This window comes from Onychostoma macrolepis, chromosome 12 (assembly GCF_012432095.1).
Source record: "Onychostoma macrolepis isolate SWU-2019 chromosome 12, ASM1243209v1, whole genome shotgun sequence".
NCBI classification, from domain to species: Eukaryota; Metazoa; Chordata; class Actinopteri; order Cypriniformes; family Cyprinidae; genus Onychostoma; species Onychostoma macrolepis.
In genome coordinates, this window is record NC_081166.1 from 13,974,325 (window position 1) to 14,096,220 (window position 121,896).

The 121,896-nt window shown below is 36.6% G+C and overlaps 5 protein-coding genes and 1 long non-coding RNA gene across 11 annotated transcripts; 3 read left to right on the plus strand and 3 right to left on the minus strand.

Moving 5' to 3' along the window:
* Positions 1-25,242: 25,242 nt before the first annotated feature.
* On the minus strand, positions 25,243-29,610 carry calm2b (calmodulin 2b, (phosphorylase kinase, delta)). Its single transcript, XM_058794100.1, has 6 exons — positions 29,496-29,610; positions 28,314-28,344; positions 26,504-26,647; positions 26,258-26,364; positions 26,018-26,153; positions 25,243-25,923 (listed from the first exon to the last, which is right to left on the minus strand). The coding sequence occupies exons 1-6, from the start codon at positions 29,496-29,498 to the stop codon at positions 25,895-25,897; spliced, it is 450 nt and encodes a 149-aa protein (XP_058650083.1). The 5' UTR covers positions 29,499-29,610; the 3' UTR covers positions 25,243-25,894.
* Positions 29,611-38,236: 8,626 nt separating this feature from the next.
* On the plus strand, positions 38,237-50,220 carry msh2 (mutS homolog 2 (E. coli)). The gene is made up of 16 exons (XM_058794409.1): positions 38,237-38,491; positions 38,700-38,848; positions 38,925-39,212; positions 41,439-41,585; positions 41,669-41,818; positions 41,910-42,043; positions 44,944-45,143; positions 45,240-45,349; positions 45,468-45,591; positions 45,672-45,822; positions 45,905-46,002; positions 47,764-48,009; positions 48,112-48,316; positions 48,958-49,205; positions 49,303-49,472; positions 49,564-50,220. The coding sequence occupies exons 1-16, from the start codon at positions 38,284-38,286 to the stop codon at positions 49,744-49,746; spliced, it is 2,811 nt and encodes a 936-aa protein (XP_058650392.1). The 5' UTR covers positions 38,237-38,283; the 3' UTR covers positions 49,747-50,220.
* Positions 50,221-50,935: 715 nt separating this feature from the next.
* Positions 50,936-64,899, plus strand: fbxo11b (F-box protein 11b). Of its 4 annotated transcripts, XM_058794113.1 has the most exons (23): positions 50,936-51,254; positions 52,743-52,813; positions 53,324-53,451; positions 53,599-53,680; positions 53,814-53,958; positions 54,987-55,116; positions 55,348-55,431; positions 55,520-55,652; positions 55,754-55,860; positions 56,030-56,141; positions 56,871-56,977; positions 59,200-59,337; positions 59,424-59,641; positions 59,858-60,038; positions 60,147-60,269; positions 60,347-60,432; positions 60,594-60,670; positions 60,841-60,984; positions 61,256-61,366; positions 61,795-61,902; positions 61,995-62,103; positions 62,196-62,294; positions 63,068-64,899. In XM_058794113.1, the coding sequence occupies exons 3-23, from the start codon at positions 53,344-53,346 to the stop codon at positions 63,195-63,197; spliced, it is 2,532 nt and encodes an 843-aa protein (XP_058650096.1). In that variant the 5' UTR covers positions 50,936-51,254; positions 52,743-52,813; positions 53,324-53,343; the 3' UTR covers positions 63,198-64,899. The 4 variants fall into 4 exon arrangements, with proteins under 4 accessions (XP_058650096.1, XP_058650095.1, XP_058650097.1 ...); XM_058794112.1 differs by lacking the exon at positions 52,743-52,813; XM_058794114.1 differs by lacking the exons at positions 50,936-51,254; positions 52,743-52,813 and adding an exon at positions 51,343-51,520.
* A 1,038-nt stretch (positions 64,900-65,937) lies between these two features.
* Positions 65,938-67,336, minus strand: LOC131550772 (uncharacterized). The gene is made up of 3 exons (XR_009273626.1): positions 67,102-67,336; positions 66,517-66,639; positions 65,938-66,424 (listed from the first exon to the last, which is right to left on the minus strand). It is a non-coding gene; the product is annotated as an uncharacterized LOC131550772 (long non-coding RNA).
* A 181-nt stretch (positions 67,337-67,517) lies between these two features.
* On the plus strand, positions 67,518-91,849 carry foxn2b (forkhead box N2b). The gene is made up of 6 exons (XM_058793150.1): positions 67,518-67,677; positions 83,531-84,111; positions 87,021-87,145; positions 88,147-88,202; positions 88,565-88,633; positions 89,536-91,849. Exons 1-6 carry the CDS (start codon positions 67,668-67,670, stop codon positions 89,898-89,900), a joined length of 1,206 nt encoding a protein of 401 aa, XP_058649133.1. The 5' UTR covers positions 67,518-67,667; the 3' UTR covers positions 89,901-91,849.
* A 1,256-nt stretch (positions 91,850-93,105) lies between these two features.
* On the minus strand, positions 93,106-104,163 carry fshr (follicle stimulating hormone receptor). Of its 3 annotated transcripts, none has more exons than XM_058793149.1 (10): positions 103,730-104,106; positions 101,041-101,115; positions 100,206-100,280; positions 99,976-100,047; positions 99,593-99,667; positions 98,807-98,887; positions 98,072-98,140; positions 97,902-97,976; positions 97,515-97,700; positions 93,106-95,620 (listed from the first exon to the last, which is right to left on the minus strand). In XM_058793149.1, the coding sequence occupies exons 1-10, from the start codon at positions 103,906-103,908 to the stop codon at positions 94,498-94,500; spliced, it is 2,010 nt and encodes a 669-aa protein (XP_058649132.1). In that variant the 5' UTR covers positions 103,909-104,106; the 3' UTR covers positions 93,106-94,497. The 3 variants fall into 3 exon arrangements, with proteins under 3 accessions (XP_058649132.1, XP_058649131.1, XP_058649130.1); XM_058793147.1 differs by having other exon boundaries at positions 93,109-95,620; positions 101,041-101,112; positions 103,730-104,162; XM_058793148.1 differs by lacking the exon at positions 101,041-101,115 and having other exon boundaries at positions 93,108-95,620; positions 103,730-104,163.
* Between the last annotated feature and the right edge of the window lie 17,733 nt (positions 104,164-121,896).

Here is a 121,896-nt window from a genome sequence, read left to right on the forward strand (position 1 = left end):
AGGATGTGATGGTCATTGGAAATTCAAACAACTGCAAGTACACAATGAGTATGAAGCATATTTTTTATATTTAAAATTTGTTTGGGGATGGATTTTTTTTTTGAAGAAGTCTCTTATGCTCACCCAGGCTGTAATTATTTGATGAAAACAATACAGTACAATTGCGAAATTTTATTACAGATTCAATTTTAATATATTTATTCCTGTGACGGTAAAGCTAAATTTCAGCATCCATTACTCCAGTCTTCAGTGTCACATGATCTTTCAGAAATCATTGATTTGGTACTCATGAAGCATTTTTAAATGATCGATACTGAAAAAAGTTGTGCTGCTTAATATTTTTGTGGAAACTGAAACAACTGTGTAAACGTCTTTACTGTTACTGTTTATCAATTTAATGTGTCCTTTCTGAATAGATTTCTTTTTTAAATCATATTCTAAACAGTAGTGTAAATTTTAGTAAAAGGTTTTTGTGAAATTTATTTATTTATTATACAAAGAAAGTAATAATAGTTGGAAATTATGCAGGTAATTAGATCTTTGCTGGAAAAATATTACATGCATTGCAAAACACTCCTGATTATTGCAATTTCCAAGGCGTTCTTATTGACACTCACATTCCTCCAGTTTCGAAAGGAATTCTTACCCAATAATTTTAGCTAAATGATAAGTTGACAAGCAGAATTCACAACCAGATCTGACATAAAACCGAATTACTCTGCCAGGCCCTCCTTATTGTTGAGCCCCTCGAGTGTGTTGTTTCATGTAAAGGTAGAGCAGTGATAAGAACAGCACAATACTGCATCCAAAATGAAGTACTGCCAAGCACTGAATAACTCAGTTATGTAAGCCCCTAGCTGTGTATAAAATCTGGTGAAAATCTTGCCATAGATATGAGACATTGTTCCTGTTGGTTAAGCAATGTTCTCTGCATCTGACACAACTGCTTGTGTCCAGCTGACTGCACTAAACGAGAGCCGCTGTTAGGTTGTCTTTAAATAACAAGACACATGATTGGACAGCAACTTATGCCCATCTCAGAATCTCCATGTGAGATTCTAACTTTTATGTCTGTTATTCTGTATTTGAAAAAGTCTAATGACACACAAGCTGCCAAAACCTTGTTATGGCAGTGATGACTGAGATACAATGTGAAAGCGTGGGAAAGAATAGTAACTCGTGCACATGCGGTTGATACCAGACACACTCCTCATGACTTACTGAGTAACAGAAATTAGTTTGAACTATCTGTTAGTGCAGAATGTGTATTTCTAAATGCTTCGTGGTGGTGTAGTTATTAAGGGAGGGAATGCCCACCCTTGTGCTGGTCACGCTGGACTATTCCTGGTTACTGGGTCACTGGGGCAGGTGAGGTCCATACTGTCGAGTGGAGAAGACCAGCTGCTGTTCTCCTCCCATTCATGGGAGTGGTTTGATTGTCCTTGAAACCATCACCAATATTCTAGTAATAGATGCTGCTTCAGTTGACCAGAACACTTTAAAGTCTGCCAAAGTGCATATTTTACTTATTTATATAACGTTTACAGCATAGCATTACATATAAACAGCATAACAGCTTACTCTCTATACCTCTGAGTGGTAGTCCTTACTTTAATTGTTTTTTTTTAAAGTATTTATATATTTTATTTGTATGTTAATTTAAGCCCCTAAAGCATTAATGTGTGCATTATTATATTATATTATATTATATTATATTATATTATATTATATTATATTATATTATATTATATTATATTATATTATATTATATTATATTATATTATATTATATTATATTATATTATATTATATTATATTATATTATATTATATTATATTATATTATATTATATTATATTATATTATATTAAAGCCTGTAAAGCATAAGGATATATGGATAGATTCAGTGATTATGATACATAATATTTGTAATAAAAATGTAGTCTTCACCTAAGACATTGTGCACCTGTTGTTGTTCTTATTGTTTAGTTTTTTTTTCATTTCCTTCCTTCAGTTATGGTACCATGAGTTTATTTCACTATAAGGCATTTGTGCTGGTGGGTGTTTGATTCCTCTGACAACTCTGGACACACACTCTTGCTCCGTTCCAAAACATAATTTTGGCTCCTCCTAATATGTTTTGTTTTGACCAAGTTCTGTAGCAGCTTTGCTGAATTCTGAGAATGCACTGCACCAAGCTTCATGGGAAACAAATAAATCCTAAGATGACAGGTGAGGTGAGAGAGTGTTTATCATAAATAAACATATTTATTCAATACTGAAAAGTAACAATAAAAATAGGCAGCTGCCATAAAATGAACTATGTAGGCAGTGAGAGGTTAGATGAGGAAAGTCTGCAGCACTGAAGCGAGGAAGGAGAAGGATAATACAGCTGGATTCATATTCAGGACTAAGAGTAACACCCGGCCCTCTTTCCAACTCAGGCTGTAGCAGAGAAGAACTGTGTGTGGTGTTTCGCTATGCCAGAGATTTTACTGCATGATGTTGGTCTTTGATAAATGTTTGACTGTCAGATCTACAAGCAGAGTGAGTCATATTCACACTTGTCTGTGCTTCAGTTGGAATGAAGCTGATGAGTCAGCCGAGAGTTCTTTAAGTAGCACATCAAGGCCCTGTTTTCTGTGGGTACAAACCAGAAAGAACATACTGCTCTGCAAAGACTCGCAGCTATTCCATAATCAGCTCTCATCTTATGTAAATAGTGCTGTTTTGATTCATAATGACAAAAGTCTTTTACAGGATCACCGCATACTTTTGTACTTTAGTGAATACGGTTGTATTTATCTGACACCACTCGACCTGTGTGTGTTTATTCGTATTAAATTTTTTTGATAATATTGATTAATATTAAATAATAAATTATTATTATTATTATTTTGCCTTCAAAGCATTATTTATTTATTTAATCCTGTCAAAAGGCTCTTGATTGGTATTAAACGATATTCAATTTCTGGACAGAAAACGGTCAGAATGTTCCCTAATAATAAGACACGGGTTTCTAAAGACTTGAAAAGGTGTCTGAATGATAAAAAGAGAGCTTTCTGTAGTGGTGATTTTATTGCTTTTAGAGAGTGTAAAAGAGTTGTAAGGGGTAAACTAAGGGAAGCTAAATTACATTATAAGAATAAGATTGAAGAAAATTTTACAGCAGGCAATGTTCGGCAAGCGTGGGATGGTCTGAATATTATGATGGGTAGGAATGATAAAAGGCATAGTGATCCACCAAATACTATACCTATTAATGATATGAATAGGTTAGCAGTCTTAACTGCAATAGTATTTGTCAGACCATCCCATATTGCTCCCCTATTAATTTGACGGCGTTAGATGTGGTCACTACTATTTCTAAGATAAAACCTGGTAAAGCTGGGGGCCTGATGGTATTAGTGGTAAAGTGTTAAAGAGCTGCTGTTACCAGTTGAAAAGAGTATTGACAAGGCTATTCCAGGCTTTGTTGCAAGCTGGAACTGTACCTTCCTTATGGAAAGAAAGTGTGATTTTCGCCCTATAGCTTTAACTTCTGTGTTATGTAAAACTATGGAAAGGATCTAATGTCATCTGTTGGTTCAAGTGTTGATCCTCTGCAGTTTGCATATAGACGAAATAGGGGCACTGATGATGCTGTGTTAACTATGATGAATTTGGTAACTTATCATTTACAAATTTCAAATGCATGTGCCAGAATTTTATTTTTAGATTTTACATCAGCATTTAACACAATGAGGGTTGATATTTTGTTAGAACGGTTAATATCTATGGGTGTCAACAGTTACCTGGTTTTGTGGATTAAGGACTTTTTGTTGTCCCGTACTCAGAGAGTATGGTATAATGAATGCACTGTTAATACAGGGGCCCCTCAAGGAAGTTCTCATTGTATATTAATGATTTTATGATTCACAATTCTAATTTTAAACTTTTTAAGTATGCAGATGATATGGCTTAGGAAGGACTTCTCCAAAAAATTATAGAAATGAGTAGGTTGAGGATTATAATAGTGCACTGATATTAAATATAAATAAAACCAAGCAATTAGTTATTAGTCATACTAGGCAAGATGTTGCAGTTGTGCCTGTATTGATAGAGAGTCACCCAGTTGAGATTGTTGATAATCTTAAATATCTTGGCACATATATAGACAGTAAACTGAGTTTTGTGGATAACACTAATAATATTTTGAAAAAAATGCATGCAACGTCTATTCCTAATACTGAGAATCAGTAGGTTTGGAGTAAGTCAAAACATATTGGAGATTGCCTACAAATCATTGGTAGAGAGTGTGCTGACCCATGGTATGGGCACCTTAACTGTAAGCAAAAATAATAATCTGGCAAGAGTCACTAATATAGCTAGTAAAATCATCGGCAGACCACAGAGTAAGGTGAGGTTTATACCTCAAGATGTGTTGGGAAAGCGAAGTGTATTTTAAAAGACCCAACTCATCCTCTGTGTGATCAGTTTGTTTTATTGCCCTCTGGGAGACGATTTTTAATGCCTAGAGCAAAGACAAATATTTTTTTTATACCTGCTGCGATCGGATTTAGTAATCAAAAGGTGTGATTCAGTATGATGGTTTTTATGTGTTTGTATGTGTATTTGGTTTTCGCTGGTGTAGTCAAAGACAAATTTCAACCATGGTTGACAATAAATCCTGTAAAGCAGGGGCCTGTACCATGATGGTAGATGAACAAATTCAGAGTTACAGGATTAGTTTCGAGTTGACAAAACCAAACCACTCCAATCCGGCTTTGTTGGTACCATGAAGCTGATCGTCAACTTTCTCTGTCATGTCTAACTCAGAACATAACCTGCTCCGGAGCAGGTTAGCTGTGGAGTGTAAGTTACTATGGCAATGAATGCAGCTAAAAGCCAAGCTACTTTCATGGTACCTAAAACCCAGAGTTGGCGCAAGCTAAACTGAATCTTACCTGGCTAGCCAGCTAATCTGGTTTCATGGTACAGGTCCCTGCTCCGGGGCAGGTTATGTTCTGTGTTAGAGATCTCAAACTGAAATTGGACCAATCAGATGTGAGCAAAGTGACACATGTCTGACACAAAAAAAGTCTCTCCCCCAGTTTCTCTTCCTACAAATTAAAGGTCACTAGTACTAAAAAAAAAACTGTCTGGCTTTAATGATAATTACTTTTTATATGATTTTATATTATTTTAGAATTATTTTATATGATTTATATAATTATATGATTTATATTATTATTGATCCATTACACACAAGCAATTTTAATTTAAAAGTTATTATAAATCATTTATTTTAAATGAATGTTAATATATACAGATCGTATGTAATATAAATCTCTTAACCTTTAGCAAAACCTTTAACCTTTAACCAAGGCTCGTGATTTGCTGTTCGCCAGTGATGTCACACATTCATGCGCACGCACTCCATTAACTCAGGATCAAAGCCTGAGTTGACAAAGAAAGTTGATGATCAGCATCATGGTACCAACAAAGCCGGATTGGAGTGGTTTGGTTTTGTCAACTCAAAATCAATAATCCTGTAACTCTGAATTTGTTCATCTACCATCATGGTACAGGCCCCAGGTTAGCTGTGCAGTGTAAGTTACTATGGCAATGAACGCAGCTAAAAGCCAAGCCACTTTCATGGTACCTAAAACCCAGGATTGGTGCAAACTAAACTGAAACTTACCTGGCTAGCCAGCTAAACCAGCTTCATGGTACAGGCCCCTGGTGTTAGTTAATAATAATAAATCTACTACTACTACTAATAATAATAATATTTAATAATAATATATCACAGAGTTTGTTGTGTTTCACCTAATCACCTGTTTGTTATTGTGAACATTGAGTTTCTTTTGCTGTTTGTTTTCAGTTCACTGGAGATCAAGCGAAGTTTGTGTTTGCATACCTTATTGGAGGAAGCATTCTTGTGTGTGTGTGTGTGTGTGTGTGTGTGTGTGTGTGTGAGCTCCATAAGGAGATGGTCAGCTGTAGGCTGGGTGTGGGTGTAGAACACGGGAAGAACTCTGTGACTGTACGTGAATTCAGAGGTGATTACTAGTGGGTGGTGATTCACTCTCCCAGTGCAGAAATCCAGGCCGATACACAATCTGTGCTTAAATCTGGACAGAATCAATTCAACTACACACAGGCTTAGGTGATTTCCATATTGTAAATCCAAATGGAGGATTTGCATCCTGCCCAGCACAAGAAATGAGACATAGTAGGCATCCTGAAAGGTGTGTTAAAATGAGCCCAGCTGATTTGCATGAGGCACTCGATTTCTTTTGGTAAACAAGTGCCTGCTGGTATTTGTGTATCCATGTGTCTGTTGGGTCGAGCAGCTGAGAGCCGAGTGCTGGAGCTCATGGCTGGGCTGAGTGAAATGAGAGTGAGGGGGAAGAGTGACTCACGGCTCTGCCTGCTGGTGGGGGCTGGGGTGTTTGGAGCAATACTTACACAATTCATTCTGCCCAGCTCATCTCTATAATTCTTCTGGTGGAGTCTCACCAAATTAAGTTATCCCACTTCTCCAAGCATGTAAACCGCTCTGGAGATGCTTTTGGTGACCACTTTTAGGAGCTTGTGCGTTAAGTATATTTGTGCATGTAATGTGTTTCTGTGGGTGTGTGCATTGCCGAGCTCACATGTCCACCCACATTGTGTTTATATGTGGTTGAGGTGAGGACAGACATGGCTCATTAATGGCTGTGTCCAAAAACCACTAACTGGCTGAGTGCAAATCATCAGTAATGCACTATAGAGCATCGATCACTGCTTCCTCCCATTACCTGTCCCTGTCTGTCTCTCTCTCTCTCTCTCTCTCTCTCTCAGATACACATCACTCTATTTTGCCATGCTCTTTCCCCAGAAAGCTGAAGTGGATCTATGTCATGATGTGTGGATGAAGTGGAAAAGTTGGCATGAAATGAAAATTCACCCAATGTATTCAACACAATCTCATGGCAGTTTGTAACTATTTTACGTTTTGGCGAATTAGTGGCTAATTTGTATGAATCTCATTCATACATTTTTAGTACAATCTGCTTATGCCCCTGTGATGATTATGGTTAGGGGTGGACCTTCATGCTTGTTTGTTTTCAAAAATCTTTTTTTTTTACAATTTAAAATGTACAAAATCATACGAAATCGCCACCTCGTAAAATAGTAACGTTTTCCTGTGAGTTCGGGTTGATCTATTTTCTAAATGCATTATAGATTATATTTTGAACAATTAATCTCTGTATTTATGTAACTTTTATTTTATTATTTTATTTTTGACCTTGTAATGTTTAATCAAATATTCAATCAAATATTATGACTGGACCTTTCGAAGAAAAAATATTTTTTTATTGGTGATGTATGCAAGCTCGCAAGGGCGGAGCTAAAGAAGAGGACTCAGTGATTGGTTCTCTAATCATATAGTCATTTTAAGCCCCGCCCCTGCAAGCTTGCATTTTTCTGCCTCTACTTTTGAGTGCCATGCCCACATCTCAAATTCCAATCAACCCGCCCTACTTTTTAAAAAAATAACCCATTAATGTGCAGTCACAATAGTGATATTTTAGTGAGATTTCAGACAGAAAAGGCCCATTGTCTAATCAAGAATTCACGAGTGGAATGTAGGGATATTTTTCAGCTTCATGCGAAACTTCTGAACACACAGGTGTCTTTTGAAATGACTGGGTTTGAAGTATGTCCTTAGTACAAATAGTGCAGAGTGAGTCATGTGCTGAATTTTAATACTTAGGTTAAGAGTTTTTTTGAATCCCTAACCATTAAAGCAGTGAAAGATTGCCTTAGCGAGCACCACTAATAGCTGTATTTTATCTGTTCTTCTCTGTTAAAGAGTACTAAAAATGTTGGAGCACATTAAGGTCTGTTACAATGAGCAATCTGCGGTGAATCTCTCTAATTCACATTCTGTCTCTTTCTCTTCCATCAGAGCACTTCAGCCCATTTCATCCAACACATCATCTCCCAACACACTTATTTCCATCCAGGGGAAGAGATAGTAACAGAGGTAAGATGAGGATTCTCTGGAGATCCATAATTCCCTGAATGTTTTAGTCTGAAGTGCTCCTTAAAAGAGTGTGCAATATAACACGCACTTTGATATAAAGGTTGTTTTTTTTTTGTTTTTTTTTATTTGTTGGTTTTGTTGAAGACAGAACAGACAGCGAGGTGCAAGCTCTCTTTCTAACAGTCCCATAAATCATGAATATTGCATTTTTCATATGAGTTCTTCTCTTTCCTGTTGTGTTTTTTTTTTTTTTTTTTTTTGGGGTACCTGATTAGAACCTGTGCCATGGGCCTTAAGGTTTCCTCTAACAACCTATCTAATTAATTCCAGTGAGAGAGAGAGAGAGAGAGAGAGAGAGAGGGGGAGAGTAAGAGATAATGAGAGAGAGAAGGTAGATTATTCGTAAAATAAGAATATTTGTAATGGGTAAAATAGTGGGCAGGACATGCATCACTGTGCATAATGAGAATGTCTCAGACTGAGTCAATGCTTCACGGGGAAGATGTGTAAACATGCCAAGCCCTGCTGACCCAAATTGTTCGATGAGACAAATTTTGGCAAAGGGAGCTCTCGGTGCCCTTTTCATGCTGCCAAGGGATTTTAACACTGGCATTTGTTGATCCAACCAAACTCCCAGTGACTTCCTGGAGACTGACGGGTATGAGAAGCACCAAAGGCACCCAAAGAACGCCCATGTGGTCTCTGCACCAATTAGGGCAACTAAAACTATTTCAAATGTTTTTGTTCATTGACAGAAAGCTGTAGTTATATGAATCTATGGCAACTAACTAAAATAAGGTTAAGGAGAAGAACTAAAAAGACTAACTGGAAATTAATAAATACTAAAACTAGTGCTGTCAAACGATTAATCGCGATTAATCGCATCCAGAATAAAAGTTTTTGTTTACATAATATTTGTGTGTATACTGTGCATATTTATTATGAATATATAAATACACACACATACAGCAGGCCTATATATTTTGAAAATATGTCCATGCATATATTTATATTATACATAAATATTTTTAAATGTATAAACTTAACATTTTATGTTTTAAACTTAATCATATTTTAATATATACATGCATGTGTGTGTATTTCTATATACATAATAAATATACACAGTACACACACATACAGTATATTAGGTAAACAAAAACTTTTATTTTGGATATTAATCGCGATGAATCGTTTGACAGCACTTAATAAAAAAAAACTAAACTGAAAGAAAAATAAATTAAACCTTTAAACAAATTACCAAAAAATTTAATTAATATTCTCAACTCTAGAACTTAAAATATAAATAAAAACTTAAATATTATAGAAATGATAATAAAGGTCCATTTACACCAAGGACAATAACTATAATGATCACTATTGAGTTTGAAAAAATCATTCTAAATCTATGAGAATAGGAAAGTCCACATCACAATTGTAACAGTAACAACACTGTCAATCAAAATCTATCCTGCTTTAAAGAGCTCAAGCTTGTTATTTTTCATTGATGTAGATGCTAATATAGTTATCATTCTTGGTGTGAATGGGCCTTAACACTGATCCACACTCTTCTTTATTTACCTATGATATGTTTGTCAATAAGTCATTTTTACACTGAAGTACACTCTCAGAAACTGTCACTGGTGTTGTACCCTTTCATAAATTACACATTTGTACCTTATTTGCTCCTAAAGGGTGCATATTAGTACCTTAATGGTACATATTTGTACCTTTTTAAAAAGGTACTGTTCCAGTGACAGCTTTTCATAGTACATGTTGCTTAATTTTGATTGTCAACCTGATGTAAACGATCAAAACTTTGATAGGCAGTTAATGTTACAAAACATTTCTATTTCAAATCCATGCAAATACAGGGATAATCCCATTAGGGTTAACCAGTTTTACCAGTCCAATCCTTAAATTCACCCCATAGTTTGCAATGTAACTCTAGATGTAGTAAACACTGTAGTTTGGAATCGCTGTCTCTTTAGCTCCGCCTCCTTCTCCATGATGAGGTTGTGACCCCCCGGGTTTTGGTTAGTGCGAGTGTCATCTCTTGTCCAATTAAGTCAGCGCTGCAGTGTGATGAGATCAGGGACAGATGGGTGTAGGTGTAGATGAGGTCAAAGCACTTCTGACCTGCTTTTATTCTTGCACATATACGGGTGCCTTCACTTTCTCCTCACATAGACGAAACCTAAGTTTAATGTCTGATACCGTTTGAGTTCATTTTAAGGTCAGACGAGGTAGGCACTGCAACGGAACAGATCTAATGAAAGAGACTCATTGGTAATTGATTGCCTGGTTGCAGTTACAGATATTATTTGCAAAGATAAATGTTGCATGCACAAAGTAAAATGATGAATAAAATAATGCATAACTATCAAGCCGCACAAGACGCACGTACTTCGTAGCTCATATGTAGCAAGAAAAATCTAATGTTGTTCTCATTATTTCAGTGGGTTGCATCACCCAGACACTTTCGTATGCGTATGCGTGTGTGTGTGTGTGTGTGTGTGTGTGTGTGTGTGAGACAGAGAGAATGGAGAAGGACAGCAGTTATTGTTCACATACCTACTATTTTCTGGGACAACTTAAACATGCTTTCTACTTATTCAAGGTTACATTTCTCAAAGTCCAATAATGAAGTATGTTTTTTTTTTTTCTGTGAGCACAAATTTTGCTTTAATAATGCAATGTCAGCTGTGGCCCCCAAATGCATACAAATCTAATGTAAATCTTGTCTTGTTAGCGTTAGTCTGGGACGGGGACACATTTGAATTTTTAATTTGTAATAATGAAATATTAATGAAGTAAATCCATACATGACAACAAAAAGTATGTAAGGCATTGGTCAGAGTGCTTCTGTGTACAGATCCCCTTCCTGTCAACACTATACTTTATCATGATCCTCAAAACACACTGCTGCTATGGAACATTGTTGTTCTCAGTACTGTGAAGGTTTGTATGTGTGTGTTTACATAGTTTGTGCATTCTAGTATGCTCTGTTTAGAATTATGTAAAATATGTGTCTTGTGTTTTTAAATGAGACATTCATCCTTTTTGGACTTTGGACTCTCCTTGAAAGAACAGAAAATGAGAATTCTGAGGATTGGACTGGTCGCTCTTTTTTTGGGGGCTTTGAAAAGGACGTAAAAGCACTATAAAAATGTATTTGCAGTCCGAATAACTGGCAAACTAGTCTTCTGAAGTCATACTGTAGCTTTTTGTGACAAACCGATCAAAATGTAAGTTTTAGTTTACCCAAAAATGACTTAACATCATGTCGTTCCTAACATTTATGCCTTTCTTTATTTTGTGGAACATAGAGGATATTATTACAAATTTGAGTGTTTTTTTCCTCCCTACATACAATGGAAGCCAATGGTAACCAAAACTGTCTGGTTTCTAACATTCTTCCAAATATCTTTTTGTGTGTATGTGTTCTGCAGAAGAAAAGAAAAAAATCATACAGGCTTAAAACAACATGAGGGTAAGTAAATGTTGACAGAATTTTCATTTTTTTAGGTGAGCTATTCCTTTATGTCTTTATGTTTTGATAATCTTCTCATTCAATTAGATGTTAACTGCTGTAAACAGATTATTTAGTCATTGAGTTAAACTTCTGATTGGATAATAAATCATTCAGACAGGTTTTATTAAACTGATTCAAAAGAACAATTTGTTCACAAATCGGTCATTACTTCTCTCATGAATGTAATAAGGACTAGATCATATGTCAAGGTTTTTGGAAAGATTTTGTCAAAATTTTCCTCTGAAGAAACAGAAAATGAAATAGCACATGAGTCATATGGACCACTTTTATGATTCTTTAATGGTGCTTAAGTGTCCCATTCATCGTAATTACATGAAAAAGAGCAAATGGTACAATTTAAAAACTGCTTTTGTGTTTCATCAAAGAAAGAAAGTCATTGAGGTTGGAACAGTATTTTATCATCTTCCACCTGCTGTGGACTATATAACGAAGTCCTGTGTAGTTTAGAAGACCAGGCTGACCCAAAAGTTTACAGCATTACGAAGGCAGGAGGCACAGCAGTCTGCTGAAGCTGAGTAAATTTGAGTTTCTATAATTCAAGGGTGTCAGCTGGGCCTTTTGTGTGCTGTCTCCGCTCTAGGTCATTAACAGACACAAGTCAGTCACTAAAGCAGAACACATAGATCAATACACAAAGTTTTAATGGGGATCTCTGGTGATTGCGTTGAAGGCCAGGATGGATTTGAGACTGAGGGGGTGTTGGTCATCTGTTTCTACTACTATAGTAAAAGCAGCCTGCCATCTCCATTAGTGTGATGCAGACCTGAGGGCATAGCTACACAATCGCAGTGTGAATAATTGAATATTTATTCCATTGGAATAACCATCTCGCTGAGAATGCACATAAAGAAAGAGAAGAGGTCTGGAAAAGGATGGAGAAAGACGGACTGGGGTGAGAAGGGAGGGGAGAGTCAGTCAGAAAAGATCGGCATTCAGATCTCCTTCTTTGTGTGAAGATTTATGTAACCACCTTGGTTTAAAAATAGACGCGATGATTTTCAAGCACATACATGTCAGACATTTGACAAAGCGTAATATTTTAATTAGATGGAAAGGAAGAGGAACCACATTGTGTAAGTGACAGTAACTGTTGGAGTAACTGTCTGGTGCGTTTTTGGATTTGTATAATTGAGGTCGTCAACGTGATGACTGTTCTGTCCATTATAGCACATGCTGAAATGGTCACATCAACATGTCTGGTGCTGTTAATAGATGTTAACTGTGTATCACTACAAGTCACTAAACTTTTTTCAGTCTCAGATCCAAAGTCCATTTGTCCATTTGTGTGTTACACACAATGTATACACGTATGGGCGATTCTACAGAATTGGTGCAAACTGCTGTCCCACAACCAAAAAACACATTTAAAAAGTATTTAAGTATTCAAATCTTAGATGTTTATTAAGATCCTTCTATTATCTATTGAAACCAACAATAATATTTAAAATATTAGTAAGCCTAATATATATACAATCATCATTTATTGGGTACTTTCAATTGGGAGGTGGCTGTCCCGAACCCTAACCCCTAAATTTTATGAAAATGATATTGAAATAATTTGTGTATTTTTTTTCCCATTGTTGTTTTTAAAAGTATTGATTCTTTTAAAGAGTGAAGTTCAAAAATAAAAATAATATATTTTTTTATATTTTCTTTGTAAATTATTAAACTTACATATAAATATTCCAAATCAAATTTCTGAAAATACAATATGAAAATTAACTGCACAATTATGTACCTGGGATATTATACAGTTTGCATACATACAAATTTTTCGAGAAAATAATTTTTTTTTAAAGACGTTTCTAACTCAGTTCTGTAAAATGGCCCATATATGTAAATGCTTTTGTGTCCACTCGCAAGACCTTTGCGTCCCATGACAAAAACATTTTTACAATTTTTTTAAAATTATAATTATGACTATTTACTATAATTTTGAGCTTTTTTCTAATAATGGCTACTTTGTTTTTCATCATTAATGATCTTTATATCTCACTATTTCAAATTTATTTCCCGTATTTGTGTTTATATCTCACAAATACAACTTCATATTTTGTCATTGCACCTTTATTTCTCCTATTTATGACTTTATTTCTCATAATGTGACTATTTATCAAATTTGACTTTATATAAGGGTAAATACTGATTTTATATCTTACAATGTGACTGTTTCTGATTTTAAGAATGAATGTGCTGCCTTCCACATAACTATTGCTCAAATAAATTTCAATATTTTTGAGCATGCAGTTTATATTAAAGTTGTGTGTGGGCCTGACACTTGCATCATACAAGATACATATACATCAAGATGCATCATACATATTATGTACTTGATTTTCCCCTTTATTCACATTTCTCCTCTAATCAGACAGTAGCTCATGAAGAGAAGCAACTATGCATGAATTGTGCTTCATGCATGGCCAGCAGACATTCATCCTCCATCTGTCATGATCAGAGTATGTTAGCTTGCATGTATCTCTCTAAATTCCTTACACGGTCTAAGGCATGGATAGATACAATGAATTTCTTCTTTCTGATTCTGGCCTAGTAATTTGATTTGTCCTCAGTGTTTTAGGATTTCCTCATTGCACAGCAGTTTCCAAGGATCCTATCGTTCCTGAGCGTGACTTTCTGTCCCCTGCATTTTTTCAATTACCTGTCAAGAGACTGACTCTCCAGGGGTTGTAATTAAATTCCATTGGTGGGGTAGCATTCCTGTCAATTACGCAATAGCAGTATTGAACCCTAGGCTGCAGCCTGACAGGATAAATATGCTCTAACAGAGAGGCCTGCTTGTATGAAAGAAGGAGTGTTGTGCACCAAACGGTTAAAAACCCTCTCTCTCACGCAGGGCATGTAAGGTGAGGACTCCCAGAGGCTGTGTCGATGTCTAATCCACTTATCCTATTCTCTCATATCCCACACCGTAGATCCCAGCAGAACCCTTAAGATCCCCAGGAGAAGATTGCTTATGTGGGTGATGTGATCATGTTCCCTTTTGGTGGGAATATCTGAAATCTATACCATCACTTGCGATGTAATGTCTCGTTCTCCTCGCCCTCAAGTGTGGGAGGTTCTTTTAATGCATGGGTTTGTGAAAAGGGAAATCATGTCAGACTTTCACTCCAGCATCCTCCCCTCCCCCATTCTTGCCTATTTTCTCTCTTCTCCTTCTTTATAATCAGCCCACCTTCCTTTCTGTTCACAATGGGGATGAGTTGTTTATCTTAGTTATGGATGTGCAATGATTATCCGTTCATTTGGAGAGATATGAAAAAGTGATAATAATATGTAAAGAGAAGACTTTCTCACCTTCACATCTGCCTCATGCTCATACATCTATTCACAGTATTTATCAGTGTTGATGAGTAGTTTTCAGTGGCAAACTTTCAGCAGTGCAGCTGTTGTGAAAATACTAGCTTATTCAATTGCAAGGAATTAAATAGCAGTGTATCATGACAGAATGCTAAATGTAAAGCAATAAGCAACTTAATGCCATGCATTACTCGATTACTTGACATTTGGCGCAATGTGAAGCATATTACCTAAAAGCCCCTTAACTGTAGTAACATCACTGCCTCAAATGGCTAATTGCTTAATGGGGATGTCCATACCACACTATAATAATAATAATAACAACACAAAAAAAACGATATAGCATTGGAATCAGCACTGGATTTTTTATTCTACAAATGATGATCAATGAAAACACTGACGGCCAATCAGAACTTCAAAAGCCTAAACAATTAAAGTGGTAGACAACATAACTGCAGCATGCATTCATAATAAACAAAACGTTATCGTCCGTTGGTGTGGATGCTAATATAGTTATCATAGTTATCTTAATGGTTTCCGTTCTTGGTGGGAAATGCCCTTTACTGTAGGCAGTTTACGGTCACCAAGTAGAGTTTTAACTTGGTGCTTAAATATAGAATGTGTGATAATGGATGTAAATATTCCTGCATTTTATATATGTGTGTCATATTACTGTAAATGGCATTAATTCAGTGTGGAGATCTTGATCCTGCTTGTTTGTTGCATCAGTTTGCTTGTAGCTTGAAGCTAACTGCTTTTTTCAAAGGGTTGCTTCATTACTTTATTGTTAGAGGCTTATAACTTAACTACAAATAGCTTATACAAACTACAAATAGCTTTCCCATGCAGCATTGTTATCTCTATAAATGTCATGTGACGGAAACGTGTTTTTGAAGCTGTGCGTAACTGTGATGTCTCTCAGGAATGCATCTCCTCTTCAGATGCTTTGTTGTGAAGATGTTATTGGTCCTCTGCCAGGAATTTCTGTCTGGGTTGAAGATGGATTATCTAATGTTTTGATCAAGCTTGTGTAACTATGCCCTGCCGTGCATATATTCATATTAATGCAGATTCAAAGGGCTCAGTATTTCAAAGTATTTCCATACTACTAAGACTTAGATGTCGTTAGATACCTTTACCTTTTATAAATCTTTTTTGCATAATAAACAGCTTTGGTTTTATCACCTAAGGTTCTGTTTTTTATTTTGTTATTTAAATGATTTTATTACAGTTCAGCTGTTAATATGAAATGCCGCAGAACAGAAATATGCTATTATCCTCTTCCTCACAGGTGAGCTTGAGGCTAGCTCTATTTACAAGCCTAATCAATCTGTTTGCATTTTGGCATAAACCAGCGGTTTCCCATTATCCTGTTTTCATGGAGGCATGAGCACTGGATTGGCTTCAATAACAGGTTTTATCCATGTCCCATGGCTGACCCAGCATCTTCCTAGTAGCGCTATTGGGCAAACAACACTCCCTCTTTGTCTGTGGAGCACTGGCCCATTCGAGCTCATCAAAGTTTCAAGAGTCATTCAATCGAGCAGTGCGGCCCATCCAGGGGAGCCCGTGTTGGTAGAGGAAATGGATACTGGGGCACCTGGGTCCAACTCCATTACTGAGGCCCTGTCAGGGCCATCTCATCTGGGGAGTCACTGGAAAAAAGCACAGGTGGGGTTCTAGGCCATAGATAATTAAAATATGACCTCCTCTGATAGCTCTGGTAAGATCTATGCAGGTTCATATAAGTGTAATTATGTTTTTTTTTCATTATTATATTATATTATTATAAAAATATTTATTATTTGAAATATATATATATATATATATATATATATATATATATTAGAATATTAGAATGAAATAAATATGCTATAATGAATATACAACAATTTCTTAAAATCTTTTTTTTATGTTTTGAATGTTACTCAAAGTGACCAGAGTCTCAACATTTGCTTTCAGTGGGAAAGAATATTCAAAGTTGTGTCATTTTTACTCACTTCTGTTTAAATCATTAATTTAGCTTCATTTGTTTTGCTTCAGAGAGGTTCAGACAGGTTAAGCTGAGGTCACAGAGATTTCAAGGGATCTTGTTTTCATTAGCATGCGAGTGCATGTGGCTATGCAGATAAATATCACCTGTCTCTGTAACTTAGATCGAGTGTGGGCGTTTTAATCGTAGTAAGAAGCATATGTAAGAGATTGGACACCCTTCATGGCACGGTCACTGGATCATGGTGCATGGATACTGGCACTGAGGAGATTGCTGATTCCTTGGATTTTGTCATTATTAGTGATCCTTCCAAAGATGACCTGGTAGTACAGAAAGTCATTGTTTAGAACAACACTCTCTTTCAAGAGCTACAGTAGATAAATCCCTCACAGAACTGCTTTAACTCAAATATTATCATTTACACTGACTTATGGCTGTCTACTCTGGGGCCTGTGTGTGTGATCACAAACAGAGATCATACAGGGATTATATTTGAGCACAAGCTATTATCTAATGAACTTCATGCCTTCATAACCACAAATCTGAAATCGTAAATAATTCTGTAAACCGCCATGCTTAAATGACTAATAGATACAAAGGAGACAAATAAATAAAATAGAATTAGAATAGAGAGTGCTAGAGTTAGAGGGTCAAATGAAGATGGAAGAGATGTGTTTTTAGCCATTTCTTGAAGATGGCTAAGGTCTCATCTGCTCGGATTATTTCAAAAAGTGAAACTTTCATATATTCTAGATTCATTACAGTAAAACATTTCCTAAGTTTTTTTTTTATTTAATTTTGATGAATAGAGCTTATAGCTCATGAATGTCAAAAATCCAGTATCTCAAAATATTAGAATATTTACATTTGAGTTTCATTAAATGGCCATCCCTACAGTATAAATTCCGGGTATCTCTTGTTCTTTGAAACAACAATAATGGGGAAGACTGCTGACTTGGCAATGATCCAGAAGACAATCATTGACACCCTCCACAAAGGGAGTAAGTCACAGAAGGTCATTACTGAAGGGGGTGGCTGTTCACAGAGTGCTGTATCAAAGCATTTTAAATACAAAGTTGACGAACTTTTTCACGATATTCAAATTTTTTGAGATGCACCTATATATACAGTATATACTATGTATATAGTCATGGCCAAAAATATCGGCACCCTTGGTAAATATGATCAAAGAAGGCTGTGAAAATTAATCTGCATTGTTAATACTTTTGACCTTTTATTTAAACAATTCACAAAAATCTAACCTTTCATTGGATAATAAGAATTTAAAATGGGGGGGGAAATATCATTATGAAATAAAAGTTTTTCTCTACTACACATTGGCCATAATTAACAGCACCCTTTTATTCAATACTTTTTGAAACCTCCATATGCCAGTTTAACAGCTTTAAATTTTCTCCTATAATGCCTGATGAGAACACCTGACAAGAGATCAGAGACCATTCCTTCATCCAAAATCACTCCAGACCCTTTAGATTCACAGCTCCATGTTGGTGCTTCTTCTCTTCAGTTCACTCCACTCATTTTCTATAGGGTTCAGGTCAGAGGACGGGAATGGCCATAGCAGAAGCTTGGTTTTGTGCTCAGTCACCCATTTTTGTGTTGTTTTTGAGGTTTGTGTTTGGATTATTGTACGGTTGGAAGATCCAAACATGGCCCATTATAAGATTTCTAACAGAGTTAGTCACTTATTTATTTTTTCATCTGTTGGTATTTGATAGAATCCATGATGCCATGTGTCTAAACAAGATGTCCAGGACTTCCAGCAGAAATATAGGCCCACAACATCAAAAATACAGCAGTATATTTCATTGTACACATGGGGTACTTTTTATCCCTGTGTTCACCAAACCCATCTTGAGTGTTTGCTGCTAAAAAGCTCATTCTTTAGTTTCATCTGACCATAGAAGCCAGTCCCATTTGAAGTTCCAGTCGTGTCTGATAACTGAATATGCTGGAGTTTGTTTTTGGATGAGCTAGGAGAATTTTTCTTGAAACCCTCCATTTTTCTTGAAACTTTGAAAAAAAGTAATGAATTATATGGTGATATCTCAGTCTGTCATTGTTTTATTTGGTTATGCTTTGTGATATCGCAGACAAAATATTTCCAACTCAAGCAATTGGGAATTCGCTTCATTTCACTGCTGTTATTGCGTTTGTACACCAAGAAACAGAATACATCCTCTCTGGAACTAAACTATGAAACTGAATTATCTTTATATGATTAACATTTGAATATAATTGCAGGAGTACAATACCATGTTCCGGACGTGATTTGCTCATCGATCGGTGTGTCTCACTGCTGTTATGGATCAATTAGAGAAGTCAAGGCTATCCGAGACAGGAGACTGAGCCGTCTCTGTGCTGAGCATCCATAAAATGACTTAAATGGATTACTGTGTGCATGATCACATTAGACTGACCACAGCTCTGGCATGAAATGTTCAAACTCGATTTCAAACCTTTGTAGATCATTGCCTAAAGATCACTGACATCTATTGTCGCACAATAATGAAAGATATTCATACCGATTACATTTAGTTGGGTCATAAATATCTTTGTTTAACCACTTACACCATGTCTCTGTAAGTAGACTAAATAACTTTTCCTCCAGATGCTGGAATTTCACCTATGCCAAAAGGTCAAAGGACCAAAGTTAGACAGCTGAATGGTTTTAATGTCAGTCTTTGCACTGGCATCTAGGGATGAGGTAAAAGCACATGACAAATAAGTACAGGTCATAAAGCACAACACAAATCGTTCTCATGGCTCTCGTTTTGCATTTAGGAATGCTGAAGGATATATTGCTGCTAATAAAAGTGATATTGCTTTGATCTAAATTCATGTCAGGCAAATGTACAGGCTGTTTAGAGACATCCCAATGACTACTTTAGTGGTCTACTTTTTCTCATCAGCAGAAGGATGATCTGATAGAGTGTGCTGTTGCTCTGGTAATAATGGGAAACACTCCAAGGGTGATATTAGGGTAACTTGTCATTCAGCTGAAGCCTTTTTATCCAAACCGCAGGAACTGTCCCTCTGGAACAACCTGCTGATAAGTGCATTGCTCAAGTGCACGATGGAAATTGGGCAGAATTGCGATCATATTAAGTCACTGAGTAAGTGGATCTGAATTTATAACCCTTGTGCTAATGGCAAAGGTCCCAGATTAGAATATCAGCAATTGTCAGATTGGACGTGAACTCAAAACCTCGGCATTGCTAAGCCATATAACCCATGCACACTAATCAATCACAGCATGAAAACAAATTTCTGTCATCATGCACTCACCTTCATTTTGTCCCAAATCTGTGACCTTTTTTCTCTTGTGGACACTATTGTGGAAGCTATTGCAAGCTTCAAATAACAGAAGAGGTCCATATGACTCATGCACTATATTCCAAGTCTTCTGAAACCATTTTAACCATAATAATCTTCCCTTAAAGGGAAAGGTCACCCAAAAATGAAAATTCTGTCATTAATTACTCACCCTCATGTCGTTACAAACCCGTAAGACCTTCGTTCATCTTTGGAATACAAATGAAGATATTTTTGATATTTGATCTTAATATTTTTGAGCTTTCTGAGCCTGCATAGACAGCAATGCAACTGACACGTTCAAGGCCCAGAAAGGTAGTAAGGAAATCGTTAAAATAGTTCATGTTACATTAATAGAAGAGAAAAAAAATTGTTTTCTTTGCGCACAAAAAGTTTTCTCGTAGCTTCATAAAATTACAGTTGAACCACTGATGTCACATGGACTATTTTAACAATGTCCTTACTACCTTTCTGGGCCTTGAACTTGTTAGGTGTGTTGCTGTCTATGCAGGATCAGAAAGCTCTTGGATTTCATCCAAAAATATCTTCATTTGTGTTCTGAAGATGAATGAAAGTCTTACGGGTTTAGAACAACAAGAGAGAAATTAATGACAGAATTTTCATTTTTGGGTGAACCATCCCTTTAACCATTGCTACTAGATTTAGACTCAAGAACCAGTCTAATTTGTGAACGAATCATTCAAACAGGTTTTGTGAACCAGATTGACTGATTCGTTAAAATAATCCAACTAATTGGATTCACAAAATTGATTCACACAGATTAATTCACAAAATGTGAACTGCTTTAATTTTGAGGGACAAATACATGGCTTTATTGCATCAGATACAGACCACTGGTACTTCTGTTGATTTGATACAAATAAATCAACTCAAAACTTATCGGCGCTCCAATAAATTTGCTCTTTTTGTGTTTTGCAGCAAACAAAAGTCAAAGGTGTGCAATGACATCAAATAAATAATGAGAGAACGTTTTGCAAATTTGGAATAACTTGAGAGTAAATAAATGAAGACAGAATAATAGGTAAATAGACCTCTGTATTTAAAAAGTGGAAATAAATCTTTTCTTGAAGCACTTCACCAGGGATTAGTTTGAATGGCAAATGTCTTGCCTACTCTGACTAAATCCAGTCTTGCAATATACAGTACTAAAGTGAAAGGATGGGCCCCAGGGCACCTTGCGTAGACAAATTAAGTGTGGTCTGGGTTAACAGCATGAGGAAGAATTCAGGTGACATTTTAATTCTATCCTACCCTCAGCAAGCAAAAACACATGAGTATCAGAGAAACGTAGCACAGTAATGTCGTCCTAGCCCTTGGAAAAAGTGATTACAAAGACAAACTGCAACCCAAAAACTCATGCTAGCACTTAAACTGTCCTTTCCCTCTTCAGGTTGAGTTATATGACCTCCAAACTCTGTTTCCAGCACGCTTGGCTTCACCTTTAGAATTATTTTGAGTGGCTCTTGACATAATCTCAGCCTCCGACATCTTTTTTTTTCCCTGAAAAGAGTTCTTTGTGGCATTGTGCCAGAAATGAACCACTCCTCCCGGCGTCAGATTCTTGTGAGTTACATTACGCTAACATTACGCTTCCCCTCCCCCATTTAATTCCCTGTCTCATTCTTGCTTCTCTCCTCAGTTTCTTGCTCATCTGAGAACACAGCTCTTTTGTTTCAAAAATCTCACCAGTTTTTTCCCCCCTGGGTTGAACTTTGTGATATTCTAATTGCTTTCCACTATTTTCAGCAACTTCCACCTCCCACCCCCGATCTCTCTCTCTCTCACTCTCTCTCACCACCCCCTCCCTGGCCTTTGAAGGTGGGCAGAAATAGCGCATGTTGCTTGTATCTACAGTGTGCCTTTCTAGACAGAAAAATGAGCCACCATTAATGAAAACAGATTAGTTTTATGACCCAATTTTGTCCACATCAGGTCTCCTATGACTCAATCTCATCCAGTGGGCTTTCAAAAGATCATTTAATGTTTGAAACAGATCGCCTGTTTTTTTTAATTCATTGTATTTCGGCTAAGCAACGTTGAGGACATTGAGCACTCGTGTTTTTGTGTGGTTAAATCAAACCTGGTAATCCGGTTACACCGACATTACATGTCATTGGACTCCCGAGGCAGGAGTCACTCAATCCCTTCAGAGGGGCAGAGAGACTCAGGAGGTGTTAATTTTGGCACATGCCGTAAAAGCCGTCCCATCCAAACCTTGACTATGGAGACCTGTTGCGACCAAGAGGCTGCCAAGCGCTAACCCCATTAAAATTCCTTCTTTATGAGCAGTTGCCAACCTGGCTGAGATCTGAATTGGATTTGGCTGCCATACAAGGAGGCTAATCAAACCTCGGGCTTCTAGGCAACTAGACCTATCTTGTTCCTTTAAATTAGAGCTGTAATTCCGTCTCTGAGGAAAAGGCTTTTGAACTGACCAACACTGCAGCGTTTGTATGAAATAACTGTTTGTTCTCATTGCCGCCCTCCAGTGATTTCTGTTTTTGGCTTGTTTTTTGGTACAAACTGGGCCCAGGGGGTGCGACGCCCTGAGCCATCCCTGAACCCAGGATTGAAAAATAACCACAAGAGTGCACAGGGGCCCATTAAACACCCCTTTCCCATTTATCATGGCACAACAACAGGAGCAGCTGTGCGCTCGCGCTCACACACACACACGTATCCATCAGCAACATGTGATAATGGCCACAGCGATTGCCAAACCACGCACAGAGAGGGTGGACAGCCAGGACCCGGGGAGAAAGATGATCTTATTAAGTGTCAATGTGGTACGGAAGGCTGTACGTGAGGCGGCTGACACATTCTGAGAATGGCTGGCATTGTGTCCTTGCTGAGTGATAGCAATAATCATAAGGATGGCAACAACACGAGGGCCAGATGAGCAGAGAACTTTTCAGCTGATGCGTTCCAAAAACAAGACAATCAAAAAGACAGAGAGGGATATTTGACAGGGAATACTTCACTCACCTGATTCCAGAGTGCTAGTTAATGAAATGATTCGATATTTTCCAAGCTAAATGTTACCAACGGTCAATGATCTCAGAATTATGGAAGGCAGTTTTTGTGAGATGAAGTCTAAATATAACTCGAAATTGCAAATATGAAAATACGTCACGATTATGAGAACTAAAATGAATTTAACAATGTAAATTAAAATAAATTGCTGTTTTTAGTTTTAAAAATGTCAAATGTTATCATTTTTATTTTAAAAGAGGGAAGTGTGAAAAGTTTTAATTGTGAGCTACAGTTCTATCATGACAACTTATATTTCCAACCTTTTCATTTTTTTTTTCTCTGAGGCAAGTTATACGTGAGACAGTTATGTTTATTTAAAAAAAAAAATCCAGTTGTGAAATATAAATTTGTAATTATGAGAAATAAAATTGCAATATTCATTTTCTTCAATTTATTTTTTTAATTTTCAGCTTTTCTTTATTTTTCTCTAAGCCAATATAAGAAATATAAACAATAAAAAGTTTTAAAATCACAATTGCCTTTTACCAATTTATTTATTTTACTCTAAGGCAATAATTAGCTTCCATACAAAACATGATTGTAAAATAGATTTGAACCTGCTTTGTCACTTCCCAAAACTAATATTTCATTTTCATTTCTTCTTTCCCATTACAATGAAGAAATGACTAAAATGAACACCATCAGATCTGGTCCCTCACCAGATCTTGATATGGTTTCGAGACATCTTTTATAGTGTCTTTGGTGGCCTGGTATCATAATAATAAGGGGAAAAGCTATTGTTAGCCTGGATTGCAGTAATATCACAAGGTCCCATGACTCGGTTGTCTTGTGGACTTTGTCTGCTGTGCCTTTAAATCCATAACACAGACAGAATCTTTAAACAAACCAGAAAGGTAGAAACGCAAGAAGGCAGTAATCATTCTTTCTTCTACTGGTCTCCATTTAATAAAATTCTACTCTCATGTCGCCATTGGCTTGCTTTACAAATACAAAGTCTGGCCTTGTCTTTTATTTACTCTACCTCTGTCAGTCGCAAAGTTACATGACGTGAACATGGGAGCACTGCTCAACTCCTGATGATCCTTCAGAGCCTACTGGAAAAGGGAAAGAGCAGCTCCCCATGAGACTGGAATTCACGGTTGCTAGGAAACGTGATGGAACATGAATATCACACGTCAGAAAGCTCAGCACGGTGGTAAATAGTTCCCTGAGATGAGATGCACACATATCTCCCTCGATACAGTGAGCCGCTTCTGCCTCGTTGGCCTCCATCACCATCTCTTCGCATTTGTTTGCATTGTGAATGAGCCTTTGCTCATTCCTCAAACTCACAGTTACCTACACGATTATTTCAAAGGGAACATCACCATTTGTGTGCAGCTTGTTAACAATGAAACACTCGGGCAGTGTTTGTATTTCAGCCTTGCAGCTACAAAATCTGTTGTGTCTCCGACTTGAAGAACTCTGGCGTTATTTCAACAAGCCCTTTTAAGGAGACTGAAGTGGTTTAGTAGAATAGGCTTCCTGCTTTTGATTTGGAACAGAATTAGTCCTAGAGCACTTTTCTTTTCTTCAGAGGATCAGTCCTGTGCAGATTTTATGCTTTTGAATAGCTTTAAATTCACAAGTAATTTCAGTGTCAACGTTTTACTCATAAGTGATTTGAAGTCTGTTATTTTCAATCCTGTAAACAGCAGAGTGATGGCCAGAGGACACAACATTCACTTAGAAGTTACTTGACAACCATTTGAACAGAAATTGCACAATTTTTCCTATGTAAGACATCTTGACTAATCAAGTACCTGATTACAGCTAATTACGCTGATTATAATCATGCAATGTCACTCCAAAGTATGTAGCAATGACAAGGTAAGTGAGTAAAACCAACATATTACTGGAGAGTGGACTAACAATTGTAAATGCAGTTTAATAGTAGTGACAACTAAAATACTGTTAAATTCTCTTTTAGATTCCACCAGAGTAGTCATTTGAAATAAAGGCAGGGGAAGCAGTTTCTTGGGTAAATTGTTAATTTTATTGGAAAACAAATATACAACTTGGAATGGATTCTGAGACATGGCTGTGCCATAAGCAGTTACAAAAGAAAAGTGACTAATTAAAAAGCATAGTAAGAACAGAACAAATACAAAAAGATTAGAGTGTATGAGTACCTGGCGATAAACCCGTTAGTATTTAATTCAATGATGTGGCAATAGTGCAATGCTGAGGACTTTTCCCATTTCTATTTATACTCAGTCCTTTGTCCATGCAGAGTTGCACCTCCACATAAAATCAAAAGAGAAGAAAAAAAAGAATCATGCCAAAAATTGTTGAAATGACGCCACGCTGTGAGTCAGCTGGACCCTTGATGTCACCGCTCGTCAGGTGGGCAGGCAGACAGAGCAAAAGAAGAGGAAAAAGGGGCCTGTGCGTAGTCAGTATCTGTGCCTATACGTATCACCTGGTCCCATAACTGCTCCTTCTAACAGATTGTTTACAATGACTAGGAGTTGGGGGAAGGCATGAGCACTCAAATCTTATAGTATACATGCAGATCCTTTGGACAGAAGGAGAGGATGGGGAGAAATTAAAATGAAACATTTTACAGAAATTAAAAACAAGAAAAGGCAGATAATTTTTTACAAGAAATTCTGTACAAGGCCTTCACTTCGCTGTCATCATCTGTACAAATTCTGTGAAGAGAGAGAAAAAGCGCGATTAAGCATCACTGCGAAAAAAGGGCAACTCAAAATTGGTACTAAATGTTTTAAATGGACACAGACTCACCTTCATAATTGACCTGACCATCTCCATCAATGTCTGCTTCTCTAATCATTTCATCCACCTCCTCATCTGTTAATTTCTCCCCCAAGTTTGTCATCACATGGCGCAGCTCAGCAGCACTGATATATCCGTTCCCGTCCTGAACAATAAGAACAACAATCCGTCAAAATTAAGTCTAGGAATGTTACTAGCAAAACCTTAATAACAGGTGAACTGAATTCAACAGTTCTTCAGAAGCCTTACCTTATCAAAGACACGGAAAGCTTCTCTGATCTCCTCCTCGCTATCTGTGTCCTTCATCTTTCTTGCCATCATGGTCAGGAACTCAGGGAAGTCTATTGTTCCATTACCTGATTAAAGGGTAAAGTACACAGTCAGATAAGTGAATGTTTTAATTGTGATAATGGTTTCAAGTCATATGCAAATTGGACCCTACTTGCAAGAGTTAACATGATGATGGCTAATGTAGCAGCAAAAATGTGTCCTCACCATCTGCGTCCACCTCATTGATCATATCCTGCAGCTCCGCCTCTGTAGGGTTCTGGCCAAGGGAGCGCATGACGGTGCCCAGCTCTTTCGTGGTGATGGTGCCATCCCCATCTTTGTCAAATAGTGAGAACGCCTCTTTGAACTCTGGAAGGATAACCAGGGGAGACAGATCAGTGTTGGAGCCACATAACCACATATTCATAAACCCTCCCTCAAAAATCACATACATCAATCGCTTTTCCATTTTAGCAATTAACAAAAGGAACAGGTAAAGTACTTCTACTTCTTCATGTCAAGCTTTTTGAATAATTAATTACTTGTGGGCATTAAAATTCCACATGGCCACTTTGTAGATCCCATACTATGTACTTCATCTTAAACAGTTTGTATTTTACAAGAAGTTCAAAAACTTAAAAAAATTAGCATTTATTAAATAGCTCTGTTGCTAAGACCAGTAACAACAAACGCCTCCACAGATGAATGTCTAGGGTGACAGAATGCTGTGGAAGACACACACAAACACCCCAGAGCCATGGCAACAGCTGACCACTAGTACTAGTTTTAAGGCCTTTGAACGAAGGCAGTTCAACCAGACCTGCAGAGCACCATTAGTTACATGTACAGACAACATGCAAAACAAATCACTTTGCGTAGATGCCTCAAGTACCTTCTAGAGTCAATTTCAAAAGACAACATTTTGTACAGTAAGTCAAGTAAGAGTCAGCACTGTCACTTATTTATCAGTTTAAATGAGGAGAATTAATCCTTGCAGGCATAGTCAGGACAAAACTATAGTGACAAGTGAGACTGCATTTCACCAGTGCATGCATTTGCCCAGTGGTCTAAGCACTAAAGGGCAATACAAACTCTCCCTTGTGCCAACACTGCCCATCGAGCAAAGCTGATGAGACCATTTGATACCTCCTGTGATATAACGTCCAACATTACAGATGGACAACCAGCTTTCCTATTACACAAAACATGGGCCCATTCAAAATGTTTTACTAAAAACATGCAAAATAATACTGAAGCTTAAGGAAATGCATTGGGCTCACTTATTAATTTTATTTATACATGTATATTTTTTTTAATTAAATGTTATACTATCCAAAGAAACAACACGAAAATACAGAACAATTACAATTTTCCCAACTCAACAATCAACTTATAGCGTGTTCATTAATATTTTTAAGTTTTTATTCTTATATTTTCTATTTTAATTTCAGTTAAAGATAACTTCCTTGTTTTTGTAATTTTAGTAGTTTTTGTTTATGTTATATATCGAGAGTTTTTTTTTTTGGTTTCATTTATTTATTTTATTACATCAGGTTTAACTAAATTAAAAATATATATTATTAAAGAAATATTGCCCTAGCAACTAGCTAGTTTATTTTATTTGGTAACAAATAATTTCGTGGTTTTAACTGTAGTTTCAGTTAACTATAATAACCCTAATTAATGCAACAATTAAAAAAAGTAAAAATGCCTAATTAAAAATAGTACTAATTTAACATAAATTTATTTAAATTTACAGTTGCACTTATCTGTACAGTACCTGTTATAGTTTCTGTACGGTATCTGTTATAATTTAGATTCACATATTTCTTGTTAGAAGCTGTAAAAGTTATGAGCCTGCACATTCAAGGAAGCAATAACCCATCCATTCACACAGATTTGACTAAGTTACAACCTTAAAAGGCAACAAAATAGCAATTATAGCAAACTGGAAGGGCCAGGGTATTGCAAAATGCCATAATCCAGTGCAGAAACTCTGAAGGGGCGTGTAAGAAAAGAAAAAGCATGTCCTTACCAGCTATTTGCTCCTCTGTGAGTTGATCAGCCTGGGGATGGGAAGAGATGGCAAACAACCATATTACTAAATGGTGTGGAGAACAAACTCACTAAAAATTCATAGTGTTTTGGTTCTCTGACATCAATGTCTAGCAACCTGTGTGAGACCAAACAAAGACCTCAGTTTCCCTCCCTCTAAATGTTACGACACCAGCTGGAGAGAATAAAGTCCCACCATAGCGACGGTATTTAGACACTCCTAACAACAGCAATTCATCCATCCACCCACCTGATTCCCGGTATTTGGTGAACTATTCCCTCGTGGCACTATAGATAGTCATTTTAGATAGTAATTTCACCTTTTTATTGTAATAGTAGCCCTGTGCCATAACGCTCGAGTAACCTAGTAAGAACACTGCAGGCTATTTCATAATGACAGAATATGATCACTACGTTTTAACACGTAAGTTATGCATATTAAAATAACCGGATACATGAGCAAAACATGTGTGATACTGAACATTAATCTTAAGATGGTTCAAGAATTAGAGTAAATGTGCCCTCCACGACTTCATGCACGAAACCCAATACATAACAGCTTTTTTTCGGTTTAACCAGCTACGTTAACGTTACTTTTCTTATAGAAGCCCGTTATGGGTAAAGTTAGCTTAACAAGTTAACTTACATATGATGCTGTTCAACTTAGCAACTAAACCAACTAGGATCCTTTCAGTTCAAACAGCGCTTAAAGAGAAACGAATTCTGTTCAAGATTGTATACGTAACTTACCCTGTGGCTTACTGAACCCTATTACAAAGTTTAGTAAAAAGTACGCTCTCAATGTGAAAACTGAAAGTGAATGAGTTCAAGCAGACCTCTGAAGTTTAGTACTTCCTTTACGTTAGCGCAGAATTTCTTCGTTTTAGCCTGTGATATTAAAAACAAGCGGAATATGACAAAAAAAAGTACAGCAAAACCCGAAGGAGTAGGAGATGTGAGGCGGTGGGTAACGTAACTTATACTCCTTCATTCAGTCCGTCCACTGTAGTCGTAAATTTGGCGGCATTTTTCTGTAAACGACTGAAGAAAACTCTTTTTCTGTTTCTTGACTTCTTTGCTCCCGCGCAAATATATGTTCAGATCATATATATTTTCATTAACGCATGTCTATCGTTTATTATAAATATTAGCGTGCACTCACCATTTTTTCTTTTTCTCTGTCTGTCTCCCTCCGTCTCCGTGAGAGATTCACAAATGGTGGTCGGAATATTGGTATAGACCCGCCTTAACGGTCGTACATAAACACCTCCCATCTTCCTGTATCCATCCGCCAACCGCACTGCATTCTGTCTAGCGGTGCTTTGGAAATGCTGCGATATTTGTCCACGAAACTAAACTAAGCTCGAGTAAACGTGATATATGTCCTTCTTTAAAAACGCTGCGGTATTGTGTTGAACTATCGGCTGGTGTTGAGGCACAAGTGCAGGCGGACTATCTGACGGCGGAAGAATACTGAACGCGTTTCGGTTGTGCGGATGCCTCTGATTGGTTCGTTTGTACCTGCAATGCGTCACTCCCTGGTCACACACTGTAGAATTTGCCCGGTCATAAATGCCATGGAACTTAGAGCTGAAATAGGGAATCACCTGAGCCATTGTGAATTCCACCCTTAGGGGGCCAAAATTATAGTGTTAATGTTCTGGGTAAATGTTAAGATTTTTTTCCAATTACATAAGACCCAAAATTGTTGTAAAATGTATCCAAATTTCTTAGTATGGTATAATGCATCTTCACACAGATAAGAAAACATATATGTTTTCCATAGAAGCTTAATTGTATGGTGTTGGGCTGTAGTTTATGCACACACTGTGCAATTTTTAGATTCAAATAACCTTTTTCAGAATGTGTATTAAATGCGTAAACAAAGGAAAGTTGTGCAACTTGTATAATTATAGGCTAATGAACAATTAAGGCATGTTCACACCTATAACGAAAACTTGGCTTATGTCACACACAGTAAAGTTCTTTTTATTGTAAAGCACTGCATTTATGTGTCATTTAAGTTGGGTGGATTCTGACTGGTTGTCAAAATAATTCTGAAAGTGATTCCAACGATATTGTACCTCTATGTTGCTGTCTTTATAGTTATGGTGTGAACTTCCCTATTCTAATAAAATGATTAAAGTGTTATTTTTAATGATTATTAAAACAGTGGCCTTAAATTTCTATAAAGATATTCCACCCTTATTGTTTTTAGCATAAGCTCTTAACAAAATATCTTATAGCTCCCTCCTCGCAGGCCACCTGTCTCTGGCCTTGTCCCAGGTCTGTTGGATATTGAAGGGATGAGAAGACAGACTGCTGCTGAGGGTGGTAGAGGCATTTTCACACCAAAAAACAGCAGGAGCAACTGAGATTATCAGTTGAGTGAACCGCCCTCAGTATTGTTAATGTGATGCATTTGCATTGTATTCGTCTAGGTGCTCTTGGATCATAGGGTTCATTATTTACCCCAGATGTTTTCCATGCCTCTGCACCACCTCACCTCTAACCATCACGCATCCGGAAAGGAGATGACTGAATCAAACTTCCTTTTAAGAAAACAGTTACGTCTAAAACAGTACAGCATGAACTTGGGTGGTTCCTGCATGCTTGCCTTCCCAGAGCTTGTAAAACCAAGGGAAAGAGTGAATCATGCAGTGGTTATACCCACAACACATGCAACATGTGTGCTTAATGCCTCTTTCAGGTTACCTAAAAGTTTCCGCACTGTCTGGATGCAGAGCGGCGTCTGGTATCTTAAAACAATGTAATTCCTGTAAGATTTTAATCTGTCTTTCTAGCTTCCACAACATAAAAATAAACTTTTTATTTTTTATGCAATGCTATTATTTAAATGGCCAGATTATGCATATTGTGTAACACTTTGCTTGGGCGGTAGAATTAAAAAAAGAGCTTTCAAGGGCATTTGTTGGAATAAAAACAAATGTTATGTTAGAGGAACAAATTTATATATTTATCATCATCATCATTGATTTTGTTAACTGAAATTCAAAAGATTAACTTTATGTTTAAGTTCTAATAAAAATGTATAATACAAACTTAAATGTAAAAAACATGCTGCCTTGGCAACAAACTGAAATTCAGTAACTTTAAGTATTAAAATGATTAAAACTAAAACTGAAATCAGCATAAATTAAAGCTAAAAGCTGAAAAAAACTAATAAAACCACAAAAGCACATAACAAAATTAATTAAGCTTAAACTAAATGTAAAATGAAAACTAAAAATATAAAAATAAAAGCTAAAAAAGTATATGTGTGTGTTAGTATAGAGAAAAATGGACTAAAATGGACTTTTATTTTTTAATAGTTGTTTTACATTTTTATTATGGCATTGCAATGTGAATGTAATATGGTCTGGACAACATTGTAGTTTCAAAAAATATCATGATGACAAATATTATGGTACAGATAAATTAATATGGCACTATATAAATGTGGTACTGACAAATGATCATTATCATGTTCAACTTAATTCATATTAAGGATTATAAGCTAGTAAAATGAGTACAGCTAAACCATGTATCCAGTTATTGCCTTCAGCTATGCCAAGAACTTTGGAAATAAGATGCCAGTGTCTGTGAATGGGTAATTGAGGACATAAAAAGCCATGTGAGACACAGATGGTTGATAATCACTGGTATAAAGAGCCCCTGACCACTCAGGTGTTTACTCAGAGTGAGGGCCATGAAACTGAAGACCTATTCATTCTTAATGCACATTGAGGCTTTGTACCCAACACTGGCAGACACTGCAACACCAGGATCCTGTTTCCCAACATAGACCTGTGTGTGGCTGTACACACGTGTGTCTGTGTATGTGTGGTAGTGTTGACGAAGCTGTACATAAAGGAAAAAGAGCGTGACTGAGATTGTCTTTCCCTTTCTGAGTGTTCATCTGTTTTGCCTCGCTCTTTTTTTGAATGACCGCCAAAAATCGTGTAGTTGAATAGTAGGCAGAAGTCGTCATTGTTAGGCAAACTTCACAAAATGATGAAAGATACATATAACTACACTGATAAAAATGATTTTTTGGTGAAGTAAACACTACATAAAAACAAATGTAATTTCTACATTAAATAATTTAGTTCAGGCAAGAATTAAAAAATTAAAGTAAATTCTATATTAGTACTCAATTTAAGCTTGTAGAAATTAAAGTTTGAACTTAAAAGCATATTTTACTTGGAACTGTTTGTCATGTTTACAAGGATTCTTTAAGTAAATATCAAAGTTATGATCCCGTTTTTCCCATCATGCACTGGGGCATGAATAATTAAAAAGGTTAAATTTGTCACTGTTTTTTAGTTATATTTACACTGTTTTATGGTTGCTTTTGTTGTTAGGTTTAGTAACTTACTGTTTTGTGACATCTGGAGTTGATTTTCTACTCAAAATGACCCATTCTTACTCAAACACCATCCACTGATTGTCACCGTCATTGTGTATGGTGTACCAAGTATTGAGGTCTCTGTGTTCATTTGGGTAACAATTCTTTTGAGTGGACATATTATCTTAAAAGGATAACAAGCTGTCTACTTGCTTGCTTACATGTTTGTAAGTGAATCACATGCTTTAATAGCATGGTTGTTTCCCAGTGTTACATCGTTTGAGTAAATTTTAGAAGCCATGACTGAGTGAAAAATACTTAAGTATTGCAGATTTAATATAAAATAATCAAGTAAATATTACTCATCAAACTCTAACTGGCCATGTTAATTTTACTTATTTCCTTTGCTAATTTTACCTAACTTAGCCAAGTAGATTTTACTTAATTCAGTACTTACATTTTACTTAAAATTTATTTGTGCAAAACTTGTCAAATAAAAATTAAGTAAATTTACTTATTGTTTTTTTCAGTGATGGTTATAATTTATACCAAACTGACATCAGCTTTCCGTCAGGAATGGATGGAGGATGTTTCAAATTCAATTCTGGAAAATTCAATTCAGATTTTAACCACTATGGAATTCACAGGCTTGAATCTTGACTCGTAACAGACAAGCTCTGTATCTTTGGCAGTAAAGCTGATTTAAAAAGGGGATTTATATTCATATAATCTTCCACCTCTGTCAGATTTCTCAATAAGAACAATAAATAAATCAGAATTAAAAGAGTACTTTTTTATTAACATCAGGAGCTTTCAGAGATCAGTGATATAAAAAAAGCTTATGAATGGTTTTTGATGCTTAGTGTTCAGAGAGATTTGGCTATCTTCATAATTGAAATTATTATATTTAGATAATGCAGTCTTTTTAAATACACATTGTTCTTAATTTTGACATAATATATCTATAAACAAGGCGATATAATAAACTGCCTGAATGCATATACATGATGTGTGAATAAAACAATGCATTCAGTAATAAGATTCATGACTGCAGCATTGAATAGGATTAGATTTAGAAGAAGCACAGATTTTCTGTCTACAATGGATATAAATTATGTCACATCCCTCTTTATTGCCCTTTCCAGATATGCAGTAGAGCACCACGGTTAAAATAAACCTCAAAGATAGCTTTAATTGCTGCAAATAAAATGCTCAAACACGGTAGGTTAAAGTGCAACAACTGATATTGCAACAAGGATTACTGTAAAACCTTTCGAGTCGCTTAACCTAATGGTAAAAAAAGCAGTGACCTTAGAACATGGCTTGATAAAGGAAAAAAATAAATGATAAAGTTAATTAACGTGCTATGAATATTTATATAACATATTGACCCCAAACTTTCTTGATCAGCGCTGTTGAGCGTCTCAGACATTGTACATTGCTACCTGTAATTCAAGTACAGCAGAAGCTTCAGTTTCACATACAGTACAGCATTAATATTTAACCATGTATTTAGTGAGACCTATTTGACATCCCTGAACGCTCCAGATAATTAAGACACTTTAAAAAAAGGAGCTTTATATATAGAGAACAAACTGTCAATTTATGCTACTGTTCATTAGAGGCTGTATATGTATCTGTTCATTAATGTGATAGCAAAATACACATGCAATATATAGCCTACATCTTCGAGATGAATTCCACATTATATTTAACCTTTTAGACTCTCTCTGATTCTCTCTCTCTCTCTCTTTTATTCCAGACGGCCCAGTTTTAGACATCTGATATGCAAGACTTGGCTGTTCTCACACACAGACACTGTGTTCAGTACTTACTGATGGCCAAGTTACTGAGATGCCATTTAGCAGATAATAACGAGAAGACTAATATGCGAATCCATTGTGCTGACAAGGACAATTACTGACATATGACCGAATGAAGTAACAACTGATAGCTTTTTTTTTTGGCAGGTCTTCGTCTTGTGTTCTTCCAGGAATCATTTTATTGCTCCATTTTATTGTTGCCTTTTGTACTACTGTGCCAATTACTTGTCTTGATGATTTACTGTTATGGACACCAGTTGCTTAGAGAAAAACACAGACAAAAAAAAAAAAAAACAGTAAATTTTTCTGTTTTACATATTTACACCACTAAGTTATAACACCACTATTTCACACACATATATATATATATATATACACATTGGACTTTATACTTAGAATCAACGCACTCAACAAATTCTTATGTACATAAACTGGCACATCGCTTGCATTATTTGTGCAAAGTTTGTCATTATGTACAAATTTTTCATTATTTGAACTAGAAATGATGACAGATATCTCAATACAACAGAGGGTATCAAATCTGTCGGTCTAAGTCCTGATGATTTAATCCTCTGCAGTGCTCCCAGTTATGCCTTGTCACAGCAGTAACAGTCAGACCATTGCATCTGGCCACAGTCCAGAGCGCTGCAGCAGGCTGCCACCCCCATTAAAGCAGGCCATCCCGCCACGAAAGGCCACTGCAGAGAACAAACACACTCTCACTCGGCCCATTTGGAATTCATAGGACAACGATACCTCTAACATTAATAGGACTGATACAGACACAGGTTGTTTACATATGTGACCCTGGACCACAAAACCAGTCTTAAGTCACTGGGGTATATTTGTAGCAATAGCCAAAAATACACTGTATGGGTCAAAATTATAGATTTTTCTTTTATGCCAAAAATCATTAGGATATTAAGTAAAGATCATATTCCATGAAGATATTTTGTAAATTTACTACTGTAAATATATCAAAACTTAATTTTTGATTAGTAATATGCATCGCTAAGAATTCATTTGGACAACTTTAAAGGCGATTTTCTCAATATTTAGATTTTTTTCCACCCTCAGATTCCAGATTTTCAATTAGTTGTATCTCGGCCAAATATTGTCCTATCCTAACAAACCATACATCAATGGAAAGCTTATTTATTCAGCTTTCAGTTGATTTATAAATCTCAATTTCGAAAAAAAACACTTAAGACTGGTTTTGTGGTCCAGGGTCACATATCATTTTGCAAGTATATTTTGTGGCTGCAGTCCTTTGTATACAGTGCTCATTTGTAAACCTAACCAAATAAATTTATTTATCATCCTGATGAAACTGTTTCTAGCTAAAGACTTAAGGAAGAGTTCACCTAAAAATGAAAATTTGCTGAAAATGTGCTCACTTAGGCCATCCAAGATATAGATGAATTAGTTTTTTCATCTGAACTGATTTAGAGAAATTTAGCATTACATACTTGCTCACCGATTGTTCCTCTTCAGTGAATGAATGCCATCAGAATGAGAGTTTAAACAGCTGATTAAAACATCACAATAATCCACAAGTATACACACCACTCCAGTTCATCATCTTGTGAAGTGAAAATCTCTGTGTTTGTAATGAAGAAATTCATCATTAAGATGCTTTTAACTTAAAACAGTTGCTTCCAGCTAAAAGTCCTCGATCCATAATATTGCTTTCTCCAGTGAGGTAAATTTTCAGCACATTTTCATTTTTGAGTGAACTACTCTTTTAAATTTTCAATGCAGAAGAAGTGATTTTCTGATTGAATTTTGATTGAAAGATAAAGCAAGAAATAAAAGTGTCATCTTAAAGGGACAGTTCACGCAAAAAATGAAAATGTTCTCAGCCTCACGTCGTTGCAAACGTACAGCTTGCTTTCTTATGAGGAACATAAAAGAAGATATTTTGGTAACCCAATATTGTCGGCAGTCAAACACTTTGGGTTACCATTGTGACTTTCACTGTGTCAAAAATACATTTATCTGAATTTATCTTTCTCAAATGATCTTCTTTGTTCCACAGAAGAAGTCATACAGATCTGAAACGACATGAGGGCGAATACATGATGAATGAAAGTGAATAGTTTCTTTAAGGACAAACCTTGAATAGGACACAATTGTATGTGTAAAAGCAGACACATATGAAGGGAGAGAACTGCTAAAATAGATGTAGCAATGCATCTGCAGCTTTGGTTTGTCCTTCAACCTGTTTTCTCAAGTTTGGAAAGTGACTTATACGTTTCAGAGGGACAAGGTTGCATGTGTGTACATATGTACGCATATTTACTCAGTACTTGACTATACCTACATTTATGTACACATGCAAAGTGTGCTTAGAAGGATTACAATATAGATCAAATGTTTGCCACAGCTGATTTCCAGGTCTGTTAATTCAGTGAATGTACTTTAGAGAGGCACACAGCTGAGGTGGCTGTTACGTAAGTAGTCTTTCATGTAGAATCCCTGCAGAGATGGATCGCTTTTCATTCTGGCCTCACCAGCTCAGTTCTGACACCATGTGATACTTGACTGCTATTGCAACTTCTGCTTCTGTTTGGGTTCCAAACCCATATCTCTTAAAGGGATAGTTCACCTGTTAAGCACTTGAAGCAAGCTAAAAGGTATTGTTTTTCAGCAATTTGCCGTAGCTTTATAACAGCCTATGTGTTTGAGTGAAGCTCAGAGTGAGGGTTCAAATAATCAGGCCTTTAATTACAGCTTCATACAGAATGGATGGTTATTTTGTCCCAGGGAATGAAACAAATAACCATCATTAAATGTGATCTCGCTGATCTGTGATTAACCCGACACATGCAAAACAACTATTTTCAATCAGTTTTAGCTGTGATTCAGGTATATTTAGTTGATTATGGCCGCTATATTTGCAGGTTAAACAATGGCAGTCTTGTGTCATGTTATATTATGAGTAAATACAAGTCAGTAAAACCCTGGAATAAGGGCGTTTTCATATTACATTATTAATGTAACAGACTATGTTATTCTCAGTTCTCTTTTAATGAAATGTATTTATGTGTTCATTCATTTATTCATTCTTGGTCAATTTATAATAATTTTCTGTGACTCCCCAAATCCAGTTCACAAAAAAGGTATAATTTATAATTAATGAAATAACATCTATCTGTGCACACCTTGTAGGATTTTTCCCCCTCACAAGAGCACAGAAAATAAATATTTTATACATAATTACAATAATAACATCAATAACACTGTGATAAAAATACTTTTGACATAAACTTCAATTATTTTATGACATGTTTTCAGTCAAATCAAATGTTTACCTTTTAGAATGGTTATTTTTTTCTTTCTTTTTTTTTGTACTAAGGTTAGCATGATTCTAGTTAATTTATAAAATGTGAATTTGGGTGTGCAAAGTACATTTTTTAATGGTATTTACACAATGTATTAATACTTAAATTATGAATATAATGAAATATATTAATAATGATATAATTGTACATTACGTATTTTTATAATTTAACTTTTTTATTTGAAAAATAAAAAATAAATAAAACATCACATCAAATACACTAATCCTTACCACGCATCCCAATGTTCCTTTAAGAAAAATTCTGAAAAGAGATAAGGGTAAAACTGCTGAAGACTTGTTTCTTTTCACAAATTCCATATAAAAAAATGTTACAAAATAACGCTTCTGTATTTGTGGATTATTGTCGTGATTTTAACTCCGCCCCGTTTGCCTTTGACCCTCCTGGCGCGCCTGTGCTGTGGCGGGAGATTCCAGCATGGCGGTGCAACCTAAACAAAATCTGTCCATGGACAGTGTGTCTGAACATGGATTTTTGAATTTTTATTTTTCTATGCCCGAGAAACCGGACACCACCGTGAGAGTATTTGATCGAAACGATTACTATACGGTGCATGGAAAAGATGCGGTTTTTGCAGCCAAGGAGGTTTTCAAGACGAATGGAGTCATCAAAAACCTGGGCACAGGTTGGCTGCTAACTTACGGAAACATTTCATAATATAGTCTGTTCATTAAAGATATTTGGTTCTTTGTTTCTTTCTGTTGTGTAAATATTTACTTCTTATTTAAACTGCATCCGTATAATATCAGTTTGTGATCAACTTTAAAATTACGTTTGTATTGTTAAATCAATAATTATGTCTAATGAATGTGCTTTGTATTTTAAAAACGCAGGCAATAAGAGGTTGGAGAGTGTGGTCCTCAGTAAGATGAACTTTGAGTCATTTGTGAGGGACCTGCTGCTGGTCAGGCAGTACCGGGTGGAGGTTTACAAGAATGCCAGTAAGAGCAGCAAAGAACATGACTGGCAAATATCTTACAAGGTAACTTTCATTCTTCACTGTTTAATAACATTTTTCTCAGTGTATTACCTCATCATGTTTGTGTTTTGCATCCCAGGCGTCTCCAGGAAACCTGACCCAGTTTGAGGAGATTTTATTTGGCAGTGGAGGAGGTCCTGGGGAGGGAGCTGCCGGTGTTGTCGGGGTTCGTCTTGGCACCGGGGCCGATGGACAGCGTGTTGTCGGTGTTGGCTATGTAGACAGCACCCTCAGGAAACTCGGTGTGTGTGAATTCCCAGACAATGATCAGTTTTCCAATCTGGAGGCTCTTCTTGTGCAGATCGGGCCCAAAGAGTGTGTGCTTCCTGGAGGAGACGCAGGTGGAGACCTTGGGAAACTCAAACAGGTAACTTGCTTATACAGGTGCTGGTCATACAATTAGAATATCATCAAAAAGTTGATTTATTTCACTAATTCCATTCAAAAAGTGAAACTTGTATATTATATTCATTCATTGCACACAGACTGATATATTTCAAATGTTTATTTCTTTTAGTTTTGATGATTAGAGCTTACAGCTCATGAAAGTCAAAAATCAGTATCTCAAAATATTAGAATATTTACATTTGAGTTTGAATAAATGACCATCCCTACAGTATAAATTCTGGGTATCTCTTGTTCTTTGAAACCACAATAATGGAGAAGACTGCTGACTTGGCAATGATCCAGAAGACGAACATTGACACCCTCCACAAAGAGGGCAAGTCACAGAAGGTCATTACTGAAAGGTGTGGCTGTTTACAGAGTGCTGTATCAAAGCATATTAAATGCAAAGTTGACTGGAAGGAAGAATTTGGGTAGGAAAAGGTGCACAAGCAACAGGGATGACCGCAAGCTTGAGAATACAGTCAAGCAAAGCTGATTCAAACACTTGTGAGAGCTTCACAAGGAGAGAACTGAAGCTGGAGTCAGTGCATCAAGAGTCACCACGCTCAGACGTCTTCAGGAAAAGGGTTACCAAGCCACTTCTGAACCAGAGACAACGTCAGAAGCATCTTAACTGGGCTGTGGAGAAAAAGAACTGGACTGTTGCTCAGTGGTCCAAAGTCCTCTTTTCAGATGAAAGTAAATTTTACATTTCATTTGGAAATCAAGGTCCCAGAGTCCGAAGGAAGAGTGGAGAGGCACAGAATCCATGTTGCTTGAAGTCCAGTGTGAAGTTTCCACAGTCAGTGATGATTTGGGCTGCCATGTCATCTGCTGGTGTTGGTCCACTGTGTTTTCTGATGTCCACAGTCAACGCAGCCATCTACCAGGAAATTTTAGAGCACTTCATGCTTCCTTCTGTTGACAAGCTTTATGGAGATGCTGATTTCATTTTCCAGCAGGACTTGGCACCTGCCCACACTGCCAAAGGTACCAAAAGCTGGTTCAATGACCATAGTGTTACTGTGCTTGATTGGCCAGCAAACTCGCTGACCTGAACCCCAGAGAGAATCTATGGGGTATTGTCAAGAGGAAGATGAGAGACACCAGACCCAACAATGCAGAAGAGCTGAAGGCCACTATCAGAGCAACCTGGGCTCTCATAACACCTGAGCAGTGCCACAGACTGATCGACTCCATGCCACGCCGCATTGCTGCAGTAATTCAGGCAAAAGGAGCCCCAACTAAGTATTGAGTGCTGTACATGCTCATACTTTTCATTTTCATACTTTTCAGTTGGCCAAGATTTCTAAAAATCCTTTCTTTATATTGGTCTTAAGTAACATTCTAATATTTTGAGATACTGATTTTTGACTTTCATGAGCTGTAAGCTCTAATCATCAAAATTAAAAGAAATAAACATTTGAAATATATCAGTCTGTGTGTAATGAATGAATATAATATACAAGTTTCACTTTTTGAATGGAATTGGTGAAATAAATCAACTTTTTGTTGATATTCTAATTATATGACCAGCACCTGTAGATGCCAGATTGTGTTTTATGAAACAAGCTGGAAATACACAATATACAGGATTCACATTGATGTATAAATTCATAATTCAGACCCTTTTTCTTGCAATTCCGAGTTTACATCTTGCAATTGTGTGCAATTATTATTATTTTTTTTCTTCTCTTCAGCCCCAGAATTAGAATAAAGACAATACAGATCTTATATCTCACAATTCTAACTTTTTCTTTCAAGTTTGAGTTTATAATTCACAATTCTGACCAAAAGGAAAAGCCACAGCCACCTTTCTTTGTTTTCTGTAGTCATGTCACACTTATTTCATTTTTTGTGTGTGTGTTTCTACTGCATAGATAGTCAGGTTTTATTAACAGCCCGTCTTGTCAGTTGTGAATTATGCCCTCTTTAAATGTAATGTAAAATAATAAATCGAAATTAATATAAATTTTTTATGCTCTACATTATAATGCTGTGATGCTTAAGTTCACTTGTACCATTTAAAATGATTGATTTGAATTTAAAAAAAAAACAACAGTAGAATTTTAATATAGGCCATTTTTTGGTTATCAGACAAAGTGGAAAAAAGAAAAGAAAACACATTTATTTGGTGCATCCCTAGAACAAGACTGTATAATCATAGTTATTATTTCTTACATGCTGGTTGCTGTTCATAATTCAGGTGGTGCAGCGTGGTGGCATTCTGCTCACAGACAGGAAGAAATCAGAGTTCACAACCAAAGACATTGTGCAGGATCTGAATCGGCTACTGAAGGCCCGTAAGGGAGAGACTGTATCCAGTGCTGCACTTCCAGAGATGGAGAAACAGGTTCGGGGCTCTGCAACACAATTTAGACGTGTAATTCCAGGTTCTTGCCTAGGAGAATTAATCAGGTTATTGCTTTTTTCCAGATTGCAATGTCTTGTTTACAAGCCGTCATCAAATACCTGGAGCTTCTCTCAGATGAGGCCAATTTTGGTTCCTTCAAGATAACCACCTTTGACCTCAACCACTACGTGCGTCTGGATAATGCTGCTGTGCAGGCTCTGAATCTCTTCCAGGTCAGGGGTCATTCAAAAACAAGAAATATGCAGTTTGTTCAGTGAAGGGTTATTGTGAGTTCTGATATGTTCATCCTCTATGATTTCTCAGGGGTCTTCTGATGATGCAACAGGCACACACTCTCTGGCAGGCCTCTTAAACAAATGTCGTACCCCACAAGGACAGCGGTTGGTCAACCAGTGGATCAAACAGCCTCTCATCGACAAAAACAAGATAGAAGAAAGGTGATTTTATTTATTACATGTACCTTTAAATCTGGATGTGGAATCTTTGATTCAATCTGATATATATATATATATATATACACACACACACACTTTTTTTTTTTTTTTTAAATGGAATTGAACTTCATACAAAACAACATACAATGAGACTATAATTATGATTTTATACTCCTATTTAAAAGCTTAGGGATGGTAGAATTTTGAAAAGTCTCTTGGTCACCAAGGCTGCATTTATATTATTCATAACTTTACAGAATATTAATATTTGAATATATTATTAAATGTAATTTATTCCAATGAATTTTTAAGCAGCCATTACTCCAGTCGATCCTTCAGAAATCATTCTAATATGCTGATTTGATCCTGATTTCTTACTGTTTTCAATGTTGTAAAACAGTTGTGGAAACTGTAATAGTTTTTTTTTCAAGATTCTTTGAACAAAGTTCAAAAGAACAGCATTTATCTGAAATAAAAATGTCTTTACTGTGATCAGTATAATGCATCCTTGTTAATAAGGATGGGCGATATCTTATCATTTGCGATATACCGGTATAAATTCTCCCCACGATAAGAATTAATCTTCCCGCGATATAACAATAACGTCTAGTTGTTGATATATTTCTGTGTGCGACAGTATGGAGCGACATTGCGGAAGGTGGACGTGAAATTGAGGAGTTTTTCCTAAATGAGGCGCTTCTACAATCAGGAACTGCTTTGATCAGGGCTGTACAGTGCACAAAAAATCGAAAAATGTACTACAGTAGCACGTGTGCGATACAGTTTTGCATGTGTATGAGCCTGTTTTCAAACCTGTTATCAACAAAGATATCGTTTATTGACATGCTTTTTCTCCAAATTAACTTCAGAACATAGTTGAATGTTTGAAATAACTCCTTTCTGTGACCAGACATGGTTTCATATTACAGAATGATAGTATTATATACAGGGATAAAGTCTGTCGATTAGCATTGCATTATAAATATACTTTCCTTATTAAAAAAATACCCAAGATTGCTTGAAGAACACAGATAAATCATAAATGTTGTGCAATCATATGTTTATTGTCGTCAAGTTTCATCAGTTAAAATTTCTCTATCTCCTTTGTGCATTTTATTCAGCGATAACTGGATATCTTTCTCCATATTAGGTATTTCCTGGAGTGAATCACATAACTATCTAAAACCAAACTTATTTTAAAAAACTAACACTTGAACTTATATCAGTGTAATTAAAAACGGCATAAAACGACACAACCTATCTTTTGAAAACAAAATATTTGAAGTGAAATTTAATTATTTAGTTTGTCTCACGTCCCATTAGATTACATGGAGAGGGCTGGGTTTATGACCTATACTGGAACCAGCCACCTGGGGGCTATCGAAACGCGATGGCTTTGCTTTTGAGGACTATTTGATATCCATTGATATCGTTATTGCAATAAATACCATAAATATCGTGATATATTTTTAAGCCCATATCACCCATCCCTGCTTGCAGGCGTGGATTAACGCACAGGCTTGCCTAGGGGCCCCCACGTCTGCAGGGGCCTCGGTTTGGCCAGCCGGCAGACAATTTTTTTAATTATTTTAAATTTACTTCAGCGCAAACAAAAAAAGATCCTCATTGGCCCATAAGAAATGTTAAAGGAGGATGTGTTGCAGAGCGTCTGACAAAATTAATGTCTTGTATTGTAGAATGCACGATCATTAAATCGAAACGAGAAGTAAAACGCACAAGTGCGCCTAGACGGCCAGACAATCTGACTTTGTTGCAGCCTAGAATTAAGCTGCTGGTTTGTCTGGCCAGAGTAGAACGGGCACACTATTTCCCCGTTTAATACTGTGAAGCTGCTTTGACACAATTTGCATTGTAAAAAGCGCTGTATAAATAATGGTGACTTGACGTGCGTTCAAAAGCGTGCTCAAAACAACGCGTGTTTTGAGAGCGACACCCTGATGCACGCAAATTAGGCTACGTAACACATCTATGCTGTTATTAGCATGTAGGCTATAATAGGTTGTGTTGTTGTCAATAGCTCTGTATCATGCTTGAAAAATTTGGTTTAATTTGGCTCTATTTGCACTTTGAATATTGAGAGAGTAGCCTGCTTTGATTAATTTCGACTTATTGTTTGCACTTAATTCGACTAAGAAAGACCTGTGTTGTTTATTATTTGTTATTTGTACTGTTTTTATTTCTATGTTCAATTTGTGAAAAGGACTTCAGTTAGGACTTCAAACGTTCTAGAAGCTCGTAATTCATGCACAGTTCTAAGGTCTGAAGAGACTCATGAAATCATGAGAGAAGACAGTTTGTGGCAAAACCTTTTACAGTGCTTGAGTGTTGTTGCCTTGTACTGCATATGATAATTCATGTTTCTTCATTGATCTTGATTCTGCTCTCAAAATGCACCAGATTTATGTATTTAAATTTAAAATGAATAAAATTTTCTTATGGGGGGGCATACCCCCGGAACCCCCTAGAGGAACCAATGTACACCCAGCTCAGAAAATCCTGTGGGGCACAGAGAATGTAGAGGAAACACTGTAGAATTAGGTGTCTCAGTGTGTATATACCAGTTTACCATACTATTTGCGTGGAGCATGTATGGCACTAAATACATTTCTCCATTAAAGCATAATGATTAAGTGGGGCCTCACACAAAGAGCAGCCTAGAAACCCCTGACCGCCTTTATCTGCCCCTGCCTACTTGCTAAAGAAAAGTCTTAATTACTTTATTTTGAAATAATGAGACTGAACTATGGTTTGATCAGTTGACCATCATTAGCAGCTCTTTTGTCTTGATCTTAAGTTTCTTGTGGATGTAGCATGTTTTTAACATAATAGAGGGTTTATTTTTGCCTCTGACTTTATTACACATTTGTGGTCATGATGTGCAGATTGGATCTTGTGGAGACTTTTGTGGAAGACTCTGAGCTGAGGAAGAGTTGTCAAGAGGATCTTCTCCGCCGTTTTCCAGACCTGAACCGAATGGCAAAGAAGTTCCAGCGTCAAAGCTGTAATTTACAAGACTGTTACAGGGTCTATCAGGCTGTGGGGCAGCTGCCGAGTCTGGTGCTGGCGTTGGAGAGATACAGTGGTGAGCAAAATGTTGGCTGTTAATCTTCTAATTTGTATTTGAGCAACAAAGTTTGTTGTGGAGCAACACAATGAGTGACATCTATATTTCAATCAGGGAAACATCAGGTTCTCCTGCACGCAGCATTCATCTCTCCCCTCAATGACCTTGTCTCTGACTTCTCCAAATATCAGGAGATGATTGAAACCACACTGGACATGAACCAGGTCTGCTGTTGCCATTTACACTCTATTCTTCAAGCAAACTTTAAGTTTAATTTACAAGTTGCTCTGGCTAAAATTTGGAGTTCATAAAATGTATGCCACTCTTGTTTTTGTTGTCCAGATTGAACATCATGAGTTCCTGGTGAAACCCTCATTTGATCCCACCTTGAGTGAGCTCAGGGAGAACATGGATCGTTTGGAGAAAGCCATGCAGGCAGCCTTAAACAGTGCGGCTCGTGAACTTGGTAGGTGAACATAATGTGGAAATATTAAGCATTTTAATGTTGAACTAGTAACAAAACCAATTGTGTTTGTTTTGCTTTAGGGCTGGAAGCAGCTAAGACTGTGAAGCTTGAATCCAACGCACAGATTGGATACTTTTTCCGAGTCACATGCAAAGAGGAAAAGAGTCTTCGCAACAACAAGAAATTCACTACTTTAGATGTTCAAAAGAATGGAGTGCGATTCACTAACAGGCAAGAGAGATGTTATATGAGATGTTTAAATACTGCAGCTTAAGAGTTGTTAGTAAGTGATGGGGTTGTTTCTTTTTTACAGTAAGCTGAGCTCTTTGAATGAAGAGTACACTAAAAGCAGAGAAGAGTATGAAGAGGCTCAGAATGCCATTGTCAAAGAGATCATCAGCATAGCTGCAGGTGAGAATCACTCATTTTTAAAGCAATGTTTAATGTGTTTTTATTTATTTATTTATTTTTTACATTTCTTTGATTTGTAATTAAGGAATGTTCTGGATTAAATGTTAACGCAATGCAATGGGAAAATTCCCTCATATTAATACAGTACATGGTGCTCTATTTTTGCAGATTTATTTTTAGCGTGAGGTTAAGCTCTTTCTGTACCAGTACTATAAAATACCATAAAAACATGAATATTCCATAAAACTTGGTCCATTTTATTTCAAACTGTCTTTGGCCCAGTTTATAGTTTAAAATAATTTCTTGTTGTAATCAACTTTAATCCACAGATGTTTATAGATCCTAATGTGTATTGAACATGTCTTTCTTTAGCCATTTTGGTTACTAAGGGTGTTTTCACACTTGAGTACTCTTTAAAAGAACCGCACCCAGACCCCTATAAGTGGACCAAGTGAAAAAGGATGCAGTTTTCTTTGTGTTCACACTATTGCAATTCCTGAAAGAGGACTCTGATCCTTGTTCGGTCCACTTAAGCAGTAATGGTGTCTCAGACCTCTTTGTGTTCAGACTGTTGCTTTTTGGATCTAGTCCAGTTCAGTGTTTGATGGCTGACATTATGGTCTCCAAAACTGGAATATTTGTTTCTTTTGCACAAAAATACGTTTTATACAACTTTGTAATATTTATTTTGAATAGTTTTCCTTGTTTATGTAATGGTGTTTATTTTATAGCACACAGGGTTTCTGCAGGATTTTTAAGCTCAAATTTAAACTTTAAGACTAGTTTTAAGACATGAACAAATAAAATGAATGCCATATGAGTGGGGTGTGGTAATGTCAATGGTAACATATTAAACTGTAAAATGACTGTAGAAACATACAGGTTTTCACACAAAAAAATAATAATAAAATGAAATTTTCAAATTTCAAACCATTTTTAAGAAAAGAGTCAAAAATCAAATGTCAATTATTATATTAATGGTTTAATGGCTGGTTTATATCAATTATTTTAAACCAGCAGAAGGGCTGTTAAAAAATGAAAATTCATTCTCTGGCAGCAGGTGGCGCACAATTTTAAATGCATATTATTAATCGTATGAATAATAGATTCTACTGATTCTCATATTAGGCTGCTGTACTAGAACTACATACTACACAGATCAGTTGATACACATGCAATTTCTTTCCCAGATGTTTACATTCGATTGACAAAACCAACTGTGTTTATGTGAACCGTGGGTGTTTTTGACAGTTGAAACAAACGCTAAAGAGAGTGCAGTTTAGCCCCCGCTGGGATGTGCGTGCTCGTAGCCTATATCAAAAAGCTTAAACTGGCAAGGCGCACAGCCGTATCTCTTACACAGTTTGGAAGCGGTTGAAATTAAAATAAACGAGTGTACGTTGTGAGCGAACAATTTGTAGAGATCTGCCAGAAGCAGCAGCCACTATGAACAGCTGATTTGTACGGAAACATCTGATGGCCAAACTACATTGGAATTTGCAAATGGAAAAATCAAGTGAGCCTGGGCCGATTTGTGTTCACAATGCATGTTTTTAGCGAACCGTACTCAGACCACCTCCCGAGAGAGAGGGGTCTGAGATCGTTTAGAGTGTTCACATGGGCCAAAAATCATGCAATCTGCGCTCAGACCTCTGAAAAGGACCAAGTGTGAAAACACCCTAACATTAGGCTGTTTTCAGTAAATCATGTTGTTGGCACATTAAGAATGAATAGTTTAATAACCATGTGTTTGTACCATAGGCTATGTGGATCCAGTACAGACTCTGAATGAGGTGATAGCTCAGCTGGATGCGGTGGTGAGCTTTGCTGTGGTGTCCCATGCTGCTCCAATGCCTTACGTAAGGCCTAAAATACTAGAGAAAGGGTCAGGGAGACTCATTGTAAAGGCGGCAAGACATCCCTGTGTTGAGGCCCAAGATGATGTGGCTTTCATTCCCAATGATGTCACCTTTAGAAGGGGCGAGGAGATGTTTCATATCATAACAGGTAAGCTCTTATTTGATAGGATTATGAAATAGCAGTTTCACGTACATAAATGCATTAAGCTATAATCCTTATGATAAAAAGCCTTTTTTCTGATATTTTTAGGTCCAAATATGGGTGGTAAATCTACATACATTCGTCAAGTGGGTGTGATTGTGCTGATGGCACAGATTGGCTGTTTTGTACCATGTGATGAGGCAGAGTTGAGTGTGGTGGACTGTGTGCTCGCTCGAGTGGGTGCAGGGGACAGCCAGATCAAAGGAGTGTCCACCTTTATGGCTGAGATGCTGGAGACGGCTGCTATTCTTCGGTCAGAACTCAAATTTGACATGTTTTGTACATTGTTTTTAAAGTAACATTCTGGGTTCAATACAAGAGATAGTCCACTCAATAATAAGTTATGTCATCGTTTACTCACCCTCATGTCACCCTCTTTTATGACTGACTTTCTTCTGTGAAAGTTAAAAGATATTTTGTAGAATTTTCATAACTAAATAGTTTTGGTTCCTATTGACTTCCATTGAATGGACAAAAAATGAGAGCCAGAATTTTTTGGTTATTAACATTATTCTGTGGAACATAAGATATTTTCTAGAAATAAATGCATACAGATTTGGAACAACATGAGGATGAGTAAGTGACAATTTTCATTTTTGGGTTAAGTATTCCTTTCAGCTGAACCACAAGATATAAACAATATGCATGTTAACGGGATTTAGTGTATCTTTGTCGCTGTAACAACATAATGCCATAAACTTTAAAGAAATTAAAAGAGTTTTACCTTTCAAATAATAAACAAGTTTTAACAAGAGTAATGTGAGGTATGAATCTAAATTATTTTTGTAGTAATCAACTGTATGAATATATGCTTTTGTTACATGTACAATATTGAACAATATTGTGCCTGAGTAATTTTTTGTAATGAATGCATGTCACGTTTTGACTCTTTAGATCAGCCACAGAGGATTCTCTTATCATTATTGATGAATTGGGCAGAGGCACATCCACATACGATGGCTTTGGTCTGGCCTGGGCAATCTCAGAGTACATTGCCACCCGCCTCAAGTCTTTCTGCCTGTTTGCCACTCACTTCCATGAGTTGACGGCACTTGCACAACAGGTTCCCTCTGTCCGTAACCTCCACGTCACTGCCCTGACCACAGACAGCACTCTCACAATGCTCTACAAGGTCAAAAAGGGTACGTGACTCTTGAAACGTTTTCTAAAAACTCAGTTTGTTTTATATATTTCCTTTGTATTTAGTGGTGTATGATGTTTGTGATTTATCTGACTCAGGCGTTTGTGACCAGAGCTTTGGGATTCATGTGGCAGAGCTTGCTAACTTCCCCAAACATGTGATTGCTAATGCACGGGAGAAGGCTTTGGAGCTTGAGGAGTTCCAAGATATCTCCAGAGCTGGAGAGGAAGCTGGACCCGAAGCCAAGAAACGCTGCCTGGAGAAACAGGTGAGATTGAAAGAAACGTTTGTTTGTTCTGCTGCTCAGTGAGTTTAATTTTTACATTTAATAAACTGATTTGGTGTAATCTTGCCCATAGGAGGGGGAGAAGATCATCGAGGCTTTCCTGGCTAAGGTTAAATCAATGCCTGTTGAAGGCATGTCTGATGAGGCTGTCAAAGAGGAGCTGCGCAAACTCAAGGCAGAGGTCATCGGACAAAACAATAACTTCGTCAGTGAGATAGTGTCACGTTCTGCCAAAGTCAAACTGACTTCAGCCTGAGGGCTGAGCATTGGCTTAGTGGATAAGTCCAACATTTCTGTAAAATTGTTTATGTATAATGGAAATTGATATAATCTATAGTAGATTAGAATTTTTTTTTCCATTTTAGCACCATCCTTTTCTTTTTCGCAGGTTATTTTGCAAATTGTTGACACATTCTTAAGCTTTCTGTCATAAATTCTCTCTCAGAGTAAAAACTTTCTAAAAATATTTTGTGTATATTGTCAGTTCAAATCACAACAGCAATTTTGGTTAGTGACAATGTTGCCATCTAATGGATACATTTGGAAATGTTAATTTTTCAATTTTATTTTTACCTATTTTCAAAGCTAGTGTTTTAATATTGTAATTAAAAACATGTTTAGTTCAGACTGACCTTATTTGTACCCTTTTAAATTTACATTTGGATTCATAAACGATACAATATTTTATAAAGGCACTAAATACACCAGGATGCCGCAGTGGATTGCTGAAAAATGATTAAAGAAACAATAAAAATAAATATTCAAATAGATGCGTCTAACAGTGCGGTACTATAGAAAGAATAGTTAAAAGATTATGAAAAACTATTCCATTGAATACATTTATGATATTTTTCACAGTATAAATTGAGTCTTTAAACATTAAAATATATACACTAGCTGGATTTCAAATGATAGGAGTCTCACACACAAGGATCATATATCAGAGTGGTAGAGTGGCATTAAAAATCCCTTTCATGGTTTGCCTGGTAAATAAAGCCAAGAAAAACTTTGTTCTCTTAGCTCTAAGAAATTTTCAAGTGCTTATTTTATTTCATTTTTTAAAAAATTGGTCAGGTTTGTAACACCAATGCTTTCGAGTAAGTTTGTTGTCTAACCAAAACATCTTAAACCAGCCTAAGATCTAGTATGGTCCTAGCTGGTTTAAGATGGCCAGCTGGTCCTCAACTGGTCTAGCTGGTCTCCCAGAACCTTAACCCCTTCTGCTACCTTGACCAAGCTTGGAGATGGGTTTAGGCTGCTAGAAAGGCTTTTATGTAGTTGCAATTCCATTCAAAACTCAGCTTCATGTTACCAGGGAAGTTTACACTTCAAAACTGATTTTATTCAAGACTGAAAGTTCAATATCTAAAAGCAATGACACTTTTTGCCGAATATCAGTGGTGCCCCCTTGTGCATGTTCTCTATGTCCATGCTAATGGCTCCTCCTGCTAGAGAGAGAGGGAGAGAGAGACACGGAGCTCAGCACAGGGGGGAGCTGTCCGAAAAAAACACACCAACAACACCCCGAATAAGAAAAACTGCCCCGGGTTGGTGTCCTTTTTCGGCTTAGACGGGTGATTTGACTTGTTTCAGACCAGAGATTTGTGTAAATGCTAAGAACAACAGGATAAGGTTCGAGGGAAGCGTATTTTTTCTTGGTAAAGTCACCTCGCCAAATGAACTCCGTCAGAGCGAGCAGCAGGAGACCCAGGCGAGTATCGAGGCCGCGCCCGGTGCAGCCGGAAAGAAACAACGCAGAAAGAGGTGAGACGGGGGCCTTTAATTCAACAACACTTCAATGTTGTGCCGTGTCGTGTACGTTGCTTTATCTGTCTGACCAGACACGGACACTCCGAAGCTGCACGGCCTGAATAAAAGGGTTTGTGTGCACAGCGTCGAGGCGTATATATAACGTTACAGGCCAGGCCGCGCTTTGTTTGGGCTTCACGAGCCAGAACCGTAAACGGCTAGCTTTTAACACACTTACCACCTTTCCGGGTTGGCTTTAAACCTAGAAACAAGGTGACAAGGTAAATTTTTATTTATCTTAGGCTATAAGCCACCTCTCATGGGTTGTAGGTGGAAGAGAGAAGTGGATTTAGGCAGGAAAATCTCCGCTGCGTAGCTGCTAGTTTCCAGTGTGGGCTGCCATTGATGCACAGCACTGTCCATCTACACCAAACACTAGTACGTTATCTGTTTATTGCTACATCGCATTAGTACCTTCAACAGCATTGTGATTGTTCGGTTTTGGTTAGATTTCAACGCAGTAGCTGTGAAGTTAACGCTGTTTACACACTGCTAAGTAGCACGCAAGCTAATGCAAGTAGCTGCGCAGTTGAGCTCAGAGCGAGTAAACGGGGTTGGATAAAGGCTCTCTTTGCTGTTTTGTCGGGGGTATGTGCGTAATGGGACATTTATCACATGAGTGGTTGTTGTTGCAGGTTTGTAGATATGCACAAGGCCCTGGGTTCTGCTGGTGGAGGTGCATCTGCGATGATCAATCAGAAACCTTTGTTTCCACGTTTAGCTTGGTTACAGACCCCCCACTGACAGGCTTTCCATTGATAAAATGTTAAAGCATTAGGTTTTCTTGCTCTTTAAGCATTTATTAGGGATTATTGAGTCATTTTAGACTAGTGGTGATCATGGCATTTTGACTGTCTTATTGTTTACATTTGATGTGGTGTGAAACGTTTGCAGTTATAGAATATTTCAAAGAGAAAATTAGTCTAAACAATGCATTGACTTGAGAGTGCACAGTATATTCATTTTCTTAAAGTTAATATCACATGGTATAACCTGTACACTTAAATACTCAAATTTACTATGTTTTTTTTGGACGTACACCATAGTAGTGCTATGGTATTACTGTCTAATGCCATAACTGCACTTTAGTCAGGGTCATGTAATAGTTGTGTATTTGCGTTAAAAATGTTTAATGTTATGCTTCAGGTTCTTAAATCTGTGTTTTAGGTGAAAGGAATAGCATCTTCTCCCTACTGCCTTGTTTTTGTACCTCTTTTAGGCAGACAGACAGAAAAAGTAAGAAGATAGCACACAGCTGATCAGATAAGGATTTAATAAGCAGGTGTTGTTTTCATATTTTGCCCTGATGTACTCTTGTTGCCTTGCTGTAAAGTTTTTGTTACCAATGGAACAGTCAGCAGTGAGTTGCCATAAAATTCGTGACAGTTCAGAGCCAAGCTTTAGCTGCTATTCTCATTATTCATTTTTGGATGTTGTCTCCAGGTACCAAATGTGCTGTAGGGAAGGACAAGACTGTAAGGCTCTCAGGTGATCAGTACACCAGGTATTGACAGGTAGGTAGGGAACTTGCACACACAAACAGAGGTGAACAGGTAGGGAACTTTAAGACATTTGTAGCTGATTGAAGAACAGCATTTGTCGCATCTTACCTGGAACAAAATGAATCTAGGTATTGCTTTATGTATCAAATATAATAGTGTTTACAATTGCAAAACAGGAGGAAGTTTAGGCTTTTAAGAGTTTTACTCCTTAAATAGCAAGGTATGAAAAAGTAAGCTGTCTTGAAGCTTGAGGTTTTCCAGAGATTGTGACGTTCTTAGTAAATAATGGGTGGAAGTGTTGTCTGTGCTGCTATGCTTTTGGAGAAGGCCAACAAAAAGTTTGCTTTTTGAGTGTTTTCATTGCGAGAATGGATCTATTTTGTTCCAGCAGGCATGGTTTGCAACGTGCACACATGGAAATCAGGAGTTTGCGGTGGAACTTGAGGGTCTGAGCCTGTGCAGGGCAGGTTGAGATATGTTTTGCTGAATGGATTGTTTTTTTTCTTTCTATGCTGTCTGTAGATGAGGACATCCCTGCAGATATGGTTGCAGAAGAATCTGGTCCAGGAGCTCAAAACAGTCCATACCAACTCCGTAGAAAGTCCCTGTTGCCTAAAAGAACCGTGTGCCCTACAAAAAACAGTATGGAGGTAAAGATTTTGCACTCTTTGAGATTCATACTATCCCTGTTTAGTTTGCACTTTTAACAGAGATTGACCTTCTGATGTCTTTTTTTTTTTTTTTTTTTTAAATCTAAAACGAGTAGTTTAAAAGTCAGTGTCTGATTTGTGATACAGGGAGCCTCCACTTCAGCCACAGAAAATTTTGGTCACAGAGCTAAACGTGCAAGAGTGTCGGGAAAATCCCAGGACTTGCCAGGTGAGTGCAGAGTGTGGTCTTGATCTTTCAATTGTGGTTACATTATGTTTTGCTTCTGATCAAAGGGCTATTAATTAATTGTGCTCTTCAAGCAATTTGGTTTAGATTTCTTCTTCTGTTGTCTTTATTTCAGCTGCCCCTGCTGAGCAGTATCTCCAAGAGAAGCTTCCAGATGAAGTCGTTCTGAAGATATTCTCCTACCTGCTGGAGCAGGATCTGTGCCAGGCTGCCTGCGTATGCAAGCGATTCAGTGAGCTTGCAAATGACCCCATTCTCTGGTGAGAATTTTTACTTGGTGATAATAGATTGATTTGCAGGAGTACATTAATCTCTTTAATTGTAGGAGCATGGAGGAGAATTGTAAGAGCAATGTCATGTGTAAGTGGGCTACTAATGATTTAATAGATCATAATGCGGGGCAAGCAGCACATTGTTGCAATGTCTATGAGAAGTTATGTTAAGATGATCTTGACCGGTAGACAGCAATAATATTGCAAAAAATATGCTAGATATCTGAAGAATGTAATGCTTCCCTTTGGAAGATGAGTTTAACACCTGACATTGATAGTATGCAAAATAGCAAAATCATCTCTTGGGGCTTTTTTAATATCAGTATTGTTTGCAGCTTCCACAAAAGAACAACATACTGTTAAAAAATACTGGGGTTAGTAAGATTTTTGGACAGACGTAACTTGGGCTCAATAAGGCTTCATTTGTTTATTCAATAACAGTAATATTGTGAAATATTACAAATTAGAATAACCATTTTGTATTTAATATAATATATTTTATTCCTGTGTTTGCAAAGTTGAACTTCAGCAGCCATTACTCCAGTTTTCAGTGTCACATGATCCTTTCAGAAATCATTTTAATATGCTGATTTGGTGCTCAAAAAACATTTATTTTTATTGATAAAAAGCAGTTGTGCTGCTTGATTTTATTGCGGAAATCGTGTTTTGTTTTTTAGGATGCTTTTATTAATGCAGAGTTCAAAAGATCAGAATGCTTTTTAAATTATAATTTTTGGTAACAATGTAAAAATCATTACTCGGTTTCTGACCAATTTAATGCATCCTTTATAAATAAAAGTGTTTTTTTTTTTTTTTACAAAAAACAACAAAAAAAACTTTTAAACAGTAGTGTGTAACTGACTAGTGGTGTATAAGCACTGATCTGAAATTATGGTAGAAATGTAGAAAGTGCTTATTTGCCACTGTAATGTTTTGTAAATGGTGGATTGGTTGAGATGTTACAGATTCAAGTTTATATTGTTACTGATTGTTTTGTCTGTTTTTGCAATTTATAGGAAGAGACTATACATGGAGGTGTTTGAGTACACACGGCCCATGATGCATCCAGAGCCGGGGAAGTTCTACCAGATCAACCCAGAAGAGTATGAGCAACCAAACCCATGGAAAGAGAGCTTTCAGCAGTTGGTAGGCTTGTGACTCTGTTGTCCTTGATAAGTCAGTTTGTAGATAATCATCTGTTTTCTCACATCAGGAAACCATAGATGATTTTTCCAGTGTGAGGCCTTTTGTAATTTGTCAGAGTAATAATGCTGTTCACTGTTCAAAAGGTCATGAAATTTACAGACATTTCCATCTTATGTTAACTTGTGAATAAGTGTTCATTAAGTCTTTGCTTTTGTTTTTCTTTTTCAACAGTATAAAGGAGCACATGTAAAGCCTGGTTTTGCAGAACACTTTTATAGTAATCCAGCCAGATACAAAGGCAGAGAGAATATGTTGGTATGGATCTTCGCCTTCAGCAGTTTCATTTCTGTGAAGAGGAGTTTTCAGCTTCCTTGTAAAAGTGTTTTTTTTCCCTGATTTGCAGTATTATGACACCATTGAGGATGCATTGGGAGGTGTGCAGGAGGCCCATTTTGATGGCCTGATATTCGTGCATTCTGGCATTTACACAGATGAATGGATCTACATTGAATCCCCCATCACAATGATTGGCGCAGGTGAACCTGATGACCCTGTTTTTGTTACCTATGTCCTTTTAGATCTTAACTTTTAACCTTACATTCCTAGACACTTACACCCCTATTTTCTTTCCATTCAGCCTCAGGGAAGGTAGCTGACAAGGTTGTCATTGAAAACACTAGAGATTCAACATTTGTGTTTATGGAGGGATCTGAAGATGCATATGTAGGCTACATGACCATCAGGGTGAGTCTAACAGCTTTTCCAGCTTTTAAAAAAAAAATCTTATTAGAGTCATTGCATTTGTAAATCATTGCATGATGTCTTTTAGATAATTCTACTTGCTCTTCTCTGTTTATTAGAGGTTGCAGCAAATCATGTTTTTGAGTGTGTAATATTTCTGTTTTACCCCCAGTTCAACCCTGATGATAAGTCAGCACAGCACCATAATGCTCACCACTGTTTGGAGATAACCGTTAACTGCAGCCCCAACATTGACCACTGCGTTATCCGCAGTACCTGCACAGGTACGTTTCATTTGCTTCCCTAGCATAATACACTACAATTCAAAAGTTTTTGAAAGATGTTTCTTGTGCGAACTATGTCTGCAGAGTCTAAAAACAACAGCAATATTGTAAAATATTATTCCAATTAAAAATACGTTTTCTATTTTAATGTTTTAAAATGTAATTTATTCCTCTAATGAGGAAGAAAATCATTTGTCAGCAATTATTACTCCAGTCTTCAGTGTCACATGATCCCTGAGAAATGTAATCTAATATGCTGATTTTATATAATCGGATAAGATTTCTTGTTCTTATCAGTGTTGAAAACAGTTGAAACAAGTCTTTTGTAGCATTATAAATGTTGTTACTGTCACTTTTGATAAGTTCAATGCATCATTGCTGAATTGAGATTAATGTCTTAAATGTACTGACTGTCAAAATCCTGTCTGTGTATCTAGTCATCATGGATGCTTACTTCATATCTAAATTATTTGTGAAGTAATTGTTTGCTCTTCAGCCTATTGCGTTTGTTTCACATGATGAATTAAAAAAATAATTTCCTTTTTATGTTCAATTCATTTGGCAGATGTTCATCTAATTTTACAGTGCGTTCAAAAGTATACATATCAGTATATGTGGGAATTAAACCCATGACCTTGGTGTTGTTAGCACCATATTTTATTAGCTGAAATACAGTAATTGTTATCGGGTGGTTCTGAGATGGCAGTTTCTCTCTACCTTTCTGTGCAGTGGGATCAGCGGTGTGTGTAAGTGGTCAGGGTGCTGGACCTACCATCAAACACTGCAACATCAGCGATTGTGAAAATGTTGGACTCTACATCACTGATCATGCACAGGTAGGAACCTTCATGGTCTATTTTGTGCATTGTTCACTGGAACTGTTCAAAATGGACATTGTTATTATTTACTTGTACTCATGTTATTTTGAGATTTTATGCTGCTGAGTTTTCGTCATGCAAATGTTTTCCATACAATAGGATCATATTGACCTTTCAAGTCAAGCACTACACAGGAAAAAACACACCAAAACCTCCTTGAAAGTGATTAATATGACTTTTTGCACTATATTTCAAGTCTTCTGAACCCATATGATACATGCTTAGACTATTCCATCGATCCTTATTTAATAGTAGGTAAAATACCAGGCTTGTTTGTTTTGCCTACTAAAAATGTTGCATTTTGAATATCTGCTTTATGTCAGTGTTGACACTGATTTTTAGTCTTAACTTGAAGATTATACAGTTGCAGACAAGACTGTGTGTGTGTGTATGTATGTATATGTGACCCTGGACCACAAAACCAGTCTTAAGTCGCTGGGGTATATTTGTAGCAATAGCCAAAAATACATTGTATGGGTCAAAATGATTGATTTTTCTTTTATGCCAAAAAATCATTTGGACATTAAGTGGAGATCATGTTCCATGAAGATATTTTGTAAATTTCCTACCGTAAATACATCAAAACTTAATTTTTGATTAGTAATATGCATTGCTAAGGACTTCATTTGGACAACTTTAAAGGAAAATTTCTCAGTATTTAGATTTTTTTGCACCCTCAAAATCCAGATTTTCAAATAGTTGAGTCTCGGCCAAATATTGTCCTATCCTAACAAACCATACATCAATAGAAAGCTTATTTATAAATCTCAATTTCCAAAAATTGACCCTTATGACTGGTTTTGTGGTACAGGGTCATATATATATTAGTGCTGGGCAACGATTAATTTTTAATCGCGATTAATCACATGATTTTTCTGCGATTAATCGCATTATGCACAAAATTCAATAATGAATTCAAAAGTAGTGTATTGTGCACTTTTTTTCATTTAAAAGTACTGCTATATGAACAAGTGCAATAACATTTGGTTTGCAAACACTTTAAAGAAATAAGGTGCTTCTTTTACAGTATTCCTTTTACATAGTAGAAGTAAAAATATTTCTTGTAAATCTCAACTTATAATATTAATGTAATCAAATTAAATATAAAACCAAAGCTATTTGCCACTGCCAGGGCATTAACGTTTTTATAGAAAATATTTTTTAGTTTGCTATAGAAAAGCAAGTTATGTTAGTCCAGAGCCATAACATTATAACAGGCACCTCCTGAGTAGAGACCTGCACTATCGCGGGACCTAATGCAACAGAGTGCGGCGTGGAACAACACTTGATGGGGGTGGGGGTAGAGACTCGTGTGCGGTATGCGGGAGAATAAGGGTGTACTCGCACTTGGCAATCTTAACTGTGCCCGAGCATGTTTGACCCCCAAAGCCTGGTTCGTTTGACTAGTGTGATCGCTCCGTGCCAGCCGTCCCTGGCTCGGTTACAAGAGGTGGGCCAGAGCTCGGTTCAGTTGGGCTTGGGTGCAGTACACACGTAGTGTTGGAGCACTGAACTTCTGATACGTGCAGCATGATTGCGTGAACATTTCTGAGTGGCAAAAGTGATAGATCTGTAAAGCAATATATTGTGAGAGGGCTGTGTGTTACCGCGTCCAAAATGACTCAAAATAATAAACCACAAAGTTAACAAACCGATGCACTCCAATGTGCTGAGCGAGAGCGCTTCTCTGCTGTCTTCACGTGCCATCAGAAACTTCCCATTTACCATTTATGAAGTCGTGATTACAAGCACATTGCATTCTTTTCTGTTAAAAATAACAGTGAACAGTGGTTTGTGAATGCTGATGCTTGGCCTAAATAATTTTATCGGGAGCGTTCATGCGAGTGCTGCTGCAGTCTTAGGCCCACCCCAAATGCTCTCATTGGTTGAGATGGGTGATGACACCCATCCCAAGCCAATACTGATCAACATCCCACCCCTCATGTGACCCATGGTTTGTCTGTATGTGTATTCAGAGCCAGTGAGCAATGGACTTTCATAATAATAAAAAAACTGCGTTAATGCGCAATATAAAATAATTGTTGGCGTTAAACAAATAATGCGTTAACGCGATAATGCGTTAACTTGCCCTGCCCTTTTATATATATATGACGTTTTTTTAAGATACAAGATTAAAAAAAAAATCTTTAAATATTTACCTGTAAGCTGTTGTGTTACAGGGTATTTATGAAGATAACGAAATCTCAAACAATGCGCTTGCGGGTATCTGGGTAAAAAATCATGGCAATCCTATCATCAGACGTAATCACATCCACCATGGCAGAGATGTAGGAGTGTTTACCTTTGACCATGGCATGGTAATTACACCTAATATTTCTTCAGTCAGAGACTCTATCTGTTCTAGCCAGTGAGCTGATTTCTGTTTCTTTGTCTCCCTCTGCAGGGCTACTTTGAGAGCTGTAATATCCATAGGAACAGGATTGCAGGATTTGAGGTGAAAGCATACGCAAACCCAACCGTAGTACGTTGTGAGATCCATCACGGCCAAACGGGGGGCATCTACGTACATGAGAAAGGCCGAGGCCAGTTCATAGAAAACAAAATCTATGCTAATAACTTTGCTGGTGTGTGGATCACCTCTAACAGTGACCCAACTATAAGGTCAGTCTCCATTGTCCTCCCTGTGTTGCCTATGAAAATTAAGTTTGCAGTGTCATATTAGTATAAATCAATATTGTTATTTTTAGACTTGGAAATAATTATTCATTTTGGATATCGATTAGCTTTTGCTCAGCTCACTTAACACTCAGCACACTGGGAATTGATTGTTCCATCTTGTTGATTATCTATAAAGTGAACTGTCTGCTCTTAATCTAGGGGAAATGCCATCTTCAATGGAAACCAAGGAGGCGTTTACATATTTGGTGATGGGAGGGGCCTCATTGAGGGAAATGATATTTATGGAAATGCCCTGGCTGGCATTCAGATCAGAACAAACAGCTGTCCTATAGTAAGGCACAACAAGATCCATGACGGGCAGCATGGAGGAATCTATGTGGTGAGCATAAACATGAACTAATTGTAATACATTCCAGGCTGCTGACAGAACAAAAAAGTATGCACTGATCATAGAGTAACTCTCCCTGTTGTGTCTTTCTGTTTGTAGCATGAAAAGGGCCAGGGTGTTATAGAGGAAAATGAGGTGTACAGCAACACTCTGGCTGGAGTGTGGGTGACCACAGGAAGCACACCAGTACTCAGGAGGAACAGGATACACAGCGGAAAACAGGTTTGGAACTTCAAAATTTACTTCGATATGATGTAGCCTTCATTCTTCCCTCCTAATATTGTTATATCTCTGAAAAGGTTGGAGTGTATTTTTATGACAACGGACATGGAGTACTGGAAGATAATGATATCTACAATCACATGTACTCTGGAGTCCAGATCAGGTAGGACATAATTGAATTTCTGCTCCTTCAGGAAGTATCAGGAGTACAAATTGATTTTCAAGAGTCTTGGTAGTAAAAAGTGTACTGCATTTTTATGTTGGATTCATTTTTTGGATGCAATGTACAAGATTGATGTTTTTCCTTTTGTTTTTTAAACAAAGAACTGGAAGCAATCCAAAAATCAGAAGAAACAAAATTTGGGGTGGACAAAATGGCGGTATCCTTGTTTACAATTCTGGTAAGTTCTTTATCCACTTTGTCTCTGTCTTTTCAATCCTTATGAAGCTTGAGTATGGTTTTCTTTTTTTTTCATAAACCGATAGATCCCAGCTGTTATATAGGTCTGCCTAGTTTCTGTTTCTTTTTTCTTGTGTTTGTGTTTAACATCATTTGGTGGTCTATTCTTAGGGCTGGGTTTCATCGAGGACAATGAGATCTTTGATAATGCCATGGCGGGGGTGTGGATTAAGACGGACAGCAACCCCACGCTGCGCAGGAATAAAATCCATGATGGACGGGATGGGGGTATTTGCATATTCAACGGCGGGAGGGGTAAGAACGGATTGGAAGATTTCTTGCTGCTCATAGACACAGTGCTGGAAATGCAACGCCAGTTGAGGGTGACTTAAAGTAGAAAAATATAATCAGAAACGGATCAAGGGTTGTCTTAAGCTAAATCAGTGATTAATCTCCCAATTAAAACCCTTGTGGATAAAACTAAGGTTTATCTGTGTCAAAAAGCAGGCCAGGTAATATGATGGATGTACCATGTCTAATCTTTATGATAGAAACTAATAGCAGTGTCTTTTATATGCATGTTCAGGGTTGTTAGAAGAGAACGATATCTTCAGGAATGCACAGGCTGGTGTTCTCATCAGCACAAACAGCCACCCGGTGCTGCGGAAGAACCGGATATTTGATGGCTTTGCTGCAGGTCAGTAAAAGGTTTAGGTCAGAAGTGCATACATGCTATCACTGTGGTGGTCTTAAAGGAGGAATAGTTAACTGAATAGAGAATTAACTCGCTGTCAGGCCATCCAAGATGTAGATAAGTTTGTTTCTTAATCGGAACAGATTTCAGAGCAATTTAGCATTCTGATGCATTGGTGAGAAAGTAATGTAAAGCTAAATTTTTCAAAATCTGTTCCGATGAAGAAACAAATTTATCTACATTTTGGATGGAGTCGATTTTCAGCAAATTGTCTTTTTTTTTTTTTTTGGTCAACAATTACTATACTATATAATGATTCTTTTGTCTTCTTAAATCATAAAATGATAAAAAATATATGTGTCATCATGATTGTGTAGTCTGTGGTATTTTTCTATTTAATCGTCCAAATAACACTTTCACCCCCACTTCAGGCATTGAAATCACAAACCATGCCACAGCGACTCTGGAAGGCAATCAGATATTCAACAACAGATTTGGAGGCTTATTTCTAGCCTCTGGTGTCAACGTTACAATGAAAGGTAAACATTATCATTGAAACTCGTAGCCGACTGTCTGACTTTACCTCAATATTATATATTTGTTAATGTAAATGTTTTTCATAACTTTGTAGATAACAAAATCATGAACAATCAGGATGCTATAGAAAAGGCGGTGAGCAGAGGTCAGTGCCTGTACAAGATTTCCAGTTACACCAGCTACCCCATGCACGATTTCTACAGGTAATCAGAAGGCAGGCAACTTGAAGCCGTCTGCTTTGAAAACCAGCAGAATTGGTTGTAGTATTTCACCATCTTCTGTTCTCTTGTATTAGGTGTCACACCTGTAACACAACAGACCGGAATGCCATTTGTGTGAATTGTATTAAGAAGTGCCACCAAGGGCATGATGTGGAGTTTATACGGCATGATAGGTCAGTGCAAAACCTTCTTGTATACAGTGCAACATGCATACATCAGTGTTCAAAAGTTTGGGCTCACCAAGGCTGTATAAGTTTGACCAGAAATACAGTAAAAACATTAACATTGTGGAATATTATTACAATATAGAATAATCATTTTCTTAATGTATTTTATAATGGCAAAGTTGAATTTTCAGCTTCCATTACCTCACACATCAGTGTCACATAGCCCTAAAGAAATCATTCTGATATGCTAATTTGGTGTTTAAGAATTTGTATTTTTTATTTTAATCAATGTTGAAAACTATGGAAACCCATTTCCGCCACAGGATAAAAAAGTTAACTGTGACTTTTCACCACTCTTTTTTTTCTGAGTTTACATCACAATTCAGACTTTTTTTCCTCTGAATTCTGAGTTTACATCGTGCAAGTCTGTTTTTTGTTTCTACCACGGACGTAAAAATAAAAGAAGTTGTGAGAAGAAAAGACCAAATTGTGAGGAAAAAGTCAGTTACCATTATACAGTAATGTATTTAATTTGATTGAAAACCAGTTTTTAGCAGAAACAAGCTTCCATAGAAAACGGTTGTGCTGCTTAATTTTTTTTTTTTTTTACATTTAAAACCGTGATAAATTATAGAAAGTTATAAAAACAGCATTTATTTAAAATAGAAATTCACTTTTTTTTTTTTTTCTAAATGTCTTTACTGTAATTCTTTTCTGTAGGATTTAGTGGATGCATAGATTAATCTGCTCTAATCCCTTTTCTAATCTGTCCTATACAGGTTTTTTTGTGACTGTGGCGCGGGTACATTGTCCAATCCTTGCACATTGGCTGGAGAGCCAACCCATGATACGGACACTCTGTATGACTCTGCACCTCCCATAGAATCCAACACATTACAGCACAACTGAGATCCAGCTCAACCTCCATCACAGCACCCTGGCCTTTATCGTACCTGCCTACAAATCCAGAGCGCCTGCCATTTCTGGGCCAGAGAGACCTGGTGTGCGGAGTGTGTGTGGAAAACTAAAACTGTCAGACTTTGAATTAATCATTTTAAGAGAAACTATACTTGGAAAGGTGAAATGCAGAACTCCAAAGCCGCGCAAAGCTGCCTCAGTACTGGGTGCAGACTCTCTTGTATATTGCTAACTGAGAAGATGTTTTGATGCAAAGAGTTCTCTTCACTTCTGGTTGGGAGTGTGATGGATGATTTGGAAGAGTGAAATATTGTGAAGCAATATGTTGACTCAGGATTCTGGAGATTATGGAGGTGGGTGCCACAGTGGTGTTGAGTTTGGGAGGGGAGTAGACTTTCTTGGGTCCTTCCAATCGCAAAGTCCGACGCTGTGCGCCCTGCCCTGTGCAACTTCAGTGCTATGTGGAGATTCAAGACGAGTTCTGCTGCAGTTTTTGTACAGATCTGACCGTGACCCGAGCCACTAGGAGCTACAGATTGCGGTTTCTCGGATTAGAGGCAGAGCCATTCTATTATGGCTTCCGGCGACTGTTTTTTGACAGCAGATGTGCTGAGATATATGTATGATATAAAAAAATTAACAAAACAAAACAAAAAAAAAAACAATGTGATTAGCACTTGCTTTTTTTAATATGTTAATATGTGTTTCTGATCTACAAATATGATTTTAATGCTTTCTCATGTAGTTTTGTATTTTCAGGCAAAAAAAAAAAATCTTACTGTATTTGAATGTCTTTTATTTTATTATATATTATTATTATTGTTATTAATATTTTTGTTAGCACACATTAGGCTTGCTGTAATCATACTCCTGTCTCAGCATATAAGTTCTTTCTGTGAAAGAGGAATAACAAAGAAAAGATCGGAAAACGAACACTAAATTGTCCTCCAGCATTTTTTTTATGAGGTGACTTAAGTTAACTTCTTTTTATGTGAGCAATTGAAGTGTGGAATTCACGGTTGTGCAGGTTCAGAAATGTTTGCATCACCTTTGTTGCTGCCATAATTAGAAAAAGGATTATTTTTGCCTGTTGTATTTATCTTTCTCATTTTTAAGTTCCCTTTCTAAATATTTGGATCTTTAATCTCCAAGCGGTTTGAAGTGATAAACAAGGGCCCAAAGAATTCTGAAACGTGTTTGACCGTTAATCTTATACAGAATGTAAAGAAAAGAGTTCTATTAAAAACAATCCCAGAGCATTTTCATGCAGTTAATTTTTTGTCCATGTGGTCATAGCATCCTGAAAATGCCTCTTGACTTTTCAAAACATTTTTATTGCATTCTTTTGGGCCCATGGCCTGACTTGTGCCTGTTTTAAGTATGACAGTGATTTTGAAAAGCCTTGCTGGAGTTGGTTATATCGGAGGCCTCTGGCCTCTTTGAAGCTGAGACAAGTATCTCTACAGCCCCATCGTCTTTTTGCCCCTCAAACTCCATCTATGTGTAATGTGGTGACTGTGGCTTCTCATGCAGCCTGAATTTTATGCATGTGTACCATAACATCTAGACTTAATATATTGTGAAGTCTTCAATAACCATTATGTAGATGCTAGTATGAATTTAAAAAGGGTTTAATTTCCTAGAAAAGAACAGAAACTGGTCATTTTTAAGAAAATAAACTTTATTAGATCAACACTGCTTGTGCTTGATTTTGTTGATTCCTAACAGTACGTTTTGACATGTAAAGAGGAAGTTTGCTGTTTTAATCACATGCTTTATGGGTTGCACTACTTTCTGATAAAACTGTAGCCTGAAAACCCCTAACAGCTGCCACTACAGTTCAACAGAAAAGTATACTGCCTTCAAGAGCTTGTTAAACATGACTCGATTACAGTTATTATAAGACAAAACCACCCTGATTGCAGGTGTCGCCTTCCTGTAATACTCTAATGCAGATACTCCACTTGTGCAAATAAAGTAAGCAAGCGCTGTAGGAGACTTTTACAGCGGTGTCCTTTATCTAGTCTGATAACAATAAGTCGTTATTGACTGAATTCATAAACCTTTAGCTCTCCCAATTTCTGGGTAAATATGCGCCACCTATAGGCAAACAATCTGAACAAGCCTGTCAGAGTCAGACATCTGCTTGATTTTCAGATATTTTGTTTTAAATGAGCTAATACATCACCCATAACTCTTCGAAGGCTGTTTGTGGCCTAAATCTATTAGATCGATTTGTTTTTAGATTATAGGCTTGCTTTTGAGATTGTACTCATCAAAAAACCTATTACATGCAAGGATACAGTTTTGAGAGAGTACTTGTAGAGTATTCCACACTTTTGTTTGGGTCATTGTAATCTAAAGGTTTGTGTTAATAACAAATTAACTGCTTTCGTCTAATACTATCACATGCACACACACAAAAAATGCTTGCATTAATCAGAGAAACTGAAATGAATGAAAAGCATTTCAGAAACATGAAGGTAGTTAAGACTTTTAAGGCCAAATAAATGGAAGTGTGTAGTGTTTACACATACTTACATACAGTTACCTTGAACTGCTTATCTAGGGAAATGAGTGGAATTGGATTGTATATTAAACTGGATGGCCTTTTTTTAAGACAGAAAAAAACTTTGCACCTAATGATGACCCACATCTACATTTAGGACAATACAGGACAAAAAGCATTCCTCAAAAGCCTTACTTTTATAATTGTAATGTGGAAAACACAATTAAGGGGGATAAATTTGCACACAAACAAATCCATCAATAATATTGCTTTCTCCAGTGAAAAAGTAAACTCGTTTGAATCAGATGAGAAATATGCACAGATCAAGCACATCTTAAAAGCAAAAACAGACAAAACAGCTTTAATTAAATATGGAGAAAGCGTTATTAAAGCTTAACGATGGATTTGTTGCTTATAAATATGCAGCTTCACAAAGCATTAATTGATTGACTGGAATCGTGTGCATTACTTGTGGATTAGTGTGATGTTTTTATCAGCTGTTTGAACTCTGACGGCACCCATTCACTGCAGAGGGTCCGCTGGTGAGCAAGTCATGTACTAATTACTCCAGTCCAAACATTTCTCCAAACGAGGGGGGAGTAAATTTTCAGCATATTTTCATTTTTTGCTTTATTTTTTAACATTTGATAATTTCAATGGAAAATTCATGTTTTCATGTCTGCAGTCAATAGCCCAGTGTGTGGTTTCTCTAAAAGAAAAAACAATCATAAATACTTCAAACTATACAAAACTGTCTTGGTCATGTTTTATAGCAAAATGAACACTAAGTTTTGCACGAACCTGTGAGATTTATGTTGTGTCTTTGTGAGACCCTTGAGAATGAAGCCGCCATACTGTATCTCTAAATTCAACTTTGTGCTCTGCTGAAGACGCTGACAGACCTTCCACCAGCCCACCTCAATGCTATAAATCAATCATGTGATTGGAATGAAACATGCATGGACTGGTTGCATAAACAGCTCCTATAAAAAGGCTACAGTTCATACACTTTTACCTCTTTCTAATAGTTTAATTAAATAATGCAGGCTTGTTGACCTTACAATTAACCCATTTAGATTGAAGGATATTTATTCTTTGCTGCTGCAAAACTGCTAGATGTAATTTTACCAAAACTTAGCCATGTTTTATTTGGTATTAAAAACTGTTTGCCTGTCAGAAGCAATCATAATGTACAACGCACATTAGAAACAACCATTATTATGATTATTACTTATGCCTGCATTTAGAATAGAAATAAAGCATGAAAGGATTAAATATGTAATAGTATATAAAAAGTACAATAATACGGTCTTGCTCCTGACTTTCCAGCGAGTTTAAAATCTCATTGGAGCACAATACTTATGTAAGTTGGTAAGTTTTAAGTACCTCTACTTCACATCGCGAAGTAGCTTGTGATTGGACGACGAGCCTCCAGGACTCCCCCGCTAATGACGCCACAGCATCTGACCTCGTTTCCAGCGTAAGCTGGTTGGTGGTCAAACACGTCTAAGTTGGTAAAGCCATTAAATATGAAGCAAATTCTCAATGAGAATATGACGTCAAAATGTCTGAATCGACACCGACCGGTTTAGGCTCTCCTCTAAGCGAAACCGTTTGAAATACCACCGAGTTTTTCCGTCACAAACCTCTCACGAACGAATGAATAACGTGGTGCAACGCGGAGCGCATGCTGAACGCAATTGCTTAGGTTTGCTAAAAAAGTGCTACTGCGATGCGGCAGTTGTCAGGGGGATATCGGAGAGGAGGGGGTGTGATTGGCTGAAGTGGCCCTGTTGCCTTGGCGACGGAAGGGGGGGTACGGAAGCGTTGCCGTGCGGCGTGATCTCCGCGCTGCGTGGATGGAGGAAGCAGCTGCTGATCTTTTGACACAGCGCGAGCGAAAGGCTACTGCATGAAAGCACGGGAGCTTTGTCGTCGGACGCGACAGTAGAATGCACGAATGTAAGTAAACGCTTTTCAGTGCGCTTTATAATTCTGTTTATTTGAAGGGAAATCTTACATATCAGCTCGTTTTTAATCGGATGACAAGTATAAAACGTGTCTCGTGAAAAAAAATTCTAGCCAATAACAAGCCATTGACCTCCCTAATTTGTGTTTACGTTTTTTTTAAACGAATATTTTTTTGATCAGTCTTTCATATTGAAATATACACACGCCTGTTTTATTTCCAGAATAAATTTACGAACATTTTAGACCATGTGATCTTGCTAGCTAACTTAGTTGAGTAAAATGCGTGCGTTTGCCGTCGAGCTGACACGAGACATTAAACCAAGCACATTCCAGTCGTATTCGTACACTTTTCCTGAATGAATACTCATAACACAAAACATATACAAGGACTTTTTCGTCGCTGTTTTATTTCGCTAGCTGTGCAGAAGCTTGCCGCGAAGCTTTGCTTTAAAGCCACGCATTAGCTTGACGCTAACTGAAGATCCTCGTTCAGCGTTCTTGTGACATTATCTGCGGAAGTTTCAGAACGCACGACAGATGTGCTGTCATCAAATCTATGTGAAATAACATTACAATTCAAACGTCAATCGCCGCGAAAGTGCCTTTGAAATCGGAACCGCCAAATAAAAACAACATTCGAATAGAACGTTAATCGAACGCGCGATAGTCGCCTATAACAACAGAGTAATGCTAAAGGTTACAGTTGAAGGTTACTAATAATATATATATATTCAGTTTGTGGCTAGTAGTGAGAATCTAGGGCAACTATGTAACACGAGATGTGAGGGTGGGGGCTGTTATTTTCTCGTGTTTTGTTTTGCCCATTACTTGTTGTGGTTGTACATAAGCGTTCGTTGAGATCGAAAGCGAACGACTGGTAGTTTTGCTCGTGACTTGTTGATGAAATGGGATGTTCTGACGCGGACGTGCACTCATTATTTCCGGCGGTAGATAACGTCTGAGTGACATTGACACGTGGTCCGAGTGAACGCATAGCTGTGCTTTGGGAAGAGCTGGGGACGAGTACACAACTCTGAGCAGCGTGTCACATGAGCACATTATTTAGTTCTGCTGTCTACTTTTGCACTTTAGACTGTAGACTCATTCAGGTCATGTTGCGTAGGCAGTGAAAAGGGTGTCTGTGTTGTTAACAGGGTTGTCATGTAGTTGCTTTTATTTGCAGTGTGACCACATTAGCTGCATCCACAGTGGACAGAATTCAGATGCATAGCTAGCTACATCTGAAAGGGCACAATTGCCTAAAGAGACTTCATTAGTACCGAATCCTGCGCTAATGTAGTGAATGGCAATAGTGTCTGTGCAGTGCTGTGTTCTCTGGAGGGCTTTTGTAGGACACAGCAAATGATCCCTTGCTTATTGCTTCTCTCCTGGCATTAAACGGGAAATTAATTAGTCTCATTATGACTCTCACAATGATAGATAAGATCTGGCTCTTGGCTGTATGCAGTTGCTGTCCCACAAAAGCTGAAGAAATGAGAAATGCAGGCGAAACATTTAAACTCTTTCAACCAGGTTTGGGTGTTTATAAAATATATGTGTGTATGTATATATTAAGGGATGAAATTTTGTTTTGTTTTATTTAATAAATGCATATTTTATTATTTTATTTATAGAGACATTTAAACTTGTAGACAAAACACAGATTTTATATTTCATTTTATTGAATATTTTATTTATATAGACATCCAAACTTGGTTGAACCTTGCATTCAGAACACGCATTTTATTGTAATTTTGAATAAAATACAATTACAGGGATTATATAATATATAATATATATTAGGGGTGAGCGATATGGAAAAAAAATATTTTTTTTTTTATTTTTTTTTTTTTTTATAAATATCACAATTCACAATTTTATCACGATTCTTTGTCATGTTGGTTTTTCTGTTTTTCAAGTTGTCTGAGCAGTACAGCCAAACTAATTTCCCTATTATAAAGAGGAAGCCTTTCAAGGTAACAAAAAAAAGAATGGCAGATATTTAGGCCAAAGTGGGTGAAGATAAAAATCTTTGTCATTATTTTATCTTTCTTATTAAAAAAAATATGAACAAAGATGCACATTACAAATACAATTAAAACAAACAGTGCTTTATTTTCAGGTACAATAGGTATATTTAGCGTGAATGAACACATATAAAAATAAAACACTATATAGACTGATTCCTAAAGCAACTGTATTAAAGTTTTTCAGTCAAAAGTAGTGAGTGATTTTTCTCTGTGTTTTATTAACGTTAAAGGAATAGTTCACCCAAAAAAAAAAATTCTGTCATAGTGTTTTATTTTTATACCATTTACTCAAAAGTTGTTTTAAACCTGAGTGAGTTTCTTTCTTCTGCTGAACATAAATGCTTTGAAGAATGTGGAAAACCAAACAGTTGCTTGTCCACAGTGACTTACATAGGATTTTTTTCCTTCTATCAAATTCAATGTGGGACAGTAACTGTTTGGTTACCCACATTCTTCGAAACATCTTCTTTTGTGTTCAGCACAAGAAAGAAATTAATACAGGTTTGGGACAACATGTGAGTGAGTAAATAATGACAGAAATTAAATTTTAGGGTGATCTATCCCTTTAATGACAGTCGACAGCATGTTTAGTTCTGTCCCTTTAAGACCTGCATGCATCTAATATACAGGCACGCGTCCGTTTCTCTCTCATCTGTTTACTTTCATTTTAGACCTAACCAACTAAGTCTATATGTAAACCTTGTGTGTTTTGACAGTATTAGCGCAAAAGATAACTTAGTTCAGTAATCAGGCACTTTTAGACAGGCTTTTTTAGAGCATGCTTCTGGTGTATGCGTTCAGAAAAAGTGGACGTCAGACCAGCGCGCACGAATGAAAGATTTAACCGGCAAGGCTTTTATGCAAATAATGTACTTTTGCGATCGCGAATAAGTGCAGTGTCCTGTCAGAGTAACTCTACTGCTGTATGTCGTGTTGTACAGTCTATAGAGACGGAGGCGCCAGAAATTGATTGTGAGCTGTAGCACGATACAACAATATTTCTTCAAAAGCAGATCGTGGAGAGATTTTTATCGTCCACGATCAAAAATCGTCATATCGAACACCACTAAAATAATATATATATATATATATATATATATATATATATACACACACACACACACATTTAATTTTATACATTTATTGTTTATTCTTTTATCAAGACATCCAATCCTTGTTGAACCTTGCAACCAAAAACTAATTTTATTATTATTTTAAATAAAGATTGAGGAACATATATTTCTAATGATTTTTTTCATTGTTTTATTAATTTATGATTGCCATCAAGCTTTTACCCTATAATTTACAAAAGTTTGATGAGTGCATGGGAATAAAAAAGTGTTAAGCAGCAGTCAACAACAGTTTAATCAATAATCATAAACTGGCTTCCAGCCCAAAAGAGAAGAGTAGATTCTTCATTTTCACTGCAAGAGGGGTTTTAAAAAAACTTGTCTTGTTAGTAAAACCACAAATTTACGTTTGGCAACCCTTTCTGGTTGAGTGGCAAAACATGTAAATGAACATACAGTGGCTTTCCTCCAAAGACAACCGAGCTGAATGCTCACTATAGTGTTTGTTTTTTTTAATAAAACTCATCAGCTTTTCCAAACTCAATTGAAAAGCAAATCAAACTTATGTCCAAGCTTTTATGTGGCGTGTAACGACAGTGCCTTTGTTTGTTGACCCCTCCTCCTTCCATCCTCTCATTATACCTCCAGCTGCACATATTTCTCATCTGCTGTTAGACTCTTTTTGTTCCTCGATGCCCTCAACATTAGACCAGGAGGTGCAACTCTCATCCCCAGGAGGTTATAACGCTGTGGTTGCCATGGCTACATGGTGACACCGGGGCGTGGTAATCAAATATAGGCGACTGCTCTGGATTTCAGTTGCAAATGTGTGCTTTTTTTCCTTCATTTGCCTGGACCGTGTCAGACCTTACGCCCACCCCAACCCCCAACTCAACCTTGTGTTCTTAGACTTGGTCTGTCGCACTCCTTCTCGTTTAGTAACCTTCGCCTCCTTTCTGAAAGATTTAAGTCCGCAGAGCAGCCGGCAGGCAGTTAGGGCCCCTCTGTCCATTGACAGTGATGCTAATGTCAGGCAGTGCCTTGATGAGGAGAGCTCGCCCCCCAGTACCATAGCCTGTGTCATTCTGGTCACAATAGCCTCCATTGTGTTGGTCACTCCTGTGTGAATAAACAGGGTGTGTTTAATTGAGACTGTAGGGTGTGACAATGGCACGGGACAAAGTCCAGACAGCACGCTGTGAAGATTGTGTGGCGGCTTGTATGTATGAATGCCTGTATGCCACTACCATGTAAAACTCTAAGAAACAGAAACCCTGGTGATATCTTATTCATGTGTACGTGCTCGTTTTTAAAAGCCTATATGAACATAACTTGCCAAAAGTTTTACAGCGCTTTTTTGACTCATAGGGTCTGTTTATGTTTTTTCACTTTCATTACAAAAGTGATGCAGACTACGAGTTGGACCTGCGAAGAGATGATTCAGATTTTTTTGGTTAAGAATTCAGTTGCTTCTGTATGTGAATGAAGCAACAAATCAGAATTCTCCTCTTTCAATGAACAAGTCTGTCCACACTACAAAACAGAGATTCAGATGTAATATACATCTACACTAGGAGCATTTGGAGCAATGCAAAATGACAAATACTAAATATATGCTCCAATTATTATCAACTAGCATACGCTACCAAAAATTTGGGGTCAGTAAGTTTCTTTCTTTTTTCCTTCCTTCCTTTCTTTCTTTTTTCCTTTTTTAAAGAAATGTATACTTTTATTCAGCAAGGATGCATTAAATTGATCAAAAGTGACAGTAAAGACATTTATAATCTGTTCCATATAAATGCTGTTCTTTTGAACTTTCTATTCATTAAAGAATCCTGAAAAAAATATAAAATAATATATATTTTATAACCATTTTAAGCAGCACAACTGCTCTTCAACACTTACAAAAATAAGATGTTTTTTTGGAGCAACAAATTGGCATAGAATTATTTCTGAATGATCATGTGAAACAGAAGACTGGAGTAATGGCAGCTGAAAATTCAACTCCAAATTCCAGGAATAAATATTTTGAATATATATTAAAATAGAGAACAGTTATTTTAAATTGTAATAATATTTGACAGTTTTGCTGTTGTTACTGTATATTTGATCAAATGCAGCTTTGGTGAGCATAAGATACTTATTTTTTTTCTCAAAAACATTAAAAAGTTCCACGTTGTGGCATTTGCATGCAGTTCAGAATGGGTGTAAAACATTTCATTGGCGTAGTGTTCATTGGCAGATTAATTCAGAAAATTCAAGCCATGTTTCTTATAATATTCATAAATATATGCAGATATTGTCATTGATTGGTGCATAGTGACAGAGTTTAAACTGTGTTCCATTTAACAACCAAATTTTGTCATAAAAGCACCGAAATGTTGAGCCTGAATGAAAAACCAAGACAATTTAACACCAAATGGACTTGTTTCTAAACCGCTGCATCCAATTAAAGATGACTATTTGCATATAATTAGAGGATGTGCAGACAAATTATTGTGAATGTTTTTGGAATGTTAAGTATACACGTTTTATATAAAGTTGTCAAGAAGTTAACAAAAAATTTCGGAATGCATTTGTACATTTGCATGTTTAAATGGTCTTTGACTACATTGATCAGGAATTGAAAACATTTTTGTGAGTCGGGTTTTGAAATGTTTAATATTTAAAATGGAAGGTGATATGAAACAAACTCAGGCATTGTACATGTGGTGTCTTTACTGCTGTGGATTATGGCTTTCAAGCTTCCAGAACCCTTACAGCATTTGAATGTGTTTAAGAAGCTTTAGCTTTGAAACGTGATTCAGAATTGTGGAGGAAACTAGCCCTGAACTAACAACAACAGGTTCTTTGTACTGTATGATTTGTTTTAAAGTTTCTTAAAGCTCATTGTGACTGGAAGTAAATCCATTAGTTTGTCAGATGTCTCCTCGACATCAAGGAGAATACCCGAATTTTAGATTATACAGAGAAAAGTAAAAAAGCAGTTAATCGCCAGCAGTTTTTTAATAGGGTTAGGTGACCGTCCTGCTGGGCTTTTAGATCAGCTCTCACAAAGCGACAGAGATGCGCTGGGAGCCCTTGAGTCAGGACTGATACTTGACAGACCAATACCAAACGCTTCGGGAATAAGGAAAGAAAGCTCTCTGCTTGGTTTTCAGCAGAGAGCTCCAATTCGAATGGCTGTTTAAGCATGCTTAAACACGTAGAAGACCCCTTGATCTCCATCTCCAACTGTTTTATTACAGATGCACATGCTCTTCCCAGTGCTCTGTTCTGCAAACATCAGCAGTTCAATACTGAATAAATCCTCCTTTAAATTTTGATGGAAATTAGTTTGTGAATGGTGGGGAGGAAAGAGGAAAAACAGATTGTTCTTTATAAAATCTTTTAGATCTTTTCGCTCTTGGTTTTTGAGGAAAATATGGTGCTTTCAAAAGGGGTGCATAGGGCCCTCCATTTGAATTTTAGTGTTTTCCATTTGAATTTTTCTGGATTCAGTTTTTTCAGTTTGAATTTTTCTAGACTCTGTTTTAATGGTTATATTAAATTGTATTCATCAAAAAGCATGTTTAAATAATTGAAATAGTGAAACTTAAAATATTAAACAGTAATTTATTAAATGCTTAACAAACTTTTAAGGCCCTTTAAAATGTTTTATTTTTTTCTCAAATTCAGTTTTAATTTGACCAAATTCTGTTTTACATTAATTTGAATGGTTTCATTAAATAATAATAATCAAAAGCATCTCTAAAAATGTATTATTGTTTTATTCATTTCTCATTTCCTCAGAAGTACTGTTATGTATTTACATTTTTCTGCTACATATATTATGGTAAATAATTTTTCTGGTAAATATTCCTTTAAAAATAATGTTTTAATAGTTTTATTAGCTGTAGTAGTACTACTATCATTACATTAAGTATTTCTGTCGCGGTTTCTTTAAGTTAAACCGAACCTTTATTTTGATGGGTTGCTGCGAAGACCTTTAATTTTCTCTGTTTATATGATATGATGATTGTCTTTATAATAGGGAAATTAGTTTGACTGTACTGCTCAGGCAAAATAGTAAAACCAACATGACAAAGAATCGTGATAAAATCGTGAAATCGTGATATTTCTTAAAAAAACAAAAAAAACGTGATATGATATTTTTGCCATATCGCCCACCCCTAGTTCTGGGCCACTTTTGGGCTGTGGGCCCAGTTTGGGCTTCTCTGCTTTAGTGAATAATAAGATAATAGCTCATAGCACATATTTTGTTGGCATGAAATGAAAATCGTCCTTATTTTTCTAAATGTTTTTTATCTTATTATGAACAATTCATTTGTGCATACGTTTCATTTTTTTTTACCTTGTAAATTACCTCGTTTCAATCTGAAACCGCAGACTTCTCTCTGGTGATGTATGCCGGACTTCTCCATCACAGTGTGGAAGTAAAGATCCGCCTCTACTTTGATTTCATTGCAACTTTAACATCAAGTCTACAAACTATTCTGAATAATTGTCAGTGACATTAAACAAATGCCAAAGGTTTCCCAGAGGGCCTGGGAATTAAAAGGGTAATTAGTTGTATTTCAAAGCTGCCCCTCCCATTGACAAAAGTTTACTCATAGTCTGTTTGTTTGGGTGTATTTCTGTTTGAAGTAGTTTAGACTGGTAGAGTGTCAGCATTAGCATTATCTATCTGTGTGGATGGAAGGCGAGGTGATGGGCTGATGAGCTTGTTGGAGGAGAGTTAGATTTGTCTTGCTAATGAGAGCTGCCATGATGCAGGGATCAGGTCTCCGCCTGAAGCAGGATGGGAAGCAGACAGCACTAAATGTCCTATGAAGGACGTACAGCTGTTGTACCTGCCCTTGAGTGCCCATGAAGAAAGACATCCAAAGAGGATGCTATTGGAAAACAAAACGGCATGTGGATGCACTACAGGAGCATAATAATGTGGACAAGGGTGACAGATGGCTTGATTCCAGGGCTGCATGAAATTAGAGAAAACTTGCATTGTGTTTTTCTTTTTTTTCTATACGTGTGTGTGTGTGTGCGTGTTTGTTTGTTTATATATACAGTATATTGCGACATGGGAAAAAAAAGGGAATTTTCACCAGATGATTTGAAGAGCTATATTTGGAAAGATTTAAACATTCTGTGATGACTGAGCTGATTTTGTAGGAGAGTGCACATGCATAAAAAATATATATTTTAAAAAGCTGAATTATTATTCTTTTTAGGGTTGGACAATTTAGGAAAATTTTGTAAAAATGTTAAAAACATTAAACAAAAGAAGAAATACTGTTACAGTAATACTGTTGTACTGTACAATACAAAATTGAAGTATTTGAATAAAATTAAGTACAACTGTAAAATTACAATACTAATATTAGTGAACTTCATTTTCAATCCTTAAACCATTGAGCTTTTATTTTTGTAACTTGCCAGCTGGTTTCAGTGGTGAAGCGCGGTACACTAAAACACCATATCTCTAAAATCACAGTGGATATATTTATTTCTGAATTTTATGTATGTATGTGTATATATATATATATACTACTACTACTACTGCATTATATATAATACTACTACGTTGTATTTTGTTGTTGCTTGAATTTAAGCAATTGATGCTGAATTGCCGCTAATTTAAAAGTGAAATGGCGCTTTTACAAGCTATTTAAAACTGAAGGAAAAAAGTGAGGAAAGAGGAAAATTTCAAACGACCCCCGCCCCCACCACCACCACCACAAGCATGGTGACACCGGTATTACCGATGTTGTCACACGTTGATTAACCGGTGGGAAAATTTCCTCACCATCACAACCCTAATCATGATAATGATTTTTTTTTTGGTAGATGTCATACAGCTCTAATTCCAGCTAAATTTAGTCAAGAAAGCTCTCTAGAAAAAAAAAACGTTAATAACATATTGTACTGAGAAATGATCATTTACACACCCTCTTATTTTTCAAAACAAATATGACTTTGGTACTTTTATGGAACTCCATAAAAGTGAATGGTGACCACAAATGTAAAGCATTTTCAGTGAATAATGGCTTAAATTTGAAATCTATTCCTTACAAAAGGCTATCGTGTGGCTACTTTTCATGGTGCTTTTTTCGATTTAAAAAAAAAAAAAAATTCCAAATGGATGGCCTTTGGTTTCCAGTCTGTTTTTCAAGTAGCAGCATATTCTTCAAAGCATCTCCTTTTGCTTTCCTCAGATAAAAAAAAAAAAAGCCATACAGGTTTGGAATGACACAGACATTAGTAAATGATGACATAATTGTCATTTTGGAGTGAACTATCTCTTTAACTTTGTGGAAAAGCTATTTTTTGTTGACACCTTTTATTACAGTACTCATGTGAAGAGGAAGATGTTTATTTGTGTCTGGGGTGTTTTGAACAGTCTGAACGAGGAAGTGGAACCCCCTCCCTGTGCCCTCCACTCTATTCTCCAGAGTGGGAGAGAGAATGATTCAGAGAAGCACTTTATGTGATTATTTATTTATTGATGTGCTGTATGGTTTCCATGGCAGTGGGTATAATAGTGGGCAGAGAAACATTCACTCTCTTAGGCACTCAGCCCTCTTTTACTTGAGCTGATGATTTATTTATAAATATTCTGTGTGCTTTTCATGGCTGTCCATTAAAGTCAGTCGCTTAGTCTGTGGCAGGTAGATTTCTAATTGATCTCTGTGAGTTTCTTCAAGCTGTATGGGGCCACCATCACTTATCCTCTCCATCCTTGTCTGTCTTATTACATGGAGCTGATAACAGACTTGCACGTCTTCAATGGACGTCTAAGAACCCTGGAGTGCACACTTTAGTTGTTCTGGTGTGGTATCATCTTGAAGATGAGGCTCATGGTTCTCTCAGACACTTCAGTAGACACCTAAGAGACTCTTAACTTTGTCCTAAAGGACCTCTTAATTCCCTCAAGAGAAATGGTGCAGGCACAGAGATTGCAGTGTTTTAGCGATGAAAGAAATTGGAAAAATTAAGAATTATGAATTATAATTATAAAAGTATTATAAAATCTAGTTTTATGAATATGACAGATTTGACCCAAAATTTATGATTTCATTGCCTCATTGACTGTTATGTTCAGTGGTCATAAAAACACTGTAAAAAAAAATCCCGTAAAAAAACGGTAATATTCCGGCTGCTGGGGTGCCGGAAAAATACTGTAAAATAAGTTAAAATAGGTTTGCTCCTGTAATTTTCATATCAAAGACTACAATGCTGTTCCATCACATTTATTACTTAACATTGAAATATTACATTCTCACATTTCTGTGCACATTTTTTGTTTTTACAGAATGAGCATTAAATATGGTATCACATGTCATCAATATAGCAGGATGCATATTGAGTAATTTCACATTTCCAAAAACAGTATAAACATTTACTGTACTTTCATACCATTAACATTATCACATAGATTAGACAATTTCACTTTTTCTAAAAAATAGTTTTATTTTAAATGTACAATTTTTCAACAACAGAGTATGTGTCAATGGCCTAAAAGTCCATTTCCTGGTTTAATTATACTGTATTCGGCTCAACTTGAATGCATAGAAATGCATAAGACACTGAATTTAAAAGCTCACCACACAGACATCATATAGCTTTGACAATCAAGGTATCTTGGTCACATCACTGAATACAAATTACACTAAATATCCAAGGCTAAATGTTTACATGAGGCTGTATCTTCAATAGCAACAAATTCCTGCAGCCAAATAAAAACATTAGTTCAAAGTCAAATGCACAAATAGTTTTTTTCTGATTTGAGCTTAATTTTTTGATGACCATTTTGAAAGATATTCAGTAAAGGCACATTCACATCAAGGAAATTAATTTAAAGGTCAGAAATCAGAATCAGAAATAAAGAGGTCAAGCAATTAAACTGCAGCAAGTCAAGTCACCGTTTTTTATATAGCACTTTTTACAATACAGATTGTGTCAAAGCAGCTTTACAGTATTAAACAGGAAAACAGTGTGTTGAAGGAACCAAAACCCCATCGTTCTTCCCTTCCCTTCTTTTCTTAGTTAAGAACATGGGTTGGAGCTCGTAATTTTGACCTCTCAAAGTGCATTAGATGGAAGAATTAAACTTTAAAATGTAAAAAAAAAAAAAAATCCAACACTTCATCTGTTCTTTTTTTTATTATCGCAATAAATATCTTTATTTAGATATAAATAAAGCAATACATATCTATATATTATCGTATCGTGAGATTTTGATATCGTTACATCCCTATATATATATATATATATATATATATATATCAGTCTTGGAGTGAAAGAGTGGGGCTTCAGGACAGGTTAGAGAAGCTATGTGTTAATGTATACACACCCCTAAACATAGATCTGGGATAGGATCCTGTAGTTTCTTCAGACAGCATTATTCTCCTTGCTCTGAATTTGTGTTTGAGGAACTGGTACCATAACTGCAAACATAGAGGGTAGAAACAGATCAGATTAAAAGAAAAACCTCCAATTCTAAAAGTGTATATAAACAGAAATGTCAAACTTCTGATCATTAGAACTTCTGAGTTATCTTACACTTTTCACATAAGGTAAAGTCTGTAAATCAACTTGCATAGCCATTTCCTTCTAGATTCTTAAGGAAAGTAATATTTCCCAAGAAGAAAACCTGCACATATTCTGCATTGGTAGGGCACCTGAAAGATAAAAAACTAAGATAAACATTTAATTTGTTTTTATTACTTAAAAAGTACCATAAATACTTTGAATGAATATTAGCAAAGAAAGGGTGAACAAATTACAAATAAGTTCACATATCGAACGGATTTCTGACGTGTTTTTATCGGTGTCTGGTCTGAGGATTTCTGGAAAAGAGGGAATGACAAAACCAGCATGCAGTAAATTCAGCTTGAATCATTATAATTGCCAGTGTACCTATAAAGACATATTACTTAAAGTTATACTTAACATTTCTTTTGTTGAAGACAAATGGCATTTTGATGGCATTCTGTTGGTACTGGTTCAAGTGTAACCACCTCCATCTCACAAAATTTGTCGAATTGGGTCCGTTTTGTTCTCGTTATCCCCATCCACCTTATTATATGCTTGAAAGGAAGGACAGTTACTTTTCTAATATGAAAGTTGCACAAATTAAATGCAAATAATAAATGTATGTACAAATTAAAACACATACTTGTAGTTTTGATTCGTGAAAGCGCTCTCCTTACTTCTACTGGCTTTATGATGTGAAGGACACTCTCTTGTACATGGTTCACAATGATATGCGTTTTCTAGATGGGTGGGATGTGAAACAGTTTTTCAGGAAATGTGCCTCATTTCTAGCCTTGACCTTGGCCTGACCTTTTAGAGTTTTTCACAGAAACACCACAACCAATGTAATATAATATAATCATATACATCTTTTAAATGATACAATTCTCACCTTTTTAGCTCGCCCCTGATATCAGCTGCTCAAGTAACTTATCTGCAGAGAAAAACAAATACAAGCATGTGAGTGCATGGGACATAATTAAAAATTCTACAAAAATCCAAAGAAATGTGCGTGCGGTCATGCGCAAAACACGTGCAAGCGGCTGTGAGTGACGGTGATGGGGCTGGATCTTTGGAGAAAATAATACACCAACGTACAAATTACGCTTTTAATGTGATCCAAACTTTAAAAGTACATTAAAACAGAAACAATATACATTTATTTTGTATTGAAATGTAGTAACTAAGTCATGTTTAATTGTAATTTCATTATAATCAGTATGAAACAATTATATCTGGGGAAAGTATAATTAAACATGACTTAGTTACTACATTTCAATACAAAATAAATTTATACCGCGCTTCGACAGGGCTGCGGGACACAAGCAGGACAGGTCTATATATAGGCTATATAGGTTTAGGCTATAATTCGCAATTTAAATCGTTTCTACGTTCGACTTAATAATTTGTGGCCACTGTCTATGTTTCATTAATTTGTTCCCTAGAAAACCCATGATTTAACTAAAATAAGGGAAAGAATTTAGCCATAGGAGCGAATTCATGGCCACGAAATCTTTCATTTCCCCCCCACGTTTACCACAGTAAGAGATGCGAAAACAGTGATTTAAAAGTGAATGACAATAAAATAAACAAAGTAAAATGATCCGTAGTCTACTATGGCGCGCTCTCTTCATTTATCAAATGATCATAATCACATCTATTCATTTTACAGTCCTTTTACTAGCCTTTTATTTAGATTAAAACCCCTTTAATTCGGGTGAGAGCCTGCGTTTTGAGTGGCATTTGCACTAGGGTTGGGTACCAATATTGCAACGGTACCTATGTAACCGGTATGTACTAGAACCGAATCAGAACGTAGATTTCGGTGCCTCATTTCGGTGCCATGCCTGAGCGATCATCATGTGTTTAGTGCTAATGGCCAATCCAATTATTAATTGGTAATTTTTTACTTTTATAAGTATCGGTTCAGGCACTGGTAACATTTTAAAAGTATCGATTTTAATACCCAACGATACCCAACCCTAATTTGCTCATCCTGTCATGCCGGTGAATATATGCCACTGCAATAGACGCATTTCGCAGTATTAAGGTTAACGATTAATCAATTAATTGATCGTTAATTTAAACGACGATCGATCATGAAAATGATTGAAAATTGACATCCCTAGTTTGAACGGATACATATACACATTAATTATGTCAAAATAATGGTCTCGACAGTCATTCTCGTAAACGCATTATGTGAACGAAAACACCTGAGAAAGAAATCGGAAGTATTTCATTGTATTAGATCCGTGCATCAGGTCTTAAAGGGACAGCGGCCTATATATACCAGCTGCTGTCTGTCATTAATGTTAATCAAACAACGAAACACAGCTTTAACTAAGATTATTCTATATTTAATTTATATAGTGAACACTATGAAGTGTTATTTTACACTTACTCATTACATTTCTGTACCTGGATAGTACTATTAGACCTTATTTTATTTGTAACTTTGTTATAATGTATTTATCTATGTGTGTAATTTGTGTATTTTTATATATTTTTTTAACTTGTCATGTTTGAACTTTCTTAGTTAGGCTTGTAGTTTTTACTGTGGTATTGAAGAAATGCTTATAGTGTGCTATGTAATAGTAATACATGGAAGGCAAAGTTGAAATAAAATTAGTTGAAAGATGCAAAAATCATTATAAGCACCAACAGCAAGGGACTGTTTAGTACTGCATCGTTTGTCTCTGATGAGAAGAGGAAGGGGTGGTTGTTGCTGGTTACTCTATGATGATTGAAATCGCGAAATGGCCTTAAAAAATAAACTGCAGAACGTTGTTTTCTAATACACGCACGGATTGCATGTATTCTGACTGCACTGCAGACCTTGCGGTGCTATATGCTTTTTAGCCAGGGTTCAAAATCCAAAGTGCGAGGAAAATCTGCACTGTAATGGTGTTACTCATCAGTTGCTGATTAACATTTTTATGAATTTTTAAAATAAAAAAGACAATAATGATAGTAATAATTACAACAACCGTATTAATACATTTATTATAACATTCTCACATAGTGTTCAAATTGGGACCTGTAATATTTTCTAATGTTTTAAAAGAATTCTCATCTGCTCAGCAAGGCTGCATTTATTTGTACAGTAAAAAATACATATCTGATTCAAAAAAAGGGGGTCTCAAAAATGGCCAAAGACTTTTATTTTACAAACTTATTCATTTTAAATGTTAAATTGTGCCTTGTTGGTATAATGTCTGCTACAATGTTTAAAAAAAATGTTCAGTGTTAAATAAATATCTTTAAGTTGTTGTTTTTTAAAATAGATTTTTTCTTTGAAAAGCAAGACAAAACAGTAAAAAGCACATGCAACGCGAAAAACCGTGTTTGGTATTCGGCCTTCGGCCCCAGTGTTTCATTTTGTTTGGCTTCGGCCAAGAATTTTCATTTTGGTGCATCCCTAAATAATTTTTTATTTTTTTTCTTGCTGATTCAATCCCTGACTCAAAAACCGCAATATGATCCGAATCGCGAGTTTTGTGATTTGTTGAACCACTTTCTTTGAATAGTAATGGACTGAAATTCTGGCAGCCCAAAATATTTGTATGAAACAGCAAAACATTTTGGAGGACAGAAGTCATTGACTAAAACAGTGCTTCTCAGAGGAAGCGTTTTTACTATGTCAGCATATTTTGTGCACATAAAGTTGCTAAGTTATAAAAGGCAAACACGTCATCATTGCGGACATGACCAAAAATTATCCAGTGTTTATTCAGTCATATTTATAATCTAGTTGTGTGAATCCTCAAGTAGACACCAAATCAATTCAATTCATGATTCACTGTTTTTTTTTTTTTTTTTGTTTTTTAAAGCTTTTTGCACCAATTTGCATTTTTTTTAATTAACTTTTGCACCAAAACTACATTAGCATTCTTCAATGCCATTAATTTGCACATATAATTTATTTATTATTTATTTTAAATGTAGCACCAATATGTAGCTGAAATATAAAGAGGCATTTCTGGAGAACTTTATTACGACTGGTTTAATTTATCTCCTGAGAACATGACATTCTGAACAGCATTAAAAGAACAATTACCCAAATTGAATTTACGAAAAACATTATTTTCAGTTTCAGTCAAATGAAAATCTTAATTTCAGTTTCTGCATTTCTGTAAATACACTCACATTTTTTTGTGATTGACAGTTGTAGTAACCAGTTCTCTTCAATACCCTTCCTTTCCACAGACCCTCCTGGTTTGATGGGTCCGATAATCGGGATGTCTCCAGATAAGAAAGCTGAATCTCCCGGAGCGCAGGGCGTGTGTGGAGCTGGGACTCTACCTGAAGCAGAGAGTGCTTCCAGTCCCATGGCTACCAGTCTGGACCAGATTGGTCAGGCTGGAGCATTGAGTGTGGTGGCGGGTGAGTCTGAAGATGATGAACTAACCAACCTGAACTGGCTTCATGAGAACTTGCTGCAGAATTTCACGCTCGGAGGTGAAGCACAACCCATCAACAGTCCGCTGTTTGACATCGAGGGAGGTGGTGGGTCGCCACACAGCAACACCACCTCGTCCACCTCCTCTATCTCTGCGGGAAGCGAGAGAGATCCTTACAAGTCAAAGCCTCCTTTCTCTTTCTCCTTACTGATATACATGGCTATCGAACAGTCGCCAAGCAAATCTCTCCCAGTGAAGGACATCTACGGCTGGATCCTCAAACATTTTCCATATTTCTCCAGCGCCCCTACTGGCTGGAAGAACTCAGTGCGTCACAACCTGTCCCTCAACAAGTGCTTCCGCAAAGTAGAGCGAAGCATAGGAAAGGTAGGAATGCAAGAAAAATGGACATTCTCATGTGGTGTTTGTAAGGTAGAATATACATTCAGCCGGTCATACAATGAATGCAGGCATAACCATAATTGTAATACAGAACCATAATGGTTATCAGTATTACAATAATATTATTATTATTATTATTATTATTATTATTATTATTATTACTACTACTATTATTATTTTTCGGTCATTATTGGATGTTTAATTGTGGACCAGTATTATTATTGTTAACTAAATGTAAAACTATTAAAATTGTTTCATTAATTGAAATTAAGTTAAAAAATTAAATTAATATTACAATAAAATAAATATTAGAAGAAAAACTTAATCTTAAAAGTTAGACATTTTCCCTTAGCAAATAACGGAAATAAAATACAAGTTTAAATTAATGTAATAAAATTGCTAAACTAAAACTGAATTAAAGCTAAATAGAAATATTTTAAAAAGCTAAAAAACAACAAAAACATACACACGTGGTCAGAATTGTTGGTACGCTTGGTAAATATGATCAAAAAAGGCCGTGGAAATCTGCATTGTTAATCCTTTTAATCTATTATTTAAAAAAATCACAAAAATCTAACCTTTCATTGGAGAATAAGAATTTAAAATATGAATATTTGAAATATGTTTTTCTCTAATACACATTGGACACAATTAACGGTACCCTTTTATTCAATACTTTTTGAAACCTCCATTTGCCAAAATAGTATAGGAGTTTTCTCCTATAATGCCTGATGAGGTTGGAGAACACCTGACAAGAGATGCCAAAAACTTTTTTTTTTTTTTTTTTTCTGCAGTTCTCCAGCTGTGATCTTTGAAGAGTCTTTGGCCACTCAACCTCTCCTTCTCACCGTGCATTAGGACGATGTAGACACACGTCCTCTTCTAGGCACATTCATAACATTTTATGTTGATTGGAAATTCTTAATTATTGCCCTGATGGTGGAAATGGGAATTTTCACTGCTCTAGCTCTTTTCTTAAAGCCACTTCACTAATTTGTGAAGCTCAATTATCTTTTGCTACACATCAGAAATATGCAATAAACAGGAAGCCATGGCTGGATAATTTCATGTTCATAATCACCCTGGAGTACTCAAAATTGTGAATATGAATGGGAATATATTTCGGATATATTTTACTCATAAGAATTTCTAGGGGTGCCAATAATTGTGTCCAACATGTTTTTGAGAAAAAACATTTATTTCATAATGATATTTCCCCCCATTTTAAATTCTTATTATCCAATGAAAGCTTAGATTTTTTTTAAAGATCAAAAGGATTAACAATGCACATTTATTTTCACTGCCGCTTTTGATCATATTTACCAAGGGTATCAACAATTTTGACCACGTGTGTATAACAAAATTACTCAAACTAAAATTAAAGTATAGATAATATAAAAATAAAAGCAAATTTAGTATATAAATAATACTAAAATAACACTTGTGGATATTCATTTCAGCCTATTTTTAGTGTTTTTTTTAATTTATTATTATATAAATAATATTTTGGTGATTTTGCTTTTTGTTAAATGTAATCTTTACCAAAATGTATATTGATATTTTGTATTGTACTTTTGCAATGCTCCAATGCCTAAATTCAGTCATGTCATATTTGAAATTATTTTTCATATATTAGCTAAAATGGTATAATTGCGGCAGGAAGGGCATCCTGCATAAAACATGTCCCAAATCGGTTAGTGCGGATCACTCCACTGTGGCGACCCCTGATAAAAAATGAGCAAGCCGAAGGAAGAGAGAGCTAAAATGGTATAAGATTGTAATTTTAGAAATGTATTGGTTATCGGCTATAATTGATAAGGCATAAGATATTGTTCGTCTTATCAGTATCAGCCAGAATTTTAATATTGGTGCATCCCTAATATGAAGGGGTTTATTTTGCGGTAATGACTTACTGTACAGTATCTCCAAAATAATGAAATATATATATATATAGAGAGAGAGAGAGAAATATTAATCTGGGTTGAAACTATTTTTATTATGTCTGACCGCATAGTGCTACAAGAGACATGAAACTAAGACAGTGAGTCCAGTTGCCAGGGACAACGATCAAATGCAGTTTAGTGGCCATTACAAAAAAACCCATTTGACCTCAGAATGCTGCGACTGACCAATCAGAATCAAATATTCCAGAGAGCCTTATAATAAATTAGAATAGCATCTTTTTCTGAGGAGCGGTTCACACAACATTGCTGCAGAGCACTCGCTCAGACGTTTAACTAACTGGGTCAGTGTATAAAGTAGTGCACGGCTGACTGCAGTGTGCTAACAGGGTTGTCAAGAGGGATATTGGTTTAGGGCGTTTTGAAAACCGATGTGTTCAAAGCAGTGCACGCAGCCAGTTAAACGAAGCGAGGCAGATGTTTTCATTTCTTCTAAGTGAACTGTAGATGGCGAAATGATTTATGGAACGGTGAGGATGGTATGTTTCATTAACGTGTGACATTGTGTGTGAATCTGTGGGTTTCATATGTCTCAGCCTGGTGTCTGTTGCCATGGCAATGTTTCCTCTTTCCTGTTTATGAACACGGCTAGTGAAGTGAGTCAAGGTCATATTCCCCCTGCAGGACCACACCTCAGACAAAGGGTGATGAGTCCTTTATTCACACACACACACACACACACACACACACTCCCCCATGCAAACACAATATAGGAGCCACTGTTCCACATGGTTCCCATGTGGTCATTATAATTTCATGATGGCTTAAAATGATTTTGCAGCTAATGTATGATGTGCTTATGAATGTACAGTGCACATAGAGAGAGACAGATGGTCCTGTTGTCATTTAACCTGAGCTTTCTCCTCACACCAGCATGCTGATATCATGCTTGATTCTTTCAGTTTTGACTCCTCCCCTCTCTGTTTGTTCTAGACCAATGGGAAAGGCTCTCTGTGGTGCGTTCACCCCGAGTTCCGGCCCATGCTGATGCAAGCCCTGAAGAAACAGCACTTCCCGAATGCACATGCCTTCTGCACTCCTCCTGCCTCCCCTCCTAGGTATCAACACTGGCCTGATTATATGACAAATGCAGAATTCTGACATTTATCAAGGCTTCAGTCAGTAGAAACAATGCTTGTTTGCTGCTTATTAGGATTTCAGAGATTTACTCTGTGAACTGTCATAGGAAAACACTTCCAGTGCAGACAGCTTTGTTAAATATAGTGGGAGCGATTTAGTTTTGATGTGTCATGATGCTCCACTAATGTCTGGTGTTGGCCATCATGTCTAATGTGGGCTGTTTACAAAAAAAAAGTTGCAGCTTTGGTGCATTAATGTAAAATTTATATTCAGCTGTTGTCACGGGTGTGTGAATTTTGGTTGTTCTAAATGTTTTTTCTCCAGTTATATTTCTAATACAGTGGTGTGAATTCGATTCGATTCACTGATTTTGATTCAAGCATGTGCACACACGACCAAAATAAAAAATGCGCCGTGTAAATAACTGCTCTTTTGAGTACTGACATGTTTGACAAATTCATGAAAGCATATATTTAGGCTATCCGCTGCCGTTTTCAAAGCACAAACTGTGATATTTCATTCACTGATGCTCTTCAATCAGCAGCGCTAAACCCGGCAGTGCATAAACTTACTTGCCAGAAAACCTCCAAAATAAAAATATCTGATTTTAAGTTTGAAAATGGTGAAAATTCATATTAAAAAAGCACATTTTCAAGTTTATTATAAAATAATTGTATTTTTATTTTATACTCCCTTTTTAGTTTAAAAGCTAAAAGTATTATCACACTTTATTATTTTGTTTATTATTTTATTAAAAAAAAAAAAACTGCAGTGTCAGGACCAAACCAAATCTCAGGGTGCTCTTATGAGAACCAGTCTGAAAAACTTATGTGCACCCCTGCTTATAATTAAAGTGATTAATGAGATACAGTTGAATTATATAGTTGAATAGTTAAAAGATTATGATATAAGAATTTGGTCTAGAAAATATCAAATAGATGTTTTTAACATCATCTCACACTTTCTCTCTGTTCTGTAGTGCCTCGTCTCCTCCTCATCACCTTTTCACATCAGAGCAGGGCTGTGCCCTAAAAGGTTAGTAGAATTCATTAGGTCTGTTCAGAAAATCCATAACCTGGTCACATCTTTTACACACCATTATCAGATACATCATCACACATTGAAGCCTATCACTCATCTCAGCTCTTTTTGTTCCGCTCACCCCGTACTTGGTGCTTCTACACCATGCACATAGATGCCATCTCTTTCCTGTATTTGGTAACCTTGACAACCAAGGCACTGGTACTTAGAAATTAGAGAGCGACTGTTTCGCTCCTGGGTGGAAGTGACTCATTCACTTAAACACACACACACATATACATACACACACACACACACACACACACACATCACATAGTCAATACTTGTGTGCATCAAACATTTCTTTCTCTTTACAGAATGTGATTTTGATGCTGCCACTGCCATGATGCTGTTAAAGTCTGCCTCTGAGCAGAACATTGACTCATGTAAGAAAACACCATCACATACACCAACACCTCATTTTTGCCCTTTTATTTTGTTTGTTTCTTCTTTTATTCATGTTTTACATCAGGTTTATTTTAGTCAAGACATGCATCTAGGTATTTGTTCACATAATCATAGCAATCATGCGCATGTGTAATTGGCTTTAATCAGGGATCATCCAATCAAAAATGTGTATTAGAACAATTCATTTATAATGTCACAAAATATTTGTATTTCAAATGAAGGGTGTTCTTTTAAAGGGTTAGTTCACCCAAAAAAAACCCAGTAGAACAGAAAGTCAAAAATGAAAATTCTGTCATTAATTCCTCACCCTCATGTCGTTCCAAACCCAGAAGACCTTCGTTCATCTTCGGAACACAAATTAAGATATTTTTGATGAATTCTGAGAGCAATGTTTCTGGACCTGGGAACATTGCAGTTGCGCTGCTGTATATGGAGGGTCAGAGAGCTCTCAGAATTCATCAAAAATATCTTAAATTTGTGTTCTGAAAATGAACGAAGGTCTTCTGGATTTGGAACGACATGAGGGTGAGGAATTAATGACAGAATTTTCATTTTTGACTTTCTGTTCTACTGGGTTTTTTTTTTTAGCATTTATAGTAATAAAAAAAATGTTTGAATTCAATTATGCTCAAATCTGCGTATTGAAGTTGATTTAATGTAGAAAAAGACTGGAGTAATGGTTGCTGAAAAATAAGCTTTTCCATCACAGGAATTAATTACATTTTAAAATATATTCAAATAGAAAAACAGTCATTTTTAATTTGTAAAACTATTTCACAATATTCAAATAACTGCAGCCTTGATGAGCATAAGAGACATCAAAACATTATTGTACGATTTTGGTCATACATCAATTATCCATCTCCTTATGATTTCTCAGACCCAGATGATCAAGAAGGACCCATAGATCTCTCCCGAAGGGACTTGGTGGTTGTGAGTCGGGATCCAAAGCAGGATCACAACTACAGCAGCACCCCTGTCCCACCCTGCCCTCGCCAGATGCCTCCTTCACAGCCGGTCAACTTCAGTCTGGCTCTACACCACGATCAGGAGAGAGGAGGCCGGGCCCGATGGCCACGCAGCCCGCTACAGGGTCCGCTTTTAGGAAAGAGGAGCAGAAGAGATTCTCGTCCAGACGTGGATGAGGAGCTCAAGGAGGCGGCCGGCTCGCTCCTACATCTGGCTGGTATTCGCACCAGTTTAGTCGCCTCAAGACGTAAGAGCAGGAAACTCAGTAGGAAATGAACCCGATTCTGTAACTCCATCCTGTGGCCTGCCCAACCTCTCTCTTCTGGTTTGGTGTATCTTCCTTCTTGTTTGTAATTGTTGGGGTGTTTTCTTTCCTTTCGTCTTTTTAACTGGGATGGCGTCCTGGTCCACTCATCAAACATGGCAATACAAACACAGGAGAGAAAAGCCATACTGACATATTTTATGTACAGAAAAAGAAACCAATTTGAATGAACAGCCCACATCATTTGAGTTTAACAGTATGAGAGTTTGAAGATGTTAATTGTTAAAAAAAAAAAAAAGAATTAAAAAGAGAGAGACACTGGAAAAAAAAAAAAAACTTCAAGATTTGCATGCTTCCACCTCTAAATCAACACAAACTTATTTATACGGAAAATGAATGCATGGATTTTACAAGCTCCCAAGATCTCTCGCGCTTCTTAACTATAGAGGGAAAAAGCTTAAAAAAAGAGAGAGAAATATGAAAGTGCCATTGATTTTTGGATCATAATATAAACATGATACAAAAGAAGAAATGCAATAATTAGTTGACCTAAATATCTGTAGTTATTTTATTTTTGTACTGCTGGTTTATATCTCGTGTGGTGGTGACGGCATGCCCCTGGGAGCCTTTTGCTGCCGCAGTTATGATGTCAAAACCATGTGACTCCTCCTGTGCGTCCTGATTGGATCAGTTTTGCATCCCCATCCTGACCACTTTGACTGGAGAACAGCTTGAAGGAAACAGCTTTTTGTTGCATGCTCATCAGCCTCAGTGTTTCTCAGATGCTAGCGATCAGGTGTTGTGCTATTCCACATGCACTGACTTGCATATTGCTTGCTTTCGGAGCGTACTAAATAGCGGCCAATCAAAACAAGAACCTCTTTACCTCTACTATAAGATTTGTACCACTCTTTCCCTTTCCTGCTCCTTGACTTTATGTTGGCGTGAGTGTCACTTCTACCCAAATCAGGCCTTTGTCATCTTTTTCTTGCGTGACGAAGCCTCCAGTAGAGGGAGCTCTGTGAAACACCACTTCTTTCCGTTGCTGCTTTTCAGCTGGCGCTGTGCTGCTCCAGACCTCCAGAGAGTTCAGAAGAAACCAGAGACAATGTGAACTGCACAATAAATGCATCTGCAAGCAGAGACAAACACATTCTCCCATCGCTGCAGCTCACGGACTGTGCTGATCATGGGAGAAAGGATCACAGGAAGTGAAAGAGGGCAGAGTGGACAGTTTATTGCTTGACGGTGATGGGAGAGCCAACTGGATGTGAACTGAGAACTGTGCCACCAAGAACTCTCTGGACTCCCAGCCATGTTTAACCCAGTTTTTTTGTCCCCTTTGAGATCGCCAAAGTTGCTGCTCACAAAACTTGCCTGGCTGTGTGTTCCCAATAGTTTGTTTGTTTATGATTGGATTTTTAAGTGTTTGTTTGAGGCTACATTAGGATTTTATATACCCAAGCATGTGAAATTTTGTGAACTATAACTGCCACTTGCCCCTTTACACTGGCAAACCAGAACGTTCTGTTTTGAGTCGATTACTTTAAAACTGCCTATCCTTGTGAAGCTCTTTCCCTGTCACTTTAACCATGGCTGCCAATTTGTCCCCTCCTAGCTGTACATAGTGCTAATACAGAATGCAAGTATTAATGCAGGGAGGGGAGCCAAGCAGTAGTTTTAGAATTTGAGGCCAATTCTGAAAACAGCTGCTTATGAATTATTATATTACTATTATTATTATTGTTATTATTATTAAGATAAGGTCCACTAACTGAGTTGCCACTTCCCCGTCAATTTTGTCATGTTCTTCTGCCATATGTGGCAGCTGAACCTGATGTTTGATTTTGTAAGCTAACCTCTGTTAATAAAAGGTTTATAAAGTTTATTTTTGCCAAAGATATGCAATTGTTGCATTATATATGGTATTAAAGAATAAAAGAGTTTTTTCTTTTACTGATTTAGTGTTTGTTGTTCACTGTATCATCAGTCAGTGTAAAGCCACCTGTTCAATATCTTTTCAATAATGACAAACAACAAACGAAGTCATTCATTTCCAATGGAGACTAGTACTGGAGTTCTGTTTATATATGTATGCAAAATTTTGAAATCAGATTTGAGCTTTGGCTGCAATATTTTAGCTTTTATTTAAAATTATTAAAATAAATGTTACATTTTTGTTTAAAAACACTAAAACATTATTCTTTAAACATGTTTCTGTAAAATGGGCAGTTATGAATAATTGTGTGCAAAATTCGTACATTCATTATTCATTTATTTTATCATGGGAGGCAATGTTGCTATATGACCAATTCTAAAGTTCCATGTGACTTCCACAGGCGACCCTAAAATGTGACCTTCATGTGAATGTCGAAAATAGTTTAAAAACAGCTTAACAACAAGAACGATAACTATATTAGCGTCCACACTGGTGGATTCTGATTCTCTGTCAATGCTTTAATCGTTCTGAAAGTAATTCCAATGACATTTGGAATCCTTTTCGTAGCACGGTTATCGTTGCAGTTATGCATTTTCCTATTCTCATAGAATTAGAATGATTATTCAAACTTCATAGTTATTGTTATCGTCCTTAGTGTGAACAGGCCTTAAGGCTATGTTCCATGTGGAATACTAGCTAATGAATCCTGCGGAAATATACACTGTATGCTGACTACTAGTTTTGGAAAATGGTAAGTGAAAGTAAACAGTACTATGCAACATTGTTGTCAGATTTCCCTATTAAGTTACATATATAGCTCAGATCGAGTTCCATCCCGTTGTAATAAAAAATGAAAACGGCTTTATTGCATTTTTAAAAAAAATCCAGTTTGTGTAAGAATTTGTTAGTTCAATCAAACACTGACTCAAGAAAGAGGTGTTAATCACATCTGATAGTCTTTCAGGATAATTTCTCACACGGTCATGTCAAGCGCATAGCATTGTGGGATGTTCCACCACAAGCTTTGTTCATTTTGGCTAATCTATGCATATAGAATATTTGCATGCCGTGCACAGTTTAACTACCATATTCTGTAGCAATAACAAGAGTAACATGCAAGTATGCAGTGCTTTTTTTTTTTTTTTTAATGACTTGCTTTATGCTTTTGGTGGATTACAGCGCCATCCAGTGGTCAGGTGCAGCCATTGACTGATATTCACAGAAAACCTGAATTGTGTTCTTATTGTATACAGAAATATTCATAGTGCTGAATTAATATAATCATCTTAGTTGTCACTGTGGGTGTAGGAATTAAAATATGGTGAGCCACAGACATGGGTTTTTAAAAGTAATGATTATCTCCTAAAAAAAGTTTTAATGGTTGCAGTAACTACTCTCTGCCTTCTCAGTGTGTGGCTTTCTTGCTGTCCACTGTTCCCTTGACTTACGGCATTGAACCCTTGGCCTTGATACATGAGCCATATCTTCGTAGCAGATTCCTCTTTTTTTGTGTGTGAACTTCCTCAGCCCATTTGAGGTTTGAGTTCAGGGCGCTGTATTGCACAGCTGCTGTAACTGCCACACACTCCCATCGCTCCACTCCAACACTGAGGCAAACATTACTGCCAAAAAAAAAAAGCAGCAGAACAACAGCTCTCTGTCTCAGAGCTTAAACATTATTGCAGGTGCAAAGATAAGAATAGAGTCAAGACTTGGACAGAGAGAGACTCACTCCTAACTTGGGTTTGAAATTGTACCTCAGTTCATGTAAAGCAGAAGCAGACTCTGTCGTGTGAATGTCCAGTGAAGGATTCATTGGTTGTACCATAAATCCATTCAACTTAAAATTCTCATACTCTCTCAGACATCTCTCATACTGCGGTTGGTCCGCGAGGTTATAGTGACCTTGAACAAATCATTCCAGTGCTAAAGGACTGAAATATTTGTGATAAGAGTAGGCAATGGCAAGGGCTATAAATGTCCTCTTAGTTTCAGCACACATGAGAACTGAAAACAAAACCATCTAAATGGATCTGGAGGTTTTTATGTAGTGTAATTATTTTTGACTTCTATTATTTTTGGTTATGTAAAATGAACAAATATACAAAACACGCTGTTAATGGTTTACAATTTTTTTTATTATTATTATTTCTTTATTTTTTGCATGTTGACCTTTGCCAGCAGTTTCAGCAAGCCTTAAAGAGCCTTAAAGCATCCTCTTTTCTGCAGATGATAAACAAGTTTTGAAAAACATGATGCTGGAAATTTTGGATGCATAATCCCTTTAAATTTGACAAGCTTTTCACTACAGAAGTATGAATAACGTAATTTGACAATATGTAATGCTGCATGCTTGTTGAAAGATGTAGAGATCTACGTTATTCATGATAAAAATATCTCCTAATCTCAATTTGTGCACTAATCGATGCAGGATATGTCAAAGGTCAATCAAGCAGCATCTTGTGAATGGAGTATGTACTTCTAAGGCATCTGAATAATTTGACCCAAGAGGTCAAACACTGTAAGTACACAAAATCAATATGAGATGCCTTTACCCTATTACATGCCATTAGAAGTCTTTCAGAATTTCATATCCAGATTCCACGTCTTTCCTTATTTATCCTCATTTCAGCTTCCAAGCAGCATATTTTGGTAGACTGAGTTAGTGATCAGTGCACTTCGGCGACTTGTACCAAGGAATACAGTGTTCCATCACTAGTCTTTGGCGAAGGCACCATGGCTCCGTTTTGGCCCGAAGAGATCTCTGTGCGGTAAATGTGCGCACGTGTTTTAAAGCAGCCAAATCGGCTGGTCAGAATGAAAAAATCCCTCTTGAAGGTTTGGGTGAAGAAGGCGTAGAGAAACGGGTTTGAGCAGGAATTTATGGGGTAAAAAAGCACCAGCAAGACTTTGGCATGAGAGACGGAGATTAGCGGTAGCTTTAAGGATGCAGAGATGGCAAAAAACGAGATGGGAGCCATGCACAAGAAGTCGGTGAAGATGAGCACGGCCATGCGCTTTGCTATACGCATGTCTGCATTGGCAGGAACAAAGGTGGGATTGTGTACAGTCAGGTAGATGCTCATATAACAGACACATACGATTAGAAAAGCAGCTACGTTGAGTAGGAGCAACAGCATCACGTAACCTTGTGAAATCATCGTTTCTACATCCATTGGCAGGCAGATGCTGGTCTTACTGTAGCTGCTCACTCCCAAAATGGGCATCAGAGCAGTCAACAGGGCGAAAAGCCACCCAGCCGCCATTATTGTGCAGGCATGGCGCAGGCGCAGCTGGCGTTCCCGCTGCATAGCGTAAGTGATGGTGTGCCAGCGCTCCAGGGTAATGGCAGTCAGAGTGTAAACCGACAGCTCGCTGGAGAAAACTGTGAAGAAGCCTGCCGCATGGCACCCAGCTCCCGTCTGCCAGTCTATGCCATAGTTGTAGTAGCGGGACTGTGTCTGAATGTCCTTGGCAGCGATGATCAACAGGTAAATGCCCATGCAAAAGTCCGCAAAAGCCAGGTGGCACATTAGAAACCTGGGAACAGTCAGTTTGTAGCGGCTCGTAAGGAGCACCAGGAGGACAGCACAGTTGCCAACGATGGCCAATATGCTGATGAACCAGATCAGAACACGCAGGAATGTAAAACCCATTATGTCCTCGCAGGGGTTGAATGCATCTGGTCTGGGGTAGCAGGTCACTTCTATTATATCCTTACAGTGGTCTTCAAAAAAGTATGGTTCGAAGAGGTGGGCACCAGAATCGTTACAAATTTGATTCTTCACAGACCTGTGTGAACAGGTACAGTTGAGCTTTCAGTATTAAAGGAAGAAAATGAAAAATTACATCACCATTAACTTATCCTCATTTTGTTTCAAACATCAATGTCTTTTTTTATAAGGAACTGAAAAGGACACGTTTAGCAGAATGTTAACGCTGCTCTTTTAAAGACAATGAAAGTGAATGGTGACTAGCTCTTAAAATGACAATAAAAGGCATCATAAAATTAGTTGATATGACTCGTGCATAATATTCCCAATATGGGATGAGATGGGGGGTGTGGGGGGGGAGGAGTGAAAACTTTTGAACAGGATGAAAATGTCCAAATCTTTCTTACTTTGTTGAAATTTCTTTCTTTTTTTTTCCATTTAGTACTGCCCTTCGGAAGCAACAGAAGATACTTGCATCTTTCCCAGAAGACAAATGAATTTACCTTGATCTTCAAATTCTAAAAGTTTTTTACGGTACGGCAGCAAAGTTCCTTGATTATTACGCCGGAATGAGAGTATAGTTCCTAGCCAAATCGGCCTAGAAAATCGCAGCTTTTCATTTTCTGCCGGTCTTAGCACACGATATAACTACAGAAGAGTCAAGTTTTAAATAGGACAAATATCGAAACTCTTTGGTCATTTTTGAACGCGATGCTACTGGTCTAATCGGATTCAATGATCTATGCTAAGCTATGCTAAAAGTGCTATCGCCAGACTCGGAGATCGGCTGAATGGATTCCAAAACGGTAAAACTCAGCTTATTAACTCTGGGGGAGTTGGAGAATGAGCCTATTTCCAAAAAAAGTGGAGTGTTCCTTTAAGAACCAAGGGTTCCCAAACTTTTGAAGGGGGTTATATTAATAATTTCAGCTATTTTTTTATTTTATTTATTTATTTATTTTTTTTGTCTTGTGGACTATATGTAAACATCTTTTATGTGAAATAACACATAAAAAATAACATGCATTTTGTATGATCTCTCTTATTTTGTTAAAATTATTCACGTTTTCACAGATTCTGCAAGGGGTTCCCAAACTTTTGCATGCCACTGTTTATGAGAGCTTTGTTTGTATGAATTTGTACAATGTGATTCGTACAGAAGTTTTTAGATTTCTGTACGGTTTGTATGTTTTACAACAACATACAAATGATATTGTACAAATTCATATGAATTTTTAAAAAGGTTAAATATTTATAATATAATTCAAATAATATATACAAAATATAATTACGAATCGCCATGACAGCCTGTTGGAATATTTTTTACTAATATTCTGTCTTATTTTTGCATGTAAATTGTGTGTTCAGACAAATGCATGAAAAACAGGATGAATGAAAATGCAAATTCACTCTCTGACAGTAGGTGGCGCTTATAAGCAGAAATTACTACAAAGCACTGCGAAACTTTCTGTTTCTGGCACCTGCTTGTCACAGTATTTACATATTTACATATTATTTAGTATTTACATATTTTGGATTAGCTATAGTGTTTATCAAACTAAAGTTGACCAAGTTAAAGTTTGACCAAAAGTGCAAATCTGATTGGTTAGCCGGCTTTATTTGAAGTGTGACGGAAATGATTAGAAGCTCTCTCTTAATAAAACAAAACAAAACATAAATAACTTAACAGATGGAACAGCTGATCATTTGAAAATGTTTATACCGAATTTTCTCACCAAATATTGGCCTAGTTATGAACAGACTTTTATGGTGCTTTTTGGTCATTTTGGCAGCTTTTGCACCATTTGTTATTATCTAATTACAGTACATTGTATGGAATGAGCAGCATAAACTTTCTTCCAAATATCTCCTTTTGTAAAAAAAAAAAAGAAAAAGAAAAAAAACCTGCACAGGTTCGGAATAATATAAGGATGAGTAAGTTATACATGAACTTAATGCAGTGTGTAACTGACTTGTGCTTCTTGAAGGTTTTGAAGGCACAGCAGTGGCTGGGGTAGGTCAGGTTGGCCTGCTTGAGCTCATTAAACAGCTTCAGGTTGGGAAGCTTTCTTAGAGAGTAGACAGAGGTGGCCGTCAGAAGCTTAAGAGTCCTCAGGATGCTTTCTGGCAGGGTGTGGACAGAAGTACGTGAGATGTCCCTGTAATGAAAACAGCCATTTCAGTGTCCAGAGCAGGACTGGGTGTACTTAGCTTGTTGTTGAACTAAACCAGGTAACAGAGGTTAGTGTAAGTGAAACAGGCATTGCTGTAAGAGTTTGTCCTGAGGACATAGAGTGGGTGTGTGGTGCTCCAGCTGGTGAGTTGTATTGTTGTTGAAAGTCAGAGTTGTTCATGCTTACAGAACGATAGGGCCTTCAGCTCCTTTAAAGGCGTACGGGTGGATATGACTCAGCTCCTGGTTTCCCATGAGAAATCTGTGAGAAAGAGAGAGCAGGGGATTAGATGAAAGATTAGAGGTTTTATGTGAGATGCTAATTTATGAATATATAAAGGATGTAACTGAACTCACAGTTTTTCAATTTTGGTACCATTGAATGCATAGCTGGCTATCTCACGGATCCCATTCTTTGTTAATCTCCTGCAATAGTACATTAAGTTAGTCCACTTTTCAAAAGTTTGGGGTTGGTAAGATTTTACTTTTCTGTTTTAATATATTTTACTGTGATGACAAAGCTGAATTTTTAGCATAATTACTCCAGTCTTCAGTATCGCATGATCCTTCAGAAATCATTCTAATATGCTGATTTGGTGCTCAAGAAACATTTCTTATTACCATCAATGTTGAAGACAGTTGTGCTACTTTATTATTTTTTTTTTTTGTGAGAACCATGACACACTTTTTTTTTTTTTTTAATTCTTTGAATGAATAGAGAGTTCAGAAGAACAGCATTTATCTTAAATATAAATAAATGTCAATTTAATGTGCTGATTAAAAGTAACCTTTAAACTGATCGTGAATACAGTAAAAATCTGTTAATTTAATCTCTTAATTATTCTGGTAACTGAAAGTTCCATTATTGTGTAGTGTAAAAATTAATTCAATACATGTAATTTTGCTGCAGTATTATTTAAAAATAGTTTGAACAGCTTTTTTTTTAAACATTTTTTATGTACTCCAAGACTAACTTTGTTCAATTTAAGTGTGTACATTCATTTTCAACAATTCAACAACCCATCACATTATCCATTCCTCATATAAAGAATAACTCTTTGGGAATTATCAATCACGCACTTGCATACTTACAGCTCAGTTATGGTGGCACTGGTCAATCCGAGGAAAGCGTTACAAGGAATCTCATTTATGCGCATGTTATCTTGTAGATCACTGTAATGTAGAGATGATATAGCATAGATTTAACATAGATCAGCTGTTCTATATGGATAAATTCTTTGTAAATATTTACAAATGGTATGTTTTTTTGAATAGGAATCCACCCAAACCAAGTAAAAATACACTGTAAAAAATGGGTGTGATTTTAACAGTAAAAGACTGTAAAAAGCTACAGTAAAAACCTGTTAATTGGTTAACAGTAAGTTCCCGTACTGTATACGGTGTATAACTGCAATTACAGTTAATGTAATTTTTCAGTAAAATACTGTTGGTTTTTGGAAGTGAAAAAGAACAAGTCATTGTATAATTTACAGTGAAAAAACTGTAAGAATTCCCTGCATGACAGTATTGACCTTTTTAGCTTGTGAAAAAGCTGTTTGTGATGAGCTTTGGTTCGTCCTGTGACTTTCTCATCACCACCTGTTATTGGTGGTTATCAGTGTATTACAAAAGTACAAAATAGATATTAGTACTTCAATAGGTGGGTATATTAACATTACTTAATTAACATTTAATTTACATACTGTGAATGTAAATTCAGACTGTAAATCCTAAAATATTTCTGCCATATTATTTTACGTTAAAGTTCTGCCAACCACAGCTTCCAGTATTTTACCGTAAATGTCACTTTTTAAATTTATTATTATTTTTTTTTATAGTGTATACATTAAGACAGTGACAACATGAGTAGAGACTTACAATAGAAATTCAAAAGCAGCAGAGTTGATCTTGGAGAAATCAGGTAGGAATTTAATACCAGTGTTTGATATAGTCCTAAAGGAACACACACACACGCACACATACAGTCCAGATTAATGAATGGAATATACGTCAGAGAGGCATTTGTATTTTGTCTTTGTATCTACAGCCTTTGTTTCCTGTGAGAAACATTTGATATGGATATTGACCCGTGTTTAGGTCATTCTGCTTTTATTGAGGTCTTTCAGGACTTTGAAAATAACTCAATGATAGACTGAAACCCTTGTGGGAATATACTCCCTTTAAATTGCAGAACCACAGCCTGAGACCAAAATGATTCAGAATTTACTAGACAAGAGTAATGAAGACAGAAGAGAACTCACAGATACTGTAGCTTTGGAAGTCTCCAGAAGGCACGTTCTCGGATCTCAAGATTTTTTGATTTTGTGATAGTACTGTAAGATAGATGGATAGATAGAAACAAAGTTGTTTTGTCTTTCATATTATTTACTACAACTTGTGATTCAAATTTTAACATACTATTGTTAACCGCAACCATGTTCTGACAAGAATGTAACTGGTTGTAATTTCCACATGTAGTGCAGCAACATACATTTCCTTTAGCTCTGTCAGGTTGTAGAAGGCGTAGTCTTCAATTCGCACAAGAGCATCATTCTCAGACAGCACTCTGAGGAGGAGAATAGTTATATGAATGTCTAAGATATTAACTGATAGACTGGAGTCGTGTGGATTACTTGTGTATTATTGTGATGTTTTTATCAGCTGTTTGAACTCTATGACGGCACCCATTCAGTGTAGAGGGTTAATTGGTGAGCAAGTGACGTAATGCAAAATTTCTCCAAATCTGTTTCGATGAAGAAGCAAACTCATCTATATCTTGGATGGCCTGAGAGTGAGTACATTTTCAGCAATTAAAAAAAAAAAAAAAAATGTATTATTCCTTTTAAGAGCACTAGGGGAAATCAAATCACTATACAAATACTGACTTAATAAATAAAACAAAATAAGTCTGAGATTAAATAAACTTAATTTTATCTCTTTGAATAAGAAAAAAACAAAAAACACTTTTATTCTTTAACACTTCTTTTACGTTTTTATTCACAATTATTCTATCCTAGGTTTTGCACCATTTTAATACTGTGATACATATCTCTAGTGTTTGGGTCACTGTTAAACATCATGTTCCATATGAAAGTCTAAACATATTGAATCAAGACTAAATATCATGTGTTTATGTGGTTTTGCATTAAGTCAAAACTAAGCCAAAAGCCAAGAAGAGTTGTGAGCATTCAAGTTGTAGCAATGAGTGAGTTGTAGCAATTTCTCTGAGTTTTAAATGTTTGATTGAATGTTTTGGATTCTTGCTGAATATACACTTCCATGTTTTAATAGAATACAGCTCGGTGTCCTTCACTCTTTGCACTCACATTCTCTTCAGCTCGTGTAGTTCAGCCAGGGCTGCTCGGCGAAGCACGCTGATCTGAGTCAGTTTGATCTCCCTGCTCAAAATTATACAGAAGAGATGTGATTCACCATTCAACAATTCATTACCATCAATGTGTTACAATTATAAATAGCACAGTCTACTCAGAGGTGAGTGTGACATTATAAGCAATCCTATATAAAAGTTGACACATCTGTTTCAGGCTGTTTTTATTTATTTATTTATTATTTATTTTTGCTTTCACTAGATTACCAATCACTTATTTTGTATCTAACAAGTTAGTAGACTCTGATACCTTTTGACAGCTATTTTCTGTGGGCACACAAACATTCTTTACTTAAATGGAAAGTATGCTACAAATTCTCCTATTAATTTTTAAATGAGTGGTCCGTCTCCACCCGATTCTAACGCTGACACCAGGCTAAGACAGTTTTGTTGAAATCGAAACAAAATTACATTTCATGTGTTGTCTAATTGGCATGAATTCAGTCTTTCATGCTTACTTTTTCTTCTACAAATCATATGTTTCCATACAAATCACATTGCACAAATTTATACAAATTTGTTCTCTCAAGCATACAAGCTTCATTTTCTCATGAGATCAGACTGGTTTAAATTTAGAGTATCTCTCTGTGTTTGTGTGTGTGTGTGTGTGTGTGTGTGCATGCTCTTAAAAACTCTTTCCAAGTATATTTGTGAACTTACACCAATCTTCCACTTCAGGAATCTAATAGGTTCTCATGAAAGTTAGTATGAGCAGAATGAGTCATAGCAGAAACTAGGTCATTCAAGATGCGAAATGTTATGAGAAATGGAAACACAATTACCAGTAGCCTATTTGCAGGCTGCAAATAATCTATTTACTGTCAAGATTTTTTGTGTAATTCTTATTGCACGCTGTCATTAGTGTCTGTGTGTTCTCCCTGTGGATATTCATTCCTGTAATCCCTCAGAAACGCAGACAGCACAATTACACAAAGCATTGCGGACAAGAATCCTTGTAAAGCACGCGGGAAAGTAAATCTGGTACAAGAGATACAGATATTAAAGATTAGAAAAATCACTATATCTTTGTTATATCATAGTTTGACTGTTTTGCTCACTTATTTGTCCCTGACTGAGTTTGGGGTGGGGTTATCTAAATAGCTGATGGAGGAAGTGTTTGAAAGCGAGCGATTATTTTTATTTTTGTGATTCCGTTTGGTGTCATTAGTGGTGTATGTAATGCTTCAGAGACATTAGCCTTGATATTTACAGTTATAAAGAGAGAAAACATCTGCAGCATGAACAATTCCTATCAAGCACAGGACTGTTCGTTCTTGCAGTGCAGAGTAGAAAGTCTGACACGCTGAGACGCACAAGCTGAAAAGCTCTTGATGCTTTTTCCAAAATGGAAAAGTAAAGAAGTCTGTGAAGTAATGAACTCAAAGCATAGACAGTCACAGTGAAAGGCCCTGCCGGGTTGAAATGTGTGATCCAACTGAGCATCTTCTGATAGATTGAGTTGGGCAACCTTATCTAAACTGACTGGCAGTCAGTTCAAAACAGAAATAGAATCCTCGATTAACCTGCTTGAGGAGTCAAAGATGGTTTTATTTCATCTTCACATTTACCTCTTTTTTTTTTTGGACTGGTTGAAATGACAAATAACTTCATGCAATACATGAAAAACATTGAACATAAAAACACACTCCCCCATGTCAGGCTTGAGAATTTGTATGAGGGACGATAGCCTTGAGATTACAAAAAATATTCTGGGTCTCACAAAAGGAACATGAATTCTTTGTCAATCACATTCTCTCCAAACCACAATAACAAGCTCTGGAACAATAACAATGTCACTGAGAATCTCAGGATTTTAATCAGACTGTCAGTGTTGTTTATTACTTTCATTATTATTATTATTATTATTATTATTATTATTATTTATTTAATCTTTTTGTTTCATTTAAAATAAATGTAAGAAATGTAGTGCATAAACCTCTATAATAAATTTTCATGAAAAATTTAATGATTAAAGAATACAATATAGCTTGTTTTGAATTGCAAAAAATCCTAAATAAAATAATTGTAAGTAATAAATAAAAATTGTTCATATTTTGTAGTAACATTTTTAATAATAATATGATTAATACATTTTATGTACCTACATTTTCTACATACACATTACTATGTCAGTGTTATTTTGGTATATTATTTAATATATTTATTAATATGTTAAATTAGCTGTTAATTTTATATTTTCAGTTTTATATTATTTTTATATTTGCTTTTGTAATTTTCCTCTTTTAATGTTTGTTTTATTTAAGTTTTAATTTGAGTAATTTTAGAACTTAGTTTTTTAGTTACGGCAACATTTAAAAATAAAAATCCAATATTTAACATTTATTTATATTAATGATTAAAATATATATGAGAACATAAAATATATATTAATTATTTATTTATAACATTTATCTAATATCTAACATTTATTTAATTTTATTTTAACTCTATTTCAATTAATGAAAACAAATGTTTAAATTGTTTTAGTTAACAACACATACTGTAACTTCCAAACAGCCAAAACAACTAGGTAGCATCAAAATATTTGAAGTGAGGATTCTAATGTGAAATTCATAACTATGTATTTTACTGTGCATTTGTGTGTGTGAGTGTGTGTTTATACTCACACAAATGTAGTATTTTTCGGTATATATCTTGGAATCTCATGGACCTTGCTGCAGAAGAAATAGCGAGTTGAACCATTGAATGAGCAGAAATGAGATCCAGCAAACATGCCTTCCGTGTGTGGCATGAAGCAGCCGAAACTAAAGTACAGCATCATCAGCAACACCATCCTCTTTATCATCTTCTCTTTCGGGTGGAAGGGTTTTTGCGGTGTTTGTGAACTGAGGCCTTTAGTGCAGCTGCAGGGCTCCGCTGATGTCCAGGTGAGTTCTGGGCCGAACCGCTTAGATTGGTCTTCGTTAGGAGTCTGTTTGCTTGGTGTTTTCTGGTTGTAGTGGACTGTTCTAGTGAAGCCGCAGGGAGGTTGATCTCTTTCTAAGAGGCGTTCTGGTCAGAAGCTCTACAGGGAGACCTTGGGAGAGAGGTCCTCTGATAACAAACAAATGTTTTGTTCATTCCTCCCCTCCAAATCCTTATTTCTCTCCTCCTCTCATCCTTTTCTTCAAAAAGTGAATGCGGTCCTCCCCATCTATACTGAGCTCTGAAAGTCCCAGAAAAGCTACATACAAAACAGTTTCATTTTGTAGATATCAATGTTACTTTTTTTAGAAAGTACTGTGCGAACTATTCGGTAAACATGTGTTTTCCTTTTCACATTTGTGCTTGTGTACAAAGTCCCTTTCTGAATGAATGTTGGGGAAGCCTTCATTATATGAATTTGACGCTAGTCGGCTTGTGAGTGCTGGTCTTTACTCAGGGAATGACCTGAGCTGTTTAGTCTTAAAAACTTTGTTTGAGTCTGACATGTGTAAGTTTGATAGTAGCGGACTGCATGTTCAGACACTAACACCAAACAGATACACTATAGCACTCCCTCTTAGCTAATACTTATGAAGTTAAAATTCCACAGCTCTTGTAAAATATTAGTGGACAGGTTTTTAAAGATGCAGGGCTGAATGAAAGCTTATTAAATTTACAGTACAAATTAGATTGCAAGATATTCTCTGTAAAAACGTGTTAACATTTTAGGGCAGTATTGGATGGCATTTTAGCATGATTTGTGTTCTGTTTTAACATTTAAAGTGGGTCATAGGCCTCTTAGGGTGAGTTTTTACAGGCCCTCTGTGAAGCTGATTAAAATGCCTGACTATTTTATAACTACAATAAGAATAAAAAGATAGAATGCAAGTTTAGGGTTGTAAATACCCTAGTAAAAGAGTAGTATATTTAAAATGCATTTATTTAATTCTAAGTATATTTTAAATCTCTTGACATATTTACTGATATAAATATTATAATTAAACTTTATTTGGAATACTACTTGCACATTTCTTAATATTAAGCAAAAATTGTGTTTCAGTGTCACTACTAATGAGGACTGTATGCTCTTTGAATAATATCAGCCTTTAAATGCAAGATATTTAGAGTGTGTACCTGAAGTATACCTGCGATAGTTCCACTTTAGCACATACTTCAGTATATCTTTAGTTGGATTTAAGCACAAAATTTAGCAGGCTTTAAGTATATAGGTTTAGTATACTAAAAGCACATTTATTAAGCACGTAAATATGTATTTGTAGTATACTTGGTATGAAATAAATGTATTTCGAATACATTTTAGTATATGTATTTTTCAGTAGGGTAAAAAGACTAACACTTATTTTTTTCTGTAAATTATAAGATGATATACCTACAAAGCTCTAATGTTAACATAATGTTACTCTATCCCTCTTTCTCTCTCTCTTTTCTCATTTAAAATTGTGGTAAATGTATTAATTATTTTACTTGGTATTTTCGGCTAAAATTCTAATAGATTTTTTTCCACACCTTGGGTGCCTTCAAAAAAAAAAAAAAAAATTCTATTGGAAACAAAAGAAATCAGTTTAGAGTTTTAATTGCTGTGCACTGCTGCTGTGACTGGAATATAACCATGGCAGAGAGCTGTTCAGCTGTGGGCTTTATAAAACAGTCTGAATAAATGGATAACCTTGAGGAGTAGTTAGTAGGGAAAGGGTGTTTTTATTGCTATTATTACTAAATTCTGTTTCTTTGACCTGCATGTAGAATTCAACTGTAGTGGCTTCAAGAAAAACATATGTTAGATTTTTTTTTTTTTGGAACGTGGTTCCCTTTGAGCACGTGCATGGAATTTTAATTTAAGCTGTAATTCCCACAATACAACTGAAGCTTTAGATGCTTTTGAACGCATATAGTTTTGTAATGCCGCAATAATTAGAAACGATAGTGAAGCAAAGTGAATATTTAGGTCAATTCCTTTTTCATTACTACAGAGTCCCAAAAGCGAGAGTGAGGGAACGGGGGAAATGAGACTTGTGTCGCTGCATCTGTTTGAAAGACGTAATTAAGCCCTCTCAGCAACATTCTTATTTTACCTTGATGATAAGGACAGTGAAGGTGCTAAAAATAGCTGGCTGGGTTTGGCAATCAGAGGACTGTTCCTGTCTTATCAAGCCCAGGTGAATACACAACAGAGTGCACAGGAAACAACAGAGCTTCTGTAATAAAAAAATGAAGATGAGCAGAAAATGAATGTAACATATAGATACAAGTGACACTTGAATACCTATGCACACAGTGCAATAATAATAATAATAATAATAATATTCATATTAAATTAATAATAATAATATTTACACGATTATGTTTCATTCATATTTTGTATTGGTCTTTTTAATTTTTTTAGTAATTTTAATATGTACTTTTGCCTGTTTTAACATTACTATTTAGGTTTAGTTTATTATTTTAATTTATTTATTTTATTTTTTTCCTGTTAGTAATTTTAATGTTCCAGCTTTAAACTAAATGTGAAATTATAAATGTTGCAACTAACTGAAATAAGTTTAGGTTTATCATCTAATATTTACTGTATTTCAGATTTATTTTGATAAAACAAAAGAATTTTAGTTTCAGTTCTAGTTTTAGTTAACGATAATAACCCTGTAAACTACTTGATGTTGTTTTCAAATATTAGGCAGTTTTAGGTATTTGGAAAAATTCCTGATAAATACATGCTTAAAACAAGAAACAAAAATATGTGGAACACATCTTACAAATGGATCTTAGAAAAAAGACGGAATTAGAAAAATAGAAATAAAAATAAAGACAAATGAAATTGGGGTGAAAAATTGGTTAAAAGTGATTATAATCTGTGAAGTTGATTATTTTACAAATTTTACTTCTCAAGAAAACGAGACAAAAAGACTAATAATTAAAAAGTAGTAAAAATGATGAGTTGTATATCATCAACACTGCAGACTGAACTTGACATTGTATTGTAATAACACACAACATGTCAGCAGGGGGCAGAAGAGAACCATAAACGAGACTAACCAGGCCTAAACATCAACCCTTTTGTGTAGTAGCTCTTGGCGATGCTGTTGTAACCTATTCATGTCAACCTACATTTGTGCAACTGTTCATGTTTGCTTACAACCCCAGACCCTGCGTAATATGTTTTGTTGAGCAGAGTAAGATTTCATGTTGATGATTTCGCAATGTTTATGCAAAGATGTGTTGCAAAGTATATATGTTTTGTTTGGGGAAATTAACCCTAAACCATCTGTATCTTTAAAATGAAACAACCTTTCAGCATTTGCCCTCGCAGACAATCACCTCTGGATGTTGTATTTAGCTTTGAGCCAGCTGCAAGCTGTGATCTGGATGTTCATAGCCTGATGCCTATCTGCCTGGAGCCTTGTGCTATCTGCCTACACACAGCGTAGGCTACGGCATTCTGCATTCCTAGTGATGTGCTCCCTTGCTGATGAGATCTTCAATTTTGTTCTCGCTTCCGTGGATACAGTAGCCCCAAAAGATGTAGCATCTGATAATGGAGTTGAAAAAACTCCCATATTTCTGCACAAAAAAGCAGCTGCTCGGAGCAACGGTGTAAAGGATAAATGTAAATTAGTATATATTACAACAAAACAGGAGTTATTTACTTCACAAGCACACATATACATCCTTTGAACTTGTCCGGACTGTTCTGTGGTTTAAGGATGAAAAACCTCACAGATCTCATTCTGTTTTCAAGACCATCAGCAGAGACATATTGTGTCTTTCTGTGGAGACATGATAAGATACGCTCTGACAGCTACCTGATTCTCTTCACACTCTTTCATTGGCAGGAGCAAAAAAGCGCCAAGGGCTCAGGTGTATGGGGGCTTTGGGATAATGAAGGATTTTATAACTTTTTCCCCCTCAAGCATGTCTGAGCATAGTGGATCTTGTCCAAAAAGCAGCATGGTAATGTATTGCTGTATCTGTTGGCTTTTTCAATTTTGAGGAGGTGTCTATTAGTAACAAATATGGCAGTCTTCTGTGTTTTTAATTAAAGGAATTGTTCACCTAAAAATGTTGGTGAAAAAAAGCTGAAAATTAGGAGTTTGTTTCTTCATTGGAACAGATTACTCACCAATTGGTTCACTGCAGTGAATGGGTGCCATCAGAATGAGAGTTCTAACAGCTGATGAAAACATCATTTTTTTTAACAAGCATGCAGCTTTTCAATTCACAAGATGTTATTTGATGGACTGGAGTCATATGGATTACTTGTGGATTATTGTGATGTTTTTATCAGTTGACGGCACCCATTCACTGCAGAGGATCCATTGGTGAGCAAGTCATGTAATGTTAAATTTCTTCTAAACATCCATTTGGATGAAGAAATAAACTCCTTTGTACACTGGATGGCCTTGTGGTGAGTAAATGAAATGTTTAGTAGCCCCTCACTGCAGAACAAAGATCCAGGGGGCGGGGTTGGATCCACATCCAGGGGGTGGAGATTGATAGGTTTAGGGGTGGGGATGGGTGGGTTTAGGGATCAGGGGGTGGAGACGGGTAGGTTTAGGTAAATGTAAGGTGGGAGGAGTTGGATCTAGATCCAACCACACCCCCTGGATCTTGTATTCTGCAGTGAGGACCATCTCGAAATTTTCAGCAAATTGTCATATTTGGGTGAACTGTTCCTTTAATTGAATGTTACTTGGCATTGCAAGTATGTGAAATTAGCTCAGTGAAGTATGTTTTAAAAATGAAAATAGTGACTATTATGTCATCCAGGCTGTGACTCACTGAAAACACAAGGTTGCTTTTCCTCATCCTACTATAACAGGTAGAGATGCTGTTGTGTGTATTGGCATGCGCTGGCAGTGAAGAAGCACAGGAAAATTGGATCCGTGGAATAAAACTTTCTAACAATGGTTGTTTCGGCAGTTGTTGACATCAGCAGATGACATGCAGCAAAACATGTTATGTCTTGGACTGGTGAAGTCAAACAAAGCCAGTTCTTTTTTCCTCCAGTCTATTATTGTATTATGAAAGGAGGGAGCGGTAAATTCTTATGAGCGACATACTCCTTCACGCTCTGGCAGTCTTCTCTTTCTCTGTCCCTCTTTTTCCTCTCTCTCCCACCCCACCTCAATCAAACCCATCAACCTCATTAACATTCCACATCCAGGAGCAAACCAAGCGTTCAGCTTTGAGAAGAGAGGACAAAGTAGCATGCTCTCCTGAGGAAAACACATTGACATTTTGTCAAGTCAGAGTGTTGGTGCTGCTTTCTTCCGTGGAACTGGGTTCATTTTAAAATGATGCCGTAAGGAAGATTTTCTCCTGTTGTACATCCACTATTTCTTGAAATCTTCTTGAATAGTTTTTAAGATTCCTCAAAATCTCTGTTTTTGTAAGGTATGGCATAAGCAGGGCACTGTAGGCCATTTTATTCTACATGTTAGATTGCTCTTTGATTACCCTCAATGTATATGATTGTATATTGATAATATCACAATAAAGGTAATTTAAATAAAGTCCATACAGAGGATCAGCAGTTTGGTGAATATATGGATGGATAGATGCATATATATTCTGTGTGTGTGTGTATACACTAATATTGGCACCCTTGGTAAATATGAGCGAAGGTGGCTGTGAAAATAAATCTGCATTGTTTAAAAAATTCACAAAATTCTAAAATATCATTGAAGTAAAACAATTGAAAGTGGGGAGAAAATCTCATTGTGAAATAATTGCTTTCTAGTTCATATTGGCCACAATTATTGGAACCCAATTATTGCAACAACCTTTTCCCAAGATAGAAGCCCTGAGTTTTCTCCTATAATGCCTGAAGAGTTTGGAGAACACCTGATAAGAGATCAGAGACAATTCCTTCATGCAGAATCTCTCCAGATTCTTCAGATTCACAGCTTCATGTTGGTGCTTCTCCTCTTTAGTTCACCCACTCATTTTCTGTAGGGTTCAGGTCAGAGGACTGGGACAGCCATGGTAAAAGCTTCATTTTGTGCTCAGTGTCCCATATTTGTGTTGATTTTGATGTTTGTTTTGGATTATTGTCCTGATGGAAGATCCAACCACAGCCCATTATAAGATTTCTAACAGAGGCAGTCAGCTGTAGATTTTTTTTATCTGTTGGTATTTGAGAGAATCCATGATGCCATGCATCTGAACAAGATGTCCAGGACCTCCAGCAGAAAAACAGATCCAGCAGTATATTTAAACGTGGAAATGGGGTACTTATTTTTAATTTTTATCCCTGTTTGTACTAAACCCATCTGGTGGGTTTGCTGCCAAAAAGCTCTTTTTTTGTTTCATCTGTATCAGTTTTTATTTAATTGTAAAATGGTTTATTAAATGTTTTATTAAATATTGATGTTACCATTTGAATTCAAATTTCCATGTTTTTATAATATTATAATTTTATTATATTTTTATTTTATTATAATTATATTTTTATAATTTTATAATGAAAATGCAAGTTTCATATTTTTATAATTTTATAATGAAAATGCAAGTTTTAATATTTGTACTTAACTTAAAAATTATTAAAAAAATAAAATGTTTATAATGTAAATTGCAATATTTGGTTTAGATACATATATACATATATATACACTGTGTGCAGAATTATTAGGCAAGTTGATATTCTGGTCATATTTTATTTCCAAGAACATTTTACCAATTCAAACCACATCAATCTTAATAACTACTATTGATTTTGTATTTAATAATTTATAAGTGATATATAATTGTCCATGAAGGCTGATAGTCAGAAACTTCTTATTTCAGGTGTGCAGAATTATTAGGCAAGTTTTCCTTTACAGATAAAATGAGCCAAAAAGAGATTGAACTCAAGAATAAAGTTAAAAATTATTAAATGCTCATGAGAAGGATGCAATACTAATGCAATAATAGAATTAGCAAAGTTAAGGCATGACCACTGGGCAGCGAAATGCTAATTGGGTCAGCAGGGTCAGAAAAAACAGGTGGAGAGGAAAAGACACATGTTAACTGCAAAAGAATTAAGAATTAAGGTGAAGAATTAGGTGAGAAACCATCAGGAACCATTTAGTCTCCAGCACCATCATTTTCCAGAACTGCAACCTTCCTGGAGTCTCCAGAATTACAAGGTGTCAGGTTCTCAGAGACTTTGCTTGGGTAAAAAACTCTTTAAAATGGCCCTCACTTAATAAGAATAACATGCTGAAGTGTTGTGAAATACATGAAGATTGATTTTGTATAGGATTTATGGACAGATAAGTTGTGAGTGACTCTTGAAGGACCAGCATCACATCCTCTTGTACCACTGTTTGAAGAATTTATCTTCCAGAATCTGGCAGTAAGTTTTGGGAGCTCATTTTAGTTCATCTCCTATCCTGAAAAGTCTGCCTTGCAGGATTGATTAAAAATTAGCTCCTAAAACTTACTGCCAGATTCTGGAAGATAAATTTTTCAAACTATGGCGCACAAGGATGTGATGCTGGTCCTTCAAGAGTCACTCTCAACTTATCTGTCCATAAAGCCTATAAAAAATCAGTCTTCGTGTATTTCACAACACTTCAGCATGTTATTCTTATTAAGTGAGAGTCATTTAAAATATTTTTTTACCCAAGCAAAGTCTCTGAGAACCTGACACCTTGTAATTCTGGAGACTCCAGGAAGGTTGCAGTTCTGTAAAATGATGGTGCTGGAGACTAAATGGTTCCTGATGGTTTCTCACCTAATTCTTGACATTAATTCCTAATTCTTTTGCAGTTAAGGTGTCTTTTCTTCTCCACCTGTTTTTTTCTGACCCTGCTGACCCAATGAGCATTTCGCTGCCCAATGGTCATGCCTTAACTTTGCTAATTCTATTATTGCATTAGTATTGCATCCTTCTCATGAGCATTTAATAATTGTTTTACTTTTATTCTTGAGTTCAATCTCATTTTTGGCTCATTTTATCTGTAAAAGAAAACCTGCCTAATAATTCAGCACACCTGAAATAAGGAGTTTTTAACTTTCAGCCTGCATGGGCAATTATATATCACTTATAAATGATTAAATACAAAATTGATAGTAGTTACTAAGATTGATGTGGTTTGGAATTGGTAAAATGTTCTTGGAAAAAAAATATGACCAGAATGTCAACTTGCCTAATAATTCTGCACACAGTGTATATATATATATATATATGTATGTGTGTGTATATGTATATGTATATGTATATATATGTGTGTGTGTGTGTGTGTGTGTGTGTGTATATACAGTGAGGAAAATAAGTATTTGAACACCCTGCTATTTTGCAAGTTCTCCCACTTAGAAATCATGGAGGGGTCTAAAATTGTCATCGTAGGTGCATTTCCACTGTGAGAGACATAATCTAAAAAAAAAAATCCAGAAATCACAATGTATGATTTTTAACTATTTATTTGTATGATACAGCTGCAAATAAGTATTTGAACACCTGTCTATCAGCTAGAATTCTGACCCTCAAAGACCTGTTAGTCTGCCTTTAAAATGTCCACCTCCACTCCATTTATTATCCTAAATTAGATGAGGTCGTTTGAGGTCGTTAGCTGCATAAAGACACCTGTCCACCCCATACAATCAGTAAGAATCCAACTACTAACATGGCCAAGACCAAAGAGCTGTCCAAAGACACTAGAGACAAAATTGTACACCTCCACAAGGCTGGAAAGGGCTACGGGGAAATTGCCAAGCAGCTTGGTGAAAAAAGGTCCACTGTTGGAGCAATCATTAGAAAATGGAAGAAGCTAAACATGACTGTCAATCTCCCTCGGACTGGGGCTCCATGCATGATCTCACCTCGTGGGGTCTCAATGATCCTAAGAAAGGTGAGAAATCAGCCCAGAACTACACGGGAGGAGCTGGTCAATGACCTGAAAAGAGCTGGGACCACCGTTTCCAAGGTTACTGTTGGTAATACACTAAGACGTCATGGTTTGAAATCATGCATGGCATGGAAGGTTCCCCTGCTTAAACCAGCACATGTCCAGGCCCGACTTAAGTTTGCCAATGACCATTTGGATGATCCAGAGGAGTCATGGGAGAAAGTCATGTGGTCAGATGAGACCAAAATAGAACTTTTGGTCATAATTCCACTAAACGTGTTTGGAGGAAGAAGAATGATGAGTACCATCCCAAGAACACCATCCCTACTGTGAAGCATGGGGTGGTAGCATCATGCTTTGGGGTGTTTTTCTGCACATGGGACAGGGCGACTGCACTGTATTAAGGAGAGGATGACCGGGGCCATGTATTGCGAGATTTTGGGGAACAACCTCCTTCCCTCAGTTAGAGCATTGAAGATGGGTCGAGGCTGGGTCTTCCAACATGACAATGACCAAGCACACAGCCAGGATAACCAAGGAGTGGCTCTGTAAGAAGCATATCAAGGTTCTGGCGTGGCCTAGCCAGTCTCCAGACCTAAACCCAATAGAGAATCTTTGAGGGAGCTCAAACTCCGTATTTCTCAGCGACAGGCCAGAAACCTGACTGATCTAGAGAAGATCTGTGTGGAGGAGTGGGCCAAAATCCCTCCTGCAGTGTGTGCAAACCTGGTGAAAACTACAGGAAACGTTTGACCTCTGTAATTGCAAACAAAGGCTACTGTACCAAATATTAACATTGATTTTCTCAGGTGTTCAAATACTTATTTGCAGCTGTATCATACAAATAAATAGTTAAAAAATCATACATTGTGATTTCTGGATTTTTTTTAGATTATGTCTCTCACAGTGGACATGCACCTACGATGACAATTTCAGACCCCTCCATGATTTCTAAGTGGGAGAACTTGCAAAATAGCAGGGTGTTCAAATACTTATTTTCCTCACTGTATATATATATACACACACACGCACGCACGCACGCACGCATACTGTACAGATCGTATATTCTATTGCCCTACACCAACCCTACACCTAAACCTACCCCTTACAGGAAACTTTTTTGCATTTTTAGATTTTCAGATTAACATCATTTACTACTTTTAATCATTTTTTTCCCTCGTGGGGACCGCAGGGGACTCCACAATGTCAAATATTTCAGGTTTTACTATCCTTGTGGGGACATTTACCCATAATGTAGCATAAACAAGTACACACACACACACACACACACACACACACAAACAAACACAATATGCCTTCAAATCTGTTGTGCATTCAATGTATTCAAACCCCTTCATTTTTTCACTTTTTGTTATGTTGCAGCCTTATGTTAAACTGTTTCAAATGACTTTTTATTCCACATCAACCTACACTCCATATACCATAATGGCACAACAAAAACAGAACTGTCACAACTTTGTAAACTTATATATATAAAAAGTACCTTGCATAAGTATTCAAACACTTAACTCAGTATTTAGCTGAAGCCCCTTTACAGCCTCAAGTATTGTTGGATATGATGTGACAAGTTTTGATCAGCATTTGGCAATTATCTGCCATTCTTCACCTCTTAAGCTCTGTCAGGTTGGATGGGGGCAGGCGCACATTTTCAGGTTTCTCCAGAATATTTGATTGGGTTCAATCCCAGGCTGTGGCTGGGCCACTCAAAGAAATTCACAGAGTTGTCTATAAGCCACTCTTGCTGTGTGCTTGCCTTGGGGTCATTGTCCTGTTGGAAGGTGAAACTTCTGCCCAGTCTGAGGTTCTGAATGCTCTGGACTGGGTTTTCATTAAGGCTATCTCTATATTTTGGTGCATTGAGCTTTTCTTCTACTCTGACAAGTCCCTCAGTCCCAGCTGCTGAAAAACAGCCGCACAGCATGAGGCTGCTACCACCACACTTTACTTTTGGGATGGTACTCTGCAGGTGATGAGCAGAGCTGGTTTCCTTCAAACATGATGCTTAGAATTGAGCTTCATCAGAGCAGATAATCTTGTTTCTCTCAGTCTAAGGGTCCTTTAGGTGCTTTTTTGCAAATTCCAAATGTGTTTTTATGCACCTTCACTGAGGAGAGGATTGAGTTTGGCCACACCACTATAAAGCCCAGATCGATGGAGTATTGCAGTGATGTTTGTCCCTCTGTAGGTTTCTCCTATCTCCATATGATCATGGAGCTCAACTAGAGTGACCATCAGGTTCTTGGTCACCACACTAACCAAAACCCTTGTCCATCAATTGCTCAGTTTGGCCAGGAGGCCAGCTCTAGGAAGAGTCCTGGTTGTTCCAAACATCTTCCATTATGGATAATGGAGGCTACATGCTTCTGTGAACCTTCAATGCAGCAGAATTGTTTCCAAACTTTTCACCAGATGTGTGGTTTGATTCAATCCTGTCTCTGAGCTCTACAGGCAGGTTTTTTGTTTTCGTTTTGTTGTTTTTTTACCTCAGGGCTTAATTGGTCTTTGCTCTAATATGCATTTTCAGCTGTTAGACCTTTTATTAAGACGAGTGTCTTTCCAAATCATACCCATTCAATTGAATTTGCCACAGGTTAACTTCACTCAAAGTGCGGTAACATTTACAAGCAAAATGAATGCTCCTGAGCTAAATTTCAACTGTCCCAGATAAGGGTATGAATACTTTTGCAATGGAATCATTTAAGGGTTTTTTTTTTAAACCTGTTATTTACTTTGTCATTATGGTGTATGGAGTGTAGATTGATGTGGAAACACAACAAAACGTGAAAAAAAATGAAGGGGTTATTATTAGTATTCTTATTTTTATCTACATAATAGCATGGGCCAGTTTCATATCTCTGCATATGGGTGACATGACAACACCTTTATGAATTCAGCAGATGCTATGAGAATCCAAGTCATGGCTGAATGTTTCTGCCATGTCCTTCATTTCATTACTCAAGTCCTTCATAGTCATTACCTCTGCCTGAAGGAGGCTTGTGTTGCTCTTTAACTGCACTCCAGATAATCCTGTTTGATCAGACAATAACTATGCGGTGTCCTTTAATGAATACTAACTGGGCTGAGTTGAATTTGAATTAAAAAAATGAAAAAATAAACAGTGTCATTACAGTTCTATGTTTGGATTTCATTAGCAAATGACTTAAATACAAAGCTCAAGGACTAAAAAGATTTTCAAGCACCTGGTTGTTTAGATGTTAAACAAAGTTCATTTAAGTGAGACCACATGACTAGGTTTTGTCCTTGATTCGAAGCACACATCAGCATACACGATTGCCTTCGTAATTACCTTGCGTTTAGATTATATGACATGCAAGCTGGGTTGTGCATCTTGACGGAGCCGACCGAAGATGTGCGTAGATTTACAGGCGGCAGCTTTAGCGCCACTGAGATCAATGACCAGAGGTGAAAACCTCATCAACGCTTATTGGGCAAATGGTGACCTTCTGCAATAATGAACAGCAATCAATTTTACAGCATCCTTTAAACTAGCCACGGGGAAAGGGATATGCTGAAAAAGCCTTTCTCTGTGAAACACGAGGGGTTAAAAACCAGCTCGAGATTGCATTCGCAGCGGCTGACCTGAATGAATACATAAATCATATAAATCTATGAAGAAGGTTAGATGGGGTCAAGGCAACCGCAAACATGAAGCGTTCAATATTTCATGAATTCTAGAGTTCTAAGAATTTGTGATGCAATAATTTGCTTTTGTGAACAGCGAGTTATTATTTTAACCGCTAAATGTCTTGGTACACACCTGGCACCTCACAGTTTTGAACTCTGTAGGATGCTGTCCACAGTCTTTCACACTGCAGGTATACATCTCAGATGTGTGTTTCTTTGTTTTTCCCCTGCTCGAATGAAGCTAACGTTTTTTTTTTTTTTTTCTCTTATTGTTTCCTTTTTGCACTGATGTCGATTCGCCCCTCTCCCTGAGGAGGGTACTAATGTATTTTATTTTTTTTCTACTGAGATGAGTCAGCAAATCACACCATTATTTCACACTAACTTTCCTGGCTGTAAATTCAGCTAGACGTTCATAAACTCTCCCTGTCGGCTATTTATGTCTGTGGTGTTTGGGGTGTAACAATGAGTTGGTGAGGTTTCTTGCTGAATTTATGGTCTGCCGTGTCAGAGTCTCGCATTGAATTGCCCCCTTGAAGTTTCACTCAAGACTCTGTTCTCCTCTACTTCTAATGGAGAGAGCGAGCTGGAGAGCGTTGTCTGAGTTGTTAGTTGCCGTCTCTGTTGAAGTTTGCTGCGCAAAATCTGTCCTCTCGCACAGAAGTAACACAAAAAGTCTCTCTCAAAGAATTGTCTCTGGAGAGAAGAATCTAAAATTCTCTTTTACGAAAGTACAGAGTCGTGCTTTTAACCCCCCATACTTAAAAATAGAAATGTGGGGTTTCGTGACTTTATTATGTGTGGGGAAAGATACCGAAACAAGACATTTGACAGCATCATCTTTCCAACTCAATCCCCCTTTTGCGTTCTCAAGGCAAGATGTTTGTGTACCCACTCGAAGGAGAAAAAGTGTTCTCTATTTGGTCTCAGTCTACACTGGGTGTGCTAGCTAGGCTAGGTCAAATGACCCATAGTCAAACATCTACATATAATATACAGTATGCTTTTTATATATGTAATATGGGTCCATAAAAAGGTTATTTTATATTGCGCTGGATGATATTGCAGTCGTCTTGGACATGCTGACACCAGGGTTGTGCTAGGGCTGTCGCTATATTAGATTTTCACTGCATGATTATTGTGGCCAATAAAAAAAAACAAAAAAAACCCAATAATGATATCATTGTGATATCTACACAAATTAAAAAATAAATAAATAATGCTATCAGTCCATTTTGTGTTTCCAGTGCATATATCACAGTCAAAAAAAAAAAGAGTACAGGGAGGCGAAGAGAGTTAGAGAGATTTAAATTTTTTTTTTGGATTGTAAATAATCCAGTGCCACATGTGTTAATGTGTTAACTAATACTATTGGATGTGTAATTTAACATTATCTATATATATATATATATATATTTTTTTTTTAAATATCACAGTTATTGTCAATACTGGTATATTGTTACACCCCTGCACCTTTCAAATTTTTAAAAACAATGTTAAACCCTGGTGTCACCATAAATCCAATTCAGTTCCTGAATCTGAACTGAATTTGAAATGGTGAACAGAATGCAGAACTGGAATCTGAATTGGAACGCAAGTAGAATTATAAACATAATTAAAAAATTAAAATTCATGTTTATAGGTCTTACAGACAGACATCAGCTTCTTGGTCACAGCCAGACAGATATCTAGATATCTAGATAGATAGATAGTAATTTGTGTCAATCTTTTTAAGTGAGCAAAAAAGGGAAAGGAAATATGATATTTCTCCAACCCACTCTTAAAGCTTAGTGTCGATGCCATGAGAGGAGAGCATCCAATGTTTGATCAGGACTAATGCATCTCTCGGGGGTACCTGTGGTCACAGTGCCATGTGCATCTCTGATATATCTCACATGTTACAGGTGTTAATACGCTTCCTCACACCCATCTCTTCCGCTGGCTACCTGAGTGTCTTACCTTCTTTTGTTTTAGCACTCCATCCGGATATTTCTCTCTGAATTTAACATACTAGCCTGTATTTAGAACAGTGGGGGTGTCTAATTTAATTTGCTAATAATGGTAGGATACTAATGGGACCTTAATAAAACCATAATGTTGCATAGTGAAAAGAAAGACTCTAAAGATGTTGGTCATTTAAAATATGCATCATGTTAACACATTCTGAGCTATTTCAAGGAAATAGTTTGTGTTTTCTTCAGTGTGTTGAGTTCTCTTGGCCATGAGTCACAAAGTATCACTTTAAGAATAAATATATAGCATGGCTTAGATATAGATATAAACTGGTTATCATTCATTCATTTTCAGTGTAAGTTTATATGACACACTTTATTATTTTCAGTTGGAAGTCTCAATAATCTGTTTATAGAGAAATATGACTATGATCCTAATAGTATGTTTTTACTGTTTTGTGTTTATTTTTACTTAAATGAAATCTCTGCTTTGAATTATGAGGGGGAAAAACAATAAATGTAATTTAGACACTTAAATGTAGTGACTACAACAGAGAGTATCCACATTTAGACAAGACAAGTGTAATTTAAAATTGTTAACACATTCATTCAGTTTAAATGATGCAGAAATATATATAATTTGTGTTCCTCTGCCTCTTGTGAAAGCGTGAACATGTATAAAGAGAATGAAGCAGTTAAAATGTAAAACTGACTGAGTTAAGACAAAAATAACATCGCTGAATTCAATTAACTGCATGTGTTACTATGTTAACTCTGAAGGCGCTTTTTAAGTGTATGTCTGATGATCTTATGCAACTGCATCATTATATTCTCACAGCAGGGTTTCCCCTCACTTTATTCTCAAAATATCTGGCAGGTGGATGGAGAATTCTGGTTTATATCTAAGGGACAATATTCTAGAACTTTACGTCCAATGCGCGATTCCATCGCAACTGATGTTTTCCTCCTGTGTTTCTCATGCGTTTGAGGCTCACGGCCCTTTTATCCAAACAAACAATTGCAGAACATCCCTACCAAGACATACTCAACCCTCTGCAGAGAGGTGGACTTCAAAGCACGGCTGTCAGCCACTAGAAACCTCGCACCTTTCCTTTCTAAATGATTCATTCTTTACTCTGTCTCTCTTTTTAATCTGCACGAGCCCAAAACTCCCTGTGGAATCAGGAAGGAGCTGAATTTCACTCAGGCATTCTCTCTGTCACCAGGAGAAAAAGGACCATTCAGAGCAGGCATAACCTTTCAAAAGTGAATTAACAAAACAAAACAAAATGGAAAAAAAAAAAAAAAATCAATATTGCTGGAAATAAATTTTGGGATGGACAAAAAGCTTCTTTTTTTTTTATACCCGTCTCCTCATTTCTATTCAAGGATGCCAAGATATCAGTAGTGCTGACACTATTATTTATTGAGTGAAACGAATGAATAAAATTTCATGCTGTGACAGACACGTGTGTGGCGCCACAACACACACACACACATGCCCTCATAACACAAGCCAAAGCTGTCAAAGTATTCATTAACATTCAAACCTACCCGCTGAGCCACACGTCCTAACCTGCACACGTTTAAAAAGCACCCACACACAATCACACTTATTCACCTCGTCTGTTTTTTTTTCCGTCTTTTTGCTCCCAGAGACCCTTGCATGATGCATTAGATCGGCTGTCACATAACCGGCTGGTACGGAGAGGGTGTGACCGCTTGTGATTGATGGCATGAGGATAATGCATGATTGGCTCTATGACTAATGATCATGGTGAGTGAGAGTGACACAGTGGAAAAGAAACATGAAGTCAGGAAATGATTATGACGGGCCAAAACAAATGACAGCTACTCTGACATCACCCACTGCCCAATGACACGCAACAGAGCGATGAGGGCAGTCAGAGAGATTGAGCTGTTGCCTGCCTTCTCTTCTGTGATGAACAATGCACCATTTACCCGGGCTTCATAGCTCCACTTCACGCTGAATACAAGTGAGCAGAGGTACGTCAGTATGGAGTGATCTGTTTAACTGAAATGATGCATTGGGGGTCATGCTGGTGTCATTAGCTCTGCTCCTGCAACACAGATGCCATACCTTAAAGGGATACTCCACCCAACAATAAAAATCCTCTCATCATGTATTTACCCTAATGCCATCCCATTCTTTCTTCTGAGGAACACAAAAATAGATTTTTTTAGAAAATTAATCCATCTCTGTCAGTGCATCTAATGCAAGTGGATGGAGCCCTTAAAATTGGCATTTCAAAAACCACTCAGAATGAACATGACGGTAATCCATATGACTCCAGTTGAAAAATCAGCGTCTTATGGAGCGAAACGATAGGGGTATGTGAGAAAAATATTAATATTTTAAAAATGTTTTTTATAGATTCCTGCCAACTGTCAGCATGTGGTGAAGTGCGATGTACACGTTTTGTGAAACTTGCATGAGAAGTGACAGTCCTCTGTGCTTCTGTTTCTATATTTGCGTTGTGAGTATTTGCAGGGCATTTCTGTATTTGTTTGCATTGTGAGTATCTGCAGCATGTTTCTGTATTTGTTTGTGTTGTATTTTCAGCATGTTTCTGTTTGTCTGTTTGCGTTGTATTTTCAGCATGTTTCTGTATTTGTATATATATATATATATATATATATATATACAGTATGTACAGTCATGGCCAAAAATTTCGGCACCCTTGGTAAATATGATTAAAGAAGGCTGTGAAAATTAATTTGCATTGTTAATCCTTTTGATCTTTTATTTAAAAAATTCACCAAAATCTAACCTTTCATTGGATAATAAGAATTTAAAATGGGGGGAAATATCATTATGAAATAAACGTTTTTTCTCTAATACACATTGGCCACAATTAATGGCACCCTTTTATTCAATACCTTTTGAAACCTCCATTTGCCAGTTTAACAGCTCTAAATTTTCTCCTATAATCCCTGATGAGGTTAGAGAACACCTGACAAGAGATCAGAGACCATTCCTTCATCCAGAATCACTCCAGACCCTTTAGATTCCCAGCTCCATGTTGGTGCTTCTTCTCTTCAGTTCACTCCACTCATTTTCTATAGGGTTCAGGTCAGAGGACTGGAATGGCCAGCAGAACCTTGGTTTTGTGCTCAGTGACCCATTTTTGTGTTGTTTTTGAGGTTTGTGTTTGGATTTGCATGTTTTACTAAAATTCAATAAAATGTAAGGATCTTACGTTTCCCACCTCATTCAAGTCCACACGCGCTCATACTATTAGCAGCTCACTCATCAATGCATAGGCCTTAAACTTACTGAAATGTGTGATCTCCCATGAAATTGTTTAATCAGTGTTTCAACCACGGTAAGCCTTTAATAAAACAGCAACTTATGAACAACTTGTCATCTTGTGAAAATATTGT

What these genes read in the sequence shown, in the direction of transcription:
- calm2b (XM_058794100.1), bottom strand. An exon ending in CACAGAGGAGCAAATAGCTG is followed by an intron (nt 26,648 to 28,313) that starts GTAAGGACATGC and finishes TTATCCTTCCAG; the next exon opens with AGTTCAAAGAGGCGTTCTCA. An exon ending in CTTTCCGTGTCTTTGATAAG is followed by an intron (nt 26,154 to 26,257) that starts GTAAGGCTTCTG and finishes CTTATTGTTCAG; the next exon opens with GACGGGAACGGATATATCAG.
- msh2 (XM_058794409.1), top strand. Translation starts at nt 38,284, where the DNA reads ATGGCGGTGCAACCTAAACAAAATCTGTCCATGGACAGTGTGTCTGAA. An exon ending in AAAAACAAGATAGAAGAAAG is followed by an intron (nt 42,044 to 44,943) that starts GTGATTTTATTT and finishes CATGATGTGCAG; the next exon opens with ATTGGATCTTGTGGAGACTT. An exon ending in AACGCTGCCTGGAGAAACAG is followed by an intron (nt 49,473 to 49,563) that starts GTGAGATTGAAA and finishes TCTTGCCCATAG; the next exon opens with GAGGGGGAGAAGATCATCGA.
- fbxo11b (XM_058794112.1), top strand. Translation starts at nt 51,167, where the DNA reads ATGAACTCCGTCAGAGCGAGCAGCAGGAGACCCAGGCGAGTATCGAGG. An exon ending in AAGAAACAACGCAGAAAGAG is followed by an intron (nt 51,255 to 53,323) that starts GTGAGACGGGGG and finishes TGCTGTCTGTAG; the next exon opens with ATGAGGACATCCCTGCAGAT. An exon ending in CATCACAATGATTGGCGCAG is followed by an intron (nt 55,653 to 55,753) that starts GTGAACCTGATG and finishes CTTTCCATTCAG; the next exon opens with CCTCAGGGAAGGTAGCTGAC.
- foxn2b (XM_058793150.1), top strand. An exon ending in GCAGGGCTGTGCCCTAAAAG is followed by an intron (nt 88,203 to 88,564) that starts GTTAGTAGAATT and finishes TTCTCTTTACAG; the next exon opens with AATGTGATTTTGATGCTGCC. An exon ending in TGAGCAGAACATTGACTCAT is followed by an intron (nt 88,634 to 89,535) that starts GTAAGAAAACAC and finishes ATGATTTCTCAG; the next exon opens with ACCCAGATGATCAAGAAGGA.
- fshr (XM_058793149.1), bottom strand. Translation starts at nt 103,908, where the DNA reads ATGATAAAGAGGATGGTGTTGCTGATGATGCTGTACTTTAGTTTCGGC. An exon ending in CTACACGAGCTGAAGAGAAT is followed by an intron (nt 100,281 to 101,040) that starts GTGAGTGCAAAG and finishes TCTCCTCCTCAG; the next exon opens with AGTGCTGTCTGAGAATGATG. An exon ending in GCTGCTTTTGAATTTCTATT is followed by an intron (nt 98,888 to 99,592) that starts GTAAGTCTCTAC and finishes TCTACATTACAG; the next exon opens with TGATCTACAAGATAACATGC.